Below are 144,179 nucleotides of genomic sequence, written 5' to 3'. Positions count from 1 at the left end.
TGGGTAGAGGTCCTCCATTATTCTGTTTATAGCCTGATTTGTATGAATTTCTCTATTACTGGCCAAATTCCTTCCCTGTCCTCCCTTTTCTAAGGGCATTGTTTTATCCTTACCGGCTTTTCTCCTTCTTTGATTTTTACCTTGACGGGTACAGCATTTTTGCTGTTCCAGGTACATCAGTAGTCTATATCCCGGGATATACTTGGTTCACGACTTGTTCATTAATCTTGCCTTCTGTGGGAACAGTTGCTAAAAGCAAGCCCATTATTTTCATATATTGCTGAACATTTACCTCCAGAGTAATTTCTCCTTTTTCAAATCTGATTATTGCATCCATTTGTTCCAACAAATTTCTCCCAAAAAGGTTTCAAGGAATTGGACATATATAGAAATTTATCAATACCTACTTGTTTACCCAATTTGTATTTCAAAGGTTCACAAAAATACGTCCTTTCACTTTGGCCAGTGACTCCCTTTACCTACTATGTAATTGTTACTTATTGTCAATCCACCAAAAATTCCACTTGTTTCTGTTCATTCCAGGTTCCCATCAGTCTTTTTCAAAACTTTCTACTGTCTGTTTCTCTCTCTGCCTACTTCCTCTGTACCTTCCCCAACATGCATTTTTCCAGTATATATTGACCTCTCTCTAAAGGCTTCGAAAGCCTTCCAACCTCTTCAGTTCCATACTTTCTTATCCTTTCAACAATCTTCCTTTTCCCTGTTCTTGAATACTCTCGAAGCTTCATCTAACAACATTTCCAAATTTCTACTTTCTGTTGCCCTCAGTTTCTATAACTTCTCTAGGCGAGCTCACACCATTTCAGGTGTCAGGTTACCACGAGAGGCATACGGCTTGTCCTCCTCCCCCTCCTTCCCCCTCCGCCGCTTCTAGCAGCGTTTTTTTCTATATATTTTTCTTTCCTTGCTGCAGTTTAGACACAGGCAAGGCCACACGGATGGGGGAGGTTAAGTTCATCTTACAGCTTAGCACAGGCTTGTAATTTATGTTACAACACAGGCCTGGGATATTTCACTTTCTTGTTTTTCCATTTAATTCAATTCCAGTCATCATATACTTCATATGCAATTCCAAGTAGCTCAGCGATAGTTATGTTCCTCAGCTCCATTTACCTTTGCAGATGTCAGAAAAACAACATAGTAAACATAAGTCTATTATTTTTATTTTCCTAGATCAGTTCAATTCAGTTCATATTCTAGCCACTTAAAACCACTTTTAAATACAATCTCCCAAGCTCACATCCATCATAACATTTAGTTTGTTCTTTTTCCATATCTCCAACTAGCACATAAATTCAATACGGATCAGAGTTTAACTACGTAAATCCTTTCCTGGTCCCAAAATTATTAGATAACAATATGTCCTGGTTTTGTTAAAAAACAGGTTTCTCTTTCAGTGAATTTTGCCTGTCAGCTAAAGCCTTCATAGTAACTGCATTTTCCTGGAGAACCAGACACATGTTTTGGTAAACCTAGCAATGGAATGCAAACTTATTGATAAGCATGGATGGACAACGAGAAATCGGTGACCAAGAAACTGACCAACTGTGTATAACATTCCATTCACATGAATACTTCATATAAAAGTGGGAGATCACGAGGATCTTATCCTTTTTCCTTTTCCCTTTTGCTTATGGCCAACATTAGGAGAGGACCTTGCTAGTGGTCCCTGCGAACTGAGGCCTAGTGAGAGACTGAATCCAGCTCCGGTTGGCTGCAGAATCCAGTCCAGGACTTTGGGTGCTGGCTCTGCAGTTGCTGAGACTTTCAAGATTGGTTTGGTATATTTTGTATTATTTTCTCTATTCTTATTAGTAGCATCAGTAAAACATCTTTAATTTTTTCCAGATCTCTTCTCTCTGTCCTTCTTTTCCTCCCGATCGCCTGTGCTGAGTGGGAAGGGGGGAGAGGGAGGGGAAAAAGGGGGAAGTGGGGGGAGGAGAGGAGGTTAACAATACATCTGCCAGGGTTTTATTGTCAGCCCACAATCTAAACCCTCGACACAATAAAAGCAAATTATCTTAAAGTACTGTATCTCATCCTAATTTCCAAGTTCTGCAGAATAACATTTAATTGCGACTAATTGATATAACCCCACATTCAAACCACAAGTGAATACAATATTGTTTCAAACTTTCTTTTATCAGGTTTCCCCACTAAGTTACTCTGATGTGTAAGGATGCATCCTAAGAACAGCAAGATGGTATTTTAGCATTTTAACGGAACCAGTTCCCATTTTGTTATTATGTCCCTGATTTCAGAGGGTGAAAAACATATCTGCATATACTTTCTTACATTGTGCACACAGTAATTTTAACTCATATGTCACATGACTTAAATCAAGGTGTTTTAAGCTCATCTTCTGCTTTATACAGATCACATGCTAAAGCGTACCACCATAAACAGCAATTACTGTAAGTAGCACACACTCACACAACTCACACAGACACGGCTGGTTGGTCTTAGGATTTACGAGTTACTTTACGATTTAGAATGGAATGCATGGAATGCCCAGGCACTTACAAAAGATAACACGCAATTATAGACCAGTTATTCCTTTTTCACCATTACCTTTTTCAGCAGCTGAAAGAAAGATTTCTGCATTACCCTTCACTCTTGCTAAAGTAGTCATTAGCAAAAGTCCATCCTGGCTCTCAGAATCAAGACGCAGAAATCTCAGAGTTGCTCGATCTACCCCCAAGATCGCTAGCGGCTGTACCCCAAACAGACAGCAACCCCCCACCTCAGGTACCTTATCCCACCGCGGAACTGTAGCCACACGTGAGACGTCTCTCCACGCCTTACTGGCTCACTGCCAAATGCAATTAAATGAATTTAAGTTAATTTTATTACAACATATCTTATCCGCTATCCTGGACGGAGGTCTTTTGTCTGCTCCTGCAATGAACAACGGGGACTGGAGATCTTTCTGAAAAAAATGTTCGGGGTGCGCCTAAGACATCCCTTCCCAATTGTTCAAAAAGGCAAGCAGAACACCCTCTTGCCTGGCTTGCCAAAATGTGGCACAGAATGACCTTACAACACTTGAAGTTATAAGGAAGGTATGCATTTATTTATGACGCCGGACACACGGGGAATCATTTCACCTAATGCGTGTGTAAAATTACAGTAGCTGTGAGCTTGGTTAAATGCAGTAAAGTGTTACATATTCATGAAAGTTTTAGGAACACCTATACATATTCATAACCTGTGCCCGAGAAGGCAGTTCTTATTACAATGAGTTCCAGGAGACCATTTCCATAGTCTCCACCTCTGGCTCCTCCTGGTTGCAGCTGAGCAGTGATCATGAACCCGGGTCCTCTTTCTCTGTACACGGTCACCTTTGGTCCAGTGTGATGAGTTGGTTAGGTCTCAGACTGCTGAGTTGGTTAAAACTGGCCTATCTCCTGTCTTGTGCCCAAGTTTCTGTAATCTAGTTTACCCAAGGATGCACCAAGGATTATTATTTTTGCAAGGTGTCAGTGAAGTCCTCTTTTTTGTACAATAAGTTACACAGAGTTAAGCAAGGCTAGGCAATAGTGATGTGGGTTAAAGGGTTAGCTCTCTAAGTGTGTTTAGTGATGTGGGGTAGGGTTAGTTCTTTAAGTGTTAGTTATTAAGTGTTAATAAATTCGTTGTCAGTTCCCTGTATCACTCCATCCTCTAACATCACCCACCAAGTGCACCCAGGTCCCTGAGCAAAAGCAATCCCACGGATTGGTCTACCTTTGCCTAGGGCAGGAGTAACCCAGACTGTTTTTCCCAACATACTATTAATTCACACCACAGGGACTTTATCCCTCTCTAGAGTGTGTAGAGGCTTCAATCAAGCAGGGCCAGCTGGATTGGTAGATTCCCTGGTGTTAACGAACCAGGTGGCCTTTGCCAAATTCAACTCCCAAATTCTTCAAGTTCCACCACCCATTGCTTTTAGTGGAGTCTTTAACAGACCATTGTACCCTTTGATTTTTCTGGCTGTCCTGGGTTTGTTGAATAATTCACCTTTGTGTTGCCAGTCCAAATCTACCTGAGACACCTTAATCTTGGCAGCTCGATCCACCTGATGGTGGTTTTGATGTTCTTCATTGGACCGACTTTTAGGCACATGGACATCTATGTGTTGCACATTTACAGGCAGGCTCTCTAACCTGGAGGCAATTTGTCAGACCAGATGGGTTTGCCTCTGCATTGCCAGTTGTTCCTCTTCCATTCCTGCAACCACCTACAGGGCATTTGCCACCTTCCATCAATCAGAGATAAAGTACTGGTCCTTTTTCTCTTTAGCGATGCCCAAAGCCAGCTGGATCACTTTTACCTCTGCAAACTGACTCGATTCACCTTGTCCCTCAGTGGCTTCTGTGACTTGCCATGTGGGACTCCACACAGCAGATGTCCACATCCAATGCTTTCCCACAATATGACATGACCCATCAGTAAACAAGGCATAACACTTCTCATCCTCGGGTAGTTTATTATATGGTGGGGCCTCTTCAGCACGCGTCACCTTCCTTTCTGGCAATACTCCGAAATCATTACCCTCTGGCCAGTCTGTGATCACTTCTAAGATCCTTGGTTGATCAAGGTTCCACATTCAAGCCCATTGCGTGATCAGTGCAACCCACTTACTCAATGTGGCATCAGTTGCATGATGAGTAGAAGAGACCTTTCCTTTGATCATCCAGCCCAACACTGGCAGCTGAAGTTCCAGGAGGAGCTGTGCTTCAGTACCAGTCACTTCAGAAGCAGCTCAAACCCCTTTGTATGCTGCTAATATCTCCTCTTCAGCTGGAGTGTAGCAGGCCCTCGGACCCTCTGCATCCCCAACCCCAAAATCCCAGGGGTCAACCTCAAGTCTCCCCTGGTGATTTCTGACAAAGGCTCCAGGTAGGGATATTCCCCCCAAGCTGTGGACCATTTTTAACATATTGTCCTGCCCAAACTGGCCCAAGAGCCATGGCATGGACTATCTCCTGCTTAATTTGTTCAAAGGACTGCTGCTGCTAAGGGCCGCAATCAAAGTCATTCTTCCAGGTCACCTGACAGAGAGGGTTCACAATCTGACTGTAATTTGGAATGTGTATTTTCCAAAAACCCAGAATCCCCAAGAAAGCCTGTGTCTCCTTTTTACTAATTGGTGCAGACATAGCAGCTATTTCATTGGCCACATGTATTGGAATTTGACGATAACCATCCTGCCATCTTACTCCTAGAAACTGGATCTCTCATGCAGTTCCCTTGATGATATTTTGGTTTATAGCAAAACTGGCGTGGAGGAGAATCTGGATTATCCTCTCACCTTTCTTGAAAACTTCTCCTGCTGTGCTGCTCCACACAATGATGTCATCACTGTACTGCAGGTTTTCCAGAGTTTTGCAAATAACAGAATCACAGAATCACTGAATGTTAGGGATTGGAAGGGACCTCGAAAGATCATCTAGTCCAATCTCCCTGTCAGAGCAGGGAAACCTAGATGAAGCTACACAAGAATGTGTCCAGGCGGGTTTTGAATGTCTCCAGAGAAGGAGACTCCACAACACCCCTGGGCAGTCTGTTCCAGTGTTTTGTTACCCTTACTGAGAAGAAGTTTCTTCTCAAATTTAAGTGGAACCTCTTGCGTTCCAGGTTGAACCCATTAGCCCTTGTTCTACCATTGGTTGTCACCAAGCAGAGCCTAGCTCCATCCTTGTGGCACTCACCTTTTACATATTTGTAAACATTAATAAGGTCACCTCTCAGTCTCCTCCTAACTAAAGAGACCCAGCTCCCTCAGCCTTTCCTCATAAGGGAGATGCTCCACTCCCTTAATCATCTTGGTTGTCCTATGCTGGACTGTCTCCAGCAGTTCCCTGTCCTTCTTGAACTGAGGGGCCCAGAATTGGACACAATATTCCAGATGTGGTCTCACGAGGGCAGAGGAGAGGGGAAGGAGAACCTCTCTTGACCTACTAACCACACCCCTTCTAATACACCCCAGGATGCCATTGGCCTTCCTGGCCATGAGGGCACAGTGCTGGCTTATGGTCATCCTGCTGTCCACCAGGACCCTCAGGTCCCTTTCCCCTACACTGCTCTCTAATAGGTCATTCCCCAACTTATACTGGAACCTGGGATTGTTCCTGCCCAGATGTAAGACTCTATAGTTGCCCTTGTTATATTTCAATAAATTTTTCCCCACCCAACTCTCCAGCCTATCCAGGTCTCGCTGGGTGGTAGCACAGCCTTCTGGTGTGTCAGCCACTCCTCCCAGTTTGATGCCATCAGCAAACTTGCTGATAGTACACTGTATTCCCTCCTCCAAGTCATTGATGAATATATTGAATAATACTGACCCCAGTACTGACCCTTGAGGCATTCCACTAGATACAGGCCTCCAACTAGACTCTGTTCCATTGACCACAACTCTCTGGCTTCTTTCCTTCAGCCAGTTCACAGTCCACCTCACTACCTGATCATCCAGACCGCACTCCCTCAGTTTAGCTGTGAGGATGCTGTGGGAGACTGTGTCAAATGCTTTACTAAAGTCAAGGTAGACCACATCCACCACTCTGCCATCATCTATCCACCTTGTTATGTCTTCATAAAAGGCTATGAGGTTGGTTAAGCACGACTTCCCCTTGTTGAAGCCATGTTGACTGCCCCTAATGACTCTCTTATCCTTGATATGCCTTGAGATGGCACCAAGGATAAGCTGTTCCACCACCTTCCCAGGAACGGAGGTAAGGCTGACCAGTCTATAATTACCTGGGTCCTCCCTCTTGTCCTTTTTGAAGACTGGAGTGACATTTGCTTTCCTCCAGTCCTCAGGCACCTCTCCCATTTCCCAAGACTTGGCAAAGATGATGGAGAGTGGTCTAGCAATGACCTCAGACAGCTCCCTCAGCACCCATGGGTGCATCCCATCCGGACCCATGGATTTATGGATGTCTAGATTGCCTAATTGCTCCCTAACCTAATCCTGATCAATCAAGGCAAACTCCTCCATTGTCCTGACTTCCTCTGGGGCCTCAGGGGTATGGAGCTCCTCAGGACAGCCTCCAGCAGAGTAGACAGAGACAAAGAAGGCATTCAGTAACTCTGCCTTCTCCATATCTTCTGTCACCAGGGCTCCCACCTCATTCTTCAGTGGGCTTACATTGCCTCTGGTGTTAGTTTTATCTGCCATGTATTTGGAAAAGCTCTTTCTGCTGTCCTTCACCCCTCTCAGTAGGTTTAATTCCTTAGCTTTCCTAGTTGCCTCCCTACAGCCTCTGACAACAGCCTTGTATTCTTCCCCAGTGGCCAGCCCCTCCTTCCATGATCTGTAAACTCTCCTCTTCCACTTGTGCTTACCAAGCAGTTCCCTGTTTAACCATGCAGGTCTCCTGTCTCCCTTCCTTGACTTCCTACATGTCACAATGCTCTGATCTTGAGTTTGGTAGAAGCAGTCCCTGAATACTAACCAACTATCTTGGGCCCCTTTACCTTCAAGCAGCCTTGCCCATGGGATTTCCCCTAGTAATTGTTTGAAAAGGCCTAAGTTTGCCCTGCTGATGTCCAGTGGAGCTGTGCTTCCACCCCAGGACAGTCGATTCCAGGTGTAGTGGATGCCTCTCCAGGTGAAAGCAAACTGTGGCCTGCACTCTACTGCCAGAGGAATATAGAATATAGAAAAATGCATTGGCTATGTCAGTTGTGGCATACCACTTGGCTGCCTTAGACTCCAGTTCATATTGTAGCTCTAGCAAACTCAGTTAGTTTGATATTGCCACCGGTGCACTGTCGTGGTAACGATTGGCACCTGCTGTTCATCAACACTCAGCAATCCTATGACAGAAGGGTCCTCTGAGAGACCAGGCAAGGTAAATAGCTGTCTAATGTCCTCTGTCTCCACGGCAGCTAGGCCAAAGGCCCACTATGGGAAAAGCAGTTCCAGCTACAGGGCCTTGGACAGATTATAGAGAAGTATATCTTTATGAGTGTAAGAAGTGATAGCCCAGGCCAGTGAGAATGATATATCAGGTCAGAAAACCACCCCCATATGTATGATGTGTGAATGTCCTTGGGCCTGGACGTGTGAATGAGTGGGAATGTAACTGAAACAAAGATAACGTCTGTGTGGTGTGTTTTTAATAACAATTATTGGAAAAACATCTTATGTAACATCTTAGTCCAGGTCCATATCTGTGAATCCTATAAATTGTCACTAATAAAGAAGGCCTCAGCCTAGCTTAGCTCTCTGCTCTGCTTGCCTCGGCACTCCTTCCTGAACAAGATCTCTGTCTGTGCGCACATCTCTGTTTCTGTCCCAGTGTGCGCTGTTTCTAATCGCCGCAGCCCACCTGTACCCCTTTGGGTCCTTAAAATACCCTCTTCTGAGATAGTCTATACCAAGGATGCATGGATCACCTGGGTCAGTCACAGTGGGGTGCTTTTGCCAGTCTTTTCCAGTCAGGCTATCCTCAGCATCTAATACAGTTAGCTGTTGGGATTGCCCAGTCACCCCAGAAATGCTGATGGGTTCTGTCCCTTCATAGTTCGATGGAATTAGAGTACATTGGGCCCTGGTATCCACCAGAGCCTTGTACTCCTGTGGGTCTGATGTTCCAGACCATCGAATCCACAGAGTCCAATAAACTCGGTTATCCCTCTCCTCCACCTGGCTGGAGGCAGAGCCCCTCCTAGTCTTGGTCATAGTACTCATTGCTTCCCCCTTGTAAGAATGAACCAGAAGTGCCTTCAAGAGGGTCAGAAGCAAGGTCAGCTCTTCTACTCTGTCTGGGGAATCACAGAATCACAGAATGTTAGGGATTGGAAGAGACCTTGAAAGATCATCTAGTCCAATCCCCTTGCTAGAGAAGGAAGGGGTTGAGGTTACACAGGGATGAGGTTACACAGGAAGGCGTCCAGGAAGGTCTTGAATGCCTCCAGAGTAGGAGACTCCACTACCTCCCTGGGCAGCCTGTTCCAGTGTTCTGTCACCCTCACTGAGAAGAAGTTTCTTCTCAATTTTAAGTGGAACCTTTTGTGTTCCAGTTTGAACCCATTACCCTTTGTCCTACCATTGCTTGTCACCAAGAAGAGCCTGGCTCCATCCTCGTGACACTCACCCTTTATATATCTGTAAACATTAATGAGGTCACCCCTCAGTCTCCTCTTCTCCAAGCTAAAGAGACCCAGCTCCCTCAGCCTTTCCTCATAAGGGAGATGCTCCACTCCCTTCATCATCTTCGTTGCCCTGCGCTGGACTGTCTCCAGCAGTTCCCTGTCCTTCTTGAACTGAGGGGCCCAGAACTGGACACAATATTCCAGATGTGGTCTCACGAGGGCAGAGTAGAGGAGAAGGAGAACCTCTCTCGACCTACTAACCACCCCCCTTCTAATACACCCCAGGATGCCATTGGCCTTCCTGGCCACAAGGACACAGTGCTGGCTCATGGTCATCCTGCTGTCCATCCTGCTGGTTTTCCAACCCAAGATATCATTCTCACTGGCCTGGGCTATTACTTCTTACACTCATAAAAAATATACTTCTGTATAATCTGTCCAAGGCCCTTTAGCTGGAACTGCACTTCCTGCTGTTCTCACACTCCAGTCCATTGGAGGAGAGAAGTTCTCCAGATATCTGCCCATGTTTTCCCATGCACCATTCTGCCCATGGAGCAAATCTATGGGTGATATTCTTTTGTAACCCTATATATGACCTGGCACACATTCAGAAGACATAGCAGCAAGAGCAGGCTAGCTTGAATATCCCCAGGGTGTGTAAAATCCTCAGAAACTGTTGGACCCAAGACGAAGGAAAAAAAGAGGTGAAGAGATGAGGGAAGATTCCACCCCTCTCCATATTCTTCATAGACTGGATGCGATTACTAATCAATTCCGAGAGATAGCGCCTGAGATATGGAAAAATCAACAATATCTTATAAAAATATCCATCGAGCTGTGTAAGAAATGAAATCATGATCTCACAGGCTGATATCATACAGGACAGCATTATGATAAACTGAATCCTTTTCCCAGATGTAACAAAGAGCACCCCAAGGAACACATAGGGCATGTAGGAATTCAGGTGACACAGCCATGTGGACTAACAAAGAAACATCGTGATAATAGAGTAAGCTCTAACACACTCTGATCACTGCTGGTTTTTATCTCAATCCTTTTATTTTTTCTCCTGGGTGGCTTGCCAAAAAAGGACTGTCCTAGTTTAGCCCCGGTCCCCCAACCGGCAGCTAGAACCCGGTGGGATGGCGAGGAGGATTAAAGGAAAAAAACAATAAAGGAAAAAACTTGTGGGTTGGGATAAAAAACAGTTTAACAGGGCAACAAGGAGAAAACAAGGGAGAACGAACAAGCAATAACAGCAATGATAAAGGAACCTACAAAGACGGTGCCTTCCCGCCACTGCAGCAGTCAGCGCCCTCCCTTGTCCTGAAAAAAAGAAGAACCATGGTCTACTGGAGGCACGTGATCCCTGCCAGAGCTGTGCCGCCCACCTCATGGCTCGCCCCCTCCCGGAACCGGAACCCCCAGCCCTTAGAGAGAGACCAGATATGGTATAGAATACCTGGATGTCCTGGCAGCATAGAAATTAATCCCGTCTTGATGGATCCAACACAATTTCTAAGGAAATTTTGAGCTGGAAAGGGCAAATGAGATGTTTGAGATTCCTTTTTCCTGCAGAAGGTCTAGTTTTCATAGTGCATGTCAATAGCAAAGGCTAAATGTGAAAGAGAATCTGAGACCAAAAGAGAGGCTCAGTTCCCTCTGTTTATATTTGTTCCTAACTCTGTTTTTCATAATAGGAAAGAGGTTCTTGAGGGGGTCTTTGATTATTGTGGTAGAAATATTACCAAAATTATCATCTGGTATATTATTTGATAAAAGTAATAATATTTTAATGCATCGCTAGCATTTGTTTCTTTAAATTCTTATTTAGATTTAATGTTAGTTTTTACACTTCAATAATTTACAAAAACAGCCTAAAACTGGCATTTTAAACATGCAGCAGTGTTAAGTTACAGATGTTAAAACTCTTAATAACTTTCACATTAAAATATCAAATCAAATGCAACAGTACTATATACTGAATATGAGACTCCACAGATGTGTGAAAGCAATAAGAGGAGAAGCAGTCACCAGAGGGAAGAATATGATGGAGGGAAGTCCTGTCCCAGTGTGTGGATTGTGAGTAATGGAAGAGAGCATCCTGGAAATGGACTGCATGTGTGTGCAAGGCTGTGACCCTGTCTCTGATCAGTATTCAAAGATATTAGAAGGCAGTGACCCTATTAAGTGCCTTGCATTTTTGTAAAATAATTTGCTTTATAAAGCATAGCTGACCTCTGAACAAGTGTAGCAATAAGAACTTAAAATGCACTCTAAACTTAAGTTTGTCTCCTGAAATTCTATTTAACTCTAAGGTCCATGTCTTTCCAGAGATATAACTGTAAGACATTCCCACACATGCAAAACTGTTACCTCAACTTATTTGCACACAAAGTGTTACTCAATACCAATGTATCTCCAAGAGGAGGGAGACCTTGAATCCTACGCAGAAGTCTGATCTTCATTACAAAAGATAAATCATATTGTGAGACGGGTTTTCAAATAATACAAATGATACATTTGTTATGTTAGAAAAATTGCAAGAGTATATACAGTTCTAAAGACTTTGATGTCAAGGGGTGAAGGGGGGAGAGTAAACAAATACACTGATTTTGATGTACTTGGCATTGAAGAAATAGAGTTTCCAAAGCCATGGCTTATCCCTTACCAGCAAGGTCAAATCTGATTCCTCTGGTTGCTCATAGCAACTGAAGTCTGGAGCTCTCTCTGGCTGTGCCTTCACTTCTAGCTTCTAAAACACTTCCTTTTCTATCTCAAGCTGTGATCAGATTAATTCATTCCAAACAGGATTACTAAACAAGTAAGATTATTAGTCTAGTGATCTTGCTAGATCTTCTCTGAACAGACCTTCCAGCATAACCAACCTCATAGTCTTTTATGAGAATGTAACAAAGTGGATGGATGATGGCAGAGCTGTGGATGTGGTCTACCTTGACTTCAGTAAAGCCTTTGACACAGTCTCCCACAGCATCCTCACAGCTAAGTTGAGGAGGTGTGGTCTAGATAATAGAGTAGTGAGGTGGGTTACAAACTGGCTTAAGGAGAGAAGCCAGAGAGTGGTAGTCAATTGTGCGGAGTCTAGTTGGAGGCCAGTATCTAGTGGAGTGCCTCAGGGGTCAGTACTGGGGCCAATATTATTCAATATATTCATTAACGATTTAGACGAGGGAATAGAGTGTACTATCAGCAAGTTTGCTGATGACACTAAGCTGGGAGGAGTGGCTGACACGCCAGAAGGCTGTGCTGCCATCCAGTGAGACCTGGACAGGCTGGAGAGTTGGGCGAGGAATAACCTAATGAAAAGTGTAGAGTCCTGCATCTGGGCAGGAACAACCCCAGGTTCCAGTATAGGTTGGGAAATTACATATTAGAGAGCAGTGTAGGGGAAAGGGACCCGGGGGTCCTGGTGGACAACAGGATGACAATGAGCCAGCACTGTGCCCTTGTGGCCAGGAAGGCCAATGGCATCCTGGGGTGTATTAGAAGGGGGGTGGTTAGTAGATCGAGAGGTCCTCCTTCCCCTCTACTCTGCCCTGGTGAGACCCCATCTGGAATATTGTGTCCAATTCTGGGCCCCTCAGTTCAAGAAGGACAGGGAACTGCTGGAGAGGGTCCAGTGTAGGGCAACAAAGATGATTAAGGGAGTGGAGCACCTCCCTTATGAGGAAAGGCTGAGGGAGCTGGGTCTCTTTAGTTTGGAGGAGACTGAGGGGTGACCTTAGGATCCATGGTTTACATCTGAAACAGTCCTCACAACTTATCTCCCTCCTGTCCATCTGCATCCGTTGAATCTTTGTTGAATCCACTTCAATCCTCGGCCTGTAATGACACAAACATAACCTTTTCCCCAGGTTATCAATTGATGTGGCCTTTTTAATTGACTAGTGATTTGACCATAACTAATGTAGGTTCTTTCTGATTTAGCATGGTTTTGGGTCATACTTGCAAAGTATTTAATCACATACAATGCTTTTGACAACTGGTTTTGTGGTGTTTCCCCTACTTACCCCCTTTTTTTAAAAAAACCAAACAAACAAGCAAAAAAAACTTCAGAACCAGATACGTGCGTTCGACCTAGACTACATACTCAAAATCACAAATCAAATTTAGAGATTCCTCCTTAAAAAGGTCCAAGTAATGTAAAGCTGTGCCAGGTTCTGCTAATTGGGTTGAACCTTCAATAATTTTTACAGAATGACGCCAATTGTTATCTTCACACCAAACCACTACAGCTTTATGAGACTTCCCAGAACCATCAACAAAAACTTTGCAAGTATGTCGGATCAGACCAAATACAAGTATGGCCTATGACCTGATGTTAAAGGCTTGCAGATTCTGCAGCAATTTACATTTAGGCATGCCAAAAGCTGTGCTGTTAAGAAAACCAGCTAGTGCAATTTATAAAGACATAGATTACAAATAAAAAAAATCAGAATTAAATTTCACAAATGGTACATATATGACAAAAGGATCATGACCTATTAAGGCTTAAATTCATTCCCTGCATTTTCTTGATCAGAGTGACAATTAGTATAGAACAGTCGGTATATCAGTTTGCTAGCAATCTCATCATACTGTCCCACAATAGCCACAGGTTGTTTCTATGTTGTAGCTATAGACAAATCTGCAAGTCCAATTGAATGCAGTCAGCCTGTAAGGTTGTCATAAATTCATTCCTCAAAGTTTCTAACTCCATTTTGGCTGTCATATTTATTGGATATTGTTTTCCCTTACCGGATCGAAGTCCTGTTTCAGATCTATCAGTGTAGTGTTTGCTTTATCGAAACATTGGCTGTTAATACTAGTGGAAATACAGCATTTGAAATTTCCTGGGAGATTTCTCACTTGCAGCAAGCAGATCTGCAGCATCCCAGCAGCTTCTTGTAGGCCATGCAACTAAACAGAATTCTCAAAAAATGTTATTTGAGCTTACAATTTACTTAACAAATCCTAACCTAAGAGAGCTATAGGACTTTCTGGCAGCTATAAGAATTCATGTATTAAAACTTTGTTCCAAATTTGGCATTCCATTGGTCTCAAAAAATGGCCTTTCTTTCGTTCTCTCCCATGACCTCAAAAACTAGCATGGTGAATTTACTAAGAAGTCTCTTACAACTAATTACCACAGAATAAGTCTATCAACAAATTTCTGGTTTAATTTTCCAGTTTCATTAGAACTATGGGCCTGCTAAGGATGCCTTTAAACTTCACCCTCAGACTGCTCCATTCAGTATTACAGCGCTGCAGTGAGGGCAGTGAGGGGGAGAGAGAACCCCCCTCCTTTCACTGCTTTAAAAGCGGGCAGCCAGGTTTTTCTTTTTTTTTTTTGTTTTGTTTTGTTTTGTTTTGTTTTGTTTTATTTCTTTCTGTTCTTACTGCAGTTCAGATATAACCAAGGTCAGGCAGCTGGCATATTGGCTGGGGAGGCTCTGGGAAACTTCTCAGTTACAATGAGCTGCACATAGGCCTGGGATGTTTTGGTCTTTTGTTTACCCATTTCATTCCAGCCATAATACACTTTATATGCAATTTCAAGTAGCTCAGCAATAGTTACATTCCTTAGCTCCATTTACCTTTCACAAGCTAGAGATGTCAAAAAACAGTATAAACCAGTGTAATAAACATCAATACATTATTCTGTTTTCCTAAATCTAAATCAGTTAATATTCTAGCAACTTTTAAATACAACCTCTTCTAAATTCACATCTATCATAGCATTTTAACAATTTAAATGCTTTTCTAACAATATAAGCAATTACTCTAAAGTGTAAGGAGGCATCCTAAGGGGGAGCAAGGTGGAATTTTAGCAGTGGAACCGGTTCCCATTTTGTAATTATCTCCCCAAACAAGATTCTTTTGGTACCAAATATGAATATGCAAACTAAAATACTGAGCTCAGATGTGAAAACCAAATACCCAGTTCAAATATGCAAATGGATCACAATCACACTAATTTAAGACAATATCTCAATTTTTGCATTGCACCTTTGGGCCGCTTACTACTCAGCCAGGTGGAGGTACCTCTGGGTCTCCCTGACAAAAAAAGTCAGTGCACGCTGAAGCTCCAGATTGGCACCAGCCCCCCCACAGTGAGCTGAATTGGGCAAGGCCTTTTTTTTTTTTTTTTTTGTTTTGTTTTGTTTTGTTTTGTTTTTTTAGTGTCTCATTTGGTGCGCTACAGCTGTTATTCCAAAACCAGGATTCTTTACATGGTGTGCATACAAGAAAGCCAAATTTAGTGCACCGACATGAGAGACACCCTTTCACAGAGTTGCGCAAGTCTGAATGCTGGAATAAAGCTAACATGTTAGAGAGAAAAGTAACAGCCACTACACGCAAAATTTTACGATCACATTCACGCAGTAAAGAACTGAATTACTCATGATCTTCTGAATTATCACAAAATGCACATTTTGAGTCAACGGATTCTCATGATTTAACAGACTGTGAACTTATCGTACCATATAGCACAGACCTACCAAAATTGCAACATACTTAAACAGATATCCACAAAGAAAACAGGTTAATAAGGAAAGCATCTTGCAGACTTTAACAAGTTTTCTGTGACCTGTGTGTTATCAGTGAATTCTTTCTCAGCTTGTTGAAGTTCAAAGCACCCCATCTGTAAAGCTGTCTGAAATGATTTAATGATCTCTTGTAGGGATTTATTTTGTCCTGCTCTTCTGGCCTCAAAAACAACATTAATTGCAACAAGATTCTATTTTCCGGACACTTTTCCCAATCATTTAAGTTATACCGCAGTCACCATTAATTACAATATTTTACAAGATCTTCCTTCCTTATAATTCCGAGTGCTTTCCCAAGTTTTGAAACACCTCCCAATACCTTGAGAAGGGGGCGGGGGGGGGGAAGTAGGGGGAGGAAGGCACAAGCGGGGAGAAGGTTTTACGGCACACTTGAAAACAACATTCCTGACAAGCTGCTTGATTTTCAGAGAGGCAATACACAGGAGCACATAATGTGTACTGTAAAACTCACAAATAACACGTTGATAGCAAATACTAGCATTCTTTACTGCTAATCTCAACACTAGTGCTTCCTTAGCTTCTAAGTTTTCGGCCTGCTTACTGATGGCCTCTTGAAGATGGTCAATAAATTGCATGTAATTCTCATTGGGACCCTGATTAATAGTTACAAATGATTTGGCTGCTTTGTTGGTTTCAGGCACCTCTCTCATAGCTTGATATGCAAGATCCATTGACTGTCTCAGGATTTCAGATTTACGACTTTAGCATTGTCAGCTTCCAACAGTTCTTTTGACAAATTATCTGACTCCAGTTCCTTGGACTGCTTGGTCTCTTTAGGGTTGTGTGATGGTATGGGAGGCCATCCACTCGGTAATTTTCCTCCCCCTGCCACAGACCGCTGCACCAGTGCCGCCAGCACAACAGGGGATGGAGTGGGGAGGGGGTCAAAAGACACGATCTGGGTAAACTTCACAGTCATTTTTAGGTTTGTTATCAGGCTGCAACGCTGGAAAAATTCTGGCAATAGTAGCCCGCTCAGCCTTTAAGTCTTTTAAGGTGGAAATTATATGTAGTCGCTAATGATTTAGTTTCTTTATCATCTCCATTGCTGACCCTATTCCATAATTTCTGCCCTTTATCATCCCAAAGTTAACGTTTAAAAGCCTTCTCATTTTCTCCTGGTTAGCCATTAATTCTATACCGAATTAATAGTCTACATATGTTACTTTCTTCTTATTTAAGTCCTCTCATAGAGAGAATAGGCAGGAGGAGTTTAACTATGGCTTCTTCCTGAGAGGATATATTTTGCCCCATAACTTCACTCTTCCCTCCTCCCGCTCCCAGCCGCTCACCATTTACGGTGACTTCTTCAACAAAATGCGGAACATCCGTACGCCTCCGCCTGGTTCTCAGTCCAGCTGATCCGCCTCCGGCTGGGCCGCTCTAGGCTTTTCCCCAACTTCAGTGGTACGTCGTTCAGAGTATCACGTCGGAGTCACCATATGTTAGAGCGAGATAAGGACTAAGCAAAACAAGTCGATTCAGTGTGAATCACGCTAAGCCATTTATTACAGAAACAAGTCTCCTTATATACGTAACTATATTCTAATCACACGTCCATGCTCCAAGCATGGATTCGTTAAATTAGTATCGTGGGCTGTCCGTGCGCTGGAGTCTCACTGATGATACGTCCGATGATTCATGCCACGCCAGGACCCCGGTGATTGAGGAACGCCTCTCTTTCTCACAGCAGACTCTGCACTCAGCTTCTCAAAGCGGCCTTGAAATACCTTTGAGCCTGACTAATTCAGCAACAGATCTTTATCTATCAAAACCCCTCCACACTTGGTCACTGGTTTCTCGTTGCCCTTCTCATGAGATGTCCATCCATGCTTATCAATAAGTTTGCATTCCATTGCTAGGTTTACCAAAACATGTGTCTGGTTCTCCAGGAAAATGCAGCTAATATGAAGGCTTTAGCTGACAGGCAAAATCACTAAAAGAGAAACTTGTTTTTAACAAAACCAGGACAGCTGCTCAGCATGTTCGTGAGGAATTGCCTTGAGTATCTTTTATTTCTATTTTTTTATGTATATTTACTAGCAGTGTATTAGTATTTTGTCTTTTTATTAAACTGTGTTTATCTCAATCCAAGTTTCTCCCTTGCCTTTTGATTCTCTCCCCTATTGGGGAGGAGGTGGTGAGGGGGTGAGTGAGCAGCTATTGTGGTTGTATTGCTAGCTCGCTAGCTCCGGTTAAGCCATGACACTGACTGACTCCAGATGAGGCTCATAGGACTCATCCAAAGTCTTATTGCTGTAAACATCCATGGAAGAGCCCTAGTAATAAAAAAAATAATAATTATTATAATAATTATATTATATATTATAATAATTATAATAATAAAGTCAGCAAAATAACCAAAATAACATGCGTCCTGACTCAGCAGATGAGGTCAGGTATGAGTTAACTCTGGGTAGTTCTGTGCGACAATGCAAAATGAATGACAGACAATCACTCTGGGGGTCCAATTTTGTGGATGGGTTTCTGTTAGATGGAGATTTGTTGTTGAACCAGCCAGGCCCAAAGGAATTTCAAGGCCAACTTAGAAAGCTGAAAACAGGACCTGCCATGGGAGAGAAGCAGTTCTACAATAACAAGGCCTCAACATGACGTAAATCAACGGATCTATCAGCAGTGAGACTTACAATTATATTACTTTTATATGTTTTATATGTTTTTGTTTGATATGTTTTATATGTTCAAGAAAAAGGAAGAGAGAGAGAGAGAGAGAAGGAAAACTAAGATATCAGGAAGAGAAAGAGAAAGAAAGATATCACCACTTTGCAGGTACATCGGTGCAACAACCTCTGGAGGGTAGGGATGCATTGAAGATTTACATGCCACCACCCCATATGATGCATGAGGTCGTTTTATAACCCAGTTCATTTACATGCAAGATAGGAGAAAGCGGTTCGTCTCTTTCCTCTGTTCGCTCTTCATGCTAATTAGGAAGACACTTCTGGAAATGGGTCTGGGGTCTTCAAACTAGGGGAAAGTACTGACCAGAAGCGAGTCGTTTTGCCCATCATGGGTAGCTGTTGGTTCGTGTTTTTTTCTGGTAGCTGGTTGCCCACCGGATGGTTCATCTCTATAATCACAAAATCTTGGGAAAGATAAGACAAGATGCCTGCCTCCACAGTCATTTATCTTTTCCTCCCAAAGTAAAAAAAAAAAACCAAAAACCAACAGACATTTAAGGCATAATATAAGGCATAATATAGCCCTTTGTTCTGCTGTTCCCACATGTCTCCCTTTTTAGTTTTTGAACATCAGGTTCACAGTGAGTGCAGTAAGGACCCTGGCTTTGTTCTTCTTTACATTCTGTATCATTCTCCGGATGATTCAGAGGACTACAAGAAAAAAATATTACTCAAGCATATCCAATTCCCACAAAAACCCAACAACAGCATCCTGGCCTCCAGTTTTCACTTCTAGATATCAAATCAATACAAAATATGATGATAGTCAAAGTACTGCTAGTTTCTCTCCTTTTTTATTCACATTTTCTTTATAGGTGTTGTAATTTGAGAAAGATTGTCGGAAGAAGCCAGTACTAAATGCAACCTTAAAAACAGTAAAAAATTACAGCATTATTTTGAGACAAATTATTTTCAGAGAAATTATTCTGATTTCATTCTTCTCACCACTTCACTTTTGCAGTTCAAACTTGCAGGTTTTGCTTTTTCTCTGTATACAACTCTTCCATCTTCCTATAAATGAAGCAAGGCTCCTTGCCGAAGTCCTATTTTAATATCAGTCTGGAAGAAACTGCGCAAATGTTTTTACCTAAAAATCTCCTGTCAGGCATATATCACAATATTCACTCCAGTGCAAAGCAAATCTGCAGTAGAAACATCTGAGCTGGAGAACCTGAGCGTACTATTGAGCTCTCAGATACAACTGTATTTCCAGCTATAATCAGAATAAGAACTGGGTATGGACCAAACTATTCCATTCCCTATTCTCACCCTCTTTCTACAGAAAGGAAACTGAACCAGAGGAGAACCACAGCATACTCCAGCAGTGCTCCTGTAACATACACCCACAAGTCACTTTAGATACAGCCTGTGCGGGATGGAAAAGAAGTAATCCACCTTCTGTGTGGTTGAGCTCTTGTTCTCCCTGGAAGAGTTACCTGCCAGTATGACAAGGGCTGCTGTGGCAGTAAGCCCAGCATATAGGGAAAACACAAGTATGAAAAAAAGCTCTTACATGTCTATTGCAGGCATAAAAATAGCTTTTCCTCCTGCATAAAAGACAGCATGGATGTATGGAACCAAGCCTAAAGTATAATCCACCATTCAGTCCAGTCACTGAACTCATGCTGTTGGTGCCTTTATTTATAACACTTGTTTTCTCCACCCCTGTTAGCTGCAATGCATATTCTGTTTCAAGGATTCTTACAATTGCATAGGCATAGTGCTAAATGGTGCAAATCATGTTAGATTTTGGTTAACCTCTCACGGTTGAATAAAATAACTCCTGAAAAAGAAGATATAAAACTATTGTAAGAAAAATGACTCATATTTCCTATCTGTCTAAAGTGATCATTTATCCCAACAAATGGTAATTCCTTCAAGACAAAGTGGGCACACTTCTAAATGTCTGGGAGAGAGGCCCTACAAACATTTTTATGGCTTTTTAAAAATATTGTGTGCACTAAGATGGACTAGAAAGAGTAGCTACAAAGAGGGCAAGGTAGATGAACAGAGAAGCAGCATGTTAAATGTCAAATTTTCATTGTACTTTAATTTTTATTTCTGTTTGTTTTTTGGTTTTTTTTTTTTCCTCTTTAATGCCCTCAATTATTAGAGTGCAAAAATGTGAACAAGGTGGTATATTGCCCACTGGTGTTGAAGTTCAAGCTCGGCAGTCGAGCATACTTCAGACAGATGTACTGCAAGACCTGCCAAGGACAATGACCCACAGAAAGCACAAGAATGTGCCTTGTTATTATTGTGGAAAAGTGTCCATTGAAGGGAAACACGTGGCAGAACAAGATTGATATCCTTGCAAATGCATTACCCTGTGGAAAATGTAACCACTGGTCAGCCCCAGCTGACAGGATTTTAATATTATTTTAACTTCTATGAAGCGGGATTTATTCATCCAAAGTGCTGGACATGGAGGGCACGGCAATTGGAAAGATCCACACAGCACATATAGAATAGGTTACTGTGGAACATCTGTGTTTTTTTGACCAAATCCAGTGTGGGAACAGCAGGATGTGTGGTTCCAACTAAAGGGCCCTGGACAGATTATGCAGAAGTATGATTTTTATGAGTGTAAGGAGTGATAGATTAGGCCAGTGAGAATGATATCTCGGGTTGGTAAACTGCCCCCGTATGTATGATGTGTGAATGTTGGGCCTAAGAGTGTGAATGAATGGGCCAGAATGCCGCCCACAAGATATGCACGGGAACGTGACTGAAAACAGTCACAACATGAGTGTGGTGTGTTTGGAATAACTTTTTTTGAAAAAACATCCTGTCTAACCTCATGGTCCAGGCCCATATCTGTAAACCTATAAATTGTGAATGGTTAATAAAGAGGGTCTCAGCCTGGCTCAGCTCTGCTCTGCTCTGCCTGGCTCTGCTCTTGCTGTTAACAAGAACTCTGTGTCTGTGCATCTTTGCGTCTGTATGAATCATTCTCATTGCCACAATCCAGTAGTCTGTTTACCTCCTTGGACCATTAAAGAAATTTTTATTATGGACTTAGCAATGACACTGAATCAATTTGTATTTAAAACTTTTTAAAATTTAGCTGTTATGACTTGGTCTACTATGGAAGCAAAGGAGAACCAACAAAATATGAAGTCATAGCATAAAAATATTAACTATTTTATCTCACAGCACACCACCACAATTTGGATTATAAAACGAGCTTGGAAATGTTATTTAAGGAGCAGAAATTAAAACAATATGTATTTTTCCTTCATTCCACTTAATTCACTTTGGAGTAATCTGTATTTCCTGAACACTGCTGTGAGTCTTATATAAAGCTGTACTAAGTAAAACGACCATGAGGAACTTAGTTTTAAGAGGTGCAACAGTTATCACAGTGGTGCATGAAATAAGTGTGCTGTGAAGTGAAATGAAATCTGTGTTGTGGGTTTATAGCCATCTTACAGTTGTAAAAGTGAAGCTGATATTTCCACTGAAAGAGAACATATTTCAATATCATGGAGGAGGCAGACTCCAATAGTGGTGAAGAACACATTGCCAGCTCCTTCACTACTACCATACAGGTTGCTTAGAACTACTTTGTCTCCAGCTCACTTTTGTTTACAACACCAGCCACAAAGAAGATACAACTGTGGGCATCTAGATCTGGTTTACATGTTAATTTGATTCTCCAACACCAATGAGTTCCAGTGAAAAAGATAAACCTATTGTGTAATAGCAACAAACATTTGCAAAGCTGAAAGTTAAAATGGATTCCAGATGTCCCCTTCTTTGATACCATAGCAGAAGGGCATTTGCTTATGAGAAAGAATATCTGAATGTGCAGTTCAGGAGACCACATCTGAGTGGGTAAGGATTACAGCCAAAGAATAAAAGACTCGTGGAGATATCTAGGTTTTGTTCAAAGGACAAGTCAAAAGCGTGCTTGAGCCAAGAGGCCTGTCAGGATGTCAGGAGAAAGGCACACTGGAAAAGGGTTGGCTAGAATCAAGTCTGGCCACCTTCACCTAAATGGCCAGGTACATATTTAAAGCTGGACCATATTTAAAGCTGGACCATATTTAAAGCTAGGGGCAGCTTTCAGTGTGAGACTGGAACAAACTCATGCCTCTAGATTAGTAGCTTAGATGCCTTAATTATTCTGCTGCCATAACCCGCTTATTTTATATTACCATATTTTTAATAATCACCAAATACTTTGCATTTTTAAACAAACTACTTGAGTAAGTCACATTCAAGAATCTACCATTAAAACTTTAATGTTATGCTCCTCTTCCCATTCACTTTTCTGTAACAAACTCAACAAGGAGATAGGGAAAGTGGGTACTCATTTATATTAATATATTGTACTTGAATACTTGCAGTTTGCATCAGGTACTTGATGAATGTACTTTTGTGTCCAACTATGCCTCCTTTGTTGTAATGCAATTAAAATTATGTGAACAATAACATGTTACAAAATTTAACTCAAATAGCACTTTTTTTTAAAAGTGAAAAATAATTTCAAAATATCATGAGATTGAAGTGTATCAGTGTATTTTACCAATAACGAATCAAATGTATTGTACGCTATTTACTACTGTGAATTAACATGGAACAATAGATATTGTTAACAGTACTCATACTATGAAATCCTCCCAACATATTAACAATCTATCTATGGGGTTTTGTGCAGCCAATGTATTCACAAGCATCAAATTCCTGCCATCTGCTACCTCTTGCCAGTATTTCCACTTCCATATGCCTGTGACCGATGGGTTTAATTTTCAGTTGGTTTGCATTTATTCACAAATGCTTATCTGTTGTTCTCATCACCATGTAAACAACTCCTGTTAAAATTGACACCAGTACATAAAAACCCCCAATCTTTATGAGTTACACATATGGATTAAGGGCAGTATGTAGTCATCTGTTAAGTGAATCGACTTTCTATATCCTTTTGAAAAAACACCTTGGTGCTAGTATACCCTGGTGAGGTCAAAAACATGATAAAAGGAAAAGAGATTGCTATGGCATTCTCTAAGCAAGAGAGTCCAGTTTTAATAATTGTGGTTATTCTTTTTCCTTCTGTTTACTAATGAGGATTCAAAAAAACAAAAACCTGTTTTAAAAGTAGTGATATTTCCACCTGTCCTCTATCACAAAGTTTTATTGCCCTAGAGATGAGAAGTTAAAGATGGAATAGTCACACAGTCTATTAATGATTTTCTTTGTCATTCCAAAACTCTGTTGACTTTCCTCCCATACATTCATACTACAAATTATTGCCTGATAAATTTCACAGAATCACAGAATGTTAGGGATTGGAAGGGACCTCGAAAGATCATCTAGTCCAATCCCCTTGCCAGAGCAGGAACACTTAGATGAGGCTACACAGGAAGGTGTCCAGGCAGGTTTTGAATGTCTCTAGAGAAGGAGACTCCACAGGGCAGCCTGTTCCAGTGTTCTGTTACCCTCATTGAGAAGAAGTTTCTTCTCAAATTTAAGTGGATCCTCTTCTGTTCCAGTTTGTACCCATTACCCCTTGTCTTACCATTGGTTGTCACCGAGAAGAGCCTGGCTCCATCCTCGTGACACTCACCCTTTATATATTTATAAACGTTAATGAGGTCACCTCTCAGTCTCCTCCTAACTAAAGAGACCCAGCTCCCTCAGCCTTTCCTCATAAGGGAGATGCTCCACTCCCTTAATCATTTTTGTTGCCCTGCACTGGACTCTGGTGTCTGGAGACACCAAAGACAGAACGGAAGTCGCTTAAGTAAACAGAAGCTGGTCTATCCTCAACCCAGGCTGCAGGAGGGGCACTGTCGTCACTGCGCGTGAACAGCTCATGGACAGTGCCCTGCAGCTAATCACCATGGGAGGGGAGCGCGTGACTGCAGAGAGTGACCAATCATAGCCTGTGCTTGTCACGTGACCACTAAGTAAAGAGTATATATGGGTTGTTAAAACATGTATTGGGGGACATTGATATTCAATGTGTTGTTAAAACGTTCATTAAAGGGCATTGATGTTAAACTCATATTGAGCCTGAGTCTGTGTCCTCACCAGTCCGCCTGTCACACTCAGAGAGACTTACCATGCAAATTCTTCATTCTCCACAGTCTCCTTTGTGAAACTTCTTGAACCACCACTGCACTGTACATTCGTTAGCATTTCCTGGGCCAAATGCATTGTTGATGTTGCAAGTTGTCTCTGCTGCTTTATGAGCTATTTTGAACTCAAATAAGAAAATCACTTGAATTTGCTTTTTGTCTAACATCATTTCCATAGTCTAAAATAAATATAAAATAAACATCAAGTAATATGTCAGTAGCAAAAAAACATAAAGTGAGAAAAGCACATTAAAATTATGTATAACATAACCACATTTATTTAAGAATGTATTCCAATATCAAGCGGCAAATTTCAACAATGCAAAAAACGCAATTCCTTTTGCACCAGTCTAATATATGCCACGTTGTCATATGATTACATATATGTATCATATATCATATTTCAGATTTAGGCTTTGGTAGATTGATGTGTGTATATGTGTGAGCCAACACAGGCAGGTCCATGAATGCAATTACAAAGAGCAAATTTATTTTTGTTACCTCACTAGCAGGGGATCTCTGAAACAGCACTTAAGCTCCCGGGCAGAGGTGACACAAGCGGAGACGCAGGCGCTGCAGAATTCAACCCTCAATGAAAATCAATGGTCCTGCTGATTTCGGTCTGTATGTAGGGATTCACACGGGTGTAGTTTACCACACTGCTTTGATCTTTGCCTGCAGGAATCTCAAGGATGTATGATAAGGTGCCTTTATGACTCTTTTCACAGGCATGTTACCTAAACACAGAGGTTCTACTTGTGATTTATGTGTTTTTCTGTACCCCAGCTGCAGTCGCTTGAGCATATTTACAACTATCCTCCTCTCAATTCTTGTGCTATTCCCACAGAATATATATATCCAGAACTCTAGCAGGCCCAGGAACTGCTAACAAACGTACAGTGCAGTGGTGGTTCAAGAAGTTTCACAAAGGAGAAGACATCCTTGAACATGAGAAGCATAGTAGCCAGCCATTGGAAGTTGACAATGACCAATTGAGAGCAATCATCAAAGCCGATCCTCTTATGACTACATGAGAAGTTGCCGAAGAACTCAACGTTGACCATTCTACAGTTGTCGGCATTTGAAGCAAATTTGAAAGGTGAAAAAGCTCGATAAATGGATGTCTCATAAGCTGACCGAAAATAAAAAAAAATCATTGTTTTGAAGTGTCGTCTTATTCCATGCAATAATAATGAATCATTTCTTGATCAGATTGTGACATGAGACAAAAAGTGGATTTTATACAACAACCGGCAATGATCAGCTCAGTGGTTGGACTGAGAAGAACCTCATCTGGATGAGCAAGAAATCAAGTAAAGGGAGTAAGAGGCCAGCATGGATGAGTGAGGATCTCCAGTCAAAACTCAGATGGAAGAAGGATGTTTATGCAATGTGGAAAAAGGGACAGACCACCTGGGAAGAATACAAGGAGGCTGTTAGAATATGCAGGGATGCAGTGAGGAAGGCCAAGCTCCACTTGGAAGCAAATCTGGCCTGGAATGTCAAGGACAAGATGAAGGGCTTCTTCAAGTACATCAGCAGCAAAAGGAAGGTTAGGGAAAATGTAGGTCCGCTGCTGAATGAGGAGGGTGCCTTGGTGACAGATGATACAAAGAAGGCAGAGTTACCAAATGCCTTCTTTGCTTCCGTCTTTAATGCTAAAACTGCCCTCAGGTATCCCAGATCCTAGAGACAGGAGAGAAAGTCGGGCAAAAGGAAGACTTTCCCTTGGTTGAGGAAGAACAGGTTAGAGATCAGTTACACAAACTGGACACCCACAAATGCATGGGCCCCGATGGGATGCACCCACGAGTGCTGAGAGAGGTGGCAGATGTTATTGCTAAGCCACTCTCCATCATCTTTGAAAGGTCTTGGAGAACAGGAGAGGTGCCTGAGGACTGGAGGAAACCCAACATCACTCCAGTCTTCAAAAAGGGCAAGAAGGATGACCCAGGAAGCTACAGACCAGTCAGCCTCACCTCCATCCCTGGAAAGGTGATGGAACAGCTTATTCTGGACATCATCTCCAAGTATGTGGAGAAAAAGAAGGTTATCAGGAGTAGTTAGCATGGATTCACCAAAGGGAAATCATGTTTGACCAACCTGATAGCCTTCTATGATGGTATGACTGCCTGGGTAGATGAGGGAAGAGCAGTGCATGTTTTCTACCTTGACTTCAGTAAGGCTTTTGACACTGTGTCTCACAACCTCCTCATAGTCAAGCTCAGGAAGTGCAGGCCAGATGAATGCATGGTGAGATGGTTTGAGAAATAGCTAGATGGAAGATCTCAGAGGGTTGTGATCAATGGTGCAGAGTCTGGTTGGAGGCCTATAGTTAGTGAGGTTCCCCAGGGGTCAGTATTTGTGGTGATGAGAACAACACATACAGATGCAGACAGAGATGCACAGACACAGAGTTCTTTTTAGAAGTAAGAGCAGAGCTAGGCAGAGCAGAGCAGAGGTGAGCCAGGCTGAGCTGAGCTGACTTGTATTAACGGTTCTCAAATTAATAGGTTTACAGATATGGGCCTGGACCAAGAGGTTAGACAGGATTTTTTTTTTTTTTAAATGTTATTCCAAACAGACTACACTCATGCTGTGTCTGTTTTCAGTCACGTTCTCGTGCATATCTTGTGGACGGTGTTCGACCCAATCATTCACATGTCCAGGCTCAACATTCACACATCATACATATAGGGGCGGTTTTCCAGTCCGAGATATCACTCTCACTGGCCTGGTCTATCACTTCTTATGCTCATAAAAAACTTACTTCTGTATAACCTGTCTAAGGCCCTTTAGCTGGAACTGCACGTCCTACTGCTCCCACAGTATTAGGTCCAGTCCTGTTCAATCTGTTCATCAATGACCTGACTGAGTGCACCCTCAGCAAGTTTGTTGATGATACCAAATGGAAGAGTGGCTGACACACCAGAAGGCTGTGCTGCCATTCATCGAGACCTGGACAGGCTGGAGGAGTGGGCAGAGAAGAACCTGATGAAGTTTAACAAGGGCAAATGTAGGGTCCTGCACCTCAGGAGGAATAACCCTAGGCACCAGTACAGGTTAGAGGTGGACCTGCTGCAAAGCAGCACTGCAGAGGACGGGAGTTCTGGTTGACAACAGGTTGACCATGAATCAGCAATGTACCCTTGTGGCCAAGAAGGAGCATTAGGAAAAGTGCATTAAGAAGAGTGTGACCAGCAGGTCGAGGGAGGTTATCTTCCCCCTCTACTCTGCCCTGGTGAGGCCACATCTGGAGTACTATGTCCAGTTCTGGGCTCCCCAGTTTAAGAAGGATAAGGAACTACTGGAGGGAGTCCAGCAGCAGGCTACAAAGCTGATTAGAGGTCTGGAGTATCTTTCTTATGAGGAGAGACTGAGAGAGCTGGGTCTGTTCAGCCTGGAGAGGAGAATCCTGAGAGGGGATCTTATCAATGTTTATAAATATCTCAAGGGTGGATGTCAAGATGATGGGACCAGACTTCTTTCAGTGGTGTCCAACAATAGGATGAGGGGCAATGGGCACAGGCTGAAGCACAGGAGGTTCCATCTGAATTTGAGGAGAAACTTCTTTACTTTGAGGGTGACAGAGCCTTGGAACAGGCTTCCCAGAGAGGTTGTGGAGTCTCCTTCTCTGGAGACATTCAAAACTTGCCTGGATGCATTCCTGTGTGATCTGCTCTAGGTGAATCTTCTTTAGCAGGTGGATTGAACTAGATGATCTCCAGAGGTCCTTTCAAACCCTAACCATTCTGTGATTCTGTGATTCAGATGCACTTGTCATAGCCTTTCTCCCTGTCTACCGCTGTTAAGTGTTTCCAAACTAATGTGAGGATTAGGCTAAGTTCTTCCATTAAGTGTAAAACATCACCGTGGGTGGAACACTTCTCTGCTTTCACCATGATGACATAGACCTAACTGGCTGGACAGCTTCCTTCCAATAGAGAGCCCTTGAGATATATGCACATGTGAGACACATTTTATCATGGCTTGTTTCAGAGAAGACAGAGTTTTTTTCCCACAAAGAAAGGTAGGTAGGGGCAAGAGCGATGAAGCTCATCCAGACAGTGCTGGAAGGAAGTGTCATGCCACATGACTCCAGCAGGAAGTACTGTGGCTGCTGGGAACTGCGTTTTGCTCCAACAATCAGTTTGGACAATGACACTACCTGCTCTAAATGCTCTGCGAAGCTTCCAAGATTCCTGGGCTCCCTAGTTGCTACCCCAAACCCTCCTGAATGGGTCTCATTCCTCAGAAAAACAAGACAGCTAAAGCTCTTTGTAACGGCTTTACTTTCCTCAAAGTCTACTGCCAAATTACTTCACTAACTAGCTTAAAAAAATTTAACACATGCAGAAAACCCACTGATGTTTGCAATTAATCAAGAAACCATCTTTAGCAATAAGACATTCACAGCTGATACAGCCACGGTGTGTTTCATAGACTAGCAGAGCTACACCAGACTGAATTCCAAAGCAAGCATTCAAAGAGTTAGGAGGTGGTATAATTAAGGTACATAAGGTTAGGAGGTGCATAATTACATTCAACCATAATTACACCCACTGGTGACTGTGCTTTATCATATAGTCTTCAATTACGTGACTATCTCCTTTATTCTTTTCCCTATGGGATCTTCAGCTGTGTTAGAACTGTCTCCATGACACAGCACTACAGAATTGCCCAAGCTGCCATTAAACATGCTGTTTAGGACACTGGAAAGTGCAGTAGCATTTGCATTGCACTGTGTCCAGGATGATCAGCCATTATATGAAGTTAGGCTCAAGGTAGAAATGTCTGAGGGATGAGAAGTCTGAACTCACAAGTTAAAATGGTCTCATGCAGATTTGCAAAAATTTACGGATTTGCATGTGTTGTTTGCATGTTATTAAAGCCTATATTTATAAGTCTCTGCTGATATGCAATATCTTTATGAGCTGCTTTCTTACTATAGGATAAGAAGCTACTTATCAAGACTGAACATTTTCCACACAAAAAGCCTTATCCAGTGCGAGGGCGAATTATCATGGACTCCACACAATCCATTGTGAATTCAAGCAAAGCCAATTTATTACAGAAACAAGCCTCCTTATATATGCAGTTATTTCCTGATCACGCGTCCACGCTCCAAGCATGCACAAATTGATTGGACATTGTCTATGTTCACAAGCTGTCCACGCGCCTGAGTCTCACTGCTGATAGGTCTGTTGTTTTCAGCTTTCCAAGGTGGCCTTGAAATTCCTTCGGGCCTGATTAGTTCAATAAGAAATCTCTAATAGAAACCCATCCACAATCCAGCATCTATTTCCATGGTGAAATTCTTACTGACTAAAATGAGAGATGCCTCTGGTACCTGCTGTCCCCTCCAATTCCCAACAAAGCATTGTTCAGTTCAGCCAAACCAAAAGAAAAAAACTCTGCAAGAGTAATTTCTCAGTTCATAGCACAAATATACACACATAGCATGTGTTGCAGTTTAACCCAAGCTAGCAATCCCAACCACGATAACCGCTTGCTCACTCCCCCTCACTCACAAATAGGGGAGAGAACCAGAAGTGAAGAGAGAAACTCATGGACTGAAACAAACACAGTTTAATAAAATAACAAAATAATACTAATATACCGCTACTACTTATATATATATAGTAGTTAGCACAGTTGTTGTTTGGATTTCATTTGAGAACAAGAGGATAACACCCCAAAACACTTTACAGCGTTTTTGGGTTGGAACAAAGAGAATGTAAGAGATTAATGCTATCTTAGTGTCGCGGTTGAGACGGACAAGCGACATGGACCAAATTCTTTCAAGATGAAAGTAATAGATGCCATTTACTGCTACAAGTGCATTTTTATACAATTCTGCCAGTTCATGTGTCTTTTCATTATTGGTTACAAGTTACAGCACTAATATCTCATTGGTTAATTTTTCTATCATCCATGTTATTCTTCTATCCCCTTCACTCTCATGGGTATATCTCTCCTCTCTCCGGATACTCCTTTACTCCCATCCTCCTCAAGGGTAAATCTTAATATCTCAAGGCTGATCTCTACTCTTATATTTTCTGTCAAGGATTCCACAGACCCGCTGCAGTTTCCCACATCTTAGTTGTTGTCTGGGAGCCAAGGTCATTCTGGCCTTTCTATCTGTAGGTGTGAGGCAGCTAGGAAGGGAGGCATAGATGGGGCAGACCTTGACTGACATCCAGACTGATCAATAAGAACATTCCATACCATTAGCATCATGCTTCCTATTTAAGGAGAGTCAGATTTTTCTGGCTAGGGAGATCTGTTCTGGTTCTGCTCTGCTTCGGTGGAGTTTCATTCAGGAGTTCTTTTAGTTTGGCTTTTTGCCATCCTGACATTTTGAAGTGGGCCTCTGGACCTTGCTACCTTTTTCCCTCTTCCCCTGGGATCAGCTGTTCAGGACCAGGGTCCTCTCTTCCCAGGACTGGCTGCTCGGTAAGGATGGAGTTCATGAGGAACTGTATTGAGTATATTTTATTTTATATTCTATTTTCCTTTATATTAGGTTGGTGCAAAAGGAAATGCGTTTTTTGCATTGCTGAAATTTGCCATTTCTATTGGAATACATTCTTAAATGTGGTTATGTTATACATCATTTTAACGCGCTTTTCTCACTTTATTTTTTTTTTTTTTTGCTACTGAATTATTACTTGATGTTTATTTTATATTTATTTTAGACTATGGAAATGATGTTAGACAAAAAGCAAATTTGAGCGATTTTCTTATCCGAGTTCAAAATGGGTCATAAAGCAGTGGAGACAACTCGCAACATCAACAACGCATTTGGGCCGGGAAATGCTAATGAACATACAGTGCAGTGGTGGTTCAAGAAGTTTTGCAAAGGAGATGAGAGCCTTGAAGATGAGGAGTGTAGTGGCCAGCCGTCAGAAGTTGACAATGATCAATTGAGAGCAATCATCGAAGCTGATCCTCTTATCACTACACTAGAAGTTGCCAAAGAACTCAACGTCGATCATTCTACAGTCATTCGGCATTTGAAGCAAATTTGAAAAGTGAAAAAGCTCGATAAGTGGGTGCCTCATGAGCTGAGCGAAAATCAAAAAAATTGTCCTTTTGAAGTGTCATCTTCTCTCATTCTGTGCAACAACAATGAACCATTTCTCAATCGTATTTTGATGTGCGACAAAAAGTGGATTTTATACAACAACTGGTGATGATCAGCTCAGTGGTTGGACTGAGAAGAACCTCCAAAGCACTTCCCAAAGCCAAACTTGCACCAAAAAAAGGTCATGGTCACTGTTTGGTGGTCTGCTGCCCGTCTGATCCACTACAGCTTTCTGAATCCTGGCAAAACCATTCCATCTGAAAAGGATGCTCAGCAAATCAAAGAGATGCACCAAAAACTGCAATGCCTGCAGCCAGCACTGGTCAACAGAAAGGGCCCAATTCTTCTCCATGACAACGCCCAACTGCACGTCGCACAACCAATGCTTCAAAAGCTGAACAAGTTGGGCTACAAAATTTTGCCTCATCCGACATATTCACCTGACCTCTTGCCAACCAACTACCACTTCTTCGAGCATCTTGGCAACTTTTTGCAGGGAAAACACTTCCACAACCAGCAGGATGCAGAAAATGCTTTCCAGGAGTTCATTGAATCCCAAAGCACAGATTTTTACACTACAGGAATAAACAAACTTATTTCTTGTTGGCAAAAATGTATTGACTGTAATGTGTCCTATTTTGATTAATAAAGATGTGTTTGAGCCTAGTCTTAATGATTTAAAATTCACAGTCCAAACCCACAATTGCTTTTGGACCAACCTAATAAATTAAGCTGTTGTCATGAAAGCAAAAGGGTAAGTATTAGCATTCTCAGAATGCATTAGTTTCTCATCCCAAAAATCTACTGGATTCTACCCCAAATCTATAAATACATTAAAAACAGTACTTCATTATGTCATTAACAGCTTCCTACTGGACTGTGTTATGTCTAGTCTTTCACACACTGCTAGTGCAGGTCTCTTCCAACCTCATGGGAGCTAAAGAGGAACGTCCTCAAAAACAGGTTCAAGACTCTGAACTCTACCCCACCACCCAGAGAATATCAGAAAGAATACACAATGTGCCAAACTGAGGTCAAAATAGAAATTAAATAGAATCAAAGGAAAACAACAACCTGAAAAACATAAAAGCTGACAACTATGCTGAAGTGCAAGATATGAAGCAGATATTATTTTTTAAAGGGAACCTACAGCTTTGTGTAACTCATTACTTTCACCTAGACATGTAGAAAACACAGTTGTCACTGATCAGCTCCATATTATCAGAAACAAACACTAAAATTGTCACAATGTTGTCATTACCACTTAAAAGAATGAATCCTGTCTGCAATTGCTAACCTAAAGACATGTAAATCCTTTCAGTTTTAGGTCAGGCTGACAAAGAGTGACTTGCAAAACACCTAATCATGAACTACAGAGAATATTGTCCTTGCAGTGCAGACTGTCTGGAACCTCACAATTAGATGAGTCTTGCTTTAACACATACCTTGAGACTGTTGGATAAAGTATCCTTTAGCTGAACGTTGCTCACTATACACTAAAATGAATATGTAATCAATATGCAAATATGTATCCAATTGGCTCTTAAGGGTGTTGTCACCGTTTACTGCAGGGCAATAATAAACCGTGGCAGGCATGATACACTCTAAAGGCATATTTAGAGTCAGTGTAAATAGTTACCCACTGATTATGTCCCCACCAGACTGCTCTTGCTAATGCAGTTAATTCAGCCTCTTGGGTACTCACCGAGGGTTGTAGAGCTTCTGCTTCAAGTACCTCTAAGTTTCTCACCCATGTGTCATTTTCCATTCACATAGTATGAAGATCTATTGGTGAAAAGGTTTAGATCCAAGTTCTCTAGAGGTTGATCCGGTAGATCTTCCTGTAGATGCCTGGACTGGAACACTACCTTAGCACAATCACGACGTGGCTCACCATTGGAGGAAACCAGCAGTTAAGTTGCTGGATTCACAATATTACATCTTTCTAGAGTAATATCTGCATTTTAAATCATTAATTCATAACAGTGAACTCTTTGTGGGGACAGTACTTACGTAGCATGTTGTTTAAGAGTTGGTTCTATTTCATGCTGGACATACATGATTGTTGGTTGACCCAGAACTAATGGTCTGCTCCTTTTTATGACAGTTGCCGTTGCTGCTGTCACTTTAACACCGGAGTCATTATCATGCCACTACAGGATCAGGTTGAGTTGAGTAAGAATTCACAGGGCAGCTGTGTAAGGACTCTGCTGGCTACTCCTTTGTCCTTATGCACAAATATTTCAAACAGCTTGGAGTTATCCAGCAATCCCAATGCTGGAGCAAAAGCTAAAGCTTCTTTGATAGCTTAGAAAGCCTTTTCTTTTTCTGGACCTTAACATGCAGGCTCTACTTTCTCTGCCTTGGTAGCTTCTGTTAATGGCTTACATAACCCCCCCTAGCCCCAGTATCCAGGGTCTGCAGTATCTTACTGTGCCTAAAAAAACCTCACAATTGCTTCTTTGTTACTGGTTGATATATTTCTACAGTAGCTTGGACCCATTCTGGGTCTAGTAATTTTTGTCCTTTTAATACGAATCCTAAATATTTTATTTTTTCTGACACAGATGAAGCTTAGAAAGAGATTCACAGTGACCTTTTTCTGCTAAAGCAATACATAGACAAATAGTATCTTTCAAGCAATCTTCGTTGGGGTCAGCTGTCACAGCTGCGTCTCCTCTGCCAGCTTGAAACAAAGAAATAAACTTAACAGCAGAGTCAATTATACTATTAAGCAGGCATTCTTTATTTTATCAGCACTGAGGAACACTGGGGATCATCCTTTATAAGTGCTCCAATGATGAACCTATATGCAAATTCCTAGCTAAAGCTGCTGCTAATAAATCAATCTCCTGTTCCTCCGTCTTCCTCCTTTCTTTCATTAGTTCAGCTTTTTGCTTCTCTTCCAGACCATCACACACAAACACAGCCACACTCAGAAGTTTTTCAAATTCCCCTTGCCAGCCTGGCACATGCTCTTTGAAATACTTCCGTAGACCGGGGGCCTCTTGATCCATGAACACACTTGCTACTAGTTCATTATTAAAATTTTGGAGCATCATTCCCACATACATCAACAAAGCCTGCCAAAATCTTCCCCAGTAGTCGCTGGGGTATTCCTTTGGCTTCTGTCTACATTCCTGCACTTCATTTCAATTTACTCTTATCTACTCAAAAGCTCTCTAATCACTTTTATCAGATTTTTAACTACTGTTTTGTGATTATCTTTATTTGTTTGATTATTATAATCTCAATTATAATCACCCTGGGGCCAGGCAATTCAGTTTCCCTGTCTGTAGGGTTAACTGCACATTCTTTTCAATTATCTTTCTGGACAGACCAACTCAATAACAGGTTAACATCATCTCAGGATGGATTATATCCTCCCTAAAAAAAAAAAATTAGAAAATAATGATGCTCATCAATCCTGTATGGAAATTTGCTTTGCTAGAGGTAAATGTTCAGAAAAGAAGACAGTAGAATAAAAGAGGTTACTTGATTCAAATAAAGGGAGAGTCCACTAGGGGCATCAGTGAGTCTACATGACAGGTCCCTGTGGGGTCTCTCAACACATAGCAGGATCAAAAACTCTTCTATACTAGTTTCCTGGCCACAAGATCCCTCCTCCTTTCCACATTGGCTGAGGTACTCAGAGCTTACAACTTTTTGACATGCCTACTGCACAGAACACACAACATGAGTTTACATGTGTTGTTCATTCATTATATCTTACTTTAGGCATCTCACGGCAAACATATTAACATGTATAAGGCAATTAAGCATGTACATTAGAGTCAAAGGGCACTAAAGTTCAAATTGTGGTTTATGTAAAATAGGGGTCTCCCTCCTAATACTTCTAGTTAGCTGATTGGTCAATACTTAACTTTCCCTTCTCCTTATTATAGGCCTGCACATTTCTATAAGGACAGGCTCACAGAATCATAGAATGTTAGGGATTGGAAGAGACCTTGAAAGATCATCTAGTCCAATCTCCCTGCTGGAGCAGGAAAACTTAGATCAGGTTACACAGGAACATGTCCAGGCGGGTTTTGAATGTCTGCAGAGAAGGAGACTCCACAACCTCACTGAGCAGCCTGTTCCAGTGCTCTGTCACCTTCACTGTGAAGAGAAGTTTCTTCGCATATTTAGGTGGAACCTCCTGTGTTCCAGTTTGCACCCATTGTCCCTTGTCTTATCATTGGTTGTCACTGAGAAGAGCCTGGCTCCATCCTCGTGACACTCACCCTTTACATATTTATCAACATGAATGAGGTCACCCCTCAGTCTCCTCCAAGCTAAAGAGACCCAGCTCCCTCAGCCTTTCCTCATAAGGGAGGTGCTCCACTCCATCATCTTTATTGCCCTGCGCTGGACTATCTCCAGCAGTTCCCTGTCATTCTTGAACTGAGGGGCCCAGAAATGGACACAATATGCCAGATGTGGTCTCACGAGGGCAGAGTAGAGGAGAAGGAGAACCTCTCTCGACCTACTAACTGTGGGAGATTTGAGGGATTTTCTTGAAGTTACTGTGTGGATGGGTTTCTATTAGATTAGATTTGTTATTAAACTAACCAGGCCGAAAAGAATTTTAAGGCCACCTTGGAAAGCTGAAAACACAACGTAAATCAACAGACCTATTAGCAGTGAGACTCGGACGCATGGACAACTCATGAACATAGACAATATCCAATCAGCTAATGCATGCTTGGAGTGTGGACGTGTGATCAGGAAATAACTGCATATATAAGGAGGCTTGTTTCTGTAATAAATGGATTCGCTTTAATTCATATTGGATTGTGTGGAGTCCATGATTTTTCGCCCTCGCAACTAACCACACCCTTTCTAATACACCCCAGGATGCCATTTGCCTTCCTGGCCACAAGGGCACAGTGCTGGCTCATGGTCATCCTGCCGTCCACCACCAGGTCCCTTTCCTCTACATTGCTCTCTAACAGGTCATTCCCCAACTTATACCGGTATCTGGGATTGTTCTTGCCCAGATGCAAGACTCTTCACTTGCCCTTGTTATATTTCATTAAATTTCTCTCTGTCCAAGTCTCCAGCCTGTCTAGGTCTTTCTGGATGGCAGTACAGCCTTCTGGCGTGTCAGCCACTCCTCCCAGTTTTGTGTCATCAGCAAACTTTCTGACAGTACACTCTATTCCCTCATCCAAGTCACTGATAAATATATTGAATAGTACTGGTCCCAGTACTGACCCTTGAGGCACTCCACTAGATACAGGCCTCCAACTAGACTCTGTCCCATTGACCACGACTCTCTGGCTTCTTTCCTTCAGCCAGTTCACAGTCCACCTCACTACTTGATCGTTCAGACCACACTTCCTCAGTTTAGCTGCGAGGATGCTGTGGGAGATGTTGTCAAATGCCTTCCTGAAATCAAGATAGACCACATTCACTGCTTTACCATCATCTATCCACCTGGTTATGATGTCCTCATAAAAGGCTCTGAGGTTGGTTAAGCATGACTTCCCCTTGTTGAAGCCATGTTGATTGCCCCTAATGACCCTTTTATCCTTGATATGCCTTGAGATGGTGCCAAGGAAAAGTTGTTCCATCACCTTTCCAGGGATGGAGGTGAGGCTGACCAGTCTAGAGTTACCCGGGTCCTCCTTCTTGCCCTTTTTGAAGACTGGAGTGACATTTGCTTTCCTCCAGTCCTCAGGCACCTCTCCTGTTTCCCACGACTTACCAAAGATGATGGAGAATAGCTGTCACGGAGGCACGCCAAAGTTAGTTTAGATCAACAACAGGGTCCAAAACAGACTTTTATTTGGTGAAGAAGGTGCAACAGATTAACTGGTGGAAGATAGGGTTTTAGCTGTCCAATAGTGACATAAATACAGGTTTGATTATCAGTCGAGGTAATCACTGAGGTGCAGCAAATAATAACAATGGAGATCCACAGTGTGCATACACGTGGCTCACCAAAAACAATGCCAGAGCTGTCCCTGACTCCGGGAAAAGTATACACTTGCCTGAATCTAGCAAGGAATTATTAAAGAAAACACTCGTGCTTATATTTAAGCATGGAATAAGCACCCGCGATCCTGCGAGGAATTATTAAGAAGTTTTATCACTCACCCACGTGGCTCTGTGGGGGAATCCCGGTCCCGGAACATTACCTTAGGCAGCCATCCTGCCTAAGGGAGAGGGCTCTCAGCCGCAGCCTTTGGCACGCGCTCCAAGAGGTCTACACAACCGGCGGCCAAATCTCAGTGGGGGTCCTGTTTATGTAGCCTTGTCAGATCTGACTGTGGGCATTCCAGAAGTTTCTCTGCATGCCCACTCTGGCTATGGGGTGCCCAGTGGCTCCTTGGCACCTCTGCGCCCCCTCCTCCTCTCTCTTAACGACCCTGGCAAACAGGCTCTGGGGTCAAACAAAAGAAGCTGTTAACTCCATTGCAGGAGAGGGGGCGGGAGATGCGTCTGCATCTTCCATATCGAAGGAAGAGGGGGGAGAGAAGGGGGTGTGCATCTGCCGCAGTAGCCTAGCAATGACCTCAGCCAGCTCCCTCAGCACCCAGGGGTGCATCTCATCTAGACCCATGGATTTATGGATGTCCTGATTGATTAACTGGTCCCTAACCCAGTCCTCATCAACTGAGGTAAACTCCTCCATTGCCGTGACTTCCTCTGGGGCCTCAGGGGTATGGGGCTCCACAGGACAGCCTCCAGCAGTGTAGACAGAGACAAAGGCGCATTCGGTAGCCTTCCTACATCCTCTGACAACAGCCTTATATTCTTCCCAAGTGGCCAGTCCCTCCTTCCATGATCTGTAGACTCTCCTCTTCCACTTGAATTTGCCCAGCCGTTCCCTGTTTAACCACACAGGTCTCCTGGCTCCCTTCCTTGATTTTCTACCTGTTGGGATGCTCTGATCTCGAGCTTGGAAGAAGCAGTCCTTGAATGCTAACCAACTGTCTTGGGCCCCTTTCCCTTCAAGTACCCTTTCCTATGGGATTTCCCCTAACAATTGCTCGAAAAGGCCAAAGTTGGCCCTACTGAAGTCCAGGGTTATGTTTCTGCTTGGTATTCTGTTCTTGCCACATGAGATCCTGAACTCCACCATTTCATGATCGCTGCAGCCAAAGCAGCCCTCAACCTTTACCACTTCAACCAGACTCTACTTGTCAGTGAGAATGAGATCCAGCAGCCCTCCTCTCCTAGTTTGTTCCTCCACCATTTGCATCAGAAAGTTATCGTCAATGCACTAGAGGAACCTCCTGGGCGGTGGATAGCTGACCGAGTAGTCCTTCCAGCAAATATCAGGGTAGTTAAAATCCATCATGACAACCAGAGCCTGTAATTGCAAGGCTGCTCTCAGCTGCCTGTAGAAGGCCTCGCTAGTTGCACCACTTGTACCACGTTTTTGTAAAGACAGGTGATAGATGTTCGTATCCATCCTCATCTTCCCTTAACTTAAGGGTATCATTTCCCCACATAACCAAATCCCCGGGGTCCCAGGGATGATGGGTGCATAAATGTAACATCAAATGGGAGGAGAGCATTTCATACACACAGCTCCCCTCATACTTCCTCCCTTACTCACATACGCACACACTCTCCCCACACACACATGCCCACAGCTGGCTGCATCGCAAGATAACTTTAACAGTCACAGGGTAAAGCCCAGCAAAAACAGTAAGGACAGTAAAGACAGTTAGGGAAGGAATCAAGAAGCAATACAGAGGGAGGTGCGAGGGCGAAAAATCATGGACTCCACACAATCCAATATGAATTCAAGCGAAGCCATTTATTGCAGAAACAAGCCTCCTTATATATACACCTTCTTGAGGCCCTAAGGCCTCACTCCCACAGCGGGTGTTGTTTTTCAGCCTTCGAGCTGGCCTTGAGATTCCTTTGGCTGGTTCAGAAATAAATCTCCATCTAATAGAAACCCATCCACATAACAACCTCAAGAAAATCCCTCAAATCTCCCACAGGGAGGAACATAGGGTGTTGCAGAGACTGGCTCTGCAGGTGCCTCAGTTAAATTAGCTGCAGCTAAATTTCTTTCTTGAGGTTTTTGCACTTGTTTTTGACTATCGTCTTTATGGTGGTCATATGCCAAATCATCCTATACATACTAGTAATCCATTTGTCCAGGACATCTGTTTTCTAAGTGATATTACAAGAAGGTATGTTTCTGCTGATCAAAATATCCTTGTGTTGTCCACCATTCTCCTAGACTTCCATTTTTAGTTACAAATTGCCAATTTTCTTGACATGAAGTCATTGCACGCTTTTCTTGACAAACTTTCTGTACTGTATATCCTTTCCCAATTTTGCAATACCTCAACCAAGGGTGTCTCCTTTTCTATTTCAAGTTTATTTCCTGTCACTAAAAAAAAACCAGGGAGACTCTCCCGTTGAGTCACGAGGTTCAGAAAGGACCCCCTTGCTTTCGAAACTCCTTCTCAGAGAGGAGTCTAGGTGCAGCTGGACCCAATCCTAGTCTCAGACTTGGTCAACAGTTTATGTCTAAAGAATATTTTCCCATTCCCAAGAGGGATTCAAACCCCCTTTTATATGCACTTTACACTAATCACGCCATGCACTTTGCACTCATAAAAACGCTGCAGCAAGGGAAGGACTCAAACCCACCCTGGTACTGAGAAGGACTCGAACCCCCTACAGGTTTTTTATGTAACCTTCGCCATGCACTTTGCACTCATAAAAACGCTGCAGCAAGGGAAGGACTCAAACCCACCCTGGTACTGAGAAGGACTCGAACCCCCTACAGGTTTTTTATGTAACCTTTTTTTTTTTTTTCCCCCTGAATAATCTGCTTTGGGAATTTTAACACTTTTCCTTTGATTCCTCTGGCTCCAAAGGTCCCAGGAGAAGTACCTGAGAATGATCACAAATAAATTAGGGCTTCTCACCAGAAAAAGGTGGCAGGATCAATAGCCCAGCTGAAGTGCATCTACACCAACACACACAGCATGGGCAACAAACAGGAGAAGCTGGAAGCCATTGTGAGGCAGAAAAATTATGATATAATTGCCATCTCAGAAACATGGTGGGATGACTCCCACAACTGCAGTGCTGCAATGGATGGCTATAAACTCTTGAGAAGGGATAGGCAAGGAAGAAGAGGAGGTGGGGTAGCCCTGTATGTTAGGTAGTGGTTTGATTGTCTAGAGCTTAATGATGGTGACAAAAGGGTCAAGTGTTTATGGGTAAGAATCAGGGGGAAGGCTAACAAGGCAGATATCCTGATGGGAGTCTATTACAGACCACCCAACCAGGATGAAGAGGCAGATGAAATATTCAGCAGGCAGCTGGGAGAAGTCTCGCGATCACTAGCTCTTGTTCTCATGGGGAACTTCAACTTACCAAATGTTTGCTGGAAATACAGCACAGCAGAGGACACAATCCAGGAGGCTCCTGGAGTGTATGGAAGACAGTTTCTTGACACAGCTGATCAGTGAGCCAGCTAGGAAAGTCACCCCACTGGACCTGTTGTTTGTGAACAGAGAAGGACTTGTGGGAAATGTGACAGTCTGAGGCTGACTTGGAATTAGCAATTATAAAATGATTGAGTTTTCTCTTCTTGGAGAAGTAAGGAGGGGGATCAGCAGAACTGCTACCTTGGACTTCCAAAGGACAAACTTTGGACTGTTTAGGGGCCTGGTTGGCAGAGTCCCTTGGGAGGCAGTACTGAAGGGCAAAGGAGTCCAGGAAGGCTGGTCACTCTTCAAGAAGGTAATATTCGAGGCATAAGAGCAGGCTGTCCTCGTGTGCTGAAAGACGAGCCGGTGGGGATGAAGACCGGCCTGGCTGAAAAGAGAGCTTTGGCTGGAACTCAAGAATAAAAGGAGAATGTATGACCTTTGAAAGAAGGGGCAGGCAAGTCAGGAGGATTACAAGAATGCCATGAAGTTATGCAGGGAGAAAATTAGAAGGGCCAAAGCCCAACTGGAGCTGAGCCTGGCTACTGCTGTAAAAGGGAACAAAAAATGTTTCTATAAATGCATTGTCAACAAGAGGAGGGCTAATGAGAATCTCCACACTCTGGTGGATGAGGGGGAAACATAGTGACAGACGATGAGGGAAAGACTGAGGTACTTAACATCTTCTTTGCCGCAGTCTTTAAAAAGACCATTTGTGCTCCAAGTACACAGCCCCTTGAGCCAGGAGACAGGGATAGGGAGAAGAATGAAGCCCCAGTAATTCAAGGCGAAATGGTTAGCGAACTCCTGTACCACTTAGACATGCACAAGTCTGTGGGGCCAGATGGGATCCATCCGAAGGTACTGAGGAAGCTGGCAGAGGTGCTTACCAAGCCACTTTCATTTATTATTTAGCATTTAGCATTTATCAGGAGTCCTGACTAACCGGGGAGGTCCCAGTTGACTAGAAGTTGGAAAATGATCGTGAGTGCCAACACGCAGCACCTACAGGACAACCAAGTAATCAGGCACAGTCGGCATGGGTTTATGAAAGGCAGGTCCTGCTTGACTCACTTGATCTCCTTCTATGACAAGGTGATCCACTTAGTGGATGAGGGAAAAGCTTAGTAAAGTCTTTGACAGCAGCATTCAAGCAGTCTTTCCCACAACATTCTTCTGGAGAAACTGGTTGCTCATGGCTGTACTGTTCCAGTACTCCACTACCCTCTGGGTGAAGGACCTTTTCCTAATGTCCAACCTAAATCTCCTCTGTAATAAACAATTCTAAGAGTTAGAGATGTTTGTTCATTAAAGCTTCTTAAAAGGAAACGCTCAGGGGTTATTGTGCAACACGGGAAGCCCCTGCCCTTTGTTATGCAATTGCCTTAAATGTTCGATCCTGTAAAGGTGGGGGGCAGGGGTAGGTGAGAAGATAGGAGATTAACTGCCTGACAACAGAGGACACATTCGCAGAAAGAACGAGTGACGTAGCACCCTGAGCAACGAACCCAGGACTGTCGGCCCTATAAAAAGTTCGGAAGAAGTTTTTTCCCGCACGCGCCACTGGAGGAGCGGAGACTCCCCGGCCGCCCAGCGCTGTTTTTGCTTATTGCGTTGAAGTCCATCGGGAATAAATTTCTGTTATTCAAGTTAATTTCGAGTCAAAATTTATTACAATTTGGTGCCGTGACTCGGATGAAGGATATTCAGTGGCAACCCCTCTAAGGGAGGCGCCCCACTTCTTTTTTTTTTAAGCGGCCCTTGTGGGACTCTTGTCACCGGATCCTTCACCGACGAACATTCTAAATTGCAATAAGCAAAATAAATGCAGGCAACCCCTTAAACTTTGTGCACGAAGACCCGAGTGAAGATGCAGGACGCGTGAGTATAGGCCGGTTATCCACTCGGTTGGGGCTGGGATTCCTGAGATACAGCGGAGGGTATCTCAGAAGATGGGACAGAAGAAAAGTAGGCATTCTGTTCCCATGGGAGGGGAACCACAGGAAAGGCTTCCCCCAATTCCCCCAGATAGTCTGTTAGGATTAATGATTAAGTATTGGGATGATTACCCCTCTAGGTGGGGTAAAAGCAAAACAAAAATGATACATTATTGTATGGAAGTTTGGGGTGGTAAAGAGATCCATAGGGACCACCTATATTGGCCAGTTTTCGGATCATTTGAGGACTGGATCTGTCAGGCTTTAAACATTTATGTTAATTCAAAGGAGCCTTTTAGTTCAGAAGAAAGCGAATATGCATTATTATGGATAAGATCAGAGACTAGGTTTAATCTATACCCGTTAAAAGAAAAGGGGGGTGATAAACATGGCCGCCAGAGAAATAAACGGCATGAGGAAGAGATCCCGATGACACCCCCACCTTATATACCACCACCGCCACCCCTGGTACCAGTTCCTAGCCCAGTCCCTAGTCCACCCCCTTTGGCACCGAACCCAGAGAGTTCAGATGATAACCAGTCCACGGGGCCTGTCACGCGTAGCAAGACTAGGCAACAGCAACAGCAAGCACCAGGGCAACTATATCCACTGCGAGAGATCGCAATGGGAGGGCCTCAGGCGGGAATGGGATATGTGGCGGTACCTCTTAATTCCGGGGATGTTAGAGATTTTAAAAAGGAAATGGGGAGTTTGCTAGAAGACCCATTGGGAGTAGCGGAGCGTGTTGACCAATTTTTAGGGCCCAACGTATATACGTGGGACGAGTTGCAATCGATAATAGGAATATTGTTCACTGCAGAAGAGAGGGGAATGATCCGTAGGGCCGGTATGCGGATTTGGGATGAACAGCACCAGCAAGGTCCTGCAGCCGACACAAAATGGCCGCTGCAAAGACCTGACTGGAACAATCAAGATCCATTACATAGGGGTCATATGCAAGATCTACGGACTATATTAGTCCAAGGCATTAGAGAGTCTGTTCCAAGGGGTCAGAACATTGGCAAGGTATTTAGTGAACACCAAAAGAAAGATGAAACACCTACAGAGTGGTTGGAACGGCTCAGGAAAAACTTGCAATTGTATTCAGGGTTAGACCCTAGTACCCCTGTGGGAGAGGTGCTGTTAAAAACACAATTTGTAGCTAGATCTTGGATAGATATTAGGAAAAAGCTAGAAAAATTAGGAGATTTGGCAAAATCGTGGGTTAGATGAACTATTGAGGGAAGCTCAGAAAGTGTATGTTAGGAGAGAGGATGAGAAAGAGCGGAGGACTGTACGAATGATGGTTGCAGCAGTCAGAGAAGGTACAGCCCAACAGCAATGGAAATCCAAAGACCGAAGGGCACAGTATAAGGGGCCTAGTCCTAAGGCAAGACCCCTCAATGACGAGACTGCGATGGAATGGGGTGAGCCGATAGAATGCTTTTACTGTGGAAAGAAAGGGCACATAAAGCGGAACTGTAGGAAGAAAATGGCGGATGAGAAAATGTTTAAAGCAGAATAGGGGTGTCAGGGGCTCTTTTTGCTGGGGACCCAAAAAGGAACGGAACCCTTGATAAAACTAAAAGTGGGTCGCCAGCAGCAAGAAATTGAATTTCTTGTAGATTCTGGAACAGAACAATCCACCATACAAACTTTACCCAAGGGATGTGAGATATCTTCCGACACTATGCAAGTAATAGGGGCAAAGGGAGAGCCATTTCGGGTCCCTGTTATAAAAGGAGTATTTATTGAAACCGATTCCAAAATAGGAGTGGGAAATTTACTTTTAGTTCCTGAAGCTGAATATAATCTCTTGGGACGGGGTTTAATAATTGAATTGGGTGTTAATTTAGAAGTAACGGGGAAAGAAATTCGGATAAGATGATGTCCTCTCAGGGTGAAAGATGAAAATAAAATTAATCCTGAAGTATGGTATACAGAAGACTCAGTAGGGAAGCTGGACATAACACCCTTTAAAGTTAAAATTTCTAGTCCAGAAATACCCATTCGTGTAAAACAATATCCAGTATCCGAAGAGGGCCGAAGGGGATTAAAACCAGAAATAGAAAGATTACTAGAAAAAGGCCTACTTGAGCCCTGCATGTCTCCCTTTAATACCCCCATTTTACCCGTAAGAAAGAAAGATGGAAAATGGAGACTAGTACATGACCTGAGGGAGGTGAATAAAAGAACCGTGAGTCGATTCCCTGTAGTGGCCAACCCCTATACCTTCCTGAGACAATTAGGTCCGAATGATCAATGGTATAGTGTTATAGATTTAAAGGATGCCTTTTGGGCTTGCCCGCTTGATGAAGAGAGCCGAGACTATTTTGCCTTTGAGTGGGAGGACCCAGATACGCATAGAAAACAACAATTGCGATGGACTGTGATTCCCCAGGGGTTTGCGGAGTCACCTAATTTGTTCGGGCAAGCTTTAGAACAAATTCTACAGGAATATGAGTGCAGTCCAGAAGTGGTACTAGTGTAATAGGTAGATGATCTCTTGTTAGCAGGGCAAGACGAAGAAGTGGTTAGACAAGAAAGTATTAAATTATTAAATTTCCTTAGTCTACAGGGGCTCAAAGTGTCAAAGACCAAACTCCAGTTTGTTGAGCAAGAAGTAAAATATCTAGGACACTATTTAAGCAGGGGGACCAAACATTTGGACTCAGAAAGAGTAAATCGGATCTTGTCATTGCCAGCCCCAAAGTCTAAACGACAGATAAGACAAATATTAGGACTAACTGGATACTGTAGACAATGGATCGAAAATTATACAAAGAAGGTAAAATTTTTGTATGAAAAATTAACACAGGAAAAACTGGTACAATGGACGGAACAAGATGAGGAACAATTTGATTGCATAAAGAAAGCGCTGATAAGTGCCCCTGTGTTGAGCTAGCCAGATATACGGAAACCATTTTGTTTGTTCACTAATATAGATGTAGGGACTGCATACGGGGTCTTGGCACAAGAATGGGCTGGACATAAAAAACCGGTAGCTTATTTATCTAAATTGCTAGACCCCGTTAGCAGGGGTTGGCCAACATGCCCACAAGCAATAGTATCAGCTGCATTACTAGTAGAAGAAGCACAGAAAATAACATTTGGAGGAGAATTGCATGTTTTGACACCACATAATATACGAGGGATTTTGCAACAAAAATCTGATAAATGTATAACAGATTCTAGGTTGTTAAAATACAAAAGTATTTTAATTGAATCCCCTAAATTAACCCTAGAAATTACTTCCTTGCAGAACCCCGCACAGTTCTTATATGGGGAATCTAGCAAACAATTAACACATGATTGTTTGCAAACAATTGAAGAGCAAACAAAAATAAGACCTGACTTAGAAGAAGAGGAATTGTCAGAAGGAGAAAAATTGTTTGTAGATGACTCCTTTTGAGTCATTGAAGGGAAACGTAAATCAGGATATGCAATAATAAACGGAAAAACTAATAAGGTCTTCGAATCAGGGCCATTAAATCCTGGGTGGTCAGCACAAGCCTGTGAGTTGTATGCCGTTTTAAGAGCCTTACAATGGATCGGCACGGGTAGTGGAACTATATATACGGATTCGAAGTATGCATTTGGAGTAGTACATACATTTGGTAAAATTTGGGAAGAACGAGGGTTGATAAATTCCCAAGGAAAAAAACTTAATACATCAGGAATTGATCGCACAAATCTTGCAAGAAATAAGAAAACCTAGAGCAATAGCAGTGATTCATATAAAGGGACACCAGAAAGGCCTGAATCCCATTATTAGGGGAAATAACCTTGCAGACAAAGAAGCAAAAAGGGCGGCCTTATTAAATCTTAAAGAATTGACTTATGAGCTGCCAGATCCAAAGAAATTAAGAGAAAATTGCCCTAATTGCGGACAAGGAACAGAAAGGGAAAATGATTTCCCTTGCTATGAGTGCTAGAAAGAGTTTAACGTAGATGCTATTCCCTGTACTTGTCTTGGGCTAAAAGATAGACAGTGTCCTAGCCGTCCACGCTCAAATATATATGTCTTTAGTACTGTAGAAAAAGAAAAGCTAACCAAACTAGGGGCAAAGCAGCAAGGTGAACAATGGAGATTAGAAGATGGGAGAGAAGTAGTTCCAAAAGTAACTGCGGTCAGTATAATGAACAGGTTACATGATATTACGCATTGGGGAACACAAGCATTAGTAGATCAATGTGCCACAAAATATGCTTGTATAGGAGCATATAACATAGCAAAATGTATTGTTGAAGGGTGCCTTACATGCCAGAAAGTAAATAAACAACAAATAAGGAAACGAGTTCCCAGCGGAAGGGAACTCACATACCGGCCATTCTCAAGAATACAGATTGATTTTACAGAGTTACCAAAGGTCGGGCGATACCGCTATTTATTGGTGCTTGTAGACCATCTCACGCACTTTGTGGAGGCTTTTCCAACAACTAGGGCCACTGCTCGTACGGTAGCAAAAATATTGTTAGAAGAAATAATTCCCTGATATGGAATAACCGAAGCTATCGATTCCGATCGGGGCCCACATTTTGCATCAAGAATTATTACAGAAATCTTTCAGGCACTAGGTACTGACTGGCAGTATCATACTCCATGGCATCCACAAAGCTCGGGAAGGGTCGAACGAATGAATGGAGAGATAAAAAAGCAACTTACTAAATTAATGATAGAGACTAAGATGTCATGGGTAAAATGTTTGTCCCTAGCACTGTTAAACATAAGGACCCAGCCGAGAACAGACCTCAGAATATCACCCTTTGAAATGTTATATGGAATGCCATTCGATTTAGAAACGCCACAAGATCACCCAAAAGTGAGTGATTTTCAGATGAAAAATTACTTAGTGCAGTTGTTGAAGCGAAGGAAATACCTTTGGGAAAAAGGGTTGGTGGTACAGCGTCCACCTCTGGACATAAAAATACATACCCTAGAACCTGGAGATAAGGTACTCATAAAAACATGGAAAGAAACATCATTAACCCCTCGATGGGAGGGACCTTATGTTGTTTTACTCACTACAGAAACAGCCATCCGAACTGCCAAAAAGGGGTGGACACACGCCAGTTAAAGGTCCAGTCAAGACTAACGCCTGGACTGCAGAGCCCACAGACGACCCTCTGAAAGTTAAACTACGGAAACAATAAATAGACTTGGGCTTGTTGAATCATATCACGCAAGTACAGAAAAACGATAAAGTTGTTTATGAATATCCCATTTGTAAAAATTATAGAGTTAGATATATGAATATGAGTTGTAATTGTTATCCTTTTTATATGCTTTAGGTGCATAGTGTGCCGAAACAATTGGTGGTTGCATCGTATAGACGGTATTCCCCTAGAGAAATATGCAATCAATGTTATAATATATAATTAGAAATTACAGATTTGGCATTGAAATCAAAAGTCGCACGAAAAAGAGATCCAACCCGACAGTCCTGACTGGTGGTGTATATACACCCACGAAATATAGCCTGAGCGGTTTTGCTCTCACCCTAATGAACCAACTCCTCTAAAATACAAATAACAAGGGTGTGCTGTAGAACTACCATAAAGAAAATACCGTGTCACTCTCCTATAGTCAAAGACTATAGTTGGGAAGCGTATAAACAAAGACATGGAGAGTAAAAGCATTCAGGGTTTCCTGAAGAATATTTGTGATTTATTAGGACATCTAGGTTCTGGGGAAGACTGGAATTTTGGTCATTGCAAACCTCCACATAAAAGGGGAAGTGCAGTATCAACTTATTGGTGCCCTAGCTCCAATCCAGGAAAGGGATATTGCAACTTTCCTAACCAATATTATTGTGCTTATTGGGATTGTGAGACAATAGCCACAGCGTGGAGCGTTGGCAATCCGGATAAATATCTCCAAGTCAACTGGTGGCCTAGAGACTGTCGACAATCTCTCCCATCGCTTTATGGTAGTTCCGACCCAGGGAATTGCAAAACATTAGAAATTACAGTCTTGCAACTGCAAGACCAGGGGTGGTCAATTGGCAAAACTTGGGGTGTAAGGATCTGGGAGACTAGGACTGATCGAGGGACACTTATAAAGATACAAAAAGAACCTGCCCCAGAAGGGAAATCCCAATCAATAGGCCCTAATGCGATAATAACGGGGAAATTAGAGACAAATAAAACTTCTAAGATAACAAAACACACCCAAATTTAACAGCAGAATGCTGGTTATGCTTAAACACCAAACCACCATATTCCGAAGCTATTGGACTAAGAAATATGCCAAAGCTCGCTAATGGATCAAATCCTGGGTCTTGTAGGTGGGAAAATAATACTCAAGGAATATCATTGCAACAAGTCCAGGGGCAAGGAATATGTATAGGTCAAATACCCTCTGGAAAATGGTATCTATGTATAAATGGCACCCTTAAAGCTAATAGGCCTGGTGATTGGGTAATACTCGCCAATAATTCTAAGTGGATATGTTCAAAAACCGGACTTACACCTTGTGTTTCTATGAATTATCTAAAAACCATGAAAGAATTTTGTATACAAGTGGTCGTAATCCCTAAAATTACTTATCACCCAAAAGAATATGAATATCAGCTAGAAACTGTCTTTATACACCAATTAACGAAAAGGGAACCGATCACTGCTCTGACCTTAGGTATGATAATGGCCCTCAGTGTAGCAGGTGCAGGAACAGGAATTGCCTCAATAGTCAACTAAAACCAAGAATTCGCGGCATTGAGAGTAGCCGTCGATGAGGATCTGCTAAGAATAGAGCAATCTATTACTGCGCTAGAAAAATCAGTCAGATCCTTGTCAGAAGTGGTCTTGCAAAACCGGCGAGGATTAGATCTATTGTTCTTCAAAGAAGGAGGCCTTTGCGCAGCTTTAAAGGAGGAATGCTGTGTATATGCAGACCACACAGGTCTAGTAAGAAATACCATGAATGAGCTATGAGAAAATATAGAAAAACAAAAAAGGGAATATGAATCTCGGCAGAGTTGGTACGAAATCTGGTTTAGACAATCACCTTGGCTTACAACCCTCCTCTCTACTATAGCAGGGCCATTGATTCTCTTAATGCTAGTGTTGATGTTTGGACCATGTATTTTTAATAAAGTAATAGCTATTGTGAAAAGCAGGCTAGAAGCAGCACATTTATTATTAGTTAAAGCAAAGTTATGAGCAGTTACACAATCAAGATGATACTGAGTTATTTGTATTAAGTAGTCAAGAATTCACAGTATCACAGTATGCTTGGGATTGGAAGGGACCTCAAAAGATCATCTAGTCCAATCCCCCTGCTGGAGCAGGAAAACTTAGATCAGGTTACACAGGAACATGTCCAGGCAGGTTTTGAATGTCTCCAGAGAAGGAGACTCCACAACCCCCCTGGGCAGCCTGTTCCAGTGCTCTGTCACCCTCACTGAGAAGAAGTTTTTTCTCAAATTTAAGTGGAACCTCTTGTGTTCCAGCTTGATCCCATTACCCCTTGTCCTATCATTGTTTGCCACCGAGAAGAGCCTGGCTCCATCCTCGTGGCACTCACCCTTTATATATTTATAAACATTAATAAGGTCACCCCTCAGTCTCCTCTTCTCCAAACTAAAGACACCCAGCTCCCTCAGCCAGGGGGGCTTTAATGAATAAAATAAGTAGAAAAAGAAAGGGGGGAATTGTAATAAACATTCGCAGAAAGAACGAGTGACGTAGCACCCTGAGCAACGAACCTGGGACTGTCGGCCCTATAAAAAGTTCAGAAGAAGTTTTTTCCCGCGCGTGCCACTGGAGGAGCGGAGACTCCCTGGCCGCCCAGCGCTGTTTTTGCTTATTGCGTTGAAGTCCATCGGGAATAAATTTCTGTTATTCAAGTCAATTTCGAGTCAAAATTTATTACACTACCACTGGGTAGAGGTCCTCAGTTATTTTGTTTATAGCTCTTAAGTCCTGAACCACCCAATATGACCCATCTGGCTTGCAGACAGGCAACATAGGGGTGTTATAACTGGACTCACATTCCTTTAATAACCCTATTTGCAGGAATTTCTCTATTAGTGGCTGAATTCCTACTTCTGAACCTGGGTCAGAAGGTGTCTATCTAAGGGGAAATCTGGGGGCTCTGTGCGCGTTACACACGACAAAGCAGCCCAGCAGGAACGGGCCAGGCGGTGACTGCCCCCCCCGCTTCATCCCCTGCGGCCGGTGAGCCCGGAGGAGAGGAGCTGCAGCTCCAGCTCCAGCAGCCGCCGCTCTCCCCGCCCCTTTTTCCGTCGCTTTAGCAGGCAGTCAGATTTTTACTTTTTTTCTTCCTGCCGCAGCTTATCGAGAGGGAGCTGCTGGGCCTTGAAATTTATGTTCAAAATTCACAGCATAGGCTTGGGCTCCTCTTGCCCTTTTTCTCTCTTCATTTAATTCCTGCGACTATAAACTTTATATGCATTTCCAATTAGCTGAGCAATACTTACATCCCTCAGCTCCTACCTTTTTTAATTTCTTACAGATGTCAATAAACAGCATATTAAGCATCAATCCCTTACATTAATTTTAGATCCAAATCAGTCTATCCACAGAACAACACTAACTGCAATACAGCTAACACAGAATTTCACATTCAAATCACTTCTCCCACTAATTTACTCTCATGTGTACAGATGCATCTTAAGGGGGGAGCAAGGTGGTACTTTAGTAATGGAACCGGTTCTCATTTTGTAATTATCTCCCCAAACAAATTCTTTTGGTACCAAATATAAATATACAAACTAAAATACTGAGCTCAGACACGCAAACCAAATACCAAGTTCAAATATGCGAACAGATCACAATTACACTTCTTCAAGACAATATCTCAATTTTTGCATTGCACCTTTGAACCGCTTACTGCTCAGCCAGGTGGAGGCACTGCTGGGTCTCCCTGACAAAACAGGTCAGTGCACGCTGGAGCCCCATTGGCACCCCCCACCCCCCGCCCCGCCGCAGCAAGCTGGACCGGGAAAGGCTTTTATTAGTGTCTCATCTGGTGTGCTACAACTGTTATCCCCAAACCAGGATTCTTTATCCAGTGCGCATACAAAAGAGCCAAATTTAGTACACCGAGATGAGACACAGCCTATGCCAGAGTTGCGCAAGTCTGGATGCTGGAATAAAGCTAGTATGCTAGAAAGAAAAGTAATGTCTATTACACACAAAACCTTATCACCACATTCACACAGTTAAGAGCTAAATTGCTCATAATCACAAAATGTACATTTTGGGTCAATCTGTGATCTTACTATACCATATAACAGACAAAGACTTATGAAACTCTAATACATTTAAACAGATACCTACAAAGAAAAAAAGTTAGTACTAAAAAGCATCTTGCAGACTGTTCTGCAAGTTTTTCTGTGTTTCATTTGTTATCAGCTAATTCTCTCTCTACTTGCTGAAGTTCAAACCATAACTCCTTCACTGCAACTACTATGATTTTTACCTTTACTCTTTGTTTCTCCTTATCTCTTCAAGTTTTTCTAGTTTCTTTCTTATATCTCCCCAGGATTTCGTTACAAACTGGGGGGTCCACTCCTTGAGTCCATTTATCCTTTGCTTTTTCCTTGGGTGAACTTCTCTTCATCCCAGAATTCTAGCATGATCCCCCCGCAAGGGACTGTTGGGGAGTCCAAAATTTTAACATGACCCCCCCCCACCAAGGGACTGTCAGGGGGGTACCTCCGGCAGGTCGCTCCCCTTCGACCTCTTGTGGGGATCAAACCCACGAAACCTGGCCCACAACATGGGGATCGAACCCGCTACAACTAGCTTACAGTGTGGGGATCGAACCCACGACCCTGACTGGTTTATGATGTGGGGCTCAAACCCACAACACAGAGAGAGTTCTTCACTCACTTTGTCCCTTCAACACCCCACGAGGGGCTTGGCCACTGGAACCGCACTTAGAAGGACTCCCCACTCGCTTCACAACCAGGTTGTGTCTCAGCCAACACCAGTCTCACAATCACACTGCCCGACCCGACAGTACTTACTGTCCATTTTTCCCATCAGGACCTACCCAACCTGGTGGTACTTACAGTCCACTTTTCCCGTCGGGACCTTCGTGCACTCTGGATTACGGGTAAACTGCAGTATTCAGGGGGAGTGAGCTCAATTCTTTTGCTTATGCTTTAATTTTGAATAACGTTGGTAGCTCTCCGCACACCCGAGTCCAAGGGCCACTATTAAAGTGGGGCACCTCCCTTGAACCTGAGGTAACACAGAGCTATCCAAGGTTATCACATCGGGGTCACCAATTGAGATACATAACTTACGCTTTTTCTATGGATAAACGACGTTTAATCCAATTCCTTAATTGTATTCCTTAAACACGTGTTCATTAAAGCATAAGCAAAACAGCGCTGGGTGCGCAGGGGATTTGCTCCGTTCAACACACACACTTTTTAACAATAAGAAGTATGCTTAAATACAGTAAGGTATTACATATTCATAATAACCCCAGGAACGCCTATACATATTCATAACCTTTCCCCACTTCTTATTAAAATGAGTCTCAGATAACCATTTCCATAGTCTCCTCCTTGACCCTCTCCTGTTGCGCCTGCACAGTGTCACTTGGTGATTTTGAGGAGGGGTCTTTGAGGGTCTTTGGATGAAGGCTCCTTCAGTTTCGTCACAGTGAACTTTTTACCTTTGTCTCATTATGATGAATTGGCTGGAACCCCAGCTGCCAAGTCGACTGAAATCAGACTGGCGCCCCCTTTTTGCTGTAAATCTTGGCTATCTTGTCTCCTCAAGGTTATAGCTGGTGCTGTAAAACTTCTTATCTTGGCATTCGATGAGGTTCTGTTTTTTTCTTAACACAATTGGTTACATACAGCTCTAAACTAGAAACTAGTTATGTGGCTTAAAGTGTTAGTTTGTTAGTAGGCCCTTATTATGTGGTTGGTTAACCCTTAAAATGTTAGTTCCCTCTATCAATATAACTTCATAAACAAGTTTCATAACTTTTTACATAGAACTTAACCACCTTTTCCTTTTTCCAGGTTCAGAGCCCGTGCCTCATTTGGTTATATCTGTAAATATTAAACATCTTAGCATGAATCACAACTGCATTTCTCACAGACCTAACAGGTCTATCAGTGACCTTGGCTGCTACAGTAATAAAATATAAACATGAGCCTTTTCTGCATACCATTCCTACTGCTAGCTCAGTAAAACTGTAAACAGCAGGTGTTATCAGCTCTGGAATGGACACTGTCTGAAAAACATACAATCAACTTCAGAAAAATGCAGTTACTTTGAAGAACTTAGCTGAAAGGAAAATTCACTAAAAGAGAATTGGTCTTGTTTTAACCAAAACCAGGACAGTCTCTGTCTCTACTATCATGTTCTCAGGTTTACTTTGCACTCCGATCTCAGTCAAGGTATTGTCAGAGGTGGTTTGTGTCCCTTCCTTAACCGCAGACCTCTGATGGTACTGAACTGTGGCTCAGTATTCACAAGCCAAGCCCCAGTACAGTGCTAGAAGCTGCTGGTTTTCATTGGGGTAGGCAAGACATCCTTCTATCAGGTGGTGTGTCAGTTTGCCAGGGTTACTTGCATGTTCAGGTGTAAAATCCCAGGTTATGAGAGGTGATAACCACCTTAGGCACCTGCCCAAATCTGTCCACACACCCTGCCACATAGGGGCCAGCCACCTCAGGGCATATTTCAGTATTGCCCCACCCAAAAGTTGTCTCCTCTTACACCAAGATGACACCAGATTCCACAAACCCCTCAGTATTCCATCAGTGTTAATTAGTAGTATTAAACAGCTCACGTAAGGGCAAACAAGGACCTTGAGAGCCTGCACAGTAAAACCACCCACATCAATCCTGGTTTAATACAGAAAAAGCAAAGGGAAACAAAAGATTTATTCTCTACTACCCATCAGCAGGTGATGTCCAGCCACTTCCTGGGAAGCAGAGCCTCAGTACACATAGCAGTTGCTTTGGAAGACAAATGCCTTGATAATTAATTCCCCCTCCCCCTTTTTTCTTCGTGTGTTTTTTTTTTTTTTCATGGTTTAACCCTAGCTGGCATCTAAGCACCACACAGTCACTCACTCACTCCCCCCATGGTGGGATAGAGGAAAGAATCGGAAGAGTAAAAGTGAGAAAACTTGGGGGTTGAGATAAAGACATTTTAATAGGAACACCAAAAGCCATCCACTGACTACTGCATTGGACAGATCGGTTAGAAATGACTGATGACTCTACAAGGAAATAATAAATATTTGATTTAGTACTGTGGCATCTTGTCCCTTTCCTATTTTTTTCAGTGCTTGAGGTTGTAGTTTTTTCCCCTACAGTGTCCTAATAATTCATTGTATTGCATGTGACTGTATTTTGTGACATCAGCCAAATTAAACATGTTTTCCTATCCTTTAAGACTGCTGTTAAAAATATTGAAAAGGATAGTCACAAAATGGAACTTTGGGTACCTCTGTCAGTAATATTTAGTGTGATACTTAGGAAAGAAAACTTTGTGTAATGCAAACTACTTCTAGTATATCCATGCAGCATTTTATTACATTTACCTCCATGTTTTATTCTCTCCTTCAGAATTTGTGCTAAAGCTTTGCATAATATTAAGGTCAGGGTAATCCAATCTTTTTTTCCCCTTCTTTATGAGCATTACATACTTGCTGTCCTTCAGTGATGTTGTACGAGTCCAACCTGTTAGACTTATTAAAAAACACCAGACTTTTGATTAAATGTGCCAGTTCCTTTGGAATTCTGAGATGGTAAAGTATGTTTTTTCCTCCACTCCAAAATTCAATTTGAATGCACTAATATTGGCCTGGATCCTAGAATTATCCTTTATGCCAGTGCACAGAAGTCTGAGAATTGCTTGTGCTTACCTAAGAAAACCATATCTGTTGTATCTAAATACATCATGTATGTTTGCATTTCAATATACAAATATCACACACAGTATGTTTGGGATTGGAAGGGACCTCAGAAGATCATCTAGTCCAATCCTCCTGCCAGAGCAAGAATGCCTAGATGAGGTTACACAGGAACATGTCCAGGCGGGTTTTGAATGTCTCCAGAGAAGGAGACTCCACAACCCCCCTGGGCAGCCTGTTCCAGTGCTCTGTCACCCTCACTGAGAAGAAGTTTTTTCTCAAATTTAAGTGGAACCTCTTGTGTTCCAGCTTGATCCCATTACTCCTTGTCCTATCATTGTTTGCCACCGAGAAGAGCCTGGCTCCATCCTTATGGCACTCACCTTTTATATACTTATAGACATTAATAAGGTCCCCCCTTAGTCTCCTCTTCTCCAAGCTAAAGAGACCCAACTCCCTCAGCCTTTCTTCATAAGGGAGGTGCTCCACTCCCTTAATCATCTTTGCTGCCCTACGCTGGACTCTCTCCAGCAGTTCCCTGTCTTTCTTGAACTGAGGGGCCCAGAACTGGACACAATACTCCAGATGGGGTCTCACGAGGGCAGAGTAGAGGGGAAGGAGAACCTTTCTCGATCTACTAACCACCCCCTTCTAATACACCCCAGGATGCCATTGGCCTTCCTGGCCACAAGGGCACAGTGCTGGCTCATGGTCATCCTGTTGTCCACCAGGACCACCAGGTCCCTTTCCCCTACACTGCTTTCTAATAGGTCATTCCCCAGTCTATACTGGAACCTGGGGTTGTTCCTGCCCAGATGCAGGACTCTACACTTTCCCTTGTTAAATTTCATTAGGTTATTCCCCACCCAACTCTCCAGCCTGTCCAGATCCCGCTGGATGGCAGCACAGTCTTCTGGCGTGTCAGCCACTCCTCCCAGCTTAGTGTCATCAGCAAACTTGCTGATAGAACACTCAATTCCCTCGTCTAAATCGTTAATGAATATATTGAATAATATTGGCCCCAGTACTGACCCCTGAGGCACTCCACTAGATACTGGCCTCCAACTAGACTCCGCACCACTGACTACCACTCTCCGGCTTCTCTCCTTAAGCCAGTTTGCAATCCACCTCACTACTCTATCGTCCAGACCACACCTCCTCAACTTAGCAACCAGGATGCTATGGGAGACTGTGCAAACACTTTGCTGAAGTCAAGGTAGACCACATCCACTGCTCTGCCATCATGCATTCACCTTGTTACATTCTCATAAAAGGCTATGATGTTGGTCAAGCATGGCTTACCCTTGGTAAAGCCATGCTGACTGCCCCTAATAACCCTCTTATCCCTGATATGCCTTGAGATGGCACCAAGGACAAGCTGTTCCATTACTTTCCCAGGGACAGAGGTGAGGCTGACCGGTCTATAATTACCTGGGTCCTCCCTCTTGCCCTTTTTGAAGACTGGAGTGACATTTGCTTTCCTCCAATCCTCGGGCACCTCTCCCATTTCCCAAGACTTGGCAAAGATGATGGAGAGCGGTCCAGCAATGACTTCAGACAGCTCCCTCAGCACTTGCGGGTGCATGTCGCCTGGACCCATGGATTTATGGATGTCCAGACTATTTAACTGCTCCCTAACCCAGTCCTCATCGACTAAAGCAAACTCCTCCATTGACCTGGCTTCATCTGGGGTCTCAGGGGTACAGGGCTCCCCAGGACAGCCTCCGGCAGAGTAGACAGAGACAAAGAAGGCATTCAGTAATTCTGCCTTCTCTGTATCTTCTGTCACCAGGGCACCCACCCCATTCCTCAGTGGGCCTACATTGCCTCTGGTATTAGTTTTATCTGCTATGTATTTGAAAAAGCTTTTTGCTGTCCTTGACCCCTTTCGCCAGCTGTAATTCTAAGGAGGCCTTGGCTATCCTAGCTGCCTTCCTACATCCTCTAACAGCAGCCTTATATTCCTCCCAAGTGGCCAGGCCCTCCTTCCCTGACTTGTAAACTCTCCTCTTCTGCTTGAGCATACCCAACAGATCCCTATTTAACCACGCAGGCCTCCTGGCTCCCTTCCTTGACTTCCTACGTGTGGGGATGCTCTGATCCTGAGCGTGGAAGAAGCAATCTCTGAATGCAATCCAGCTATCTTGGGTCCCTTTTCCTTCAAGCAGTCTTGCCCATGGGATTTCCCCCAGCAATTGCTTGAAAAGGCCAAAGTTAGCCCTGCTAAAGTCCAGGGTTGCAATTCTACTTATTGCCCTGGTCCTACCACAGAAGATGCTGAACTCTACCATCTCATGGTCACTGCAACCCAGGCAGCCCTCAACCTTTACCGCTTCGACCAGACCCTCTTTGTTAGTGAGGATGAGATCGAGCAGCGCTCCTCTCCTGGTCGGCTCCTCCACCATTTGCATGAGAAAGTTATCCTCAATGCACTGGAGGAACCTCCTGGACTGTGGCTGGCTGGCTGAATGGTCCTTCCAGCAAACATCAGGGAAGTTAAAATCCCCCACAACAACCAGGGCCTGTGACTGTGAGGCCACTCTCAGCTGCCCATAGAAGGCCTCATCAACTTCCTCAGCCTGATCTGGTGGCCTCTAATAGACACCTACAACAGTATCACCCCTGCCAGCCTGCCCCTTGATCCTGATCCATACACTCTCAACTCGCTCATCATCTGCTCCTGGGCAGAATCGTAGTTGTTCTCTCACATAGAGAGCAACTCCACCACCATGCCTGGCTGGCCTGTCTTTCCTGAAAAGGACATAGCCATCTATGACCACATTCCAGTCATGTGAACTGTCCCACCATGTTTCTGTAATTGCCACTAGATCGTAACCTTCTGATCGAACACAGGATTCTAACTCCTCCTGCTTATTCCCCATGCTGTGCACATTGGTGTACAGGCATTTCAGGGAGCATGCCAAGCACACAGATTTCTCCTTAGGGGTACAGGAGGCCACCTGGTCCTCATCGGTTCTAGAATGTTGCCCCACTGGGACAAGCCCAGCTTCAATCCCATCCTTCTTCGAATCTAGTTTAAAGCTCTCCAAATGAGCCCAGCTAATTCCTGTCCCAGCCTCCTTTTGCCCCTGCGAGATAAACCTTTCCCTTGTATCACTGTCCGGACTGGAGTCTTATAAAACCAACCATTATCAAAAAATCCAAAGCCCTGCCTGTAGCACCAGCCTTGGAGCCAACCATTTAGAGACTGAATTTTCCTGTTCCATCCCACATCGTCATTCGAAGATGGAAGGAGTGAAGAGAAAATCACTTGAGCCCCAGAGTCCTTCACCATCCTTCCCAAGGCCCTGAAATCTTTCTTCATTCCCCTCAGACTATGGGAAGCAGCTTCCTCCCCATCTGTCTGGAAGACCAGCAGCAGGTAGTAGTCTGTCAGGTGCACCAGTTTGGGGAGCTCTCTAGCGATATCCTTGATCTGGGCTCCAGGTAGACTACAAACTTCCCTAAGATGAGGGTCAGCTCTGCATATTGGGCCCTCTGTTCCTTTCAGAAGGGAATTTCCTATTACTATCACCCTTCTTTCTTTCTTACTGGAGGCAGTCTTGAGTTGTGGAGTCAACTGCCTCTTCCTAAGTGACCTTGTAGGCAGGTCTGGCACCACCTCCTCACCTACCTCTTCTTCAAGATCCAGGGCCTCAAACCTATTATGTAGGGGCACCTGGGGAAGCAAAGCAGGTGAGGAGGGGGGCTGCCCGTGACACCAAACTGGAATACGCTTCCACCCCTCATCATCTTTTCAGTCTCCTACCTCTACCCAACAGTGACAGGGTAGGGGCTGTTTCGGGACTTCCCCCTCTGCCCAAGGGGGCAGGGGGTCCGTCTCCTTTTGGGGGGTACCTCCCTGGGGCCTTACCGACTGGCACGCCAGGGTGTTACTCCACCAGTCGATCTCCCTTTCGCACTCCCTGATGGTCCTCAATCTCTCGACCTTCTTAAGTTTCACCACCATGCTGAGCAGATCTTGCACCTGCTCACACCTCACGCAGGTGGAATGCTGGCCTCCGTCCCCTAGCAGCAGCAGGCTCTGGCACTCCCTGCAGCCGGAGACCTGAACAGCCACAGTTCAGGGCAAAATCTCAGTTTGCGCTGCCACAGTCTTTTTGAGACAAGCTCTTTTTCTAGAGGCGACCATGGTCGTCAGAAGTGTGGGGCACTGGCAAAGGTAAGAGATTCTGACAGAGAATTCTAAACTTGAAGATAACTGCATGCTAATGTTGAGATAAGACTCTAAAAGGGAAACATTATTTACTGGTGTTTAAGATAAGCAAAGAGTTTATCTTCACTGTAATTTTAAAAACTTTGAGAATGTTGTCTATAGCGGGGTATTGCTTCCAGAGACTTCTTACTGGGATATTGCAATGAATTTACTTTTAATCTTGTTTCTCAACAGTTTGCCAGTAGCATTTGCAGTAGTAGATATTTTTAGTAGTATCTACTTTGGAACATTTTTTTTACATAAATCTACAATGATGATCAAATTTGGGACTTAATTTAGTTAAATATATGCAATTTTGCTGAAACTTTTTCTATAGGATGCATGTATTTCAGTCCTCTTTCCTTTATATTTTAATTATGATTTTAAACAAAAAATATTTTAAGAAATATTTCTGTATTAGCAAAACTGCAAGGGAGGTAAAGCTTGAGGGCTGCCTTGGCTGCAGCGACCATGAAATGATGGAGTTCAGGATCTCATGTGGCAGGAACAGAATAGCAAGCAGAGTTGCAACCCTGGACTTCAGCAGGGCAAACTTTGGCCTTTTCAAGCAATTGCTAGGAGAAATCCCATGGGCAAGGCTGCTTGAAGGTAAAGGGGCCCAAGATAGTTGGTTAGTGTTCAGGAACTGCTTCTACCAGGCTCAAGATCAGAGCATCCTGACACGTAGGAAGTCAAGGAAGGGAGCCAGGAGACCTGTCTGGTTATACAGGGAATTGCTGGGCAAGCTCCAGTGGAAGAGGAGAGTTTACAGATCATGGAAGGAGGGGCTGGCCACTTGGGGAGAATATAAGGCTGTTGTCAGAGGATGTAGGGAGGCAACTAGGAAAGCTAAGGCCTCCTTAGAATTAAACCTGGCGAGAGGAGTCAAGGACAACAGAAAGAGCTTCTTTAAGTACACTGCAGATAAAACTAACGGCAGAGGCAATGTAGGCCCACTGATGAATGAGGTGGGTGCCCTGGTGACAGAAGATACAGAGAAGGCAGAGTTACTGAATGCCTTCTTTGTCTATTCTACTGGAGACTGTCCTGAGGAGCCCCATACCCCTGAGACCCCGAATGAAGCCAGGTCAATGGAGGAGTTTGCTTTAGTCGATGAGGACTGGGTTAGGGAGCAGTTAAATAGTCTGGACATCCATAAATCCATGGGTCCGGATGGGATGCACCCAGAGGGATCATGAGGGAGCTGGCTGAAGTCATTGCTAGGTCACTCTCCATCATCTTTGCCAAGTCTTGGGAAACAGGAGAGGTGCCTGAGGACTGGAGAAAAGCAAATGTCACTCCAGTGTTCAAAAAGGACAAGAATGACCTGGGTAACTATAGACCGGTCAGCCTCACCTCCATCCTTGGGAAGGTGATGGAAAAACGTATCCTTGGTGCAGCCATCCAGCGAGACCTGGACAGGCTGGAGAGTTGGGCATGGGAAATTTAATGAAATTTAACAAGGGCAAGTGTAGAGTCTTGCATCTGGGCAAGAAGAATCCCAGGTTCCAGTATAGGCTGGGGAATGACCTATTAGAAAGCAGTGTAGGGAAAAGGGACCTGGTGGTCCTGGTGGACAACAGGATGACCATGAGCCAGCACTGTGTCCTTGTGGCCAGGAAGGCCAATGGCATCCTGGGGTGTATTAGAAGGGAGGTGGTTAGTAGATCGAGAAAGGTTCTCCTTCCCCTCTACTCTGCCCTGGTGAGACCCCATCTGGAGTATTGTGTCCAGTTCTGGGCCCCTCAGTTCAAGAAGGACAGGGAACTGCTGGAGATAGTCCAGCGCAGGGCAATAAAGATGATGGAGTGGAGCACCTCCCTTATGAGGAAAGGCTGAGGGAGCTGGGTCTCTTTAGCTTGGAGGAGACTGAGGGGTGACCTCATTCATGTTGATAAATATGTAAAGGGTGAGTGTCACGAGGATGGAGCCAGGCTCTTCTCTGTGACAACCAATGATAAGACAAGGGACAGTGGGTGCAAACTGGAACATAGGAGGTTCCACCTAAATATGCGAAGAAACTTCTTCACAGTGAAGGTGACAGAGCCTGGAACAGGCTGCTCAGTGAGGTTGTGGAGTCTCCTTCTCTGCAGACATTCAAAACCTGCCTGGACACCTTCCTGTGTAACCTCATCTGGGTGTTCCTGCTCTAGCAGGGGGGTTGGACTAGATGATCTTTTGAGGTCCCTTCCAGTGCTTAACATTCTGTGATTCTGTGAAAAGTAAAGAACATCTCTCTGTGCTACAAAGATGATGAGGGGTCTGGAACATCTTTCTTATGTGGAAAGACTGAGAGAGCTGGGTGTGTGAGAGGGCGAAAAATCATGGACTCCACACAATCCAATATGAATTCAAGCAAAGCCATTTATTACAGAAACAAGCCTCCTTATATATGCAGTCATTTCCTGAACACACGTCCACACTCCAAGCATGCATTAGCTGATTGGACATTGTCTGTGTTCACAAGTTGTCCACGTGCCCGAGTCTCACTGCTAATAGGTCTGTTGATTTACGTCGTGTTTTCAGCTTTCTGAGGAGGCCTTGAAATTCCTTTGGGCCTGGCTAGTTCAATAACAAATCTCCATCTAATAGAATCCCATACACACATTAACTTCAAGAAAATCCCTCAAATCTCACGCAGGTGTGTTTATCCTGGAGATGAGAATACTGAGAGGGATCTTATCATTGTTTATAAATATCTTAAGGGCAGGTGTCAAGATGATGGGACCAGACTCTTTTCAGTGGTGCCCAACGACAGGATGAGGGGCAATGGGCACAGACTGAAGCATAGGAGAATTCATGTGAATATGAAACTTCTTTGAGGGTGACAGAGCCCTGGAACAGGCTGCCCAGAGAGGTTGTGGAGTCTCCTTCTCTAGAAACGTTCAAACCTGCCTGGACACATTCCTGTGTGATCTGCTCTGGTGAACCTGCTTCAGCAGGTGGGTTTGACTAGAGGATCTCCAGAGGTCCCTTCCAACCCTAAATAGTCTGTGATTCTGTGAAATATTTTTGGCTTTCCAAGGAATTACTGCTATTGAACAGTGAGTTTCTAAGTATACCTGCTATATATTTCTTCTACAATTTTACAGATTGTATAGTTAAAGAAAGAAGATTTGGGAAGAATACTGATCTTATCCTGACGAAGTGTTCATGTAGAGATTGTGTTTTAAAAAAAAGTTGAGCTCCAATTTAAAACCAAGCTAAGTTGGTTACATAAAATAACATTCCTGCAACCATAATTTTGCTGAGACCATTACACCAAGTATATTTAAAGTTGAATAATTCACCCTTACAGCTTTGTGTTTAGGTGATGTGTAAATATTTCCATGGTTATGGGTTTTTGAAGTTCTGTATAACAAATCTTTGTGACAGAATGGCAGAGGAAATATACATTCTGTCACTATGACTTTTATCTTTCCTTTAGTATGGATGGACTAATTTGTGGCGATTAGAGATGATGCATACCAGGACGCAGACAGAAATTCACACAGAGGCAGAGATCTTGTTCAGGAAGGAGTGCAGAGCCTGGCCAAGCAGAGAGCTGACCTTGGCCTAGGCCTAGGCTTAGGCTGCCTTCTTTATTCACCACTGACAATTTATAGGATTTACAGGTACAGGCCTGGACTAAGATGTTTACAAAAAGGTGCTTTTCCACTAATTGTTATTAAGAATACACTAAACTCATGTGATGTTTGTTTCACTTGTTTTTCCACTCATTCTTAGACCAGGCCCAAGGACATTCACACATCCCATGCCCTTGGGGGCAGTTATCCGGCCCGAGATACCATTCTCACGAGTCTGGGCTATAACTTTTTACCATTACGAGAAACGTACTTCAAAGTAATCTGTCCAAGGCCCTTTATATATTATTATGTTAGTATTACGTCTTTGACCATCCGGATGGTCATGTTAGTATTGATCTTCCTTTATCATCCAGGTGGCTGGAACCGCACATCTTGCTTTCCCACATTTTACTTTCCAACATTAATTCTCTGTCTGTATTTCTTTTCTGAATTAAACCTTAGTTTTTAAGTTCCGTTGTAGGAATTCAGATGCTTAGCATGGGTGTTTACACCAGCAATTTAAAGAGCAGCTAGGCTGAGTATTTGATGTGTACTAGTATATTAAACTTTAATTAATGCCCCTGTCATAATGGAAGAAGTGACAACCGATTCAGGCTAATATTTCTCATCAATTATGGTAACAAAATTACTAGGTTAGATGCAGCCTGTATCTTCCAGCCAGGAGAGGTTGAAAATGTTTCCCTAGTAGCCTCTGTGTAGCTTTACACTAAGAACTTAGATATTTGTATCTCCAGTCTCTTAGAGTTAGCTGGAGAGAGTAGAACATGAAACAAGGTCACAAAGCTATGATCTTTTTTATCACCAAAGGTGGTCTTTTAAGTTTACAGAATTAGCTTATTAGAGGTGTAGTACCGTGAGTTCTGGCTAAAGTCAATGAACTGTGGGTGTGCATATATATAGTTTAGCATATGAATGGAGGTTTGCTTCTACTGGTTTCAACTGAGAAGTTCAAGCATGCACACGTTGTGAAGAAAAACTACAAGCTGTCTAGCTATTTTCCCTGTCATCAAAGCAAAACATCAACTGGAGCCTATTGCAGTGTTTGAATCTTGAAGCTTTCTCAAAATAAAGGGGTTTGGAGTTGATTGAAATTGCTACTTCAGTTTTAGACCAGTGTTAAAAAAGAGCCCTGCTACAAAACTTTAAGAGGCTGAGCAGGTATCTGGAGTTGTTGAATGTATCAGAAAGGTGGTGGTGGGGAATAATTTCTTCTTAACATGAAGACCTTATTAGGCAGATCTTCTTCCTTGTTCTCCAGAGTTCTTGAACTGTTTACCTTTTCAGAGACTGCCCCTCTGAGCTGGTAATGGGGATGATCTAATACTCAAAGCAGCCAAGAGCTGAAGTTCTGCTATTGATTTTTTAAGTTAATCATTAGGACTATAAAGAGCAACACCTGCAGTCTCCAAAGAGAAAGGACTACTGTTCCTCTCTTCTAGAGAAGATTGTCCATTGTATTTGTTATATTTTGAGAATCCCTGATACTAAAGATGTAACAATAAACCTCCTGCTGTTGCATACCATCCAAGTCTGCAATGAATCTGAGAGGGAGAAGATTTACAGTGGGTAACATGAACATTTAAACCATGAGAATGTTAATGTTTGTTGTGGTTCAACCCGGCAGGCAGCTAAACACTACACACAGCCATTCACTCATCCCCACCCAGTGGGATGGGGGAGAGAATCAGAAAAAAAGGTAAACCTCATGGGATGAGATAAAGACAGTTTAATAGGACAGAAAGGGATAATAACAATAATTATACTAAAAATAAAATAATTAATATATAAACCAAGTGATGCACAATGCAATTGCTCACCACCCATCAATTTGATACTCAGCCAGTTCCCAAGCAGTGCTTGCCCTGGCCAACTTCCCACAAAATATATACTGAGCATGACATCATATGGTATGGAATACCCCTTTGGCAAGTTTGGGTCAGCTGTCTTGGTTGTGCCCCCTCCCAGGTTCTTGTGCACCTGGAAGGCCACGAGAGGCTAACAAGTCCTTGACTACCCAGCAACAACTAAAACATCAGTGTATTATCAACATTATTCTCATTCTAAATCCAAACCACAGCACTATACCAGTTACTAGGAAGAAAATTAACTCTATCCTAGCCAAACCCAGGACAATATCCACATCTAATTCTATACCATCTACACCATGCCCAGGTCCTACACTTTCCAGTACGTTCCAATTAATCGCCACCACTTTTCCTGTCTTCTGATACAATATACATATAACATTCCCTTAGTCCATGGGCCATCCCTCTAAAATATCTGTTGAGTTCATTTAGTCCATGAATTTGAGCTCCACCTGTCATAACAGTCTCTCAGAGCAGGAGAGATGGTGGGCAGTGGTGTATGCTGCATCCGAAGCTCATAGATGGTGTATCTGGCATGGTACATGCCCATGGTCTGCAGGTTAAAGATGTCGATGTCAAGGAAGTTGCTGGGCATCAGTTGCTGAAGCCAGTTCTGGTTCCATCATCACTGCACTTTGCTTGGTTTCATCAAAGTTCATTCTTCATCAGTCTGGATGATTCTTACTAAAATACTGTTGATATGGCATATAGCAACCATAGTAGTGATGACCTACGGTACTATGGAGCAATTAACATCATAAAATTCAAATCATTGGCTATTCTCATCTAGAATCAAATCCCCCTGAGGTACACATCGGACTTCCCCATTCTTCTGCATTACCCACCAAGTGCTGCCAGGTCCTTGAGCAAAAGCAATCCCAGCGATGGGTTTGCCTTTGCCTGAGGCAGGAGTAACCCAGACTGCCTTCCCTAATATCTTTTTAAAGTGCACTACAGGGACCTCATCCCCTTCTATAGTATGTAAAAGTTTTGACTGGGCAGGGCCAGCTCAATTGGTAGGTCCCCTAGTGGACAGCTTTTGCTAAATGTGTATCCCAATGTTTCAATGTCCAGTCACCCATTGCTCTCAGTGTAGTCTTTAACAGTCCATTGTATCATTTGATTTTCCCAGGGGCTGGTGCATGACAGGGGATGTAATATATCCACTCAATGCCATGCTCTTTGGCCCAGGTGTCTGTGAGGTTGTTCTGGAAATGAGTCCCGTTGCCTGATTCAGTTCTTTCTGGGGTTCCATGTCTCCACAGGACTTGCTTTTTAAGGCCCAGGATAGTATTCAGGCGGTGGCATGGGATATGTTTCCAGCCATCTGGTGGTTGCTTCCACCATTGTAAGCACATAGCACTTGCCTTGGCAGGTTTGTGAGAGTATAATAGTCAGTCTGACAGGCCTCCCCATATTTATATTTTAGCCATCGTCCTCCATATCATAGAAGCTTTAACCACTTGGCTTGTTTGATTGCATCACATTTCACATTCATGGATAACCTGCGTAATATTGTCCACAGTCAAGTCCACCCCTTGATCATGTGCCCATCTACATGTTACATCCCTTCCTTGATGGCCTGAGATGACATGGGCCCAGTGAGGTATAAATAATTCACCCTTATGTTGCCAGTTCTGAGCCACTTGAGTCTCAGCAGCCTGATCCACCAGCAGCTAGAACCACATACAGCTCACTCACCCCTCCCCCATCCCCGGTAGGATGGATAGGAGAATTAAAAACAAAACAAAACAAAAAAGGCAAAAACTCGTGGGACTGGGATAAAAACCAGTTTAACGGGGCAGCAAGGAGAAAACAACGAACAAGCAGTAACAGCAATGGTAAAGGAACCTACAAAAACGATGGGCACACAACCCAGCCTTCCCCATGTGGCTGCCCGTCGCTGCAGCAATCAACGCCCTCCTAGCCGTCAGCTCGCCCCTCAGAGCTCGCGCTTAAACTCTTTCGCAGCCGCTCTGAAGCCACCGCTGTTACCCCCTCCCTGCCCCGAATCGCGACTCGCACCCGAAATACCAAGAGGAAAAGCAACCACATGGTCCCCGCAGGAACCGAACTGAGCCAAGCCCGCCGCACGACCCGCCTCCTCCCTTGCCTTGCCCCTGGAACCGGAAGAAAAGCCAAAAGAAAGTCTGGATATAGAATCATAGAATCATAGAATGCAAGGGATTGGAAGGAACCTCAAAAGATCATCTAGTCCAATACCCCTGCCGGAGCAGGAACACCTAGATGAGGCTACAGAGGAACGTGTCCAGGCGGGTTTTGAATGTCTCCAGAGTAGGAGACTCCACAACCTCCCTGGGCAGCCTGTTCCAGTGCTCTGTCACCCTCACTGAGAAGAAGTTTCTTCTCAAGTTTAAGTGGAACCTCTTATGTTCCAGCTTAAACCCATTACCCCTTGTCTTATCATTGGTTGTCACAGAGAAGAGCCTGGCTCCATCCTCGTGACACTCACCCTTTGTATATTTGTAAACATTAATAAGGTCACCCCTCAGGCTCGTCTTCTTCAAACTAAAGAGACCCAGCTCCCTCAGTCTTTCCTCATAAGGGAGATGCTCCACTCCCTTAATCATCTTGGTTGCCCTATGCTGGACTCTCTCCAGCAGTTCACTGTCCTTCTTGACCTGAGGGGCCCAGAACTGGACACAATATTCCAGATGTGGTCTCACCAGGGCAGAGTAGAGAGGAAGGAGAACCTCTCTGGACCTACTAACCACCCCCCTTCTAATACATCCCAGGATGCCATTGGCCCTCTTGGCCACAAGGGCACAGTGCTGGCTCATGGTCATCCTGCTGTCCACCAGGATGCCCAGGTCCCTCTCTCCTACACTGCTCTCTAATGGATCATTCCCCATCTTATACTGGAACCTGGGGTTGTTCCTGCCCAGATGGAATACTCTACATTTGCCCTTGTTATATTTCATTAAATTTTTCCCCGCCCAGCTCTCTAGCCTGTCCAGGTCACACTGGATGGCAGAACAGCCTTCTGGTGTGTCAGCCACTCCTCCCAGCTTGGTGTCATCAGCAAACTTGCTGATAGTACACTCTAGTCCCTCATCCAAGTTGTTGATGAATATATTGAACAGTACTGGTCCCAGCACCGACCCTTGAGGCACTCCACTAGATACAGGCCTCCAACTGGACCCTGCCTCATTGACCACAACTCTCTGGCTTCTTTCCTTCAGCCAGTTCGCAATCCACCTCCCTACCCGATCGTCCAGACCACACTTCCTCAGTTTAACTATGAGAATGCTGTGGGAGACTGTGTCAAATGCTTTACTGAAGTAAAGGTAGACTGTGGAGAGTTTTTGGAAGAAAGAGGACATGGGCTGTGTGCTGTGAACAAGCCAGAGCTTGATGTGTCTGAGGTGTAGGCCAGGACCTGCGCAGAGAGTTGTCTGGAGACACCAAAGACAGAACGGAAGTAAACAGAAGCTGGTCTGTCCTCGACCCAGGCTGCAGGAGGGGCACTGTCATCAGTGCGCGTGAACAGCTCATGGACAGTGCCCTGCAGCTAATCACCATGGGGGGGGGACGCGTGACTGCAGAGAGTAACCAATCGTAGCCTGTGCTTGTCGCATGACCACTGAGTAAAGAGTATATGTGTGTTGTTAGAACGTACATAGGAGGACACTGATATTCAATGTGTTGTTAAAACGTTCATTAACAGGCATTGATGTTAAACTCATATTGAGCCCGAGTCTCTGTCCTCGCGGGTTGCCCGTCGCACTCAAAGAGACTTACCGTGCCAAATTCTTCATTCTCCACAGTAGACCACATCCACCGCCCTGCCATCATCTATCCACCTCGTTATATCTTCATAAAAAGCTATGAGGTTGGTCAAACACGACTTCCCCTTGGTAAAGCCATGTTGACTGCCCCTAATGACCCTCTTATCCTTAATATGCCTTGAGATGGCACCAAGGATAAGTCATTCCATTACTTTCCCAGGGATGGAGGTGAGGCTGACTGGTCTATAATTACCCGGGTCTTCCTTCTTGCCCTTTTTGAAGACTGGGGTGACATTAGCTTTCCTCCAGTCCTCAGGCACCTCTCCTGTCTCCCAAGACTTCGCAAAGATGATGGAGAGCGGTCCAGCAATGACCTCAGACAGCTCCCTCAGCACCTGTGGGTGCATCTCATCTGGGCCCATGGATTTGTGGATGTCCAGATTGCCTAATTGTTCCTTAACCCAGTCCTCATCAACCAAGGCAAATTCTTGCACTGTCCTGACTTCCTCTGGGGCCTCAGGGGTACGGGGCTCCTCAGGACAGCCTCCAGCAGAGTAGACAGAGACAAAGAAGGCATTCAGTAACTCTGCCTTCTCTGTATCTTCTGTCACCAGGGCACCCACCTCATTCATCAGTGGGCCTACATTGCCTCTGGTGTTAGTTTTATCTGCTGTGTATAGAATACCCCGGATGTTCTGGCAGCATAGAAATTAACCCCATCTTGACCAACCCAGCACATTCCACCCTTTATTCTATACCATATACAGGTATCACATGCACCCACATATTTTAACTAATTATTACCACCTTAAATACATGTACATATATATATACATATACACACACGGATATTTTCTCCCTTAGTTCATGGCGTAGTCTCATTCCTTTGAAACATTCATTGAGTCCGTGATTTTGGATTCCATCATCAGGACAGGCAGGACAGATGGAGTGTCATGTTGGAGTGTTGTATTGCTGCATGCTGCATCTGGAATGTTTAGTTCATGTTCACAGAAGCACTGACCTCGAGCACGTGGCTGGATACCAGTTGTTGGAACAAGCTTTGGTTCACTGCCATACTTTGCTGAATTTTGTTGAAAGTCATTCTTCATTAACCTGAAAGACACTTATTGAATACTGTTAATCTTAGGTATAGTATTATGTAGTAACTACCATCATACAATTCATGTAATGGGAGCATTCTCACCTAACGTCAAATCCCCCTGAGTGGGGGATCAGACTCCTCCATCTTCTAACATCACCTACCAAGTGCACCCAGGTCCCCAAGCAAAAGCAGTCCCACAGATGTGTTTGCCTTTGCCCAGGGCAGGGGTAACCCAGACTGTTTTTCCCAACATACTCTTCATTCACACGACAGGGACTTTATCCCCCTCTACAGTGTGTGGAGGCTTCGACTGGGCAGGGCCAGCTCAACTGGTAAATCCTCTGGTGTTAACCAACCAGGTGGCCTTTGCTAAATTTGAATCCAAATTTCTAAAAGTCTCACCACCCATTGCTCTGAGTATAGTCTTTAACAGTCCATTGTACCATTCGATTTTCCAAGAGGCTGGTGCATGGTAGGGGATGTGATATACCCACTCAATGAATCATAGAGTCATAGAATGACCTGAGTTGGAAGGGACCCACAAAGATCATCAAGTCCAACTCCTGTCCCTGCATGTGACAACTCCACAGTTCAAATCATGTGTCTGAGGGCGTTGTCCAGTCTCTTATTGAATACTGGCAAGCTTGGGGCCGTGACACCTCCCTGGGGAGCCTGTTCCAGTGCTCCACCATCCCATGGGTGAAGAACCTTTTCCTAATGTCTAGCCTAAACCTCCCCTGGCACATATTCCTGCCATTCCCTCGGGTTCTGTCATTAGCCACTAAAGAGAAGAGTTCAGCACCCACCCTTCCTCCTCCCCTTGTGAGGAAGTTGTAAACCTCAATGAGGTCTCCTCTTAGTCTCCAGGCTGAACAAACCAAGTGACTTTAGCTGCTCCTCATACAGCTTCCCCTCCAAGTCCTTCACCAACTTCATAGCCCTCTTCTGGACACTCTCTAGTAGCTTTTTTATACTGTGGCACCCAGAACTGCACACAATACTCCAGGTGAGGCCACACCAGTGCAGAGTAGAGTGGGACAATCACTTCCCTTGCCTGGTGTCAGAGTTTAAGACAAGGCGGCAATAAACTGTGGCAGATGCTCCCTGTTACCCTTCTACCTCCCGCCACCCCTTCCTTTAGATCGGAAAGATGATAGAGAAGATAAGAGGGAAGGAAGAGAGACTTAGCCTTGGAAGTTGGAAGGTTTTAAAGGGTTTTACTAATGCTACTAATAAATAGAAAGTATATACAAAATATACAAAACCAATCTTGAGTGCTCCATGTGGAGTTGGCATCACTCCAGCAGTGGTGGAGCTGGGTGTGCAGAGCTGTCGGGCTCCAGCAGGTGCAGATCAGGCCTCCGGAAGTCATGGGCGGGACTTCACAGCAAACTGGAAACTGGTTGCAGGGATGCAGGGCCTGAGGCCTGTAGATCACAGGCAGACAGGCAAGGTCTTCTCTGGATGCCAGCCATAGTGAAAGACAAACCAGATGCTTGTGATCACCCTCTTATATAGGGGGTATGATGATTATGGGATGGAATACTCAGTTGGTTAATTTAAGTCACCTGTTCCATCCACCCCTCCTTAAACATGCCCGTCTCACAATGGAAAGTGGGAAAACTTATCAGTCTTTCTTGGCTACCATAGTAATAAATCTAAATATGAGCTTCTTCAGGATTCCATTGGTCTTCTTATCAGCACCGAGTACAGCATCCGAGGAAAAATATGCAGGCAAAAACTCAGAAAAGTACAGCCACCTAGAAGAACTTAGCTGAAAGGAAAAATCACTAAAAGAGAACTGGTCTTGTTTTTAACAAAACCAGGACACCCAGCTGTCAATGCTGTGCTCCCTTGGCTGCCAGGACACACTGTTGGCTCATGTTCAACTTGCTGGCAACCAGAATCCCCAGATCCCTCTCTGCAGAGCTGCTTTCCAGCCTCTCATCCCCCAGTCTGTGTGTACAGCCAGGGTTGCCATGGCCCAGGTGCAAAAATTTGGCACTTGCCCTTGTTAAACTTCATGTGGTTGGTGATTGCTCAGTTCTCCAATTTTTCCAGATCCTTCTGCAGGGCCTCTGCCCTCGAGAGTGTCGACAGCTCCCCCCAATTCTGTGTCATCAGCAAACTTACTCAGCAATCCCTCAAGTCCTGAGTCTAAGTCATTTATACAGACACTGAAGAGTGCTGATAACCATTCATTCCAGAGTCTGTGTCCTGGAGCTCCAGAGGCAAACTTTCAGGCAAGGTCTGTATCCACTGTGGTGCAAACTTTCAGGATTCTTCTCTCCCTGATAACAGTTCACTTCGAAGTCTGTATTTAGAGCTCCAAAGGCAAACTTTCAGGGGAGGACTGTACCCATTCGCAAAAGCAAACTTTCAGGCATTCCCTCCCTGACAGCCGTTTGCCCTGGAGTCTATATTTTAGAACTCCAGAGGCAAACTTTCAGGCAAGGCAGAGGCAGAGCAGACTTTCAGGAGGCAAAATCCTCAGAAAACAACAACAACAACAACAACAACAACAAAAATAATGGAGTAGAATAGCAGGAGGGCTGCCTCAAGCTGGGTACCTGCGCAGAGGTCCCCCAAGCATAGAAAACCATAGACTTTTATATCTTTACAGATACATTGCATACAGTAGGAAAAGTATGCATGAGACCCCCTGCACCCACAAGTTACCAGCATTCAGTGTGCTGTTCTGCTTCCTCATGGGTCTCCTGGAAGGAGTTCTGGAGCCTGGACCAAACTGCTGCTGGGGAATGGGGGGGGGTCAAGTGCATCTGCCACATACCTTCAAAAGCTTCTTCCCAGGGAATCTTTCTAAGTAGTTCTCTGAACAGCATGAAGTCTGCTCTCCTCATATCTAGTGTTAAGGTCTTGCTGGAAGTTTTCCTCCCATTAGCAAAGATTTTAAACCTCACTGCTTCGTGGTTGCTGTGGCCAAGGGAGCCACCAGTTGCCACATCTCCCATGAGATGATAGATACACGGACAGCCCACGATACTCATTTAGCGAATCCATGCTTGGAGCGTGGACGCGTGATTAGAATATAGTTACGTATATAAGGAGACTTGTTTCTGTAATAAATGGCTTAGTGTGATTCACATTGAATCGACTTGTTTTGCTGAGTCCTTATCTTGTTCTACAAATGGTGACCCCGACGTGATACTCTGAACAGCGTACCACGGAAGATGGGGAAAAGCCTAGAGAGGCCCAGCCGGAGGTGGATCAGCTGGACTGAGAACCGGGCGGAGGCGTATGGACGTCCTGCATTTTGTTGAAGAAGTCACCGTAAATGGTGAGCGGCTGGGAGCGGGAGGAGGGAAGAGTGAAGTTATGGGGCAAAAATAAATCCTTTGAGGAAGAAGCCGTAGTTAAACTCCTCCTGCCTATTCTCTCTATGAGAGGACTTAAATAAGAAGAAAGTAACATATGTAGACTATTAATTCGGTATAGAATTAATGGCTACCCGGGAGAAAACAAGAAGGCTTTTAAACGTTAACTTTGGGACGATAAAGGGCAGAAATTATGGAATAAGGTCAGCAATGGAGATGATAAAGAAACTAATTCACTAGCGACTAAATGGAAGCTTAAAATTTCCACCTTAAAAGACTTTAAGGCTGAGCGGGCTACCGTTGCCAGAATTTTTCCAGCGTTGCAGCCTGATAACAAACCTAAAAATGACTGAAGTTTACCCTGATCGTGTCTTTTGACCCTCTCCCCACTCCATCCCCTGTTGTGCCGGCAACAGGGGATGCAGCGGTCTGGGGCGGGGGGAGGAAAATTACCGAGTGGATGGCCTCCCATACCATCACACAACCCTAAAGAGACCAAGCAGTCCAAGGAACTGGAGTCAGATAATTTGTCAAAAGAACTGTTGGAAGCTGACAATGCTAAAGTCGTAAATCTGAAATCCTGAGACAGTCAATGGATCTTGCATATCAAGCTATGAGAGAGGTGCCTGAAACCAACAAAGCAGCCAAATCATTTGCAACTATTAATCAGGGTCCCAATGAGAATTACATGCAATTTATTGACCATCTTCAAGAGGCCATCAGTAAGCAGGCCGAAAACTTAGAAGCTAAGGAAGCACTAGTGTTGAGATTAGCAGTAAAGAATGCTAGTATTTGCTATCAACGTGTTATTTGTGAGTTTTACAGTACACATTATGTGCTCCTGTGTATTGCCTCTCTGAAAATCAAGCAGCTTGTCAGGAATGTGAGTTAATTGTTTTACTAGTTGTTTTTAAGTGCGCTGTAAAACCTTCTCCCACTTTTCCCATTCTCGCTGCAAGCAGCCTTGTGCCTTCCTCCCCTCCTCCCCCCTCCTTCTCAAGGTTTTTACTTGCAAGATGGGGTCAGGAATAATTGTTTTCAGTTGTGTTCCTAAAAAATTAGTATTGGGAGGTGTTTTAAAACTTAGGAAAGCACTTGGAATTATAAGGAAGGAAGATCTTGTTAAATATTGTAACTAATGGTGGCTGCGGTATAACTTAAATGATTGTGAAAAGTGTCCGGAAAATAGAATCTTGTTGCAATTAATGTTGTTTTTGAGGCCAGAAGACCAGGACAAAATAAATCCCTACAAGAGATCATTAAATCATTTCAGACAGTTTTACAGATGGGGTGCTTTGATCTTCAACATGCTGAGAGAGAGTTAACTGATAACACACAGGTCACAGAAAACTTGTTAAAGTCTGCAAGATGCTTTCCTTATTAACCTGTTTTCTTTGTGGATATCTGTTTAAGTATGTTGCAATTTTGGTAGGTCTGTGCTATATGGTACGATAAGTTCACAGTCTGTTAAATCATGAGAATCCGTTGACTCAAAATGTGCATCTTGTGATAATTCAGAAGATCATGAGTAATTTGGTTCTTTGCTGCGTGAATGTGATCGTGGGATTTTGTGTGTAGTGACTGTTGTTTTTCTCTCTAACATGTTAGCTTTATTCCAGCATTCAGACTTACGCAACTCTGTGACAGGCTGTCTCTCATGTCAGTGCACTAAATTTGGCTTTCTTGTATGCACACCATGTAAAGTATCCTGGTTTTGGAATAACAGCTGTAGCGCACCAGATAAGACACTAAAAAAACCAAACCAAACCAAAACAAACAAAAAAAACAAAAAAAGGGCCTTGCCCAGTTCAGCTCGCTGCGGGGGGGGAGGCCGAGGGCTCCGGCGCGCACTGACTATTTTGTCAGGGAGACCCCGCAGTACCTCCACCTGGCTGAGCAGTAAGTGGCCCAAAGGTGCAATGCAAAAATTGAGATATTGTCTTAAATTAGTGTGACTGTGATCCATCTGCATATTTGAACTTGGTGTTTGGTTTTCATATCTGAGCTCAGTATTTTAGTTTGCATATTCATATTTGGTACCAAAAGAATCTTGTTTGGGGAGATAATTACAAAATGGGAACCGGTTCCACTGCTAAAATTCCACCTTGCTCCCCCTTAGGATGCATCCTTACACATTAGAGTAATTGCTTATATTGTTAGAAAAGCATTTAAATTGTTAAAATGCTATGATAGATGTGAATTTAGAAGAGGTTGTATTTTAAAGTTGCTAGAATATTAACTGTTTTAGATTTAGGAAAATAGACTAATGGATTTATGTTTATTATACTGGTTTATACTGTTTTTTGACATCTCTAAATTGTAAAAGGTAAATGGAGCTAAGGAATGTAACTATTGCTGAGCTACTTGAAATTGCATATAAAGTGTATTATGGCTGGAATGAAATGGGAAAACAAAAGACCAAAACATCCCAGGCCTGTGTGCAGCTCATTATAACTGAGATATGCCATCTGCGTGACCTTGGTTATATCTGAACTGCAGTAAGAAGAGAAAAAAAAAAAAAAAAAGGAAAAACCTGGCTGCCTGCTTTTAAAGCAGTGAAACATCCACTTTATTTGTCTTTCCCTTTATTCTTTACCCAGAGTCTCTCAACTTTGCCATCGCCAACTGCCAGCTCCATGCACTCCAGCCCATCTGCTACATACAGTGCCACCCCCCCGCCTCTCCTACCCTGCCTACCCCTTCTGAATAGCCTGTAGCCATCCATCATGGTGCACCAGTCACAGGATTCATCCCACCAGTTTTCGCTAATGCCAGTTTTATCATATCCCTGGGACTGGGCCAAGGCTTCCAGTTCACCTTGCTTTTTCCTCATGCTGCATGCTCTTTGGCCCAAGTGTCTATGAGGTTGTTCTGGAAATGAGTCACGTTGTCTGATCCAGTTCTCACTGGGGTGCCACATCTCCATATGACTTTGTTTTCAAGGCCCAGGATAGTGTTCCAGGCAGTGGCATGAGACACAGAATATGTTTCCAGCCATCCAGTCATTGCCTCCACCATAGTACGCACATAGCACTTTCCATGTCGGGTTTGTGGGAATGTAGCATGTTTCATAATAGTGAATAAGCTGTGCAATAGTGTCCATGGTCTAGTCCATCCCTTGATCACAAGCCCACCTATATGTTGCATCTCTTCCCTGATGACCTGAGGCATCATGGGCTCACTGAGCTATGAATAATTCACCTTTGTGTTGCCACTCCAAATCTACTTGAGACACCTTAATCTTGGCAGCTCAATCCACCTGATGGTGGTTTTGATGTTCTTCAGTGGAATGATTTTTAGGTACATGGGCATCTATGTGGTGCACTTTTACAGGCAAGTTCTCTAACTTTGAGGCAATATATCACCACAATTCGGCAGCATGGATGGGTTTGCCTCTGTCCTGCCAGTCGTTCCTCTTCCATTGCTGCAACCACTCCCACAAGGCATTTGCCACCCTCCATGAATCAGTATAAAGATAAAGCACTGGCCACTTCTCTTGTTCAGCAATGCTCAAAGCCAGCTGGATCACTTTTACCTCTGCAAACTGATTCGATTCACCTTGTCCCTCAGTGGCTTCTGTGACTTGCCATGTGGGACTCCACACAGCAGATGTCCACATCCAATGCTTTCCCACAATATGACATGACCCATCAGTAAACAAGGCATAACACTTCTCATCCTCGGGTAGTTTATTATATGGTGGGGCCTCTTCAGCACGCGCCACCTTCCTTTCTGGTAATACTCCGAAATCATTACCCTCTGGCCAGTCTGTGACAACCTCTAAGATCCCCGAGTGATCAAGGTTCCCCATTCGAGCCTGTTGCATGATCAGTGCAGCCCACTTACTCCACGTGGCATCAGTTGCGTGATGAGTAGAGGAGACCTTTCCTTTGAACATCCAGCCCAACACCAACAGTTGAGGTACAAGGAGGAGCTATGCTTCAGTATCAGTCACTTCAGAAGCAGCTCGAACCCCTTCGTATGCCGCTAATATCTCCTTTTCAGTTGGAGTGTAGTGGGCCTTAGACCCTCTGTATCTCCGACTCCAAAATCCCAGGGTTTGACCTTGAGTCTCCCCTGGTGTTTTCTGCAAAAGGCTCCAGGTAGGGCCATTCTCCCCAGCTGCAGTGTAGAGCTCATTTTTAACATATTGTCCTGCCCAAACTGGCCCAAGAGCCATGGCATGGACTATCTCCTGCTTAATTTGTTCAAAGGACTGCTGCTGCTCAGGGCCCTGCTCAAAGTCATTCTTCTTCCAGGTCACCTGACAGAGAGAGCTCATGATCATTATCAATTCAGGCCTTGATAGTCTACTGTCAGTCTCCACTCTCCACTGGGCTTCCTCACTGGCCATATGGGACTGTTAGAATATAAAATAAAAGATACTCAATGCAATTCGCCACAAACTCCATCCACACTGAGCATCCAGTCCCAGGAAGCAGCACCCTGGTCCTGAACAGCTGATTCTGGAGAGTGAAGAGAGAAAAAGGCAGGAAGGCCCAGAGGCCTCTACAAAATGGCAGGATGGCAAAAGGCTGAACTAAAGAAACTCCCAAATAGAACTCAAACAAAATGTAGCAGAACCAGAACAGGTCTCCGTCCCTGTCCATCCCGACTCTGTCCCTAACCAAAAAGTCCCGACTCTCCTTAAATATGAAGCATGACGCCAATGGCATGGAATATTGATCAGTCAATGGCATCTTATTGATCAGTCTGGATGTCAGTCAAGGTCTGCCCCATCTATGCCCCCCTTCTTAGCTGCCTCACACCTGTGGACAGAAAGCTCAGAAAGGCCTTGGCTCTCAGACAACAACAATTAAAAATGTTAACTCTGTCCTGGAGTGTTATCTTCTTGTTCTCAAACTAAATCCAAACAATGACCATGCTAGCTACAAAAAAAAGAAAGGTTTCTAACTGCATGAAGAAAATTAACTCACTCTCAGTCAAACCAGCACAAACATTTTCCTTGAAGGGATACCTTTCCTTCACACCTGACAAGAGTTGCCTTCAGAGGCTGAGGGCTTGTGTCCCTTTTCCAATCACTTTGTCAATGCCTCCTTCCCTAGAAAGGGATCCCAGTTGCTTGGCTTCTCTACCCTCTAATTCCAGGCTACTGGCCCTGTTATTCTAGCATCGGAGCAGCCAGGTGACGGTGTGCTTGCCTGGATGACAGCTGAAAATTTTTCACACATCTTGCAGCTCACTCAGGGATAGGGATCAGGTTAGGGTTACCGTATTGTCTTCCTCTTCTTCCTTCTCTTCTTGTGGTGGCCCTGATTTTTCACCATCCCTTACTATATGAACTGACTTTCACTTCCAAGCTTTCTTTTTTATAGGGGCGACTGATACTGGCATGGGTTGCTTCTCTGGTTCAGCTGCAGTGCCTGTAGCTGGGGTTTGAGTAACTGCAGTGCCTGTCACAGGCCAAAACAATGACAATGTTAGTATAATAAAATGCATGGATAAATTCTATAGAACCTGGTTTGATATTTCTGATGTTTTGCTGTTATCATGGGATCCCAGTTTCTGCCTATGTTTCGGTGCATTGGAAAATGTGATATCTTCTCAATAAGAAAAAATAGTTACCTTGATGTTAAAATAGAGGTGCTGCTAGGCAAGCCTCCTGCCTGGTTGCAGAAAATGCAGGGAATTGAGAAAGTCTGAAGCAGATGAGGATAGTAAATAATTATGGGAAAATGTTTCCTGTATATGCAATGTATCCTTGAGCATAATCTAAGTGCTGTGCAAGCCACAAGATGCCACAGAACTATCTTTAAGTGAAAGCAGTTATTCACTTGAAGTCTGAGAATTGCCCCTTTTTTAATCCAGTTCTTGGGTTCAGAAGTCCAAGCACAAAACAACTGTTCAAATATGAAGGTGCTTCAAAACAGAAATTTTGTTTTGTCACAGATTCATATCTTAGGATGCAAGTAGGGGAAGAATGCTAGGAGGTCCTTTCCAGTTATGTCCTAGATTGACAGCACTGATATTGTGATGAACTGGGTTTTTATTAAGGTATTCTTTCAGCATTGTTACAGGGTTGTTTTTTCTTTGGGAAGTTGTGGGGAGGAGGTTTCCCTCCAGCAGTTGCTACCAGATTGCAACTACTGGTTGCAATGCTGGGCTAGATTGACCTCTGTTCTATAATATTTCAAGGTGAGTGTTATACTTAGGTTATTCATAGATGTGGCAGATTGCTACTTTCAAATGCATCTAAAAATGAGTGAAAGTCTTGAGGAAAAAGAAATACTGTTTTCAGACTTTTCTATAATATTTTTACTTCAAGTATAGTTCTTACTACTTAATCAGAGTTAAGGTTTTTGTCTGTGTCCTTACAGCATACTCATTTGAGCATCTTCAGGAAAGACCGATCTGTTCACTAAACTCCTTTTTGAGTCAGGGAGCGTAATGACCTATTTTGTGTTGTATTAGGGCTGATGATGGGTCACATGTAGAAATCTTTTTACAACCCTGTCTGTATTTAAACCAAACTGTTTCTGTGTTTCATTTAACAAAGAGATAGTCTTGTCACCGAATGTAAAATATTCCACTGGGGATGGTACATTGCTTGAAGGTCAAGACTGCTTTGAACTTATCTTGGACAAGCAGTTGAGTTTGGGATCTAGAGGTTATTTATCTTGCAACCAAGGATTTACTGAAAGAAAGGTCAGTCTGCCTTCTAATAGAAATATCAAACTGGATTAGAAGCTGACTAGAAAGAGAATATGGAAGAAAACACAAGATTAATTTAAAAGTTGTTTTACCATGTGGAAGACTGCAGGTATTCCTGTGATGAGGCTTTTTATATGAAATGATTTGATACATTGCCTGTATTAGAAATTCAGCATCTTAACTTGTACAGACTGATCCTGCCTTTCTTCTTTTACTTCCTGTATACTTTTGTATATGATGATAGCACATACTCATAATGAATCCAATGAAGTGCTTTAAAATCTATGGGATGAAGGAAAACAACTGTGTTCAAGATGCAGAAAAGCAGGCGAGATCCAGTTTGTTTGCTGCTTTACCAAAACCCCAATGAATAAATGAATTTTAAATAATATGCAGATTTCTGCACAAATCATATTTGTATTCTTATGCAAAAATATTTCAAACTTGTAGATCTTTTTTGAAGTTTAACGATGTAAATAAGTGCTGAGATTGTTTGTCATAAAATACAGTATATTGTGATAATTTGTTATGCCTTTCTGTTACAGATTAACTAAACTCCAGATACTGGAACTCAGAGAAAACCAGTTAAAAATATTGCCAAAGTATGTATGAAATTTATTTAAAATACTTCGGAGGGTTTTTTTCTGTAGCTATACTATTAATGTAGTGCTTATCAAAAAGTAGATTACAGCTTAAAATCTGTAGCTAAGTAACTGGACTAAGTTCTCGCAAGGAATTTCCCTTCATACTGCTGAAATTATATCTATCATCTTCAGACTCACTGGTCTTCCTATTCAGAGGTTTGCCTATTCAGAGATTTTTTTTCTGTCCATCTTTAGTTCTGGATTTTTGATCCACCTGTCAAGCTTTTAAGTCAGCATGTGTGATCGTTCAGAGGTGTCTGATGCTTTTTCCACACAGCATTGTATTGGTGCCCAGATGCCTGGGGTAGCATTCTGATGGCTGAGTGCCTAAAACTTAGGCATTATCTCTAAATCAAATGTGGAGTTTGAGATGTTTGCTCAGAATGACTGAGGGAATGTGATTCACGTGATGTGAACAAATTTTTTTCACTGCTAAAGAAAGTAAAAACTCCTTACCGTGTTGCACAGTTTGTTATGCAGTATGTATTCTATAATGTAACAGGTTTGTTTAACATAATGGAAGCATATTAATCAGACACATTGTCTGTAGTTGTAAAATAGTTATGGAAATTATCATAGTATTTGTTTTAACAGTAAATGCAATTGTACTTATCTCTTAAAATCTAACACCTTCCTAAGCCCTACCTTGCAACTCTTACTCTCTTCATCAAACAATCACAGGTTGATGGTGTTGCATTTCCTGCTGTTTCTATGAACTAGAGCAATGCTCTGAATTTTCTGACTTGGACCCTGGAGCTCTAAGTGGGTTAACAGAGGTATAAAAGGTCAGATTTTTCCTTCAACATTTATCAGCTTGTTTCCTGTTCATAATGTCAGACAAATACATTTTCCATTTACAATCACTTAACATCTCTCTGCTTCTACAAGTACTTTCCTGTATAAGGGAATTGAAACAGAAGTATAGTGGAACATACTGACCTGCTGTATAACAAAGTCAAGCCCCTGTGTGCCACCAGTAGGGTGCTTCATTAGCCACAGATGATCTGAAGCAGACGAGGATAGTAAATAATTATGGGAAAATGTTTCCTGTATATGCAATGTATCCTTGAGCATAATCTAAGTGCTGTGCAAGCCACAAGATGCCACAGAACTATCTTTAAGTGAAAGCAGTTATTCACTTGAAGTCTGAGAATTGCCCCTTTTTTAAGAGAGAAACAGAGATCCCAAAGATGGGATGTGAATAACTAGCTGTAGAGTCCTGAATATGTTGTGGTGTGCAATGAAAGGGGTCCTCCTCTGGCAACAGACACTGGTAAAGAGAGGTACTGGTTTCAGATGTTTTGGTGGAAGAGGCACTAACAATTGAACATTAATTCTGTCCAGCTTATATGCTTGCATGCAATAGCTGAATTGTGAGTTGCCAGCCCTTTAAGTACAACAGACAGCTTTTCTAGTGACTCTAGCTAACTCTGTTCTTTAAGACATGAACCTCCATAATGATCATGCTGAACTGCCACCTTTATTATTCTCTTCTGATACTCTTGTGGTTCACTTAGGGGAGATTAAAGCTTTTGAGAATACTTTTTTATTTATTCGAACACATTAATATGCATTTTGCTACAGTGAGGCACTGGAAAAATATATTGTTTATGTATGATGTACACTGGAGAGAAAAATTTATTGTGATGTCCATAGTATGCAAGAGGTGAATTTGCCTTTCAGAATAATACAACTGTGCAGCAGGTCACTAACAATTTCCCCTTGGATTATTTGGCCTTCATTCTGCTCCCTGTCCCTATCTTCCAGCTCAGGGGGGTGTGTACCTGGAATATGACTGGTCTTACTATTATGTTAGAATTTGGAAAATTAATTTTAGCATTTGGCTTATTGTTCATCCCATTTATGAGCTTCAACAAACAAGGCAAAATGTTTCTTGGATTCATCTGGAGGTAGCCTTCTCATCTATTTTTTTTTCTTATTTGAGACAGTAGGAATGTGAGTTAAAGGCTTTCCCCTAAAGCCTATGTATACTGTGTGTGCAGCACAATAAAAATAACTTATGTTTTTGTCTTGATCACATCTTATTTATGCTTAATTCCTAGGTTTTCTCTAGCATAATTACTATAGTGCAATGAAAATCAAGTCTATAGATAAATGTTGAGTTTAATCCTTTTTGGAGATTATTTAATGAATAACATTAACAATCACTTAAACTTACTTTCAATAAATAAGGCATTTTTCAGTAGAATATAATATTTGAACTGTGTATTCAGAACAACTGTAATAGTGTAACATCTTTGAAGAACAACTGGAACTCTGAATAGAGCATAGAGCATCTTGTGCTCATGAAGATGTTTTTTAAAGATGTTCATACTTATATTCTGATGATACAAAATTATATTCATCTTATATTCTGATGATACAAAAGGCTCATCCAGTTAGCTCTTTTTTAGTTTTTCTAGAATTTTATAGTATGTACACACTTATAGTTTGTTTTTGATATATTAATTGTTCTACTGAAAGCTATTATTAAATAAATACAGAACATAATGTCATATGAGGGATTCACAGCTCCTTTGAAAATATTTTTAGGTAGTACTACTGTTGACTGATCATGTATACAATCACGTGCAGTGGTAAATATTCTCCATAGGGTCCCCAAAGTTGTCTTAAATGGAGAAAAAAAAAATGCCAAAATACAGCTTGAAATAATGGATTTTACCTTATTTCAGTTATTGATTTAATCTTTGCCTTAAGTTGGTTTGAAGAATATTGATGTGTCATGAAATCCCATTTAGTAATCTGATTTGTTGTAGGACTAGAGGAATACTTAGGATTCCAGACCATATCATATGGAAGCAACTTTGTCAGCAGCCTGGAGAGGGAGAAAGGTGTTGGTGCTTACTGTGATTCAACAGTGGTCTTTTGTGTTTTATCTAATCATTAGGCAGTTCTCTTTCTTAGAGAGGAAAACATGTATTTAATCAGCCTGTGGCTACTGAGAAAGCTGATTGTGGCTGGAGGTGAAAAGCATTCAAAGGACTGTAGGTGAAAGACACTCAAAAGAAAAATAACTTCAGAGTTATTCTTTATCATAAGGATGACTGTAATGGTCTTTAGTTTTTGTAAACTAATCTATAGATGAGTTGCAGCGTACTCATTGTGTGACAGTCACGGTCAGCATGATCATTAATGTGTGCCCAGTTGAATAGTGTGTGAAAATTTGACCTTATTTAGATATGTCCAGTAACAGAATAGCATCACTACTTAATACTGATTAAAATAATATATTTCTATGAATATAGGAAGATTAGATGTAACTGCTATATTCTTAAATCTAATTCCTTATTAATGCCCTTCCTGTGCAGAACCATGTCCAGACTGACTCAGCTGGAGAGACTGGACTTAGGAAGTAATGAATTCACAGAAGTGGTGAGTTTTGCCTAAGTAACAGGGCTTTGTATTTTTTATAACTCTCTTTATCCTTTAATCTATTTTTAATCAATATGAAAATGTAAAAATCAGCTTTAAGAGTTTTTCTGCTGAGCAAATATTATGTGTACCTTATACTACTTTATAGAGCCTATTATAAAAATTATGTGCATGTTCTTATGAATATGAGTATGTGTTCTTCCTCAATTTGAAAACACTGTGGTATAGTGTGGCTACATTACTGGTAAAAAGTTAATGGTAATATGTGTTTGAATTGTAAACATAACCATTTGACTTAAAATAAATTCTAAACACTTATTGGTAATCATGTATTTAATGTTGCAAGTTCTGTATAAGCTGTGCACAACCTACTTTTATTAGCATGTACAAACTATTTAGATCCAAAGGAAACTATATTAATTATAACTTTGAATATTATTCAAAATAATATTTACAGTTGAGGTGCTCAGATTTTTCCTTCAACATTTATCAGCTTGTTTCCTGTTCATAATGTCAGACAAATACATCTTCCATTTACAATCACTTAACATCTCTCTGCTTCTACAAGTACTTTCCTGTATAAGGGAATTGAAACAGAAGTATAGTGGAACATACTGACCTGCTGTATAACAAAGTCAAGCCCCTGTGTGCCACCAGTAGGGTGCTTCATTAGCCACAGATGATGCAGAACTGAACACTTTCCTAGCTGCATGGTTTGGCAGATAGGGAAGTATATTTAAGGAATTGTTCTTTAGTATTTCACTTCTAGCTGTTACTAACTTTCCCATTACTGCCATATTCTCATTACACTGGAGATATTTATGTGGGAGCCTTAAACTAACATGCTCAGGCCCACATTAAGCCATAACAACCAGGAACCAAGTATAGGCTGTAAAAATACTATTTGGGTATCTTTTTGGCAGATTGCTTTATCGCTACCAGCCTTTTATCTAGAAGAGTCAACTACTGGTAACTTATTTCATTAAGATCTTTTGGTTTACCAAAAGCACAGAAAAGTTTGAAACTGCTTTTTGGGTAAAGATATGTCTGAAAGGTAGTCTTCAGTTAAGATCTTCTCTTGGAAAATTAATTACTGGAAACCAGGACTGCAATTTATGCAGGAATACTGTATACTGACAATATAACAAAATTGAGATTTACATTTAATTGAACTTGGTTGTAGTTGTTAAGGTGCAGTAGCACCTGTTTTGTATTACATTCTCAGGAGGGAAGTTTAAATAGGAAAGCATATGCAACATGGATGTTCACCAAGATGTAGTCTTTCCCTGATACATAAGATACTTCTAACATAAGGTTGTAGTGGGAGCATATCCTACAGTTCACTTTATGGATAGGGTGGCTTGCTCGTATCAGGCAGATGAACCCTTTGTTTGCTGCTCAAAAATTAAAATTTCTTTTCCATTTCCCAAAAAACACAAAAACTTTGTGGTTTTTGAAAAACACCTCTTCTGAGTTCATGGAATTTAAGAGGTTTTAGACCTCTGTGAGAGGGGGAATTATACACATAAGATTTATTTATTGTGTGTTCCAGTTGAAAAATACTTTCTATATAAATAAGACCTTCTATAAGGGTTATTTAGTACTGTAATCAAGTTCTTAAAAGATTTTTGTATATCTAGTATATATTTACATTTTTAAAAGTAAATTATCTGGGTTTTATTTGATGACCTGCTGGAACGATAAAGGACTCAGCATTCTGATTCAATGTGAATCACACAAAGCCATTTATTACAGAAACAAGTCTCCTTATATAGGCAACTATATTCTAATCACACGTCCACGCTCCAAGCATGGATTCACTAAATGAGTATCATGGACTGTCCGTGCACTGGAGTCTCACTGATGATACGTCTGATGATTCACGCCATGCCAGGACCCTGCTGATTGAGGAACGCCCCTCTTTCTCACAGCAGATTCTGTTCTCAGCTTCTCGAAGCGGCCTTGAGATTCCTTTGAGCCTGACTAATTCAGCACAAATCGTTATCTATCAAAACCCCTCCACACTTCCCCCTTTCTGTTCTTGAATTAGTCAGGCCCTTTTAACCGCACAGTGAATCATTTTTGAAATACACTGCAACACAGAACACGTGATTAACAACATAATTACAATTACATATAATGCAGTTAAACCTTACTTAATAAGATCAAACAACTACCTGCCTATTCTTAAAACCTTAATTCTACTATGACAACCTTATTAACACACTATTTTAATAGATTCAAAATAACCAGACAAGTTAATACAATATATTCTCTTAAATTCCTAAAAGATTTATAACTGCGCAGTTTATAGGGTAACATACTTAATACCATCAGTATATACTAATAATTGAATCAATATCTTAAAAGTTATCTTAACCTATTTAAAAGATCAATAGCTTAACCTTAATATCCCTTCTAAAAATTTATCAGTTGTTAAACTTAGATTACTATGATAGAGATATCTCATAATTTCACCTTATCTATGCATAGACTATCTAATCGTAATATCACCCTTTTGACTCTCCTGCTGATTGTTCAAATTGCCATTCTCCACAGAAGGTACACCACCTGCTTGCTGATAGGCTTCTAGACCACCAGGTCTGCGAGCATCTATAATACTGAATTGGGATCCATGGTTTACATCTGAAACAGTCCTCACAACTTATCTCCCTCCTGTCCATCTGCACCCGTTGAATCTTTGTTGAATTCACTTCAATCCTCAGCCTGTAATGACACAAGCATAACCTTTTCCCCAGGTTATCAATTGATGTGGCCTTTTTAATTGACTAGTGATTTGACCATAACTAATGTAGGTTCTTTCTGATTTAGCATGGTTTTGGGTCATACTTGCAAAGTATTTCATCACATACAATGCTTTTGACAATTGGTTTTGTGGTGCTTCCCCTACTTCCCCCTCCCCCTTTTTTTTAAAACAAACAAACAAAAAAATTCAGAACCAGATATGTGCGTTGGATCTTGACTACGTACTCAAAATCACAAATCAAATTTAGAGGTTCCTCCTTAAAAAGCTCTAAGTACTGTAAAGCTGTGCCAAGTTCTGCTAATTGGGTTGAACCTTCAATAATTTTTACAGAATGATGCCAATTCTTATCTTCACACCGAACCACTACAGCTTTATGAGACTTCCCAGAACCATCAACAAAAACTGTGCAAGTATGTAGAATCAGACCAAATACAAGTATGGTCTGTGACCTGATGTTAAAGACTTGCAGGTTCTGCAGCAATTTACATTTAGGCATGCCAAAAGCCGTGCTGTTAAGAAAACCAGCTAGTGCAATTTATAAAGACATAGATTACAAATAAAAAAAATCAGAATTAAATTTCACAAATGGTACATATATGACAAAAGGATCATGGCCTTTTAAGACTTAAATTCATTCCCTGCATTTTCTTGATCAGAGTGACAATTGGTATAGAACAGTCGGTATATCAGTTTGCTAGCAATCTCATCATACTGACCCACAATAGCCACAGATTGTTTCATAGACAAATCTGCAAGTCCAATCGAATGCAGTCAGCCTGTAAGGTTGTCATAAATTTATTTCTCAAAGTTTCCAACTCCATTTTGGCTGTCATATGTATTGGATATTGTTTTCCCTTACCGGATCGAAGTCCTGTTTCAGATCTATCAGTGTAGTATTTGCTTTATTGGAACATTGGCTGTTAATACTAGTGGAAATACAGCATTTGAAATTACCTTGGAGATTTCTCACTTGCAGCAAGCAGATCTGCGCCATCCAAGCAGCTTCTTGTAGGCCATGCAACTAAACAGAATTCTCAGAAAACGTTATTTGAGCTTACAATTTACTTAACAAATCGTAACCTAAGAGAGGTATGGGACTTTCTGGCAACTATAAGAATTCATGTATTAAAACTTTGTTCCAAATTTGGCATTCTATTAGTCTCAAAAAAAACAGCCTTTCTTTCGTTCTCTCCCATGACCTCAAAAACTAGCATGGTGAATTTACCAAGAAGTCTCTTACAACTAATTACCACAGAATAAGTCTATCAACAAATTTTTGGTTTAATTTTCCAGTTTCATTAGAACTACAGGTCTGCTAAGGATGCCTTTAAACTTCACCCTCAGACTGTTCCATTCAGTATTACATCGCTGCAGTGGTGGGGAGAGAGAACCCCCCTTTCACCGCTTTAAAAGCGGGCAGCCAGGTTTTTCCATTTTTTTTTTTTTTTCTTTCTCTTCTTGCTGCAGTTCAGAGATAACCAAGGTCACGCAGCTGGCATAATGGCTGGTACGAAGTGTGAGGCTCTGGGAAACTTCTCAGTTACGATGAGCTGCACACAGGCCTGGGATATTTTGCTGGTTTGTTTTCCCATTTCATTCCAGCCATAATACACTTTATATGCAATTCCAAGTAGCTCAGCAATAGTTACATTCCTTAGCTCCATTTACCTTTTACAATTTACAGACGTCAAAAACCAGTATAATAAACATAAATCCATTATTCTATTTTCCTAGATCCAAATCAGTGAATATTCTAGCAACTTTTATATACAACCTCTTCCAAATTCACATCTATCATAGCATTTAGGTGTGTGGGGTTTTTTTGTTTTTTTTTTTTTTCAATGCAGAGTTTTACAATTTAAATTCTTTCCTGGTCTCAGAATTAATAGATAACGATATAAGCAATTATTCTAATGTATAAGGATGCATCCTAAGGGGGAGCAAGGTGTAATCTTAGCAGTGGAACCGGTTCCCATTTTGTAATTATCTCCCCAAACAAGATTCTTTTGGTACCAAATATAAATACGCAAACTAAAATACTGAGCTCAGATATGAAAACCAAACACCAAGTTCAAATATGCAGATGGATCACAGTCACACTAATTTAAGACAATATCTCAATTTTTTCATTGCACCTTTGGACCGCTTACTGCTCAGCCAGGTGGAGGTACTGCGGGATCTCCCTGACAAAATAGGTCAGTGCACGCTGGAGCCCCATCAGTACCCGCCCCTCCGCTGCTGCAGTGAGCTGGACCGGGCAAGGTTTGTTTTGTTTTCTTTTTTTTTTGTTTTGTTTTGTTTTTCTTTTGTTTTGTTTTGTGTTTTTTGGTTTTTTTTTTTTTTGCTTGTTTTTTTTTAGTGTCTCGTCTGGTGCGCTACAACTGTTATTCCAAAACCAGGATTCTTTACATGGTGTGCATAAGGAAAAGCCAAATCCACCACACCAAGATGAGACACAGCCTGTCACAGAGTTGCGCAAGTCTGAATGCTGGAATAAAGGTAGCATGCTGGAGAGAAAAATAACAGCTACTACACACAAAATTTTACCATCACGTTCACGCAGTAAAGAACTAAATTACTCATGATCTTCTGTATTATCACAAAATGCACATTTTGAGTCAATGGATTCTCATGATTTAACAGATTGTGAACTTATCGTACCATATAACAAAGACCTACCAAAACTGCAACATGCTTAAACAGATACCCACAAAGAAAACAGATTAATAAGGAAAGCATCTTGCAGACTTTAACAAGTTTTCTGTGACCTGTGTGTTATCAGTTAACTCTCTCTCAGCTTGTTGAAGATCAAATCGCCCCGCCTGTAAAACTGTCTGAAATGATTTAATTATTTCTTGTAGAGATTTATTTTGTCCTGCTCTTCTGGCCTTAAAAACAACATTAATCACAACAAAGTGTTATACTTCAAGATTCTATTCTCCGGACACTTTTCCCAATCATTTAACTTATACAGCAGCCAACACTGATTTAAATATTTAACAAGATCTTCCTTCCTTATAATTCCGAGTGCTTTCCTAAGTTTTAAAACACCTCCCCATACTGATTTTTTAGGAACACAACTGAAAACTATAATTCCTGACCCCATCTTGTGATGAGGGAGAGGGGGGGGAGAAGCACAGAGCTGCTTGCAGCGAGTGGGAAAAGCGGGGAGGAGTGGGAAAAGCGGGGAGAAGGTTTTACGGTGTACTTAAAAACAACTAGTAAAACAATTAACTCACATTCCTGACAAGCCGCTTGATTTTCAGAGAGGCAATACACAGGAGCACATAATATGTACTGTAAAACTCACAAATAGCATGTTGATAGCAAACATTAGCATTCTCTACTGCTAATTTCAATACTAGTGCTTCCTTAGCTTTTAAGTTTTCAACCTGCTTATTGATGGTGTCTTGAATGTGGTCAATAAATTGCATGTAGTTTTCATTGGGACCCTGATTAATAGTTGCAAATGATTTGGCTGCTTTGTTGGTTTCAGGCACCTCTCTCATAGCTTGATATGCGAGGTCTGTTGACTGCCTCAGGATTTCAGAAACTTATCGTGTCTGTAGTTGTAGTGAGTCAATTAGTGTCTCTTCCAGTTGTGGGATACCTGCCCCTTTCAATGAATCCCCATTGTTCTGTCCTAAATGATCTATAGCTATTACATTGCATAGGTCTAATTCTGCTTGTGTTTTTCATGGTTCTTATCTGATCTCGGGGCAACTCGTACACATACTTAACTTTTCATGAAAATTGCTTCAAACTCTCATCCTCTTCCAAGTCATCAGATAACATGGACTTGAACGGTGCTGGAGAACCATTAGTAACAGGGGGGTTCGGAACAGTGCACATTCTTGGCAATACTTTCTAGCATCATAATTATTCGTATAACCTGAGTCCCCAAGCGCATCCCCTTTCCCGTCACGATCAGCATGACTGCATTGCTGACTGTTCGATTTACTCGCTAATAGCTGATCTGATCTTTCACACAGTTCTTTTGCCCAGTTCTTATCCGGCGACTCCTTCTGCTCTCTCGTATGAGTTAGAGGGGTAGAATGCGGTAAGGGTGGACACGAATCAGTAAAAGGACTGATATTACACTTATTTAAGACTTTAGCATTCTCAGCTTTCATCAGTTCTTTTGACAAATTGTCTGATTCCAGTCCTTTAGACTTCTTGATCTCTCTAGAGTCGGGTAATGGTATAGGAGTCCATCCACTCGGTAATTTTCCTCCCTCCGCCCCAGACTGCTGTATCATCAGGGGTGCCGACGGCACAACAGGGGATGGAGTGGGGAGGGGGTCAAAAGACACGATCCGGGTAAACTTCACAGTCATTTTTAGGTTTGTTAACAGGCTGCAACTCTGGAAAAATTCTGACAATGGCAGCCCGCTCAGCCTTAAAGTCTTTTAAGGTGGAAATTATAAGCTTCCATGTAGTCGCTAATGATTTAGTTTCTTTATCATCTCCACTGCTGACCTTATTCCATAATTTCTGCCCTTTATCGTCCCAAAGTTAACGTTTGAAAGCCTTCTCGTTTTCTCCCGGGTAGCCGTTAATTCTACACCAAATTAATAGTCTACATATGTTACTTTCTTCCTATTTAAGTCCTCTCATAGAGAGAATATGCAGGAGGAACTTAACTGCAACTTGTGCTTCAGAGAACACGTTCTGCCCCATAACTTTACTCTTCCCTCCTCCTGCTTCCAGCCACCCACCTTTTTTCCCGTGCTGCGTTGACGCCTTTATCCCCGGGGCATCCTTATGCCTCCGTCCGGTCTTCAGTCTAGCTGAAGCCGCTCCTGGCTGGGCCACTCCATGCTTTTCCCCGATCGTAGTGGTACGCCATTCAGAGTATCACGTCAGGATCACCATTTGTTGGAACAATAAAGGACTCAGCATTCTGATTCAATGTGAATCATGCAAAGCCATTTGTTACAGAAACAAGCCTCCTTATATATGCAACTATATTCTAATCACGCGTCCACACTCCAAGCATGGATTCGCTAAATGAGTATCGTGGGCTGTCCATGCACTGGAGTCTCACTGATGATACGTCCGATGATTCACACCACGCCAGGACCCCACTGATTGAGGAACGCCCCTCTTTCTCACAGCAGATTCTGTTCTCAGCTTCTCGAAGCGGCCTTGAGATTCCTTTGAGCCTGACTAATTCAGCAACAAATCTTTATGTATCAAAACCCCTCCACAATGACCCAATGAAACAGTGTATATAACAGCTATAAGAAATTACTTAAAGTTGCAATAGATGAATCACGGAAGTTGTTTTTGCCTTTCACTGTTTTTGTATGAAGTGTTTTTAAAACTGTTTCTTTTACAGCCTGAAGTACTTGAACAACTGAGTGGTTTAAAAGAATTTTGGATGGATGGTAATAGCCTAATACTTATTCCAGGGGTAAATCATTTTATTGTGTTCAACATTTAGTATTTTAATTTACAGTGGTATTTGCTTTGTCAGCTATCATATATGTTGAAGTTGCTGTATAATTTTAATGTTACTTAAAGCCAAAAGGCTAAATGCCACTTAAATGCTTGACTGGTCTACTTAGAAATTGTTACTGATCATGATAGTTGGGTACACAGTTTTTCTTTCATTGAAAGTTATATTTCTCTCATCTAAAAATTATCTTCCAGTTTTAGAAAAGGGTAAAAATCCTACATCAAATCCTGGATGAAATTTAGGGTGGACTGGTCCTTCCAAAAAGGAATTATTTTGTGTTAGACAGCAAGCAGGAATTTACAGGAAAAATAAGTTGTGTGAATTTTTACTGGTCGCGACTGTAAAACAAGCAGCGTCTGTAAATAATTTTTTGCCATGTATACACAGAGTATAGTCAGTTCCTGAGGAAATGTTCTGTTGACTAAAACCAGGTTTTCCTGACATCTCTTAGAATTACATGAGGTCCAGGATGATCTGTTATTGCAACACTTGTGAACTCGTGTTTATTTTCAAGTAAACTAGTATTTGAAATTTAGGAAGCAGCTGGTCTGTTTTCAGACTTAAAATCACTAGCAATCTTCTGATGTGAAGGTTTCTTGCCTGATCAGTAGTCTTCTCTCACTTCAGCTAATAATTCTTTGAAGAAGAGTTGGGTGGATGCATTAAACCTTTCTACTCTACAGTAAAAGTAAAACTGTATTTGTGAAAGTGGCTGCATCTTCCTTGTGAAGATTTTAGTAGTGTGCACAGATATTTAAGCTTATTCTTGGTTCATATGGAAATGTAATACAAGCTTATATTTTGGCTTGTATTTTTCAGTTTAGTACAATTAGGGATTCGTTGTTGGTGGTTTTGATGTTAAGTAGGATGCAGTTTTATGCAAAAGGCAAAAATAAGCATTAAAAGCCTTTACTGGAGCTGTGTACATCTCTCTGAAGTCTGTTCTAAAGCTTCAGTCACTTGATTCATGATAACTGATCAAACAGTTGAATTTACAGCAGGCTGACTTTAGAGACACTTGCAGAATAACTGTGGTATGTGTGTGGAAAAACATCAACTGTGCATATCTGCACAAAATATTTAAAAATATTATAAAATTTGGATGTTTTGCATAAAATTGTATTTCAGCACTATAAATAGGTTTCCTCTTTTCTTGTGGCATTATACTTGAGAGAGAGTTTGTGGCCAAATCTGCTGGCATTTTTGGTTTTGAACTTGCGCATTATTTTCTCTTGCTTTTAGTTCATAGAAACTTTGAAACAACTGACCTACTTGGATGTTTCTAAAAACAACATTGAAGTAGTTGAAGAAAGTATTTCAGGTTGTGAAAGCCTTCAAGATCTACTGTTATCCAGTAATTCACTTCAACAACTGCCAGAGTCTATTGGTTTGTGTTTTCAGTTAATTAATGTTCTTAAAAGCTTATAGTTTAGTCACAGAACAATTGAAAACAGAGAAATTACATTTTAGGTCTAAGTTTCAATTAATTTGAAGTTCCTGTTCTGGATAAAGCTGTAATGTGTAGCTGAATAATAACATTTATATTTGTTTTGGAGCATTCTTGACTTCATAGAGCAGTTTGTAAATGGATGAGAAACTGTTGACCATAACAGAGTAAAAAGATCCCTCCCATAGCTGGCCCATGTAAGCTGGCAAAAAAGTTCCATAAGCTTGTCTGCTTATTTCCTTACTAGATATATAGCACCATAGGCATGCCAGGGAATGCAGATGTGGTTGCTTACCCATAGGGTTTTTTTTCCCTCTTAATTTAAAATTTAAATTAGATTAACTCAAATGTCCTTTTTCATTTACTTGTTCATTTTACCACAGGTTCCCTAAAGAAGGTAACAACACTTAAAATTGATGAAAACCAATTAATTTATTTGCCAGACTCCATAGGAGGGTAGGTATTTTACCTGAATAAAAGGTTGCATTGCCTTTCTGCACACTTTTCTGTAACAGTAGCTCCTCTTTTGAATGTCTAGACCTCCTTGATCTATTTTTTCTATATATTAACATCTTAAAATTGAATGCAAGTGCTTTCATATCTTCTAGTTCACAGCATATATGTTCTTTATACATTATTTAATATCAAGACCTATGTTCTTCACTCATTAATGCAGACACCAATTTATAAAAGAAAAATTGAATGTGAAAAAAACCAAGATGCTTAAAAAGGCAGTCAGCTGTCTGAAAGTGGTTTTTTTTGTCAGTAACATAGCTGTGGTAAATATTGCAAATGATTGAACCAGTATCAAAAAGCTTGTAGAAAGTGCATCTGAACACACACATTTATCTTTTTTACATCATAAAGAGAATTTTCACCTGTCAATCAGCAGGAATTTTTAATGTATAATTTGGTGTTCAGCAATTTAATTTAAAACTTGCAAATGACAGCGAAAATAATTGTTTCAGAATTAAGTGCTATACAAATTAGGGTATTTGTTCAAATTTCTGTTCTCCTATTATAATTAATGTAGGTTATGTTTTGCTGTCAGAATTTACAAAATACTTATTTGCTGCCAAAGTCTTAGATTCGCTGTCTCTCTTTAAATTATTTTCTTTTTCAGGAACTGCACTTAACTCCTGTTTGGTTATGATCTGTCCCACTCTGAATGTTTTCAGTGCCTTGCACTAGCACATTTTCATGTAATACACAAACATTTGATGTTGCTGACCCCCCTATTTTGACTGAAAGTTCTCTTATGAGGACAGTGTAAAGGAGATTTTAAAAAACAAATCCAAAAAGCAACCCACCCATCAACCAACAAAAAAGACAAAGGCAAAAAACAATTCAGGCAATTAGTAAAGAATTTCTCTTGGATTCGAATTCCCTTGGGTTTCAGAGTTTTATTTTGAATTTAATTTGAGATTTGTATTTGATAGTGGCATTAACTTTGTCTAAACTTAAAGTATTCATTTAATGCTGGATGAATTCACCTGTATAGAGGAGTATTTTTTTTTTCTTCAGGTTACTATCAGTAGAAGAACTGGACTGTAGTTTCAATGAGATTGAAACATTGCCTTCGTCTGTTGGGCAACTCTCTAACATAAGAACATTTACTGCAGATCATAACTTTTTAACACAGCTGCCATCAGAGGTATGTATTTAGTTACAAAACTGTAAAAATTGTATGTATCTTAATCAATATAGTTAGTATAACTTTTGGATAAGTTAATAATTCTTGAGTAGATTTTCTGTGTGTATGTTTTTAAAGACAGGTGTATACAAATATGCAAACTTTCAAATAATGAAATTCTGAATTTCTTTAAGCAGGAAGTAGAAATTTGTTGCTAGTGTATTGAAACTAAAAGAAGGTTTAATATGTAAGAAGAAAAGTAATTGTACTTTACAAGCAAAAATAGCTGTAATACTAATTGTTTTGAAAGATAAAAATTGTGTATTTAAAGTTGTGAAGATTAATTAATTCTTTGGGGTATTTTTTTCAGATTGGAAACTGGAAGCATTTAACAGTGTTGATTCTGCATTCTAATAATCTTGAATTTCTCCCTGAAGAAATGGGTGATATGCAGAAATTAAAAGTCATCAACCTAAGTGACAATAGGTTTGTGCATACATTAATTCAAATAGAACTGTAAAATGCAATAGCATTGCATATAGTGTATTGTAACTGATGTCTATCCTCCAAATGTAAGTAGAGGTATTTTTATGAATATATTATGCTTTCTTACCTCACCCACAGCTTAGAAGCTGACTGAGGTGCATGTGTTTAATGTATTATTGTTGTATTCTGGATCTCGAAGATCCATTTTATTAAGCTGTATTTATTTTAATGATATAAGCACGCGCATTTAGGCACAGCTCCAAAAGATTGATGATTGTTAGCATGTATTTTTCTAGGGACTTAGTTCGATATTTTCTTAAAACTTTGATTCTTACTTAAAAATTAATAGCTTCCTGTATTGCATATGGAGAACACAAAACAGTATCACAGTATATTGTAAAACACTTGAGTGTACTGGAGAAGGGAGAAAAAAGTGTGTTGTGTTTTATTAGAGCTGGACATGAAAAAATGACAAAACATTTCCCTTTTGAGAATTGCAAATCTGTAAAATTTCAATGTATTGGGAGAGAGAAGTCTGAGCTCTCCACCCTGTTCTGCCAATCCAGCTTCTCTGTACTCCATCTGTAGCCTGATTTATCCATTAATGCCACAGTTTTCATTTACCAGAGTAGCCCTATTCCCATACATGTTTATTGGGGAGAAACAGCACTTTTTTCACATGTAGCACTTTTTTCTTAATTGGAGTGCATGTGTATTGACAGATAAAATTGCTGAGGATTCAGATTTAAGTATGAAAATAGCCTTGATTTTGGATAGTTGATTTCCACACAATGCCAATGATTGTCATGAAAACTGTATTCAAGTCAATGAACTGAGTTAAATTCAAGTCGTCACATTGTCTCATTTTTTTAATCTGCTTGCTAAACTGGTCAGAAATCTGTTTTGGTTTTTTTTAATTCTGGGTGTAGCTTTGAATCTAAAATAAAAGCTGTTGCCTTTCAACTGTCAATAGTTTATTCATTTAACTATGTCTGTAAATGTATTTTTTTAAGCATTTTACAGGCTAATGCAGCATTGTTTCTTAACAGTATTGATAAGTGTACTTACGTAAACTCTTCTTGTGATTTACAGACTGAAGAATTTGCCATTTACCTTTACAAAACTGCAATAGTTCACTGCTGTGTGGCTATCAGACAATCAGGTTAAGTTTTTAAAAATTAACAATGTTGACTTTATTCCTAATGGAACTGACAAGTACAGAATCATCTGTTAAATAATGAGATGTGGTACTGTGTATATATATCAATACTTCCTTGACATTATTACTCTGTCAGTTCTCCTAAAATAAAGAACACTGAACCTACCTGACTTCAGAGACTTTCATATTTCTGGCAAAGTTCTGTGCCATTAGGAAATGCAATTTAACAGATGTTGTTTTTTTGTTTTTTATTTCTTAATTCAGGTTTGTTTATGCAGGAAAGCTAGTGCTTGAAAAACTAGTACTTGAATGTGTAGCATGCTGTTTCTTCCACTGATATACCATTAGGGAAACTTAGCATGCCTTTTTTTTTGTGCTGAGTGTCTTGTCCCACCTTTGAACTCTGTGACTCTCCAAGTTTCAAACTAATGAGAGGCAGCTCATGCACCTGTGGCTTGTATTTTTCCTGTGTATTGAAGCCCCCTGTACTATGACAATTTCCTGAATGACATTAAGCTGTACAGGGCTGCCAGAAATCCACTAGGCTCAGGTGTAGTATAATAAAACCGCTTTTACCAATACACTAATTTCAAGAATCCCCTGCCCTTTTTTTGTAAGGGGTGGGGGATATTCAATCTGGTGTTAAAATAAAATATTGAGTACAAATTTTTTCTCCTATATATGATTGTCTACAGCTTTAAATGGCTAAATATATCTGTGTATTCCAAATCAGCTGCCTTTGGGATAGTAATAAGTCCTAGCAAGAAACTAGGTTACTCTTAGAATATCCAGTGTTTGCTGTTCTCTTAAAGCCATTACTGGGTTTCAGTTCATCAAAGACAGACATGTTAATAACTTCATTTTGTGAAAATTATTCAGAGGACAACTGGTTTAATACAAGGCAGAGTAATCTGCAAAGTAATGGGACAGGCATACTCTGTGATATGTAGATCATATTTACTTTTTACACATATATATTCTCATAAAATACCCTTCATTCATCTCCTCCTTAGTCTAAACCACTTATCTCTTCAAAAAGAAGCTGACCCTGACAAAGAAAACAGTGCTTACTAATTACATGTTCCCCCAGCAACCAAGGACCGAGGATGGTAAGAATTTCTGAAATACCCTGTCAAACTGTTGACTTTTGAAAAAAATTATAGGAAGACAGTCCAGCTAACATGATTTTCACTAGATAATAGATACAAGTTTGAAGTAAACTTGTAAGTGATGAAGAGTTACATCTGAAGAATGAGAACAGTAACTTAAAAATGTGATCCGCATATTAGTAAATTCTAGGTGAAACTGTTCCAGTTGGAAGTGTGCATGTATAGGGAATGAGGTGAGGAATGGACTGGTGGGATCATGTTCTTTGATGGTTGCCACTTCCCAGTGTGACAGTCTTATTAATTCCAGCAGAGCTTAGTAGTTTAGGTTGAAATTCTCCTTGACATGTGCCTGCTTCAGACTGACTATTTTAACAAAATGTTAGACAAAATGTTAAATCCATTATAATGTATTTTTGAAAAGTATGTAGCATTCTGTATTTTATTTTTAAAAAGGAAAAAAAATCAGTCAAGAAAAAATGTATTTTGGTCACATTTAGTTCAAGTGTTTTATAAAAGGTTGGGCCCAGAACATTAAGATCTTGCCAGAAAGTTATTTCTGCACACTTGTGAAATATTTAGGAAAATTAGTAACATTCCATGAGTAACCCCATCAGGAGTTAGGGAAAGAGTAAAGTCTCTGTATTTCTCCACTTTCCTTCCCCCATGGGCAAAAGGAAAAAGCTTGTGCTTCTTTAACAGAAATGGGAGGTCAGTTATCAATGGGAATAATTGAAAATTGACAAATGGCAACATTTTCTGTTACATGGCACAAATGTCTAGTACACTGAGTAACCGAAAATATCTGCAAAACCAGTAAATTTTACATTACTTTCAGCACCTTGTAATGCAGATAATGTACGTGTGATAGCTCTGACAGAATGTGAGAATTATAAAATAATTTGGAGATTGTCAGTGAAGCTGAAGATAGTTCCTGAAAGTGTTCTCTCCATTTGAACTTATTTTACCCCAGTGGCAAGATTTCTTTCTGTAGATGAGGAAAGGGCTGTTTGTTTGGCTTAAGTTGACAGAATAACTTCCTCTGAGGCAATTATTCCAAACAGAAGATTTGAAGTTCAATAGATAACCTTTTTAAACTTTAAAATTCATAAAATTCTTTAGAAAGTTCTTTTTTTGTGTGTGTGCCAGGAACTGTTTCAGCAATAGTGAAGTCTATTAGAATATTTTTCAGATGTGTTAAAATTGTAAGTTTACCCAGTAAAAACAGTGTAACAAATATTTCAATGCACTTGGTGAGCCCTAAAATTAAGCATTTTTCTATTTCAGATATAGTTAATACAAACAGTCTTGGCATTGCTAGTGAAGTATATAGGTTTGCTGAGGTAGTGGTGACAGATTTATTAGACTATTTGGCATGCTAAAGTAGAACCTGGCTAATGTAACACAAGGCATGGAGACATGCTAGAATAAAAAACAGTGAGTAATGAAAAGAATTTTTCTCTTGTAAAATTAAGCAAGTAATACTTTGTAAAGCTCCTGTCATTTATATAACTTCTGCAAAATCATGTGTTTACCTTAAGTTTTAGGTGCTTTTGTTTTTTTTTCAGGATTAGTAATAATGCAGGTTTTTCTTGGTAAGTCATTTTTATTCTTCCTTTTTAAAAAAAATTCATTAAGTGAAATCAGGTGAATGCTCTTACATGTGCTATATAAATCTATATAACTATATAAGTATATAAGTATATAAGTAACATTTGCTTTTTCATACATAAAATACACATTTTCATATTTATACATATATATGAATAAAAATACTTTGCAGCAGAATTCTGAAAATTTGCAACTGCGAGTGTTCCGACTAGTGTACAGCTGTGTGCACGAAATTTTATTTACTTTACAGATAGGGATTTTACTATTATGAAAATACAACTAAGTTCATAAAGCAGTAGCAGTGCAGCTATTCATCAATTTATTGTGCTGCTAGTCTCTTATCTTTTAAGAATGCATACAAAAGCACACCAGTCCCATCCAAGAGGATTTCTATTTTGCATATTGTATCTTATTCACATGAGAATCTTTTTTTTTATTATTATTTAGTTATGTTCATATCTGATAATGAAAGTTTCAATCCATCTTTGTGGGAGGAACAGAGGGAACAGCATGCTCAGGTGGCATTTGAGTGTGATGAAGACAAAGATGAGAGAGAGGCACCGCCTCGGGTCAGTATTGAATTTATTTTTTAATACCTGGGACTTCGCTCCCTCTTCTCCTCCCCCTACCCCCAAATCCCATCCTTTTCCTTACTCTGGCTGTGGATTTCTCTCTGCTGAAGAAATCAAGTCTTCAGTTGTTAGTTTATCTTGCAGGATGAAGCACTTCCCGCGCTCTCCATACAATCACAAGGAAGCACAAGGGGAAAAGTCTCAGCTGATCTAAGGCAATGTAGGGCATAACTAGGAGACTCCTGGACTGATGGTGCTGTGGGGAAGAATAGTGGGGAAACAATAATTAATCCTGATTTTTCTTTAAGTAAATTACAGTTGTAATAATTCTTCCTGCTTGCAATCAATGGACAATTTTTTAAAAAGTGATTTGTAATCTTTCTGGGTTTTATAAACTTAAGTCTAAGTTAATCCAGGTGGATTCAAACAGTGAAGTGCAGATCCTGGATTGCTCTGCTGAGTGTTTTGTCCTAATTCATTGTCTGTTTTTAAACTGATGTTTTAATTATAGCATTTAATTAAATTCAGAACATTATTGCTTTTTGTTACACAGGAAGGCAACCTGAAGAGATATCCAACTCCGTATCCTGATGAACCTAAGAATATGGTTAAAACAGTCCAGACAATTGTACATAGTCTAAAGGATGAAGAACCTACTGAAGATATTGCCAAGGAGTCAAAACAAGAAGGCCAGACAGTTTCTGTAGATGTGAGGGTAAAGGTTAGATATAATATTCTCTTCTGACTTTGCAAGAACTTCCTAAGATCTAGAGTGTCATTGATTCCTTTTAATTCTCTTCTTTCTCAACACTAATGCTTTAGCAGGAAAAAATGTCAGAGAACAGAACTTACCTCTTCACCATCTAAAGAAGTCTCTAATAAGTGTCTGTTTTGCAATAGCAATTTTCCTCTGACACTAAGAACAAGGAAAGTGACTTGATTCTCAGGCAAATATAAACTATAGATGTGTTAAGAACCTGGTTTGTTTTCTGGAGGATGGCATCTTTGTCATCTTCTGATCCTCCTTTATCCACCAGACTTCACAATGAAAATCAGGATAATCTCTAAGGATGTTGCTGCTACCCTCATGACTGAAGATTTTGCATGATAAGCTGGGAAGGCAATTGTAGCAGGTTGGCATAGGAGTCGCTTACAGGTTGATGTAGCGTAATAGGAGTACTGTTTGGTGCTGCTGTCTCATTGTAGATATTCTTAGCCTTTTTAAATTTAACTGGAAGTTTAATGGTACAAATTGACCCCAGTAAAGAGGAGAGTCAAACTGATTGGCAAAGAGTAGGGACTGTACCTCAGTAATCTGCAGAGATTTCTCTCTACCTGGTGCATTTCATACTTTATCATTTCAGAGCTCAGATTTTTCATTCCATAGTTTCATAAAATATATAACGTTAACTCTAACTATCATATGTTACTGAAAACCTTTCAGGCTGTTTTTTTTCTGCTAATGTTCTTGATCCTGTAGACTTCAGAAATTGCTTCAATAAAGAACAAAGCAGATGAGAGAAAGCAATATTCAGCACGAAGCTCTGTGAAGAAACCTACTGAACCAGAAGCTGAGCACAGCACTACAAATTCACAGATGACTGCCCTTGTTAAAACCTTGCAGAACATGAAAACAATTGTCAGCCATGAAGATATGCTCAAGGTATGGCATTGTGATGAACATAGCAGTCAAAGAATTGTGCTGGCGTTGTACTGAATTTTTTACTCTGAGACATGAAAATTTATGCTGACAATCGAAAAATTGCCATCTTGAAGTGCTGTAAGTACAGATGGTTTGTAATGCAATATTTTCCTCACTTCAAACTATATTAAGTTGAAATAGCTAATAAAAAGTTCATAATGAAAGATGTATACATTTCAAGAAAAATAAAAGAAACTCAAAAGTTGACCGCAGTATCAAACTGTGAAAAGACTCGTACTTAGATAGGATTGTCCAGTTTTTGCTTGATTGTCAGTTGTTCAGTAAATAATTTATTATAATTGTCACTGAAATGTCAGTATATCTGATTAGTGGGAACAATCAAAAACTTCTATATCTTAGTGACTCTGCCCATTCATTTGGAATGAAAAGTAAAAGGTGAGTTTAAAAAAATGTATTCCTCTATTTATTAGTGATCTGTCATGAATATGACTGAAATTGTATCTACTCCTTATAAAGAGTCAGAGATTTTTAACTTCTGAACTCTTTGTACATCTCTGTGACAAACTCCACGTATTTGGGTTTTTTTATTTAGAATGTGTTTCAGACTTATGATGAATTTTGGAACTTGTCCCTTCATCAGTTGCCAATCACAACTTGTAAAATGCTTTTTTCATCATTTCACGAGCAGATTATTTTTGCCTGTGTTGTGTAAGCAGTGGAACATGTACATCATGCTTTTTCTGAAGAGGCTTTGTGACAAGCAGTTGTGGCTGTTGCTGGCTCTTTCCCCACTAATGTGTTCCTGCTTCTACATCGTTTCTGAAAATATTGGTTTTGGCATTTTTCTTTAGTTTAAATACACAATTTCAGAAAATCATATTAGTTGTCTAACAATAGTGACAGCAATTCTTTAAAGCTGGTTGTATGTCAGTTTGTAAATGAGGCAGCAGTGCATGGTTGATCAGGTGTAGGAAACAATTATTTTGCAAATATAATAGGCCCAGGCAGAATCTCTTGGCAAAGCATATTTAAATAACCGGGTGTTCTACCTCAAGGTAGGCACACCTAATAGGGCAAAAAGCCCCTGCTTATATCTCCCCAAAATCCCGGCCGCAATTTCCCTCTCCTGTTCCCCACTGGTTGGGTACTTCAGGATTTACAGACTACCCTGACACATACAATACCCTTCCCCTTATCCATCTATTTAAGATATGGGTTCCTGGTACTCTGGCTACACTTCTCCTAAATTAACTTGTAAATACAGGTATCAGTATGTATACAGGTATCAGTATATATTCTGGGAAAAGACTGTTTTACATTAAGGATTCATAGTCCAATATCTCTTGCTCCTTCCCCCCTGCTGGGGTCAGGTGCCAGGTCCTCAGTTATGTAAAAACAACAGTTCTTCATTAAATGTTCCTTACAATTTCCTCCTCTCCTTATTTTATACTTTTGTTGGTTTTGCATTTTCTTATGACACAGTTCTATAGGTGGCTTCAAGCCTAGACAACATGATTTCACATTTTTCTTCTGGAGTTATGCATTTGCTGTTCCTTCTTTCTTCTTGTTCTTTTAGCAGGATCATTTTATCTGAGTATGGCAGTGGCCCTAAAGGCATTTGCTTTGATAGAGCTGCCTCAATAAGGCGTTGAAAAAGTCCTCAGACACACGGAATGATGCAGCATACTATAGAAATTAGTGCTCCTGCTACTACGATTAAAGAAGTAAAACCAGATACTATAATTTCTATCCATTTTCCAAACCAAGATTCTAACAGTCCCATGAGTGGACTATCTATACCTGAATTCTCAGCCAATTCTTCTGCTGAAGTTGTGAGTCCTTGCAAAGCTCTGGTTAAACATACATCACCTTTTTCTGCCAACATCACATCTAGGACTATGTTATTTTCCCATGCCATTCTACTAGTAGCATCTAATTGTTCAGTGATTCCTTTAACTGCTTGTCTAGTGTTGCTTTTCCATGCGAGAGACAGAACCTGACACACCAATGTGATGTTCACAGAGTTCACTTTATTGTCGGACCAGGCTAGCTTTATACCAAAGCTGCCCTGTCCACACGCCTTGCAACAATGTGATTGGTTGTAACACGCGCTATACAATAACATGATAGGCTGCATGTATTGTCCACACGCTCTGCACGCGCATGTCCAGTGATTGCTCATTCATTGTTACCTTCTAATGGGGCTCTTTTCATTTCTTTTGTCTCTGGCTTCACCTCTCAGCCAGGCTGGTGACAACCTCATCCCCCCGGGGTGGGAGGGGGCTCTGCCACTACAGTCTAGTATAACTTATAAATCATTGGTTATAATAAATGTTATTTATCCAGTCTACATTCTTGTTTATAGTTACCTACCAAAACAAAAAGGACTCAAACCCCAATCGAATCGAGATAAACTCTGTCATCAAAGGAAAACCCTAAACTCCTTTTTCTGTTGTCCTGATGAATCAGAGTGTTCAAATGCCGGGGTAAAAGGAATTGCCAATTGAACAATGTCACAGGTACCTTCCCAGTGGGAGGTAGAATGGAATGAAGTGTCATCTTCCCACAGTACCACCAAAGATCCACTCAAGAAGCATTTGAGGACGTATGAAGACCAACTTCCCGTGTCTCTACACACCTACTCATGTTCCTAGGAACTTGGTATCATTCCTGCCCCGTCGTGAGAGACAGGCAGTATGATTTCCAATTATTCCTGAAAATGCCAGGGGAATTTTGATATTTTTCCCTGCAAAGCTGGAAATAGTAGGGAGAGAGTATGACACGACTTATTTCCCTATGCCGTAGAGTCTTGGTATAAGGCTAAGATGCACTCCATTCCCTGTCAATCTTCGCTCCATCCCAGAGGGAAGGGTACCACTTGGGCCACAGGCCTTCCTGGTGCACGGACATAGCAATTACTCTTGTTTAGGCTTTTCACCATACATTTGATACATTCTACCCAGGCATTTGTATCTCCATATATTTTGAACCTTCCCAGGGCATCTTTTCTACTAATGTCTATTCATGATCCATAAACCCCACTTAATGAATCATCTGCTCCCTGTATTGTAATTAGCAAAGGGTTGCACTGCAGAGGCTCACATCCCGGGAGAGATTGTCCTTTAGATAGGGTAATTTTTCTTTTTAACTCTATAACCGTTCATTGCTCACTGTCCATCCCCTAAACTCTGTGGTCCAGATAACACTGTACCAGGTGGGGCAATGAGAGACAGCAACAAAAACTGTGCACTTATTTAAATCATGCTTAGACTCAGTCCCCTTGGACACATGTGTTTGTTTTCATAACTCAATTCTCTTTAGCTCTGTACATTCCCATAGTTAAGGATCTGGCAATCATCTACTCAAATTGTTAGGGAACCTTCAGTTTCAGTGATGTTTATGTTAAGTAACCCATTTGTAAATTGTACATAATACAGGATTAATGATCCCCAAAAGTTTCATTTCATTTTCATCTCTGTATCTTTAGTCGAAGGGGGTCATCAGTTGTCAGTACTTGCTACTCGTCATTGTCTTTTGGAGGTTCGATTGGCTCTTTAATCCGTGTGTGATGAGTCCACCCTTTCTCAGCTGGTCGTACCACTGTCTCAGTGATCAGCAGAACTTGAAATGCTCCTTCCCAATCTGGCTGAAGCTTAGTTTCTTTCCAGGATTTGACCAGGACCCAGTTTCCAAGCTGAAACTTGTGAGCTGCTGTGGAGAGTTTTTGGAAGAAAGAGGACATGGGCTGTGTGCTGTGAACAAGCCAGAGCTTGAAGTGACTGAGGTGCACTAGGACCACACGGAAGTAAACAGAAGCTGGTCTGTCCTCGACCCAGGCTGCAGGAGGGGCACTGTCATCACTGCGCGTGAACAGCTCCTGGACAGTGCCCTGCAGCTAATCACCATAGGCGGGGGGACGAGTGACTGCAGAGAGTAACCAATCATTGCTTGTGTTTGTCACGTGGCCACTAAGTAAAGAGTATATAAGGGTTGTTAAAACGTGTATTAGGGGACATTGATATTCAGTGTTGTTAAACGTTCATTAAAGGGCATTGATGTTAAACTCATATTGAGCCCAATTCTTTGTCCTCGCTGGTCCGACCCTCTGCACTCAAAGAGACTTACTGGGATCCAAGTTTTTCATTCTCCGACAACTGGTAGCAGAGGATGGTTAGCAAAAGTAAGATCTCCGGAGCGCCATTTACTGCAGTAAGCAGCACTCATTAAAAGACGGGGCCAAACTGGGTTGGTAGAAGAGTGTGCTTTGTCCGATAGCAAAAGACAAGCACCAGAACGAGCTGGCCACTTACCTTCTACCGAAAAGACCGCTTGCCTAAAAGCATCAAAATTTAGCTCGAGGTAACAGCGGCACTGTCGACGAGTATACTCTCTAAGAGAGGTATGAAATCGTCACAGGAAAAGTTAATCACATTGATTAAATTAGCCCAGAAATGGGGACACTTTAAAGAAATTCCACTTTCGTTTTCCCCAACAGAGTGGGACACTATGTGGGATAAGACTATCAGAGGGGAAGAAGATAAAGAAATCAAAGCTCTGAGAGATTTGTGGAGAATCGTGTTAGAGACACTGCCTGCTGTTCGGGGTGGCCGAGGGGTCCCAGCTCAGCCAGTACTCTCTCAATCCGATCTGTGGTGCGAGTTGGAAACGTGGCCGTCCTCAAACAAAGAACCGGAAGTTTCCCCGTCTGAGTCTCTGGGACAATGTGAGCAGAAAGCAGAAGTGCAACTAGGGGACTGTCCGGATGTGGGAGTCCCTGAGTGCCGCTCTCCTCCTACAGCTTCGCCTCTGCCCTACCCCGAGTCAGACACCCCCCCCCGAGACTATCGTGCCGGGCCCGGCTGGGCCGCGGCGCCAGGGGCTGCCCCCTCCCAAAGAACCGGAGCCGCTTCCCAAAGAACCTCCAAAAATACATGCGGATGGATCCTGTGAGCCTCCTTTGGACTCACCCCAAGGAGTAGAGCAGTTACTGCAAGTCATTACCAGTAAGCTTGAACAACTTGACTTGTGAATGTCAGATGTAGAGAAAAATAAGAGACAAATTGAGTATCAAAAACCAGGTTGCCTTCCACAAACAATGCAACCAAAGGTACCCATAGATTCTACTGACCAACCACAGCCCTGACCTGGCAGGTGGTCAGGGGTCATCAAAAATGTTATAGGAAAATAGGAAATTTGGATTTTTGGCCTGTATCAGTGTTATAATCTGTGCTGCTAAGGCTGCAAGTCTCAGCTTGTCCCCTGTATAGCCCTTGCCCAGAACCACGAGCGTGGTTACCTTATGCTTGCTTTGTACCCTTAGACATTGATAAGTGCTATTCTTAGGTTTGAGCTGAAATCAAACAAGCAAAACGACTAAAGCCTGTATGGTATGGGGGGCGATGGTTCAAGTATAAGTATGGAGAGGCTTGGCAGATTGATTATATTGTACTTCCACAAACCCGTCAAGGTAAGCTTTATGTACTTACAATGGTGGAAGCAACCACTGGATGGTTGGAAACATATGCCGTACCCCATGCTACATCCCCGAATACTATCAGAATATTATGTTGAGCCTTGAAAAGCAAGTCCTTTGGCGACACGACACACCAGAAAGAATTGAGTCAGATAATTGTTGTAGGAAAATAGGAAATTTGGATTTTAGGCCTGTATCAGTGTTATAAGCTGTGCTGCCAAAGCTGCAAGCCTCAGCTTGTCCCCTGTATAGCCCTTGCCCAGAACCATGAGCGTGGTTACCTTATGCTTGCTTTGTACCCTTAGACATTGATAAATGCTATTCTTAGGTTTGCTAATTTCTGTACTAGACTGATGAACTATGGATAACAAATGAGTCAGGTAGAACTTCAAAGCTAGCCCTGCAACCCGAGGACTTTTCATTCAGTACTTGCCAAAGTGGAACATGAAGGAAGAAGTGAAACCTGCAGACCACTGGGACGGAAGGAACCTGAAGACATCGACAGTGATAGACAGTGATAAATTTTGCTTAGTTGCATAATACCTGTTAGAACCCTATATAATGACTAGCTGTATTGCTGTATGATTGTCACTCTCTGAGGTGGTGATCCAACTCTGCTGTTCCTGTGAATCTTCTACAATAAATACTGCTCAGAGTAACCCACGAGAGTTCGAGTCTCTCTCCAGCGCCTTCCTAATAACCTTTTTCAAAAGATGCCATTCTAGAAGGTGATTGGTCTCCAGCAAAATTAGCCCTACCGGTAATTCAAAATATGAACACCCAGACAGCGGTATGGGAACCCCATGAATGGAAAATTTTACAGCAAGCCAAACAAACAATCACCAACTATGGGATACATTCAGAAGCTACCAGACAAATACTGCAATGGATTTTTACTGCTGTCTTACTGTGTCCCATGGACTGCCAAAATTTAATGCACTTATTACTAACTCCAGCACAATTCCTCCTGTGGTAATTGGCCTGGTATCAACGAGCGCAGCAAGAAACAGCAAAACACATCAGTCCAAATGACCCATTAACCAACGTGGTATCCGATGCCTATACGGGTCGCGGACAGTACGCTACAATAGAAGTGCAACTGCGATTTATTGCCGTGAAGACACACTCCGAACCTGTATTACAATCAGCAACCAACCGTGAACCAGGTTTCTTTCACCTCAACAAGCCAAGCACCGCAGGAAGCCTCGGAGTTGATGTGGAGACAGCAGTAGACATAACATTGGCCGACACTGCAATTCATAGAATACCAACAAATGTTAAAGGACCTTTATTTCGACAAAATAGTCTCATTGGAGGCTTACTGATTGGCCGTTCTTCTGCTGGTATCAAGGGTCTTATAGTAATACTGGGGATAATTGATGCAGATTTCACAGGAACTGTTCAAATCCTGGCCTACACTCTGCATCCACCAATTTTTATTCCTTCTGGGAGTAAAATAGCTCAGGTAGTAGCATTGGAAAACTGCCTACCAATGCTTCCAGGAGTTCCTCCAGCATCCTCAACAGAAAGGGGCGATAAAGGATTTGGATCGACAGGTCCTGCAGTTTGCTTCACCTCATCAATGACTCAGTGTCCCATGTTACGTGTACAACTATTTCGATCTGATTCTACTGTTATGGTAGATGTAAATGCAATGCTTGATACTGGAGCTGATGTCTCCATCATTAGTCAATTCAAATGGCCACAAAAATGGAAACTTCAAAAATCAATCTCTTCCACTGTAGCTGGAGTAGGGAGTCAAACTATTCCAAATATAAGTGTTGATCCCATTTCCATTAGTTTCCCTGAAGGTCAATGTGTAACCCTTAGGGTGTATGTAATGGAATTGCCAAGCAGTCTTGAGGCGCTTATTGGATGTGACGTCTTGGGGCAGCTTGGTGTCGTATTAACTACTTCACCTTTTCCTTAGTGGTCACTGGAGAGCAGTCGCCCAACCCTCCATTGACCTGGTTAACTGATAGCCCAGTTTGGGTTGACCAGTGGCCATTAACGGAAGAGCGACTGAAAAAGGCACATGAATTAGTAGAAGAGCAATTAGTTGCAGGCCACATGAAGCCTTCTACTAGTCCGTGGAATACCTCGATTTTTGTAATACCAAAAAAGAATGGAAAGGGGCGATTATTACATGACTTGCGAAGGGTAAATGATCAAATGCAAGCCATGGGTGCCTTACAGCCTGGATTACTATCACCTGTAATGTTACCAGAAAATTGGCATATTCTAATTGTAGATTTAAAGGATTGTTTCTTTACCGTTCCTTTACATGAGCAAGATACACAGTGTTTTGCATTTACACTGCCTTCTGTAAACAAAGCGGAACCAGCTAAAAGGTATGAGTGGGTAGTGCTACCGCAAGGTATGAAAAATTCTCCTACACTGTGCCAAATGTATGTTGCATGGGCACTTCAACCTATTTGTGCATCATGGAGACAAACAATTATTTACCATTATATAGATGATATTCTGTTCTGTCAACAAGTTGAGTTCACAGAAAGTTCCATAGTCCAAATTACGATCAAACTCAAAGAAAAGGGGTTGGTCATAGCTCCAGAGAAAGTTCAAAAGTCTGCACCTTGGAAATACCTTGGTTGGTCCATTTGTGATGCACAGATTCGTCCACAAAAAATCAAATTACATACTGATTTACAGACATTAAATGATGTCCAAACATTGTTAGGGGACATTCAATGGATTAGAAATTGCGTAGGCATTACTAACAATGATATAGCACCTCTTACTTCACTTCTAAAAGGAGGTGATCCTGCTAAGAAAATAAGCTTAGAATCCGTGCACCTCAAATGTCTTTCTGATATTATACAAAAGGTACAGACAAATTGGTCTAGCCGAAGACTTTCTGATGGACCAATTTCCCTTCTTATTAGCAATCTAGAACATCCATGTGCAATCATCTGCCAGTGGCAAAACAAAGACGGGGAATTCCCTATAGATCTTGCTGCAGATTCTTCCTTTTGTGCCACTGTCAGATTGAAAACAGAAAATGATTTACGATTATTAGAATGGGTTTTTCTTAGTGTCCAACCAAAATTCAGCATTCAAGTAAGACCAGAAGCAGTTGGAGAATTGATTCGAAAAGGAAGATCTCGAATAATAGAAATTAGCAGTCAGGAACCAGACGAAATCAGTATTCCGATAAATGGAGTGGACTTAGAATGGTGGCTGAGAAATTCGGTGCCTATTCAGAATGCATTATTAGGATTTATAGGCAAGGTACATTCACGACAATCAAAAGGAAAGCTATGGCAATTCCTTAGAACAAATCAGTGGTTAGAGAGAAGCAAAGTAAAAGTAAAACCTGTTGAAGGGCTTACAGTATATACAGATGCAGGAAAACGAAGACACCAGGCAGCATGTGTCTGGCAAAAGAATAGTCAGTGGAAACAGCATTTAATTGAAGGTTCAAAAGAGGATTCATTGCAGACTTTAGAGCTTACGGCAGTAATATGGGACTTAAATAATTGGCTGAAATCTGCTTTAAATGTTGTCACAGATTCTTTGTATGTAGCAGGCGTAATATCCAGAATGGAAAATGCTCTGCTAAGACAATCGAATAATCCTCGATTAGGAAAATTGTTTGTACAGTTGAGATCTATTTTAAGTCAAAGAAAAGAACCCTGCTGTGTGATTCACATTCACAGTCATCAATGGAATCTTGGTCTAGGTTAAGGAAATCAAATTGCAGATATTTTAGTAAGTTCAGTACAGCACATGCCTCCAACAGATAAATTCCAACAAGCGAGACAAAGTCATGAGAGCTTTCATCAAAATGCCAGAGGTCTGCAAAGATGATTCGATTTAACTTTAAATGAAGCAAGAAGTATTGTACAGGCATCTCCCCAGTGTGGAAGCCAGATGTTAGGTATAGGAATCGGTGTCAATCCTCGAGCTTTAAAAGCCTTAGAAGTATGGCAAATGGATGTGACACATGAGCCAGAATTCGGAAGACTTAAATATGTGCATGTCACAATTGATACTTTTTCAAAAATGATATGGGCTACTGCTTTACCAGGGGAAAAAGCACAACATGTATGTAAACATCTCACAGCTTGCTTTGCTGTAATGGGTGTCCCAGAAAAGATTAAGACAGACAATGGCCCTGCCTATGTTAGCCAGAAAGTTAGAACTTTTCTAATGAAATGGGGAGTGAAACACGTTACAGGTATACCTCATTCCCCAACGGGCCAAGGAATCATCGAGAGGGCACATCAAATAATTAAAGGGTACTTGAACAAACAGAAGCAGGAAGAGTTAGATTGTCAACAGCGCTTAGCAAAGGTGTTGTTTAACTTGAATTATTTATGTTTAACTGGAGACCATGAGGAGCCTCCTGTAATAATTCATCATTATCAGATCAGACTAGGAAGGAAAAACACTTTACCGGAATTCTTGGTGAGATATCGTGATCCCACCACTGGAATGTGGAAGGGACCAGTACCTGTTATTTTTAATGGTAGAGGGTATATGTGTCTCTCCACAGATCAAGGTCCATTGTGGGTTCCAAGCCGAGCAGTAAAGCTGGAGTTGAAGCATGTTCAACTGAATCAGCTTCCTGCAACAGAACCTTCGGAGGACACAGAGTGAGGCGTAACCTTTGCATTAATTTAGCTGTGACATGTATGCGTAATATAGTTATAGGTCTCAATGATAAAGTGTTAAGGCAATCCAGTTCCTGAATTTTTTGTTAAGAACTGCTTTTGATCCTCATCAAAATGTATGGGTAACGTTAGGAAGGCCTTTAAACACCACTACCTTCTGAACACCTAGCACACTGTTTGTTAAATCAAAGTTCTTGGAATTTGTTTAATCAATCCATTGCAATATTTAAACAGCAATGGAATACCTCAGGTTTGCTAAGAGAAAAGATATTAGGGCATGGTTTGAAGATTATGATAACTTCTATGATCGCCTTCCCATAGGGCCAGAGCCACAGGAAATCATACTGATTCATTCTTTGAACACCTCTTCTTGTATTTTTATAAAAAGAAAAAAGAAAGACGTAGGATTTTTTGGTTTAGAAAGTTTAACAAATTGGCTTGGCCTAGGGGAGTGGATTAAGGGTTTATTGCAAAGTACATTGTTTATGTTGATCATTGTCGTGATTGGTATGTTATGTATAAGTTGTCCTTTATCATGTATCAAAGAGGGGTTAGAATGCATAGCTAATAAAGTCTGGCTTGTCCAAAAAGAAAAAAAGGAGGAATTGTGGAGAGTTTTTGGAAGAAAGAGGACATGGGCTGTGTGCTATGAACAAGCCAGAGCTTGAAGTGACTGAGGTGCACTAGGACCACATGGAAGTAAACAGAAGCTGGTCTGTCCTTGACCCAGGCTGCAGGAGGGACACTGTCATCACTGTGCGTGAACAGCTCCTGGACAGTGCCCTGCAGCTAATCACCATAGGCGGGGGGACGAGTGACTGCAGAGAGTAACCAATCGTTGCCTGTGTTTGTCACGTGGCCACTAAGTAAAGAGTATATAAGGGTTGTTAAAACGTGTATTAGGGGACATTGATATTCAATGTTGTTAAACGTTCATTAAAGGGCATTGATGTTAAACTCATATTGAGCCCAATTCTTTGTCCTCGCTGGTCTGTCCCTCTGCACTCAAAGAGACTTACCGGGATCCAAGTTTTTCATTCTCCGACAAGCTGCAAACTCTAATGGCAGAATTTGTGCTAGAAGTCCTTGGTGCCTGAAAGAAGATAGAAGACAACCCTAGTATAGTTTTTGAGAAACAAATCTTTAGTTTCAAACTGTGCAGGTCCATCTGTTATTTCACTTTTGCTACCGCTGCTCTCGTGGCAGTGCTCAGGGGAAAGCTTCTCCCCACCTGGTAAGATGATCAAACACTAGTAGGTTTTGAATTCAGCTAACTGCAAGTAATTCTGTGAAATCAACTTGAATATTTTGGAAGGGTCATAAACTTGGACTCTGCCCTCCTGCAGGCTGCTTCCTAAGTGCCTTTTTATTTACTTTTTTACAAACCACACATCATTCACAAATTTGCTTGGCTATAGTATAAATTCCAGTACACCCATATTTTTGTAACACTATGTCACACATTACTTGTATTCCCCATTAACTCTCCTGATGTAAAATTGCTAATACCTCCCTCATGGTTTGCTTATTTAACATTTCTCTACCATCTGGGAGTACCCATTTCCCATTCTGTTCCCTGGCTCCTAATTCTTGGAGGACTTCTTTTTATTTTTCATTGAAAACTGGAATTTCTTGTGGGGCCAGGACCTCGGGCGTGAGATAACTTATAGTTATTGCTTCAGGTTTTAAGGCTGCTTCTCAGGCCACTTCATCTGCTAACCAATTTCCCCTGGCACAAAAGGAGTTTCCTCTCTGATGTCCATTAATGTGCACTACAGCCACCTCTATTGGTTACATCAGATTACATAACACTTGTCTAACTAGTTCTTCATGAACCAATTCTTTCCCTTTGCTATTAACTAGACTCTGTTCTTACCAGATTTTCCCAAAGATGTGCACTACTCCAAATGCATATCTAGAATCATTACAGATGGTACCTTCTTTTCCTTCTAACGTTTGCAGTGCCTGATTGACAGCTTATAGCTGGCATGTTTGAGCTGATCAGTTATTAGGTGTCACGGAGGTACCTCGAGGTTAGTTTAAGGGAGAACAGGGTCCAAAACAACTTTTATTAAACTGGTGAGAAAGAGGGTTTTAACACTCCAAAGTGACTTAAATAAAGGTTCGGATATCAGTTGAGGAAAATTATTAAGGGGCAGCAACTAATACAACAGGTGGTTCACAGTGTGCATGCACGTGGCTTCACTCAAAACAATGCCGGAGCCGCCCCTGAGTCCGAGACGAATACACTTGCCTAAACACGATGTGGGATTATTTTTAAAGAGATACACGTATTCGTAGTGAATAAGGAAAGTGTACACTCGCGATTGTGCAAGGGTAAATTTATAATACACTCGCAATCCTGCGAGGGTTAATTTACTTATTCCGTGCAAATGTGCACGGAATACTATACGTGCTTACGTGGAAGCACGGGAGGAAAATACACTCACGATTCCGCGAGGGTAAATTTATAATACACGCGCAATCCTGCGAGGGTTAATTTACTTACACGTGCAAATGTGCACGGAATACTACACGTGCTTATGTGGAAGCACGGGAGGAAAATACACTCGTGATTGTACGAGGAAATAATTTATACACGTGCTCGTATTGAGCACGGGAAGTTACACATGCAAATGTGCACAGAAAGTACACGTGCTTGTATTAAACACGGAAAGTACGCATGCAAATGTGCACGGAAGGAAAATACACCCGCAATTCTGCAAGGATTAATTTTACACGTGCTTATATTGAGCACGGAAAGTTACACGTGCATATGTGCACGGAATAGTATAAATATACTCGCAATCCTGAGAGAAGTTTTACTCACACCCATGGCGGCAAGGCAAGCGGAGTCTCCATCCCGGGGAGGGGGTCTCTCGGCGGCAGCATCTTGCTCGTGCTCTGAGAGACCCGCGACAATGGGTGGAGTCTCGACGAGAATCCCATTTTTATATTGGCTGATCAGATCTGACTGTAGGCATTCTAGAAGCTTCTCTGCGCCCCCACACTGGCTGTGGGGTGCCCCTGAAGCCTCCAAACATCCCCCACACTGGCCACAGGTGCCCAGCGGCTCACTGGCGCCTCGGCACTCCCTTCTCCTAATGGCCCTGGCCAGGGTGCTCTGGGGCCAAACAAAAGAAGATGTTAGCCTCAAGTAGCAGAGAGAGAGGGAGATGTGCCTACTCCTTCCGTACTGAAGGAGGGAGGGGGAGAGAGGGGGGTTTACATTCTGCCACAATCGGCAACCTTCCCGTTTCTTATTTCACCACTCACACCTTCAATGATGGCACACCCATTGTGTCTTTTCCCCTGAATTACCCTTGAAGACGCATCTATGAAGAGATGCAGCCCATTGTCATCTCTCCATAGGAAAGCAGCAGGGTTTAATTTCCTGCTTTCTTCCACCAGAAGAGTGGTTGCTGCTGCAGCTTGCACACACTCTGGCCAACCTCAAGAGACTGTGTCTAAGAGCTTAGATAAGTGTGCCACTGACTGTCGCTTCCTCCCCAGCCCACTTGCTGGTGGAGCAGTGTGAGAGGCAGAACAACCCTCCATTCTGTGCAAGCATTGCTCAACAATAACAAAAACATCTCTGTATTATCAACACTGTTTTTAGCACAAATCAAAAAACATAGTCCCATACTAGGTGCCACAAAGAAAATTAACTCCATCCCGGTCAAAACCAACACAAACTTCCAGGTAATATAATAGCTTTCAAATTTTCTCCTTGTCACCCCCCAGGCAGTAACTGAGTTTCCACACCCAGAGCCTGTAAAATATTTTTCTCTAATAAATAAGCTGGAGAATCTTCCACTAATATATTCCTTCCCCATACACTTTTAATTCTTATTATCACAAATAGGAATTTATTCATAATTCTCTCTCCTTCCCCCCTGCTACCCCATTTATTACAACTCTTTCTTCAGTTTTAGATCTTTTTAGGGTAGAATCTAGAAGGGATAGGGTAGCTTCCATTTCTACTAAAAACTAGACCTCATTACTTCCTACTTTACCAATTATATGCCCTTTTGCAATTTAGACAGGTTTCCCCACAAAAAAAAAAAGAAACACCACCCCCAAAAACATTTTCAGCCCCTCTGATTTTCCAAAGTGTATTGAGTTTTCTTTCTTTAGTCATTTCTAACAGTTGCCACCCTAGGGGTAAATATCCCAGATTTCCACAATAACAGTATTCCATTTTCTCTCATTCTCTCACTTTTATCACTGACTTCGGTCTAAATCTTGTTTTTTTCCCCTTCCAATCTTTATCTTTCACTTGCAAATTCCTAGCTAAAGCTGCCGCTAACAAATCAATCTCCTTCAACTTTTCACTTCTCTTCCCGACCATCATACACAAACATGACCACACTCAGAATTTTTGCAAATTCTTCCTGCCAACCTGGCACATGCTCTCTGAAATACTTCCATAGATCCACAAACACACTTGCTACCAGTTCATTACAAAGCCTTCCAAAAATCTTCCCCAGTCAGTGCTGGGGCGCTCCTCTGGCTTCTGTCTACATTCCTGCACTTCAGTTCAATTTACTCTTATCTCCTCAAAAGCTCAAAAGCTTTTATCAGATTTTTAACTACTGTTTGGCAATTATCTTCATTTGTTTGATTATTATAATCTCAATTAGAATCACCTTGGGGCCCAGCAGTCCAGTTTCCCCCTGTCTGTAGGGTTAGTTCCACATTCTTTTAAATGATCTTTCTGGACAGACCAACTCTCTCATAACAGGTTAACTTCACCTCAGGATGGATTATATCCCCCAAAAAATTAGAAAATAATGATGCACATCAATCCCCATCTTCCCTTAACTTAAGAGTTTGATTTCCTCACATAATCAGATCCCCAGGGTACCAGGGGTGATGGTGCATCCATGTAACACTGGAGGGCATTCACATGTGCATCCCCCCCCCTTTCACACTTCTTCCCCTACACACACATACACACACACACACATCTGCTGCTGGCTGCACTGCAAAATAACTTTAGCAATCCCAGGGTAAAGCCCAGCAAAAGCGGTAAGGACAACAAAGACAGTTGGGGAGGGAATCAAGAGGTGATACAGAGAGCAGAGACCAGCTCTGCAAGCACTTTAGTTAAATTACTCCCAACTGTAGCTAAAATTCTTCTCTAGGTTTTTATACTCATTTTCGACCATCCTCTTTATGGTGGTCATATGGCAAATCATCCTATACATACCAGTAATTCATTTGTCCAGGACATCTGTTTTCTGGGTGATTTTTAGTTACAATTTGCCAATCTTCTCAATATAAGGTCATTGCATGCTTTTCTTGACAAACTTGCTGTACCATAAATATTTTCCCAATTTTGCAATACTTTGGCCAAGTGCGTCCCCTTTTCTATGCTGAGTTTTATTTCCCATCACTAAAAAATTCAGGGAGACCCTCCCATTGAGTCACAAGGTTCAGAAAGCACCCCCTTGCTTTCTAAACTCCTTCAGAGAGGAGTTTAGGTGCGGCTGGATCCAATCCTAGTCTCAGACTTGGTCGACGGTTTACGTCTAAAGGATATTTTCCCATTCTCAAGAGACACTTGAACCCCTTTTATGTGCACTTTGCACTGATCAGGCCACACACTTTGCATTCAAAAACATGCTGCAGCAAGGGAGGGACTCGAATCCACCCTGGTGTGGAGGAAGATTTAAACCCCTTACAGTTTTAGGGTTTTTTTATGTACCAATTTAGATTTTTGCATAGCCAATTGTCATTGGATCCATATTTTGGCCAGAATACCACTCTATTATGGGCTATTTTGTCCAGACAAAACACAATACTTTATCATTTTCTATTTATCCTTCCTTTTTGTACATCACACGTTTCCCCAATACCTTAACATCCTCCCTAAAGGACCGTATGGAGGAATGTTATCATTTTTCCTTTACATTTCCCATTCTGAGTCCCGAGGCTTCTCCTTCCTCCTCATCCCTCTTCTCAGAATGCCCCCGACCACCAAGGTAATACTTAACAGTCTGTTTTCTTACCTTGATCTGTGCACAGAGTTGTCTGGTTGCTTGTATTGTGCCTACCACTTTTTCCTTTCCCCTTTCCCCTATGGTTTTCAGGGATCCGCCTTTTTCAATACAGCTTCAGGATTTCTGTCGGTCTACCGATGATCCACAGGACCATTGAAATCAACGGGGTGTGCCTTCCTGTCCTTCGGCAATAGGGACCCCCGAGATGACGACGTTTCTCCCAGATGACCCTCCAATTCTGTAGGAAACAATTATTTTGCAAATATAATAGGCCCAGGCAGGATCTCTTGGCAAAGTATATTTTAATAACGATTTTGCAAGACCAGGTGTTCTACCTAAAGGTAGGCACATCTAATAGGGCAAAAAGCCCCTGCTTATATCCCCCCAAAATCCCGGCTGCAATTTCTCTCCTCTGTTCCCCATTGGCTGGGTACTTCAGGGTTTACAGACTATCCTGACATGCACAATACCCTTCCCCTTATCATTCTGTTTAAGATATGGATTTCTGGTACTTTGGCTGCACTTCTCCCTAAATTACAGGTATCGGTATGTATACAGGTGTCAGTACATATTCCGGGAAGAGACTGTGTATTACATTAAGAATTCATAGTCCGATGTCTCTCAGTCCTTCCCCCTGAATTAACTTGTAAATACATGTATCAATATGTATACAGGTATCAGTGTATATTCCAGGAAAAGACTGTGTTTTACACTAAGGATTCATAGTCTGGTGTCTCTTGGTCCTTCCCCCCTGCTGGGGTCAGGTGCCAGGTCCTCAGTTATGTAAAAACAATGTTTCTTCGTTAAATGTTCCTTACATCAGGGATACTGAATTACTTATTTCCATGTAATAATCTGCTGGTAGCTCTGTGGCAGTTGAAAACAAATATCTAAACTTCTCATGCCTATAAGTTTATGCATTTTTTTTCATTTCAACATTGATTACACTTGTTGTATGTTACATCCAAGGGGAACAAACAGGTGGACTTTTTTAATGAATACTGTCATACATTGTTTGCTACATCTCAGTCATGTTTGTCCTTCCTTTACTCCAAAGAACTGGCCAGTGTCACGATTTCTCTTATCTTTTCCCCATACAGGCCATCAATTAAATCTGTCGTGGTTTAATTGCAAGGCGACAATAAACTGTGGCAGATGCTCTCTGTTAATTCCCCTCACCCTCTACCCTCTTCACATAGGAAATAAAGTCCTTGCTAAGGGAAGGTGATAGGAAGGAAAAACGGAGAGAGACTTCAAGTTGGAAAGGTTTTAAAAGGCTTTACTAATGCTACTAATAAATAGAAAAAATAATACAAAATATGCAAAATATACAAAACCAATCCTGATTATCCCGGGGTAGCAGTTTTGCCTGATGTGGAGTTGGTGTGACTCCTGCAGCTGCAGGGCAGGCACCTGGAAGTCCTGGGTGGGACTTCACAACAAACCAGAATTGGATTCAGGTATGCAGGATCTTAGTCCTTGGATCCCAGGTGGACGGGCAGGGTCCTCTTCAGATGCTGGCCATGGTCAAAGAGAGAGAGAACTTTGTGATCTCCCTCTTTTATAGGGTGTATGACGTGTATGGGATGGAATACTCGGCCAGTTTTAGTCACCTGTTGTGTCCGCCCCTCCTTGCAAATATGTCCCGTTATCAGTTAACCTTGGTTACTGTAGTAATAAATCTAAACATGAGCTGCTTCTGCATTCCATTGGTCATCTTATCAGTCTGTACCACAGTGTCCAAGAAAACATGTAGTTACTTAGAAGGAACTTAGAAGAACTTAGCTGAAAGGAAAAATCACTAAAAGATAAACTGGTCTTTTTTTTTAACAAAACCAGGACAACCAGGTACTCAGTATCATGAGAAAGATGGTGCTTCCGTAGGTTCTACACATTAAATGTTCTGCAACTTGTAAAAAAAAGTGAATACTGACAGACTGTTCTTGCATTCTGTGACACAGATTTTTGTAGCATTTGAAAGAGGAAGCATGCTTACTAGAAATAAGTTTCTACTTTAGGGAAAGGAAGTGTTTTCCCTTCAAAACATTAGTGAAAGCAATTGTTTTTTGAAGATGATAGGTATATAGGCCTGGTAGTAGGATACCGAATCAGTCACATAGTTGCTCTTGCAGCAGCTTTGTCAGTTACTCTCAGAACTAGTGATTTTGAGCTGAAATGTATTCAGCATTGTTTTATTCCTCTGCCGTTGTTGTTCTTGAAGATAAATAACTTCTGTTCCTTTTGGAATTTATCCCCAATGTAAACTTAAATGTATCAACCCAAGTTACACTTGTTCTTTTTTTTTTTTTTTTTTTGTTAGACTAGACAAGCCAAGGTCATTCAATCTTTTCTCACAGCATAGCTCTCCATTCCTAAGATTGCCACAGTAATGTTACTCTGTAGCTGTTTCAGTTTGAGCTTTCATCTGCAAAACCAATACCCAGCTAATCAGTCTGGAGCATCCACTGGTTCAGTGATAACTTTCTGACTTGAACTCCACTGGAGAGAACCTCCAGTGGTGGAACAGAGACTGCATCTGCTTACTCCAAGTAGGTTCTTGCAGTGGAAGTTAGTACCAGTTTGACCGTTCATCAGTGACAATGAGAGTCTACCTATGCTGCTTCTTAAAGATAGTTCAGTGGCAATATTACTAAATTCCGTTGACTTGCACTACGAATGCACTACACAGTTGCTGTGTTATGTTATGTTGCTTGTTTAGTTTTTCCCTTTATTGTTTAGTGAGCAACAGTTTAGATAGTATTTACTTAACATTTTAAGCACTTGTAAAAATGCACAGCACAATAAAGCTGGTTTTCTTTTAGCAGGAATCAGAAGAACTCTCCTCTGATGAAGAGATGAAAATGGCAGAAATGCAACCACCGCTGACAGAAACCTCCATAAATCAACCAAAAGTGGTAGCTCTTCGCAATAATAAAAAAGGTTAGATACCATAAAAGACCCAATAGAAGTGGTGCGCAATTCTGATAATTTCATGACTCAAAATGGCAATTTTTTTCTAATTGAATTATGTAAAAGTAGATTTTCGTGTTTTAAGATAGATGATAAATTCTCTAGTTAAGTAATGAAAGCAGAAGAAAATTCTGCATTATCTTATACTTGAGTGTGTGGTAGAGAAAGCTGTGTTCACATCTTAATTTTCTTGATTCTTGTCATCAGTTTAAAAGTGGAGGGGGAAAGGAGATGCTTGTGTTTTGGGGGACCGTTAGCTTGAATGCACTCTTGATATGTTTAAGAAAAGGATTGCAGAAAGTGGTATTTTCCTTGGAAATATTCCATATCCCCCCCCCTCTCCCCCAATTTTGTGGACTATTGCTGCTTTTGGCAGCAATATCACTTGTTTAAATTTCTCAGAGAAGCTGTGCTCTCTTCCTAAGGTTTAAGAATAAACTTCTCTTGTGGCAACTTCTTCACCAGAGTCACTTTACTCTTATTTTTTTCTTCTTTCCTCTCACAGGAAACTTCAGAACTAAGTTTTATATTCTCTGAAAGCTAATTACAGTCGGGGTAACCATTTACTTAAGAGTAAGGAATGACCTAGGATTCAGAGAACACAAAATTTATCAGTTAAAGAGCAAATTGTATTTTGCTTCATATGATATCCTGGTCCAGTACTTTCCAGGACAAAAGGCTTTTCTGGCCATTACATGTAAAAGGGTTAAGATTTAGTGAGGATGAAGGAAAACCACACAAAGGTAGCAAGAAGTGTCGGGAAATGGCTCAAAGATAATGGACATGGATCCATGGAACAGTTGTGCAAGCAGAGTTTGTTTTGATAGAGATAAGTTAGTAGCTTGACATGACTCTGGAGCTTAGCATAACTAGGCCCCAGCAGAAATTGCTGATCACAAAAGAAACGGCAAGGGTACTGTGACCTTGACAAGTTTCATAAACAACTTTGAAGAAGTGAGAGCTGAAAGAATGAGGAACTTGCATAGCTGGCTAACCGCAAGTAGGAGGACCATGCAAATGTAATCATTAGAGCTTAAGCCAATTAGTAAATGACTAGTAGGCATAATTAGTGTAACCTGTATAAATATGTGCTGCTATTGCTAATAAATCGAACTATGCTTTATCACTCATATTGAGTCATCTCAGCTTGTTCCTCTGCCGCTCGCAATTGGCGCCCGAACAGGGACCCTCGACAAAAAGGGACTATTATGATTACAGGAGTAGCGGATGCAGAGAAGCACTGGTACCCCAGCAACCGGGGGGTCAAGAACGACCGAACACTGGTCACACGGCGTGTCGTTCTGAAGACCTGAGCTGTCCGAAAGGGGTTCACCGTCTGCAGGGGCTACCACAAAGGGCTGCAACTGGTGCCAGAATCAGGGATGCATCAGCAACTGGTGCTAGAATCAGGGAAGCATCAGCGATAATCATAGGGTAAGGATATATTGCGTGATATATATATGCATAAACAGAGTATAAGTACCAGAGATATGGATCTCGAGGTAGCCCTAGATTTATTGTAGCGCTTTTTAGAAAAGCGGGGAGTAGACTGTATCAAGCATTTAGCGGGATTAGTAACGTTAGGTAAAGTTAAGGGTTGTTTTCAGAATCCGAATTCTCTTTTTGATGTCAGTGAATGGCGAAAACTAGGGGATGTGTTATGGGATATGGTTATAGATGATGATAAATCAGCGAAGAAATTAATGAAACCATGGTGAGAAGTTGTAAACAATATTAAGCATTATCAGTTAGAAAAGAATTTTGCCACGGTTGCGACAGAACGATTGGGGGGGGAAGGGAGTATATCAACAGGAGCACCACCAGCTAACGACCTGTTATTTGGGAACGATCGTGTTCCAGTCCCCCCTAGGGGTATGCCCATTACAGTAACTAAAAAAGTAAAAGCTGAAGTTACTGATTCTGTAAGCCCCCCACCAATCCCTCCGTGACCCTGCACCCCCACAGTTCCTCCACCGCCTGAGGGGGAGGAGGAACACGAAACTGTGGGTCCTGTAGCTAAGTCACCGGGGCCACAAACGCAATCCAGAGTAAGTAGGATCAATTGGAGAGAAATAATTAAACAAGCAGTCGAAAATAAACAGTATGGTATCATTGAAGATCTTACTAGCACCCAAGCTTTTCCTGTTCAGTTTGCAACAGTTGATGATGACACGCTTCAGGGTTCTTATAGCCTGTTGAGCTGGAAGTTATTATCTCAATTGCGTAGTACAGTGAATGAGTTGGGGTTACACGGTGAACCCACAAAACAGTTATTGAACTACATCTGGGGAGGAACCCTCCTGTGTCAGGAAGATATTAAAGTTATTATGAGAATGATCATGACGCAATTGCAATTGCTACTTTGGCAAGCGCATTGGCAGCGTTATTGTGAAATATCAGCGCATCACCCTAGAAATCCAAATGATCCCCTTTATGGAGTAACCGCTGAACAATTAATGGGGACTGGGGGGTTTGTTACTATTGATGCTCAACTTCAATTGGGGCCAGACATTTGTCTTGAGGCCATGCGAACAGCCCGGTTAGCAATAGCAGCAGTAAAGACCTCCCCCCCCTCACCATCATATATGGCTATAAAGCAAGGTAGAGATGAACTGTTTGCACAATTTATTGACCGCGTAACTGCAGCGATAGAACAGGCAGACGTACAGGAGTGGATGAAACCAGCACTGCTGAAGCAGTGTGTTTTAGAGAATGCTAACCAATCTACAAAAGCCATAATACTAACATTGCCAGGAGATGCAACAATAGAGCAGATGTTAGATTGCATGAGTAGGGTGCCGGTGGGGCCACAGGCGATGTTAGTAGAGGCAGTGAGGGAACTAGGGAAAGATCTAATACAGGCCCAGCAGCAGGCCTTTGCAGCCCTAGCCCCCTTGCGCCAAACTGAGAGGCAACCCCGATCTCCCCTGCGCCGAGAGAACAAATGTTTTCGTTGCAGACACGAAGGACATATCCGTAAAGAGTGCCGTGTCCGACAAGTTTGGTGTGAGAACTGCAAGATGAACAATCATAGCACCGTAGCTTGTGGACGGTCGGGAAACGCACGAACAAGCACGATGGGCCACCGCGCGACGACAATAGTGGTGGCTCCTGCTCAGCTGGATGAGACCACGCCCTCGACTCCGCAGCAACATCAAGCAGCAGCTCCCAGCTCCAACTCATTCCTGCCAGCACCCTGCGCACAGCCACAAGAGAGAGCCTCGGCCTGGACCTGGCAACAGCAGTAGACGTGACATTAATAGATCAGTGTCCACAAAAGATCCCAACATGCACTCTGGGACCAGTATTAATTAATGGAAAACCACAAGGCGCACTGCTAATCAGACGTTCATCAAGTGGAATAAAGGGACTTTTTATTCTACCCGGGATTATTGATGCGGACTTTAAAGGGACAATATCCATATTTGTTCAAACGTTATTTCCACCGGTGCATATCCCTATGGGGAGCAAGATTGCCCAATTAGTTCCCCTTCCTTACCTGACTGAGGACATGGAGGCCTTGTCAGCTGCAGATAGAGGGACAGCTGGATTTGGATCTACAGGAGGTCTTGCTATGCTGACCATGGATATGAATCGCCGACCAGTGACCACAGTCATTCTGTGTGTGGGAGGCGAACAAATCACTCTGGATGTATTACTGGACACTGGAGCAGATCTTACCATTATCGATAACAAACACTGGCCTCGTAACTGGCCGTTGTTACCTATGGCCAGGGGGGTTGAAGGAGTTGGCGGTCATTCCTCAGTTTCGCATAGCAAAGATCACGTTCGAGTCGTTATCGATGGAAGAACCACATCTACCTATATTACAGTGATGGCTCTGCCTCAGGGAGTTAACGGACTGATTGGTCGTGACGTGCTAGACCAGTTAGGTGTCATTCTTACCACCAATCGACCTTTTTAGCAGCGGTCACTGCAACATGGGCTTTCCCAATCCCACTTTGTTGGTTAACTGATAAGCCAGTTTGGGTCGAGCAGTGGCTGTTGAAGAAGGAAAGCCTTGAAGCAGCACATCAGCTTGTAAAAGAACAGCTAACGCAGGGACATCTCCAGTTATCTACTAGCCCCTGGAACACACCCATATTTGTTATCCGGAAAAGGTCTGGAAAGTTTTGTATATTACATGATCTCCGTGCTGTAAACGCCCAAATGCAAGCTATGGGAGCATTGCAACCCAGTTTGCCCAACCCAGCCATGCTACCTGAACATTGGCATCTTCTAATTGTGGACCTCAAGGACTGTTTTTTCACAATCAGCTTGCATCCAAATGACACTCAGCGTTTCGCATTCACGTTGCCATCTATAAACAGAGAAGCACCTGCACAACGATTTGAATGGGTAGTTCTCCCGCAAGGAATGAAGAACAGTCCAATGCTATGCCAGCTTTTTGTTGATAATGCTCTGCGCTCTGCTTGGCCCAAAGCAATCATTTACCATTATATGGATGATATATTGATAGCCCAAGAGCATCCTTTTACAAATCAGCAACATCTGTTCTTGTCCCATGCATTACAAGGAGAAGGACTAGTCATTGCGCCCAAAAAAAATACAATCGTCAGCCCCGTGGACGTATCTTGGGTGGCGAATCTCTGAATCTCAGGTTTGACCACAAAAATTGGAAATAAAAACTGATATCCAGACATTGCATGATGCTCAAAAACTTATGGGCAATTTACAATGGCTATGCCCAGTGGTGGGAATTTCGAATGATGATCTCGAAATCCTTCGATCTCTGCTCCATGGCGTGGATCCAGCTAGGCCTGTGCATTTATCAACTGAACAGCAGCTGACTCTGCAGCAAATTGCTAACCAAATTACTCAGCGTTGGGTCGATCGTCGAGACCCTAAGTTACCAGTGGACTTAACCATCCTCAATGGACCTTCTCAGCTCATTGGTGCATTGACACAATTCAAAAAGAAAAAGGGGGAGAGGGTCCGTGTCCTAGAATGGCTATACACAAAACTGCAACCGCAGAAATCAATCCAACAGAAATTAGAAAATCTAGCGGAACTGATTAGAAAAGGCAGGACGCGTATTTTGCAAATTACAGGGGCTGAACCAGGAATTATCAGGTTGCCTATAAAAAAGGACATGCTAGATTGGTGCATTAAAAAATCTGAGGAACTACAAATCAGCCTGCTTTCTACTGCGCAAGAGATTGCAGTAGATCAAGTGAAATCACCAGTATTGCAATGGATTAGTCAAAATGATTGGATCATGCCGCCAAAAAGGAGTGAGACACCTTTACCTAACGTGGTTACAGCCTTCACAGACACCGGTAAGAGATCAAAGCGTGCAGCAATCACCTGGATGGAGAATGGAGTATGGCACCACCATATTCTGTCAGCCATACCGGGACACTCATTGCAAACGCTGGAATTAGCCGCCGTCGTCTGGGCTGTTTTTCGATGGCATGATCAGAGTCTCAACGTAGTAACAGACTCATTGTATGTTGCTGGAGTGCTACACAGGATAGAAGATGCTAGAATTAAAGATTCCAAAAATCTTCGCTTGAACGAGCTCTTTCGTGAACTTCAATCTGCCCTCCAACAACGTCGGAAACCGTATGCAATCATCCACATAAGGAGTCACATGTGGTCTCAGGGTCTGGGTGAAGGAAACCGGAGAGCAGACCAACTAGTGACGCTCACCGTACCCATAAGTGATTTTGTCAAGGCTCGAGAAGCCCACAATGCCTTTCACCAGAATGCTAAAGGACTGAGAAAACAGTTTAATATCACTACGGAAGAAGCAAAAGGGATCGTGAGAGCATGTATTGAATGTAGTCATCATGGACCAGGTCTAGGCATTGGGGTGAATCCTCGCGGTCTAGGCCCATGCGAGCTTTGGCAAATGGACGTCACCCATGTGCTGGAGTTTGGTCGACTTAAGTACCTGCATGTCACTATAGATACATATAGTCATTTTGTATGGGCAACTCCTCAGACCGGAGAAAAGGCGATACACGTAATCAGACACCTAACAAGCTGCTTTGCAGTAATGGGAGTGCCTCAAAAATTGAAGACAGACAATGGTCCAGCATATACCAGTGAAAAAATGAGGAAATTCTGTCAAATGTGGGGGGTTTTACATATCACTGGTATTCCTTACTCCCCGACGGGTCAAGCTATTGTAGAGAGGTCTAATCAGACTATAAAGAGGTATTTGCAGAAATTTCGCGATGTTAGAGACATACAGGAAAGAGTCTCTAAGACTTTGTAATGAACTACCTGTGTATATTTGGGGACTCTGAAGTAGTGCCTGCGAAGTGCCACTCTGGGGTCCCTAGCACCAGTAGACCACACGGCATGAAGGTCTACTATCGAGACTTGTCAACAGGGAAATGGGAAGGGCCTGCTGAGGTACAATTTATTGGCAAAGGTTATATGTGTGTTCCTACACCCTCAGGCCCGCAATGGATCCCAGCCAGATGGACTAAGGCAGTTCTGGATAGCCAACTGCCAAGATCATCTGAGGATAAAGAATCTGCATAAATGCAATTATCAGAGACTGATATCAGAATTTTCTTAAAATGTGGCAACTTCTGATCATAATGTTAAACGTTTATACAGTTACAGGGTTTGTGAGTAGGTCCTCGTTTGACCCTCGGGAAAATGTTTGGGTAACTCTTGGGAGAGCCACAAATACCACTACCTTCTGTGCAAGCTTGGCAACGCCAAGTACGCCTTTTATTACTTGCTTAGTTGGTGTACCATTGAATGACAGTTCCTATGGCCTCTTTAACCAGTCGCTCTCTGAGCATCAGCAGGAATACAAATGTCCCCCCTAAAAAAGAGTGGGCTCCAAGACTTTCTTGACCAACCTTTTGACTGGCAGAAGCTTCCTTATGGTCCTGATCCACAGGAAATTGAACTAGTAGACTCCTCAAACGCTTCCTACTGTATTTTCCTTAACAGCTCAAAAAACAGCTGCGCAGTAACTGGAAGTTGGCACTGCAGTCTCACTGTGACTCCAGTCTCCCCAATAGGTAATGTGAAACAATGGGAGAACCAGTGGTGTCAAAAGGTCCTGCATAATAAGAGTCACCCAGTTAGTGTCTCCCATTTCCCTAAACGTCTACCTATGGGGTGGTTTCTTATTTGTGGCAATCGTGCTTGGAATGGCATCCCGGCCTGAATAATAGGAGGACCGTGCATGATCGGTCAACTTAGTCTTGCTTTACCACATCATCACCCAAACAAATTGAACCCAGGAAAAGAGAGCTTGCACAGACCCTTGATAACACCTGTGATGATAACGTACAACTCTGGAATAAATGGGAAGTGATATTTGCGTCCTTCTTTACCCCAGGCCTTGCTGCCACCCTAGCACATAGAAACTTAGAGACGTTATCTTGTTGGGTAGTGAAACAAGCCAACCTTACCAGTAGAGTGCTTTCAGATTTAGCAGAGAGCATGAGTAGTGTGCAACATGCCGTATTACAAAATCGGATGGCCATTGATTTTTTGCTCCTAGCCCATGGCCATGGATGTGAGGACTTTGATGGTATGTGCTGTATGGATCTAGAAGATAAGTCACGATCAATTCACAAAGAAATTAAGCAGTTAATGGATCATTCACAGAAAATCAAAGAAGATGTAGGGCTGTTTGGCCTGGAAGGCCTCACAAAGTGGCTGGAACTGGGAGGATGGGTCAAAGACCTTTTGCAAAGTCTGTTAACTATTGTGATTATTGTAGTTATTGGGCTTTTGTGTTTAAGCTGTGCTTTATCTTGTATTAAGAGAATATTTGAGCGCATGTTGGGACAAGCTCTGCTCATACAAAAGAAAAAGGGGGAATTGTCGGGAAATGGCTCAAAGATAACGGACATGGATCCATGGAACAGTTGTGCGAGCAGAGTTTGTTTTGATAGAGATAAGTTAGTAGCTTGACATGACTCAGGAGCTTAGCATAACTAGGCCCCAGCAGAAATTGCTGATCACAAAAGAAACAGCAAGGGCACTGTGACCTTGACAAGTTTCATAAACAACTTTGAAGAAGTGAGAGCTGAAAGAATGAGGAACTTGCATAGCTGGCTAACCGCAAGTAGGAGGACCATGCAAATGTAATCATTAGAGCTTAAGCCAATTAGTAAATGACTAGTAGGCATAATTAGTGTAACCTGTATAAATATGTGCTGCTATTGCTAATAAATCGAACTATGCTTTATCACTCATATTGAGTCGTCTCAGCTTGTTCCTCCGCTGCTCGCAAAGAAGAGTCTGCGGAGGATTACATGCAGGTGAAAAGACTGATGTTTATCAATGCTGTATTTGGGATTTTATGCCTAGCTAAAGTACTAAGTCAAAACTTCTTTCTTGTCTCTGGAGACATAAATTAATTTCACAAAATCTATGCTTTTGGCACCTGTAACCATGTCTTGAAGTAAAAATTTAAATGTATTTGTTCCTACACTTGTTTGGCCATGTCAAAATCATGGCTGGCTTGATTTTTTTTATATGGATGTAGGAACTAAGTATGTATGCATTATTCAAGAATCAATGTACACAGGTGTAAATGACTGTCCTACGTGATCTGCAAAGCATGATGGGAATGCATTGATTCCAACTCTGCAGAAGAACATTTTTCTTTCTTTTTTTTTTTTTTTTACATTTATAAAACTATAAAAAAAACTTCATCCAGTGATCTAGGTCTTTCCAGACTGTTTGGTCTAATAAATGGCTATTTAACAATGACAGAATGTTCAAAAGCAGGAACTGTGTACACTTTTAAAATCCTGCATGTGAAGCAGTGTACTTCATATTCATAAGGGCCGATAGACTCATGTGATTCAAAACTTTGGAATCATTGCAAAAACAGAAATATGATTTGAAAAATATTTTGGGGAAATACTACATAATGTAGTGCACTAGCTTATGCCAAGGAAACTTGGAATAAGGCAACAAGTTAAATTTCATTAACAGGTGAGGGCTGTTTACATTGAGACAAATACAGGGTGTTTCAAAAAGATGGACCCAATTTGTGTGCTTTGAAATTGGGTCCATCTTTTTGAAACATCCTGCATTTTAAAAATAGGAACTATTGTCAACAGTCCTTTGTAAGTTTATAAAAAGTTTGCAAAGGTGTTAGCTTGTATGTTTGTTTCCAGTAATAAGTATTACTGAAGAATGAGGTACAATTTCTAAACACTGCAACACATTGCATACATCTCTTTAATAGCCATGTAACTAAATTGTTAAATTTTTATTTCAGATTATTCAAAAGATGCTGATTCCTTATCAGATGAAGCTACCCACAATAGCAATCAAAATAACAGCAACTGTTCCTCTCCTCCTCAAATATCAGATTCTGTTTCCTTAAATACTGATAGTAGCCAAGATATTTCTCTCTGTTCTCCAGACAAAGAAATACATGCTGCTGTCTTATCCAAGATCAGGTTTGTAAAATACTGCATACCACTGAGCAAATGACCATTCCTTTAATTCATTAATGATTCCTTTATCATGGACTTACAGGTTATCTTTTTGTGGTTCTAGTTAAAACGTGCCTTTTTTTTTTTAATTCATCAATAGAAACAAGACATTTGTTCAAAATTATCATGGAACTTGCAAGTATTTGATAAAAAAATGAGTTATTGTCATGTTGTACTTTTTGACACTTTTAAACTGTCTTTTAAAATTGCTGTTGAATTTAATTAAACTTCTGAAATCAGAATATGATCATGTAATTGATGACACAAACAAGAGTTGCCAAAACGAACCCTCTATAGAATATATTTTTGTAATGGTAAGATAGCAAATCATAAATTTGGTTGTATACTGGTGTTTATCCTGTAGTGTGTGTACAGTATGGCTGTGTTACATGTCAATTATTAATTTTTTTAAAACAGTTCTTAAAGGAAAATGTTGGTTCCTTTTGGAATTTCTTTTAAGAGCCATATTTTTTTCCAGGCGAGAAGATGAAAATTTGAATAATCTTTTGCAAAATGGAGGTCAATTGAGCATTACAGTAGAAGAAAAAATAAATGTGCAAGAGAAGGTTACAAATTTGTCTGAATACGAATTAAGCATTGAAGAAAGATTAGGCCTCATAAGAAAATATGTTGATCTAAGCACTCCTACGGAGGGGTCTCACAAATCAGACCAAATACACATGAATATCAATAGACTGGTTAATGAAGAGGCAGTGCCAGTTCCTGTAGAAAGGTTGCAAACACAGGAAACAGTTTGAGTAAAGAGCTTTTTGAAAAACAATATGAAAGGAGAAAGCGAGTACTTGGAAAATGGAAATAAATATCCTATAAATAAAGTAAATGGACATCCTGAGGAAGTAGTACAGTTTCCCAGTAAAGACAAACTAATGAGAAGCACTACAGTTGATGGCGATTCTTCTGCTGAGCTGTCTGTTTCAAGGAGCACTGAAGATGTGTCCCCACAGAAAAGTGGTCCTGTGATGAAATCTCACAGCATCATCAGTATGAACACTGGTCTGAAAATCTGCGATATCGTCAGTGAAAATGGATCTCAACAGCCAAACTCAGTGGTAAAATCAGCATCCAATAGTGCGAATGGAAAAACCATAGTCCGAAGTAAATCAACTACTCTTCTGTATGATCAGCCTTTGCAGGTTTTTCCTGGACCGTCATTGTCATCAGATTTATTGTCTTCTGCAAGAACTGTGTTCAAGTTTGACTCAAATCACAATCCCGAAGGTGCTAATGTAGTGAGAGGATCAGTGACAAGTGGTGCACAGATGTACTGCACTCCCGAGTATAATATTCAGTGCAGCAGCAGTGCAACAATGAAAGACATCTTGTGGCCCCAGAAACAAAACATCCAAACAGAATAAGGCAGCTTACCTCCTTCACATCTGCTTAAGTCTAACAGAACAGAAATCCCCAGCTATGTAAAGCATTCTGCCAATATGAATTTATCTAATTGTAACGATGTCCAAGCCAGCACTGTATATAACACTCAACAACAGATGGCTGGGAGACACATAGATGTGTGGGCTATTCCACCAAATGATAGACTGCTCCCAGGAGGAACCAGACGCACTCTTCAAAGGCAGAGCAGTGTATGCTCTACAGCTTCTATAAATGTTGGGCATACTGGACCTTCAAGGCAGGTCTAGGTTCCTGAAGGGGACTACTTAACATACAGAGACTTGCATTCAGTGGGAAGAGTTCCACCAGTAACGTCTGGGCAACAGAGACCTCTTTCTGCAGGGACATATAGCATTGATGATCCAAAAGTGCCCCGACCACAGAGTGCTCGGCCATCAGTGAATGAAACACCAGAAAGAACTATGTCAGTTAGTGACTTTAATTACTCATGGACTAGCCCTTCAAAGAGATCAAACCCAAGGGTTAACTCTGACCACTCTTTATTAGACCCTCCAGGAAAAAGTAAAGTCTCTCATGATTGGAGGGAACAGGTGCTGCGATATATTGAGGCTAAAAAGCAAGAAAAGGTAAAAATAATATTAAAAAAAAAATCTAGCTTTCTGTTATCTAGATACGGAATAAGTTAAATATTCTGTGTTTTGAACTGCTTTTAATTACCAGTGAAAATGTACTTTCGATACTGCCTTAAAAAGGATAAACATGTTTGTACTGAATATGTGAGAAACAGTCAAATGGTAGACTACAAATGAACTTCTCCCCCAAAGAAAAAAAGTCCCTGTTGTTTTTTCATCATACTTACCAACTTAGTCCAATTACTTGAGAATACATTAAATAATGCCATATTGACCTGCTGGACTGCAAGGCCAGCTCTTTTAGGTCAGGTAATTTTTATTGTTGTTCACAGTATCACAGTATTGCAGTATGTTTGGGATTGGAAGGGACCTCAAAAGATCATCTAGTCCAATCCCCCTGCTGGAGCAGGAACGCCTAGGTGAGGTCGCACAGGAACATGTCCAGGTGGGTCTTGAATGTCTCCAGAGAAGGAGACTCCACAACCTCCCTGGGCAGCCTGTTCCACTGCTCTGACACCCTTACTGAGAAGAAGTTTTTTCTCAAATTTAAGTGGAACCTCTTGTGTTCCAGCTTGATTGTTGTAACATTGTATTCATATACTAAAATATTCTCTTACACTTCTTTTGATCTTTCTGTTTTGCCTTTTTTCCCTATTTTTTCAATTTAAGAACAAGGAAAAGAAAGTCAGTAAAATGTACTTGGAAGTATAGCTCTACAGCTTCAGTTGCTGAAGAATTAAAAAGCCATAATTAACATATATTTGCTTCCAAGCCAGTTATCTTTTGAAGTTGGATATTTGACAGATTGTTGAATGAATATTTATTGCTGTGAGATGAGGACACTTAAAAATCTTGTTCATTTCAGGAAATCACAGGAGATTTTGATATAAATAGAGATGATGAAAAGGATTCTTGCTATCAAGGATTTGAGCTGATACGTAGAGCTGAACAATTGTATATCTTCAAAGAATTTGAGACTGGAAGAGTGTAATCTATGGTGTCCATCAAAACCAATTTAAAATATCATCACTAAATATTGGGCAGAATCTTGATATACTTGATCCTATTTCCTTGGAGGGGAAGTAAAGCAGCCAAAATACATTTTGATTATGCCTGCTAGATGGATTTTCTTTTTCTTTTGCAAGAACATAGTTTGGTTTGTGATTATTATGCTAAATACTTTGATAGCTAAAGAAATTTAATGGGAGATGACTGAAAAAATTACTTTTAACTATGATTTTTCTTTGGAAATACAAGTGTTTGGAGGGATGGGTTTGGTTTTGTTTGTTTTAGGTTGCATAACTTCTGCTGATAGAAAGAGATGGCTTTTGTTTGTTTTTAAAGAGGCCTGTACAACAGTCACACCTGTTCTTCTGATCCATTTTGAGTCAAGTACAACATAGAATATTTTAAGACTTCCACAATACTGTGCTGCAGTGTGGGGATCCTTTGTCCCACGAGGCAATCACAAACCATACCATGTTCCAACCCTAACAGTGCATTCTTTGATATTCTGTTCTCCTTGATGCACAAATCAAATCTTACATGAAACAATAGAGAAGTAAAAATCCTAGCAATACTTGAATGGAGGGGAAAACAAAACTTCAGTGTATTGCTAATGCAATTTTTTTATAGCTCCTTCCTATATCATCTACATTTGATGTTAGAAACGTTTAATACATCAGTGAGATCTGTTCAGATACTGTAGCAGTGTAGTCACCTTGACTGAAGTGAAATTGATTGCCTGACTTGATTCCTTTTATATCTGTCCATATTTTCTATCATGCTTTATATGTAAACTTTAATTTTTGTTTCCTACTGGAATGATATGGAATAGCTGTTATTGAATTCTTAGCTGTGCATCTAATTTAGCAGATCTTTAGAAGTCTGTTTTGTATGTGTGTATTTCTTTTGTTCTGTCCTTGAAGAGTTTTAAAGTAGCTTTTATTTAGCAACCTGAGACTTATTTATGGGTTTAAAAGTGAATGTGTATATAATTGTCTACTTTATATTCTCTAGAATATGGCTAATTTTTTTTTTTTTTAAATCTGGACTGTGAAAAATATAGATATGATGCAATATAGCAGATGGCCAATATGATAATGTGTAAAAGTTAAGGATTCACTGGATATTTTTTTTTTGTTCTTTTAAAATAATAGTTTCAGATATTTTGTTTGTAATTACAAATTAGCTTGGAGGGGGCTTAATCTGTAAACCAGACTTCTGAAATGTTTTGAAATCTGAGAAAAAAAAATCTGTAATTACAGAACTTACTTAAGGAACAAGGATTTTTTAGAAATTACTTTGACAAAGCTTTCATGGATTTAAAATGGTGTGTTGTTTTGGTTTTTTTTTAAGCATAAGATACAACAGTGACAAAAGCAGGTATACAAAATTAACCCTTATGAATAATATTTAATTAATATCTTCTTGTCTGTGGTTATACACAACAGTATAGGTTAATAATATTACCTTTGCTGTGACTCTTCAGAGTCTGTTATTGAATTTAATCATGTTTATTATTTCTATGCTGTGCTTCTTAGGAAAGAGTGTGTAGCAAGTTTTTGGAGTTTGGTTTTGTTGGTTTTTTGTTTGTTTTTTTGTTTGTTTGGTTGGTTTGGTTTCTTTTTTTTTTGTGAAACTCCTTAAATACTTTTTTGTTTTTATAAAATTTAGTAACTAGGGGGAGTGGGTGAACCCAATTAAATAAATGGTGTCTGCTTATTGGCCAAAATTGGAGAAGCTAATTCTTGGGTTTTTTATTAGCCCTTTTTACACGATACAGGTAGAAAAAAACCTTTCAAGAGTTTAATTTGCATGAGGAGATATACAGGATAGTTTTAAGTCTAACAAAAATTATTAAAAATGGATTCCAGCCAAGTAACCAGCATTTGTAACCTTTGACAAGATGTAAGGGAGCATACTCCGATCAACTAAAATGATCCATCTGGTTGAAGGAAGGTGAAAACAGACTATTTGTAAATAGAAATTTTGCATATATTCAGAAGAAACTTTTTGCTTACCTGATACAAAGAATATTTTTTGTGGGATAGAGAAAAGGGCTTCTTTAAATGTCAAGCTGCTCTCTAGTGGTTATATATGTAAGCTGTTGGAAAGTATGCAATCAATTCTGCTCCATCCCCCAATCTTATAACTTTAGGGTTTTTTTAGTACAGGTGAGTTTTTAAGAACAGTAATATTTTTCAACATATTTTCTTTTGGAGGGTGACTTGCCCATTTTTACTACCTGATATGTCACAATAGTGTTCTATAGTACTCTTGTTGAAAGTTTTCATTTAGGAATTTAAACTCATAGTGCCTGTGTAAACCATTAGTAACAAACATTTTATTGTGTGGTAGAGGGATTTCTTATTTGTAAACTGCAATAATAAATATCTGAAATGGTTATCTACAAATATCTATGATATTTTTATGTGCTGAGTAGGCAGAAACAGTTGCTAGGCCTGATTCTAGCCTTTCCTTACATAGGTATATTTTCTTTTTTTGTTGTGGATCTCTTGGGAATTCCATCAAATGTGTGTTTGCTTTCAATTCTAATTTTATCTGGAATTAAGTCCTCTATTTTTATCTACTTTATCTAATATTTATCTAGAATGGCAGAGCATTCAGAGAAGAGGTCATAAAGTTACATTCCTGTTTTCCATTTCAGAAATTAAAATAGGTGGTTTTATTCTTAAAGTTGCCAGTGTATGGTCCCTTATTTAAAAACAAAACAAAAAAAATCCAAGTGTTTCAATATTGATATAGAATTGCAGTTTTAATCAAAGTTTGAATTTTTTTCCTGATTTTTTTTTCTCTACATACCTAATTTAGAAAAATATTTTCATTGATACAGCCTCAGATTCTTTCCAAGTTAAACTTGTTTAAATATGTCAAGGGAAGTAACTTCAGTAGGTTTGTGCACACATAAAATTAAGTGCTTAAGTGTTTGAAAGATCATAGCCTGAAGAATATTTGGACTCTGATAAATTACAGGAATGCTATCCATTCAGTTAGCTGTCAGTTTTAAATTTTAATTTCAGTTTTATTTTGTTTCTCTATTTTAATGGACTACTGAACCATCAATGTGTTATAATGATATTTTGTGGAGTTCAGAAATCAACACATCACACTTCAAAAAGAATAAAATTCTTGTGCATTTTTAATGTAAACAACAAAAGTTCTGACCCTGCAAACATTTTATGACAGTAATATTTAAACTACATGTAATTATCCATATGTAACTCTTTAATAGGAACACTGTAACTTTTTTTTTTTTTTCCCCCCAGGATCAGAAGCCTAATATTTTTATTTTCCCCTCCCTTGTAACTGAAGGAGAATAGTTTAATAATGTTTAAGTTACTCTTCTTTGGGATAAACTGTTATCTTACTAGAATTCTGTAAGATTTCAAACAAAGCTTTTTTAGCTTGCATGCTTTTATTCAGAAAGGCTTTAAGCATCAATTTTAAGCACTGAGTAAACTTTTTCCAATCAAGTTTAACTAAAGAATTTTAGATAGTCAAGGTGAGAATGAAAAGTGAAGAGATTTCTACACATAGCCTCTAAGGATTTCTATACCAAAATTTAATAGATTGCCATAAGAGACTCCAACCAGTCTACTAGGTAAATTCCACTATTGTCTTGCACCTACGTAAATGTGTTAAGGTACTTCAATTCCCAAAAGACACAATTTTGAAATCTGAAATTGGTAATTATCTTTTAAGCTACAAAATAGAGAGTATGTTCTGATTCTTAGCATTCAAAAATAATGTAAATAAACTCCAAAACTATGTTACTAGCTGCCTGCATCTAAAGTGATTCCTTTAGAGGCTGATTTTGACTACAAATCTTGATTTATACACTGAATACTTTTTTACTTCATACATAGTCATTTTTTTCTTGATATATTGTAGCTTTTAATATGTGTTCTTCATGGTTGAATAACTGATTTCTAGTAAACTTAGCCTTTACAAAAATATAATGGAACATGGCATGTATATTGGTTAGTATATATGAGTAGCTGAAATGAGAATACTCAAGCCTCAAATATTTGAATTATTATTTTGCAGGCCTAAGACACTGTGGGAAATCAGGTAGAGAATGCAGTTGGTACTTGGAATTAACATTCATATTTAATCTGAAGTTTAGACCATGCATTTATTCCATATAAAATTTATTTTTAATAAATTGAAATTAAAATCAGAGGGGTTTTTTTTTGGCACCTGCTTATTTATATTTCTGGAAATGTCTTCTCTGGTGCAGCAATCTTCAGAATTCTTCCTAGGAAATGTACAACCTTCTTTTGTGCTTGTGTTGAGAAGCAAAATTAAGAGGGATACCATTCACTCTCCAAATGCCTCAGTTTCTCTCTTCCCAGCTAGAAATAAGAAGAGGAAAAATACTTCCTAGATTTGTCAAAGGGAATATCTTCTTGTCTTAAATTAATGCTTTCATACAGCTCCATGTAATTTAAAATAGTATTTGTTCTGTATAGTTTGTACTTATGGGTTCTTTCTAATTTAAGTGCTGAGATACTGTGCCCAATGTAGAGAAGGAGAAAAATGGTGTTTGCAGTACTTTTCATGTCTTCCATACATCAATTGCACAATCAGTTTTTGTACTTTGGAAAAAGTCCCTACCAAGAAAGGAGTTTTTATAAACCCTTGAATAAAACTACTCTTGGGCTATGTAATCACCTTGAAGCTCACTAAACTGAGTTAACTGAAATCTTAATTCCTGATGGAAAAGTTTGTGCCTCTACAAATTGTAGGAAAGTTCTACCTCCTATTGCAGATCTACCTTAGAATGTCACTATTTATTGACCATCTCTTTGGGTCTTTCTAGGAGAAGAGTGAACCTAATGAATCTAGGGATCTTTATAGTAAGATGGTCTTCTAGAGACACTTTCAGAAGATAACTTTCTAGTCTCACCATGCATTTCTTCTATTTTTATTTATCTTTTTGCCATTTACAGAAGATGTAGAGATATAGGAGCCTCTGAGAGGAGCTTCCTGTGAGTAGACTTCAGGGAGTTGCTTGTACAAGGCCACCTGGATAATTATATAGAATAATTTGAGAAGAGTTGTAGGAAGATGCTTTGAGACACTAAAGAGCTAAGGAAAACTGGCTTTAGCAGTTTCATCTGGGTGTTTGGACTGAAACTTAGAGGACCAGTAAGCTCAGATAGAATTTTTAGTAGATATTTGAATGCCAAGTACAATTTTCCCCTCCCAAGAGCGGAAAAGCTTCTGGAGACTTGTATGGAAACTTGAAAAATACATTGACTAGAGAACAGGATAGGTGTAGAAGAGAAGCATGAAGAAAGATCATTGTGCCATTGAGTGAGAGGTTATCCAAGAGCCTTGGCCAAGAAAAGCCAAGTGTTGTCAGTAAATACTATTTTCCAAGGGGATTTCAAATGATTGTGCTACCAGAACATCTGAGGAGTATGAATATGCAGAGGCATATAACCTTGATTATTAAACTGGTTTTAGTTTCACAAGATAAAGCTAATATGAAAGAACAAATGTCTGCTTGAGGACTAGTGACTGTTTTCAAAATCAGAGTAGTATGTATAGTCAACAGACAAACACCAAAATGTATTTATTCATGTAAGAGTTGTTGCAGTATCTTAGTTAACTGATATATATTTTGAACTTTTTTTTTACTTGGAAAAATAAGAAACCTTAAAACAAAAACAAAACACACTTTGAATTTGCCGGGTTTTGATGCTTTGTGGTATATATTTTGCTATGACTGTATCTTTTCATGTGTCTTTGACACTGTTTTAAGAGAGGTTTGTTTTATTTCTCAGGTGGCACATGGGGGATTTTCCTTTTCTTCTTTTGTGCAGTCTTTTTATTTTGTTTTGTTCTTATAACTACAAAAAAACATGGTGGCAAGGTGGTAACGTCTACTGTTTTCTTTCTATTACCCTTGCCAATAATGCAGAGGTCAGGTTTGCAAGGTAATGAAGCTCAAAACCAAACCACTATCACTTCTGTCCTTGAACTCACATTACCTGTTTGATTGCCTACAGTGGCACGGGGATGGACTCCAAGGTTTCTTACTAGCTTCTTTTTCTTTAAATGAGGCTCATTCACATTCTTGAATGAAGTGTTATGGAAATGCATTGTGGATGTTGACAGCATTGCAATGGCAAGAAAACCCAGTCAGTCAAATCTCTGTCTCTGTGTAGGTGCAGGTAATTATCTACGACACCATGGATAGGATATGTTCATTTGTAGAAACATATGCTGGGATAGCAGTTGGAACTGGGGCTTCTTTAAAATGTGAAACAGGATTTGACTTTCACTCAGGTATTGAAGGCAGCATAACTGAAATAGCATCCTCTTTTTATAAGACAAAATAGTTAACTATATGAAGTGGGATAGTTTTCTTTTTTTCTTCAGCAGGGGCTTTGAAAGAAGAAATTTGCAGCAAAAGACATAATTGCAAGTGGAAATTGGAATATGTGGGATGATTTCAGGAAAGCAAATTGAAGCTGATTAAACCTTCCAAAGAAAAAACTTGAAATCTGTTGTGATGAAATTCTGATGATAAGCTAGAATTTGTAGGAGACATTCTGGATTAATCTCTAAGGACCATATATACAGGCAGGACTTACTGCAATGAAACTAAATGGATGCTTGTAAGTTATTACGATGCACCAATCTATTTTCTTTTTATAACTTCAGTAATTTCACTTACATTTCTACAGACATTGGATATTGTGAAGTTACATAGTTGTTGATGCATATTGCCTATGTAGACTCTACCTCTGTCAATGCAACAAAAAAGAGTTTTCCTGCTCTGCTTTAGATTTTTTAAAAAGACAGTAGAAAATAATGTAAATTTAATACATCTGATCTGTAAATAAACTAAAAAAATACGAGCACACACATTACCATTTCTCAGAATACTTTTGGCATAAAAATCATCTTAACAGAATAGGTTCTGATATGTGTCCATTTATATAGGATGATTAAAGGCTGAAATTTGCACACTTCAGTTGTTTATAATATTCAGAAATAGAGCATTTTAATATCCTTGTATCCTATTACTAGTGGGATAATGGTGCTAGGCAGAAAAGTCTAACTCAAGACTGTAGCATTTTTTTTTAATGTGGGAATCATACAGATGGATGAGTGACTACTTAGACTGGGTAAGAGCACGAAGCATATGGGAGAGGAGGGAAAAGGCTGACCATCTCAACGCAGAGCTGCGGAGCTGAACAGTAACTATGAGGCTTCCTAAGAAATGTTGTCATCTCCAGCGTCGTTCTTAGTGAAATAGTTTGAATGCACTGTATATCTTTACAGTTGTGTACCTTACTGCTGTTTGTCATCATTATACTTATCAAATCAGTGACACATTTTAACAAAATAACAACATTTATTGGACATATCATTACAGTTTTCATATTAAAATCTTGAGCTTGTATGTGAATTTGCTCAGTTTTTCTTGTGAAGTAGACACCAAAAGATGCTCAGAGAGCATATAATTTCTGTCTGCTAGCTGTGTGAGATTCTTGTTTTGTGTATGATCTACTGTGAATTGTTACAAAAATCTCTGAATTTTATGCAGTAAAAGTGCAAATACTATCAGTTGCACTGCAAGAAAATAATTATTGAGGTAATTCAGTGACACAAGTGCTAAAAGCAAAGATCTTGTTTAGTATGTTCTAGTAGATTAGCACTCAAAGTAAGTTTTTGGTTTTCAAATTTTTTTTCTCTGGAGGTCAAAGCTGATGAATATAATGAAAATTGAGTGCAATTGTACATTATCCAGAAGAGTAGTTTTAGTAATGTTCCTAGAATTAAAAGCAGTCAAGCATGAGAAATATTGAAATAATAAAGGAGGAATTGAGGATTGCTGCTTATAAAATGTATGACAATGAGTATCCATGTTTTATTCAGATATCTTTGACAAATGGACAAATGTGCCAGCCTCAAAGACCTCAGTCAAACTACAGCCAAGTCCATCATCTCCCTCCTCAATCATCAGTAGCAAGACATCCATCTAGAGAACAATTAATTGATTATCTGATGTTGAAAGTTGCCCACCAATCTCCCTATACCCAATCTCAGTGTTCCCCCAGGCAAAGTCATGAATTGGCAAAGCAAGAGGTAAAGAGAAAATCTAACTTGAATGAATATATGACACCTGTCTGTCAGTGGTGGTGAATTCTTATATTGTTTTTGTTTATTACTGTTTCTCTGTAGATGGTGACAGAAATCATGTAGAAATTTATCTCCAGCAGAAGACAATGTTATCTCAGTGTGGTTCTGCTACTGAAATCACACATTCCTTCTAGTTTTGAGCTCTTTTTCCTTTTAATGTGAACATTTTTAAAGAGAAATGCAGCAGTTTCTTAACATAATGTGCCAGAAACTTATACTTGCATCTCAGCCTTTCCTCACAGGAGAGGTGTTCCAGCCTGCTCATCATTTTTGTGGTCTCCTCTGGACCCTCTCAAACAGGTCCATGTCTTTCCTGTACTGAGGACTCCAGAGCTGGATATAGAACTCCAGGTGGGGTCTCACCAGAGCTGAGCAGAGGGGCAGAATCACCTCCCTTGACCTGCTGGCCACACTTCTTTTGATGCAGCCCGAGATACAATTGGCCTTCTGGGCTGCAAGTGTACATTGCCAGCTCACATCCAATATTTCATCCACCAGTACCCCCAAGTCCTTCTCCTCAGGGCTGCTCTCAATCTCTTCATCCCCCAGCCTGTATTCTTACAGGGGGTGGCCCTGACTCAGATGCAGGACCTTACACTTGGCCTTGCTGAACCTCACCCAGTGTACCATGAACCCACTCATCCCACAGCTGGACAACTTGTCAGAAGGATGCTGTGAGGGACAGTATCAAAAGCCTTACTAAAATACAGAAAAACTCCATTCACTACCTATCTACTAGGCGGGTGACCTTGTCATAGAAGGATTTCAAATTAGTTTTGTGCTGATTGTGCCTGATGATTGCCTTTCAATAGTACCCAGTATGATCTGCTCTATAATTTTTCCAGGAACTGAGGTTAGACTAACAGGTCTGTAGTTTCCTGGGTCTTCTCTCTTGTCTTTCTTGTAAATTGGAACCTCCCCAGACTCCCAAGACCTTTGATAGGTGATTGAGAGGAGTCCTGCCGTAACATGCACTAGCTCCTTCAGTACTCTGAGATAAATTCCATCAGGCCCCATGGACTTGTGAACATTCAGCTGATATAAGTGGTCCCTTACAATTTCTGTGTCCACAAATGGAAAGTCACTGTTCCCGCACTCATGGTCCTCCAGCTCAGGAGACCAGGCAGCCCAAGGTACGTCAGTATTATTAAAGACTGAGGCAAAAAAACGCATTGAATGCCTCTGCTTTTACTTCATCCCTATTAGTCAGATGACTGTTTTCAACAAGTATCAGTCCAATGTTTTCCTTAGACAATTTCTTGCTATTAACGTACTTAAAAATATAAATACTTGGCCAAACCTTGACTTCAGTAAACGAGCAAATTAACTATCTAATAAAACATGAATTATTTGGTAAACATTGGAGTTTTCAGTGGACTGAAATATGCTTGTTCCTTCAGTGTCTGTGTGTGAAGGTAAACATGTCAAACTAGATGATTTTTGTAGAGAGTGGGAGAAAGATGTCTCCTGAACTAGTTCAGCCAGGATTCAGGAGGAGGAGAGACAATATTGGCCCTTTTCATTCTGAATGCATCTTAAACTACATTTTGAATAGAATAAAATCCATCAGCAGCCTAAGTTATTCAGCATGGCAATGATTTGATGCAAACTCTGTTAATTCTTTCTGTTCTTAATAGGTCATTAAAGAATCTGTTCAACTGATGTAATGAAAAGATGAAGTCTTTCACATATTTATTATGTAAATATTTTTTAGTTTATTTTTTTGGACTGGAGTTAAAAATGTGTATATACTTGAAAGTATTCTACAAACACAAACATGGCGATAAGCAACACAGAATCAAACCTTTATGATTATATTTGTTTTGTTTAGAAATACTATCTTGTCAACTGCTATGAAATATTTTTTATTGATCAGCATTTATTCAACATTCCAAATGTTTGGATATAATTAGACTGTTTCTGAGGTAACACAAGGACAATAGATAATAAACTAATGCTCTTTAAAGCTGTGTGTAATTGACTTATTTAACTTATAGGAAATTCTCCATAAAATGATTTTGTTCTTCTATAGTTTCTGTAGACCTTAGTCTTCTATCAATATCCGTTAGTAAAGGCTTATTTGTTTCTGGCTCTGTGCATCTTAGTGCCCAGGGGGTCTTGCTGATTTCATTGCAAGACCAAGTTATTCAGAATAAATACTTTTGTGAATAACCCAATCTTGCAATGAAATCAGCAAGGGCCGCCAGTTCAATAGCAGAGAGGGATG

At 41.2% G+C, this 144,179-nt stretch overlaps 1 pseudogene across 1 annotated transcript; it reads left to right on the top strand.

The window, feature by feature from the left end:
- Positions 1 to 59,909: 59,909 nt before the first annotated feature.
- LOC308051401 (erbin-like) lies at positions 59,910 to 142,015 on the top strand (annotated as a pseudogene). The gene is made up of 18 exons: positions 59,910 to 59,941; positions 80,830 to 80,886; positions 84,258 to 84,321; positions 92,430 to 92,504; positions 93,792 to 93,936; positions 94,380 to 94,452; positions 95,521 to 95,650; positions 96,000 to 96,115; positions 97,208 to 97,277; positions 98,288 to 98,383; positions 100,439 to 100,560; positions 101,117 to 101,284; positions 102,044 to 102,226; positions 121,164 to 121,278; positions 130,544 to 130,727; positions 131,242 to 132,763; positions 141,689 to 141,898; positions 141,995 to 142,015. The product of its transcript is annotated as an erbin-like (transcript).
- Positions 142,016 to 144,179: the final 2,164 nt, after the last annotated feature.

The sequence above is a fragment of the Nesoenas mayeri genome (assembly GCF_963082525.1).
Source record: "Nesoenas mayeri genome assembly, chromosome: W".
NCBI lineage: Eukaryota > Metazoa > Chordata > Aves > Columbiformes > Columbidae > Nesoenas > Nesoenas mayeri.
This window is presented reverse-complemented; position numbering and strand designations above follow the sequence as displayed.